Source organism: Sceloporus occidentalis, unplaced genomic scaffold, assembly GCF_023333645.1.
Source record: "Sceloporus occidentalis isolate IW3139 unplaced genomic scaffold, rSceOcc1.0.p SCAF_260, whole genome shotgun sequence".
NCBI lineage: Eukaryota > Metazoa > Chordata > Lepidosauria > Squamata > Phrynosomatidae > Sceloporus > Sceloporus occidentalis.
Genome location: NW_028317240.1, coordinates 656,357 through 800,535, shown reverse-complemented (window position 1 = coordinate 800,535; position 144,179 = coordinate 656,357). Strand labels below are relative to the sequence as shown.

The following is a 144,179-nucleotide window of genomic DNA, read 5'->3' as shown; positions in this document are numbered from 1 at the left end:
GGGGTTAAACTGAGTCTGACAATTAACCCTGATTTCTTCAATACTATTAGATTATTTTAAAAAGTTCTAAATGAATAAAAAAATCTATCAAATGTTGCCATTTAAAGAGTTAAAGGGAGAAGAGTGATACGACTTAAAACAGTGAGTTGCTGGAGGTATGAGAAATGAAACAAACATCAACAAGGTGACAATCAAAGGGGTTAAAAGCAGAATATTGTGGTGAGATACTCTGTAGTTTAGTCAGCTGATTTAATTCTCCAGCTATAAAAAGAAAAGTGTTTTGCTGTGCACACTGTCCCTATGAGTATAAAATGCTGGACTGAGGATATTGAAGTGGAAAATACCAGTGATCTTGATAGATTAAGAAGGTTTCGGGTCATAACAAGGAAAGTATCTCCTGGCTACACAATGTGTGCACAAAAAGTGGTGTACACAGTCAAATGGCACTCATGGGGAAAGCTATGCTTGTCACACAACTAGAAAAAAATAGGTTTTGGACCCTCAATTAATAATCACCTTCCAAATAATAAATATGCCACCCTTTCAGCGCCAGCCGCAAATGTCAGACAATATCTCCACTCTATATTGTTCTTAAAAAATTAACACTGCATCAATCGGCTTATAATATTTTACAATTTAATTTAAATTCCAGGGGCTGGTTTTCTAAAATGAATGTCTATAGCCATCAAACAGGTAGTCTTAAAATTAACCCTTTATGAAATGATTTACAATATGTTTTACTTGTCAATCTGGCAGATAAATGATTACCCTGGGCAAAACCAGAAATATCCACAAATAATTGGGATATCTTATAGTGAGAGGACAGAAATAGCCATGTTCTAGGCAGGGGGAGAGGGTCGAGGGGCAGTTCTGACTTAAGGAATCAAAGTGTGTCCTTCATGTCATACTTCGGGCTGGATACACCAGAAGTGACATGCTAGCTCTGTCCGTAGGAACTTCTATTCCAACAGGAGAACTACAAGGCAAGGTATCCTTCACCATCATAAGGCAGGCAGACTGGTTTCTTAAGAGGCTGGTGATTAAACGGTTTGACGACATTATCAGTGACTGAGGAGATTAGAGACATCAGGATCCAGAATGAAGCACTGGGAATACAGCTGTGTCTGTGTGAGGAGAGGACTCTGAATTCAGCACTTATTATTATTGCATTATACACATTTAAGCACAAGGCTGGGAAGCAAGTGAACAGTTTGCTGCACAGCGCTCTGGATCTAGCCCTAGAAATGATGTGTGGAGGACAGGGATGTCGCTCCTGCTACACTTACCCACTCAGCTGTGCAGCTTCTTGCAGCTGTTACCCCACAGCTCCACAGTGGGTGCTGAGCACAAGCTGCCAGCTCTGCCAAGCAACTAAGGAAGATAACGCAGGGGGCTAGAGCGGGCCAGTTTCTCATGGAGAGGCATAGATCCTGTTGGAGTGCCCAAGTCAACCCAGGGCAGCTCACTGGCCACCGTGGCATCCCCTGCAGTAGCACCTGCGCAGCGCTGAAGAAGACACCTTGAAGTATCCGGAGATGCTGATGAACAGTACTCGGCTCCAGGAAACGCAGCAGAAGAAGGAGCTGCTGGCTGGGCAGATAGTCACCGGCAGCCTGCTGTCCCTTCTGATCCTTTGGACCCTTTTTGGTAACATCTTGGTATGCACTGCGGTGATGAGATTCAGGCACCTACGCAGTAGGGTGACTAACATATTTATTGTGTCTTTGGCCGTCTCCGATCTCCTAGTGGCCCTGATAGTCATGCCATGGAAAGCTGTAGCAGAAGTGGCAGGTCACTGGCCATTTGGAGCCTTCTGCGACATCTGGGTGGCCTTTGACATTATGTGCTCCACTGCAAGCATCCTAAATCTTTGTGTAATCAGTGTGGACAGGTATTGGGCAATTTCTAGCCCTTTTAGGTATGAGAGGAAGATGACCCAAAAGGTGGCTTTGTTGATGATCAGTGCTGCTTGGACTCTCTCTGTCCTCATTTCTTTTATACCAGTGCAAATGAACTGGCATAAAAACAATAAAGATAGCCAGACTTTGGGTAATCAAACTGTAGTGGGCTGTGACTCCAGTCTGAACAGGACCTATGCTATCTCCTCCTCTTTAATCAGTTTCTACATTCCTGTAGCCATCATGATTGTGACCTATACACGGATCTATAGGATTGCTCAAATTCAGATCAGGAGGATATCCACCCTAGAAAGAGCAGCGGAACATGCCCAGAGCTGCAGGAGCAACCGGGTGGATTGCAGGCATCACCACAACAGCTTAAAAACTTCTATCAAGAAAGAGACCAAAGTCTTAAAAACATTATCTATCATTATGGGAGTATTTGTGTGCTGCTGGTTACCATTTTTCATTTTGAACTGCATGGTTCCCTTTTGTGATAGGTCTTCTGGACACCCAAAAGTTGGACTACCTTGTGTAAGTGAGACCACTTTTGACATCTTTGTCTGGTTTGGTTGGGCTAACTCTTCATTAAACCCCATCATTTATGCTTTCAACGCTGATTTTCGTAAGGTCTTCTCCAATCTTCTGGGATGTGGAAATTGGTGTTCCACCACCCCTGTTGAAACAGTTAACATCAGCAACGAGCTTATTTCCTATAACCAAGATACCATATTTCACAAAGATATTATAACTGCTTATGTCAACATGATCCCCAATGTGGTGGCTTGTATAGATGACAATGATGAGACTTTTGATCGAATGTCACAGATCTCTCAAACATCACCTAACAATGAGGTAGCTACTGGTTCAGTATGTGACCTGGATTGTGACACTGATATCTCATTACATAAGATAACACCTTCCATGCCAAACGGTTTACATTAAACTGATCTTCTAAATTATTGGTGTAATTGTCCTGAGGACATTATATTTGCTCTTTCACATTGTTTGCTATATATGTTCACTTAAACCAGACTGGGATAATGATTCAGTATGCCTACTCTTCCTATGTCTTCTCACATTTACTTTTTGTGTGAGTATATATATATATATATATATATATATATATATATATATATACTGGAACATATAGGACTTAAGGGAAAGAACACAAGATATATATTTTTTTCTTCTTTTTGATTTTATTTAAAAAATGTAATAGTAACACACTGATTCTTAATGCATTTTTATAACAATGTAAAAAGTAGAAAATCTCATTTAAAATATTTCACTTAAGCTTAGCACACAAAATTATGTTTTTACTGATTTTTCTTTCAAGCAATTCTTCAGATTTATCTAGAAATACAATCTGTTGTTAACCCTACATGGCATACATTGTTAAATGAATTAACTATAAATGAATATATATAGTCCCCATCAAGAGATATGTTCCTGACATTTAAGATTATGTACTTCTATAATGTGTCCAACATATAGGCATATATTGTATATACATCAAATACAGTGAATATTTAGAAATTTAAGACACACTTGCAATTAGCTGGTTATAACTATGTTGAAATGGAAAATTTGAATTCTATAAGTGGAATCATATTTTATGTAGGATAACAGAAGAGTATGCTTAATTGTAGAACAGGGCAAACTATTGCCACATAAAAACTGTGTCTAGTACTAAGATATATGCATTTTAACAGTTTTTAATCTCTAAAACTCTCTTGAACATAAAACCCAGTGCTGTAAACAATAATGTAGAATAACATCGAAAAAAACACAGCTTTATCTGATTTTGTATCATAAACTTTGTTCATCTGCAGAGGCTGCCATTGTTGTCAGTCATGTGATTTTTCAGGTGACTTTCCCGGCCCAAACATCACACTGAGCTGATTCTTTATGGCCATGCTAATGAAGTCAGTACTCCATAGACTTTCATTAGTCAGAGTGTCCACTCGGATGACTAAGGCTGATCCATTCCAATGTTTACCACAGGCAGTATGATAAGGAGTCAGGGAGTTTGTCTAGTGGATTAGGTTCAGAAAACAGAGCTAGGACCCATATAAATGGCTAATAAGAAGCTGCCAGAAAACTTATTATACAAAATCTACAACAATATCTGCAAACATATTTTTAATCAGATACTAGTAAGAATAAAGGTTCCCCTTTAAGAGGTTTAAATCACCACAAGAATAGTTAATGGAAAATAAATTGGATAGAAAACGTATTCTGTATTTTGGTGTCTCTTATACAACAAATGCATGTCACAAATAATATTTTGCATAAATACTCCTCCCTTGAGTGGCGTTGGTAAGCCTTCTGCAGATGCCACCTTTTTAAGTACCAGTACTAACCATACTTACCAATTATGTAGAATAATGGAATAATGCTTACGTCAAAGTTAAAGTAATCCTTTCCTGTTCAGTGTTCTGAATCCTCATAATAGAAAAAAACCTTGGTGAAAGTAGTGTAATCTGATGCTTACTTAATGTGACAATGCCAAACAGGACCATATTGGCAACCTCCCTTGTGTTCACAATTGATTGTTCACAATTGATTATGTAACTTGACACAAAAAACGTAGTTACTATACAGAAAACTGCTTTAATGGATAAAGTGACCTTAACAATAAATGATTACTAATGTGAGAAAATGATATTATGTATATAATATATGTTTTTCTTTCATTTGAATGTTGTTTGTTAACTTTGTGACTTATGCACTTTTGGAATCATAGTGCCATTACACTATTCCTACTTTGAAAATGTCTTAAAACGCATCTTTGTATATTTATTGCATTGCCATTAAAATATTATTGTGTATTTTCAATGGAACAATTTCTAATGTGTGTTTCAAATGCTTAGGCTAGAAAAGGAATGGATTTTATAATTTCAAAAAACAAGTCTCTTCCTTTCTATTAGGAGTTCTTTTTTTCATATGATATAATAATTAAGGGATACGATCTTGAGAACCAATGCGTTTCTTGGTCTTTAACAATACCTTTGGATTGATTGATCAAATAAGGCGATGTATTGTATAACATAACTCCAGGTTCCAGATTTTAGATCTGAGAAATGCTTGCGTTTAGAACATTTTGATTAATCAGACTATTAAATCAAGAGAACAACAAAAATTATACTGTTAGCTCTGATCATAGATATGTAGGAGGTACACCGACATGGAACAATTAAGATGTACCTAAACATATAGGGGTTATTTATACAGTGCAACTCTAGTACAGAGATTAGCAACTAATACACCTATACTGGCATGACAACATCATTCTAATTATTTCCACAGCAATGGTTCTACTTTTAAAACTATCCACCAGTACTAACCTTCATATATAAACTAGCCTTTAAAAGAATCACAGATCAGTTAAAATTATGGGGAGAGGTCCAGTATTCTGTCTTGTTTGTCACTTCCTTCATTCTTTCAATATTAACCCATCTTAATAAATGCGTATACTAAGTCTCATAGAAGCAGTGGTAATATGAAGGCAGAATTTTTATGAAGGATATCTCTCCCTTGGCCAAAGGGGGGCCAATTAGAGAAACCTCAGTGCTGTTTCTTTGACCAAGTGTCTGTTACCATGTATGATGTTATGAAGATCCTTATAGCATGCATTTGTTTTACCAACTGTAATGCAATCATAAAGTAGAAGCAATTTCCACCACCTGCAGTTCATATTATTATTTATTATATTATTATATATTATATTTACAAATCAATAAACCTAAATCCCATTAACATCCGAACGTATTTGGTTATCCAAATGACCTTATGGTTATAACATGTGAGCAGCATGGTTTATTTCTGTTATATGCGGTTTATGTGGTATGTGGTATATCAATGTGGTTTATTCTGTGGGATCAGGAGAATAGAGATACATAGCCATTGGAAGCAATTAAGCATTTTTTTTTACCATTACAATGTAAACTTGAATGCTTTTGTGGACAATCAAAGGTTAACTGTTGGAAAATGTTTTATCATGCCACTAAGAGGTTAATCTATTTAAGAATCTATGCTGGGTATTTCATTTGTGCTGCAGAAAGGGTGATGACTGTTTATTGCAATATTACACAAGTAAATGCCACTGCCCTATTTAGGTTAAGCACAACTGATGGGTTTATACACCACGAGCTTAGTGAATACAGTGTTAATTCGGAGAAACATCTGTTCCTGTATTAGGTAACATTGCTTCATTTCTTTTGAATTCATACAGTGTGAGTAACACGACAATGCTCCTCTAACATAATTTAAGATAAATCTTTTGTATTCTGTGGTTTGTTTGTAGCAAAGTAAGCAGGTATTATTAAAAGTAATGGCCCCTCCATGGTAATGCCCCTTCCTTAGCCACACCTCACCATGGCCATGCCTCCTGGTTCACCACCTCCTTTGTGGTTACTTGGCTCATATCTATTTTTTCAGTATTTGTAGTGATAAAAAATCTAACTAGTAATTCTAATCTTTAATATATAAAGATGCTCAATCTGAAAACTATAAAAGTAAATATACTCTGACAGAACTGCCATAAATATATACTGAGGCAGACATTGACAGTGGTACAGCATAACTGCCATCACTATATAATGAGCCAGATGTTGACAGTGGTAAAGCACCAGTAAGTTAGTGGGAGTTATTGTGTACTACCATCAGATGTCCATCACAGACATGTTTCATTGTTTCTAACACTCTGACAATGTTTCATTGCCTTTCTTGTGTCTCTGTCTTCACTCCTCCATATTTTCTTCTTTTGTCTTTGTTTGTTTTGTGTCCTCCTCCTATTCATTTTCTTACTTTTCTATTTGCTTTAAGAAACAACTTTCTGGTCCAGCAGTGGGCATGACTTCAGTGCTAAGCCCTGGGATATGACATCAACTGTAAGAAGCAGGAGCTCATCATAAGGGAGCATTATACAGAGGTCTGTATAAACAGACCTCTCGCTTCCTTGATTTTAGGCCCTGGGACCCCCCAAATTCACCAAAATACATGTACCACAGTGCCAACTTTGCCTCCAAACAGCTTGTGAGTTCCACCTTTGCCCCAAGCCGCTAATAAGTACCATCCTAACCCCCAAACACTCTGCCTGGGGCATCATTGCCCCCAAACAGGTTGTCTGTGCCTTCATTGTCACTTAGTGCCCTCCGCAAATATTGGTACCCTTCATAAATATGAGCAAAGGAGGCCGTGAAAAATTGTTTATTGTTTAGCACTTTCATCTTTTCTTCAACAAATGCACAGAAAATATTCTACTGTCAAGGATATGGGGCTGTTTGCATCATACCAATACGTGGTTTTGAATATGTAATTATTGGTATTTATTTCTTAAATACTAACATAATATGCATTTAAATATGAGATGGTTAAAAAAACATACAGTATTTCACAAAAGTGAGTACACCCCTCACAGTTTTGTAAATATTTTATTATATCTTTTCATGTGACAACACTGAAGAAATGACACTCTGCTACAATGTAAAGTAGTGAGTGTACAGCATGTATAACAATGTCAATTTACTGTCCCCTCAAAATAACTCAACACACAACCGTTAATGTCTAAACCTTGGCATACAAAGTGAGTACATTGTTTCAAGAGTACTAGTGTTTTGAATTAAATGGCTCTCCTTTTTATTATCTGGTTTTGCCTTAAACATGAAAACACTGTGAGCTCAGTTAAGGCTCAGAAAACATCAAACATCCCCAAGGTGACTTCCAAAGACATAATAAAACATAATATATAAATAAGCTGTACATGCTTCATTATAATGTCAAATTTCCAGATTAATTACTAGTCTCTCAGCTGTCCCCTAATGGGAGGTAAAGGTTTAATCACAGCAGTGTGTTTATATATGTGTGCATTTGCGTGAGTGTGTGGGGGACGGCGTGAAGCTTCTGAAAACTGCTAATGCATGTCTCTTCCTGATTCTTTCTGTAACGAGATCTGCTGAATTTGGTCCAAAAGCAGTGAAAAGAGGAAGTAGTATCTCTCTTGTAGCGGTAATGAGGGCTAAGTGGGTTCAGGGTGCAACTGAGGATGTATAAATAAAATGAACAGAGGGGTAGAAGGACAGGTTAGCAGGGGTATTAACAAAGTCCCTTATTGTTTCTAACATCTAGGGCTGTCTTAAACAAGGGACAAAAAGGGCAATTGCCTTGCCTCCCCTCAACAGCCTTCATAGTATGGAGGTCCCAGCCTGATCATACAAATTACTTGGGACTTTGAGTTATTTCTCTATAGATTTATTTGCCAATGTTGCAAACGGTGGACACATTTTATTATTATAATCTCTTATAGCACAGCCTACATGTTTGTTGTAATTATCTGCATAGAAAGCATAGAATTTGTGGCAGAAAAAACTATTTTGCCCATTTAGTCTGCCAATTTTTCCTTATGTATCAGTCTTTGGTCAGGTCCTATAGTGAGGAAAGCTTTATGTCTATCCCATTCCTGTTTAAATTTCCTCACTAGATTAGCCTCCACCACTTCTGCTGGGAGATTGTCCCATTTATCTACTATCCCCTCAGTGAAGCAGGACTTTGTTACATGTAAGCCTCTGACCCTCTAGTTTTAGATGATGACCTCTTCTTCTAACATTTATCCTCCTTTCAAATAACTTGCCTCCAGTGTTTTGTTAAATCCTTTTAAGAATTTAAATGTTCCTGTTGCATCACCCCTCTCTTCTTTCCTCCAAGCTATACATAGTAAGATTGAACTCTCTCCAATGTATTGATACCCTTTTTGGGTATGGAGTCTCCAGAACGGCATGCAATACTGTAGGTGAGCCATGACCAGATCCGTAATGTGGCAGAACCACCTGCTATTGTCAGTGACAAAATAGTGCCCCCCATGCTATATTCTGCCTTGGACATTTTACATCTCAAGGTCATCATTTTACATCAATATTAAACTGCAGCTACCATTCTTCTAATTGACTTCAATAATTTGTCATTTCAGTTGCTCTACCCAGAAGGTCTACCCCGTTGAACATCTTTGTATCGTATGTAAAATGACATACCTTACCATTTAGACTTTCTGTAACATTACTAATAAAAAAAAATTGCTATTGACCCATTTAGCCAGGTACTGGTGGTAATCCTTTTCCATGTGTATATATATATATGCATGAGAATGCACTGCATTGTTCAACCTTAGTCTAGTTTGGAAGCCAAATTTCATGTGTCTCATTCCTTTCTGAGACTCTTTTCTTCTTACAGGGTATAATATACTACACGTTCACCCTTTCACTTGCACCCCAAATTTGCGATTTTTTTATTCATAATAACTCGTTTTCTTTGGCATTGACTAGATTAAAAAATTTAGTCACGAGTCATTGTAGAAAACTACGTAGCAGACATAAAATTTTAATAATCGTCATATCCGTTGGTAAATTAAATGTAAAAAACCACATCAATTGTAGTTTAGTTCTATACTTGACATAGCACTAAAATCAGTATAATACTTAATTTAATTATCTCATCATTCTCCTAGAATATGCCCTTCTGTTCTCCAAACCGTATGACTCATGAGTGAAACATTTTCTTCTTTCCTTGACCATTGATGCTGCTAGAATAATAACGACCAATAAATACGCAAAAGAAAGCAAGTATTCAGGGCATGCCCAGCGAACGCCATTCAAAAAACATCTAAGGCATTAATTTTCAGTATTTTGTTGCACTATATTGCTTAGTCCACCGCTGTGTGGCCATATTGCTTACTAAGGAGCTGAATCAGTGGGACTGCACCCCCTTTTCACCAAAATGAGTTTCTCAAGCAATTTAAAACCACATTAATGTGGCGCCTGCGTGATAGGAGGTGCTGCCCAACCCTAAGGTTTGTTCAGAACCTGCAAATATGGACAGCACAAAAAAATACACAAAAATAGAGGAAGGAACAAAAAAATACAAATTCATATTCCCTTGTTGCTTGAATAATAATGACCAATAAATATACTACCCCTTAAAACACAATATTATTAAAAAAAACATAATATTAGGTAATATGTAAAGCATGGGTGTGAAGACTAACTACTCATGAGATGTTGCTGAACACAAATTGGGTCATTGTTCAGCTGTGGCATTTAAAAAAAACATTTCAAAGTCTTTTTTTATCACTAATTATGTTTTATGTATTTCCCTGATTTTAAAAGAATGTCCTACTTCTCCTGAACAAAATGATTTATAATTGGTGTTCATCACATATGGAAAAGGGGAATCCTGATTTAACAAACGTACCGACCACGTCTGCTTCTTCTTCATCTTATCTTCTCCCTTCGCTCTTCAATCTTCATTCCTTAATCTGCTCTCTTCTTCTGCACTTCCACGCAGACATAACTCAGTGGCAACTTCCGCCAAAATGGCGGAGTTGCAGTGATGTCCTCCCCTATCCTCCAATTGGAACAGAGGATGTCACCGAAAGCGCCGCCATATTGCCCTTAGTTCACATTGGGGCAAAATGACTGCGATTGCGGTGACATCTTCTCTCACAATTGGAGAATCAGGGAGATGACCTCACCGCAAGTGTCACCATATTGCCTCCTGATTGGAGGATCAGGGAGGACATTACTGCAGCGCCGTCATTTTGGCGGAAGTTGCTACCGGGTTATGTCTGCGGAGATGTGGATAAAGAAAAAAGATAGCAGATTCGGGATATAAAATAGAATAGAGAAGATGTGGAAGTAGTCGGCAGAAGCGGAGGTGGTCGGCAGATAAGGTAAGGAAACATTTAGATATCATGAGAGAGAGTGAACGAGAATGAGAGTGTGAGAGAGTGTGAGAGACTGAATGTGGGCACCAGGCAACAAATTGAGTCCTGAATCATAAATACCCCTGAATTTTATACCAAAACAAATGTGCAGGGAATGAAATTCGTTGTCCAGAAACGAATGGGCCGTAAACGAACAGAAAAATTTGAATCGTTTTTGGCCGATTTGTACATGTTTTATATGCAATATTCCTTCAGCTCCAACATTTTCTATGTGTGCCTATTTTATTCTGAGTTGATTCTGCACCTCATAAAACTGAGTATTATTCTTGCGTATGGTACTTTGTTATTTATGTATGCAGTGAGGACAAGCTCCATGCATTATAGCTTTCAAACTACCGAACATCAACGGAGAATGCATGTAAAATACCAAACCTGCAAATAAAATTCAGCCACACGGGACAAGTGCACAGTTTAATCAATAAGGGCTTCAGACACTGAATATACAGTATCAACCACAGGGGAGTTCATTTCATTTTTTAAAGAAATTCTTCAGTTTTTGTTATTTATGTTATTTATTTGTTAATAGCCAAAAGGCTGACACTGAACTATAACTCACATCATCAGCAACCAAAAGCTGGAGCGCTAGCTGCTGCCATTACACCTACCCTTTCCCAAAACGTAGAAAAACTTAAATGTAGACTATAGTTTGATAATGTGGCAGATCAGAAAGATGATACAAACTTCTGGAACATTTGAAGAATATCCCTAATTTTATGCCTTTAGCACTGAGACAATTCAAGATAATCTTGTATTCTTCTATTCAAATGTTTAGTGAAGAAATCCCTGTGTTTCTAGTTCTGTACTGTGGAAAAGTATGTTTCCACCCCGATTAGTTCTATATTTCCCACACTTGTTTATTATTATTTATGGTTTTATATAGCAACATCATATTCCGTAGCGCTGTAGTAGATAACATAATTTGACTTACAGAAACAGCAGATGAGGAGGGCGCTGCTCAAATGAGCTTATAATTAAATGTTTCAGATCATCAAACTAATTATAATATTAGACAAAGATAGCCTGATTAAACACAAAATGCAGTTTTTCAATGATTTCCTATATAGAAGGAAAAAAGAAATCCAACCTGGCCCTATGGGAAAAAGAAGTTACTAAATCAACCAATCAACTAAATGTAATTGATAAAGGGGTTAGATTTCACTAAGCACATCCAGCCATGATTACTGCCGTCCTTGTTGAACCTAAACATCAATTAAATAAAACCTGTCTTGCAAAGCGAAGTAAGTTAACTTGTCTCAAAAGCAGCACATGATGCAGCGCTCAAAAAAAAACAAAAAAAACACATGACAAACAAAGTCATTGTTCTGACCCCAGTGTACCACAGTACCATTATCTACAAACGGAGAAAACCTAGAACAGTGGTAAACCTGCCCAGGAAGCCAAAAATTCCTCCAATAGCACAGGACAACATATAAAGAACTAAAAGCTTCACTTGCCATAGTTAAGATTAGTGTTCATAATTCCACAATAAATAAGAGACTGTGCAAAAAAAAGGCACCCATTGGAGGTGAAAATTACTGCTCACCAAAAAAAACAAAAAGGCTCATCTCAGGTTTCCAAAGAAACATCTTGATGACCCTCAAAACATTTTGGATAATATTCTGTGGACTGACGAGTGAAACATTTTTGGAAGACATGGGTCCCGTTACATGTGGCATAAAGCTAACACAACATTCCACAATAAGAACATCATAGCAACAGTCAAACACAGTGGTGGTAGTGTGATGTCTTGGGCTGCTTTACTATTATAGGATCTGGTTGACTTGCCATAATTGATGTACCCATTAATTCTTTTCCCTACCAGACAATACTGATGGAGAGTGTCCGACCATCAGTTCATGACCTAAAGCTCAAGTGCAATTGGGTTAGGTATGGCTCAAAAGAAACAAAATGAAGGTCTTGAGTGGCCTAGTCAAAGTCCCAACTGAAGGGCAGTTCATGCTCGAAAATCCTCTTGAATCAAAACAATTCTGCCAAGAAAAGTCAGCCAAAATTCCTACACAGAGATTTATTGCCAGTTATCGCAAATAATGGATTGCAGTTGTTGGCAAATGTTGGATTGCAGGGTGGCACAACCAGTTATTAGGTTTAGGGGAAGTACTTCTTCACATGGGTCATATAAGATTCAAAATGGGAAGGCGAAACACACATTAAATAAAATTACCGCCTTGGACTTTCCAGATTCCTCATTGTCAAAGAAAAAAATCTAAGTAAGTCGATTAGATAACCACAGGATTTGGAGGTGGTGTCATAGCCAGATTGATCATAGAGTAAAGTTAATATGGAGAATGTTTGGCTGTTCCACTTACTCAGCTAAATTTAACCTAACGACAGAATTACAAACATCATTGTAGTATTGAGAATCCAAACTGTTCACAGAAATTATTGTTTAATCAGGTGAAATTTTGTATCAATTGTGTTTTCACAGAGGCCACAATTATCACATGACAGTCATCGACAGAATGTTGCCATAGAAAGTGACAAAAGCGTTGTAAAAGAGAATAAAATGATGGATCACTTAAGATTTATTTGCATAATGTAAAGTGGAACATCACTGAATCTAATCAAAAAATCCAATGTTAGGATCAATCAACCACTAAATTAGAATTTTGGAATACTGAATAATTTTGTATCCTGTCCAGTAAACAATATCCATCAATACACTATAGAAAACATTTATTATTGGCATTATTTAGGTGTTACCGTTGACTTATACAGAGGCAAAAGTATATTTTCACTCCATGAGTCAATACTTCTTTTTATACAGTAAGACAATATCTTAATGGCCCTTTTAACAACTGACTGACATTGAACACTGTTGCTAAGTTAATTATCTACAATTATTCCCAAGTCCTTCTCATTTAATGATTTCTGTAACACAAGCGCATTTAAGGTATAAGTTGTCCCTTTTTACCCCCAAAATGCATAACTTTACATTTGTCTACATTAAATCTCATCTCCCACTTGGCTGCCTGGTCCTCCAATGAAACCAAATCTCCTGGCAGGTAGGTAATGTCCGGTTCAGCTCCTATTTCCTTACCTAATGTCGTGTCATGTGCAAACACATAGCTTTCAATGCTTACTTCAAGATCATTAACAAAGACATTAAATATCAGGACAGAAGCATGACTTACAGCTTTTGTCAAGTTAAATAATTTTCCTTTATGCCGCGTGCAGAAATCAAACCCCTAGCCATGCCTATAGAAAAAATGTCCTTATTAACCCATTTGAAATAACGGGAAGTACCGTATTTGCTCGATTATAAGACGAGGTTTTTTTCAGAGCAAATGCTCTGAAAAATACCCCTCGTCTTATAATCGAGGTCGTCTTCTAATCAGACCTCAAAATGTCCGCTGGGGCCATGCTGCTTACCGGGCTTTGGTCGCGAGTAGCAGGAGAACAGGAAGCTAGAAGAGTGTCACATAACTCTACCTCCCCTCTCCTTCCTCTGGGGCGGGGCCAGAGAAGTTGCTTGCACAGCCGGGCCCCTGCAGAAGTCTTCCAGTGAGAGGTCTGCAGTTCAGGTAAGGGGGTGGGGGAGGGTTTTTGAGCAAGTATGTGTTATAAATGGAATGAATGAGTATTTAAATGTTTGTGAATGAGTGTGTGTTAGTATGGATGTGTAAGGGGGGTGGTGGTGGTAGCATGGCATAGGGAGGCTGTACTCAGACTCCTATCATCCCCAGGTTCCAGCATGTACTGGCTGCCTTGGCTTGATAGGAGTGTGATTGCTGTTAGCAGTTTATATATATATATATACCTCCAGAAATGCCTTTTAACCCCCTATATGCCACTCTGCCCCATGATATGCCTTTTAACCCCCTATATGCCACTCTGCCCCATGATATGCCTTTTAACCCCCTATATGCCACTCTGGCATATAGGGGATTAAAAGGCATATCATGGGGCAGAGTGGCAAATAGGGGGTATAAGGCATTTCTGGGGGCAGAGTGGTAACCTTGGGGGCAGATGTGCATAACTGGGGGGGGGCAGATTAGCAAATAAAAGGAAATAAAAAAAATATATATTTTTCTCAATCATAGCTTTTATTAAATATGAAAATATTGTTTACATGAATTAATATTTACTAGTAAAACTTTTTTTCCTATAGGGTAGTCTTATATTCAGGCTTTTTTTTCCCCCTAAATTAATATTTAGATTTTGGGGGGTCGTCTTATAATCGAGCAAATACGGTATATTCTTTACGTTACATAAGAACAAATGTTTCAACAATACCTCTAGAAATTCCAGTTTGGAATGGAAACATAGAATTTGACGCCAGATAACAATCATTCGGTCCATTTGGTCTCCCATTTATCCTGATATAACGACTGAGACCTTAATCCGTACTTGTCTTATCTTAGATTCAGGATAGCTTTATGCCTATCCTATACATGTTTAAAATACTCCACGGTATTAGCCTCTACTACTTCTGATGTATCTACCACCCTTAATTAGAATGAAATTATGTACAAACTGTTGAACCTTCTCTCATTGACATGAAGATTTTCCCACGTTGCATACATTTGTGCATGTACAATTCAAATATTTAGTAATTTAGGCAAAATATGTGTATTTATTGTCTACTGTGCACTTTTAGTTTTCAAATCTCAGAATGATTTTGCAGCAGACCACCCTATCAGTTTCTATGTCATGCCTTACATTGAATATTTGCTGGTCTGTCTCATGGCCTGCAGCCATATACAATATTCTGGTGTGAGAATGTGTCAACCTCCTGCCATGTTCTATTAACCTCCTCTTGAATGTCAGGGCACCTATTATTGTATTTGCCCTTGAAAGAGTAAAGAAACCTCTTCAGTCTTCCTCTTCAGAAATACATTAAAGAGTAACACTGACACATAAACATATTTTTCCATCAGATCACTTCTTAAAGAGTTGCAAGCTTGATCTTGTAAACTATATTATTATTATTATTAGATAGATATTATTAGATAGCTAGAGCTTTGACTTTCATTTATTAATAAATTATGCATTACATTTTCTGAGAAGGTGAGTACTCACATAATAATGTACCAATATGCCCTTGTGGTGAGCTTCTAGTCTGACGTTTGATGCTCATGGTCCTTTGCAATTTATAAATGAAAAGAACAGACATGAATTTCAATATTCATGGGAGAACCATATGGCACATATTCAATCTCAATTGTTTTAAACAAATGTACATGTTGTTTTGCCCAATCAATGAGGATACGGATAGCACAACAAACAGCAATTTGATAAAGCAAAACTTTAATACAGAACTATTACTACAGCAGATAGAAAATAGTTGTGTATGCAAACGTATATGTATGTATATCTGTGTGTGTGTAAAACGAGTTAAGCAATCAATCAATCAATATCACAGCAATCAATGCTATAGTGTCAAATGTCAATGCAGTAATACATCACCGAGCCAAGTAGTTATCACTCCTCTAGCTGATTAACTCGCAAGTCTTCTCGAAGAGCCACTTGTCTTGGACGCAAGGATCCTTAGCTCCGTCCTGGGTTGCCTGTGCACGTGCTCGCAAACACCACAGGTGAGGTTTGTGGTTGCGGCCTTAGGTTTTTATAGCCACCGTGGGGACTTTACAGAATCCTCCAGGGACGAGTGTCTTTACGTCATGGTGGGTATCTCTAGGTGCCCGCATAGGGCACCTACTTGGAAGGGCGCCGGCAGCCGCACAGCCTGCAGCCGGCCGCGGCTCATTTAGTAAAAGCGGCTCATGGTCACTATGGGGAGGAGTGGGAGTGGTAGAGGGGTAGGGGCTTGTGGGGGTGGAGCCAGGGGGCAGCACAATTATGTTTTGCCTAGGGTGGCACCAGCCCTGCCCACACATAGACTACACACACACACATACACATTTCATATGTGATCTAAAGTCCCTGTGTACACCCTTAACATGCCTCATGAGTTGAAATCATGACCCAACAGTCAAATTTAGTTTGTGCAATAACACCATCTGATGCGGATCTTGACGCAGGGTTTTACCTATTAAACACAGGCTTTCAAAACTTAGATTTAGAATGCCTGGAAATAAAGTTATATAAAGCATACTATTTCTGCTACATGTTGCCATGCTTATATTGCTTTGAGGAAACGTGGTGCTGACCTTTAAGTGTTAGTGTTACTGACCAAATCAAACCTCCTCAAATACCCAGAAGATATGAAATGCCATGAGCAATGGCTTCCATTAAGCTGTACTTGGCTTATATATATCAAAAAATATATACATATAAAAAAAAGCCTAACATTCTCAAAACAGCGGCACAAACCTTTGTGCAGAAATTGTCGTAAGTCAAAACCCAACCTATTCTGTTCTTATTATAAAAGAGAGCTGTAATAAATATGAGTTACCATGATTGGAAACTCAATTCAATACAGCGATTATCCTTCTCAAGTTCCAAATCATTGCAGTGCTCAATTACATAGGTCAATCACCTTGCACACGGTCATCTGAGATTTAAAAGGGAAAAACTGCATGAAAGGCAAGGGATGGACATTTCTTAGTCATCTGACGATTGTGAGACTAAAACTTACTGCTAGCTTTCAATTATCATAGGTATAAAAAGGAGCCTCTTGCTCCAAGAGTATAGCCACACGTGTGGATACAGGATATTTCCAACTCCTTCATGAAATATACAACTCTGGACACCCTTTGTCCTATTATATTGACTCTGTGGACCATCCGTCACTCCATCAATGTCCATTAAATACCGCATGGGGTGATGCATGAGAACCTCATACATGTCATGTGTAAAATGCCTATGCAGCTCTCACGCTGGTCATAGGGGAGAGAGAAAGAAAACTGCACCGTTGGAGGGGAATTAAAGGTCCTGTTCCGTTTACACAAAACATTAATTTTACTTTCTAGTATGTTATGCAAATAAACCTTAGAAGATCTGTCATTTATTCTTAAACTGAAGGTATTATCTAACGATGATTTTCATATTCTCTAAATCTATTAGCAGCTGCTTTAAAGACACAATGGAAATGTTGCATAGTCCAGTGACGCAATTTAAAACCCTGGGTATGAAAATCACTGTTTTAAGATAGTGGTAGCTGGCCGTTACTTGTGTTTATCCTTTGGGGAGATCGCAGAGTTAAACACTGAGCACTAAAACAAGTGGAAACATTGAAAGAAAAGATGGTGTACTTCTCTGTATAAATTATCCTTTAGTATCTAAGACCGAAAAGCCTTTCTTCAAACACGCTGTGCATTTTTATGTGTTTTTTTCCAAAGATTAATATCCATATTTATACAAAATTATTGATTTTTCTTACTTCCTTTAAAATGTCATATAACAGGCAGCAGGGGATCTAAGAATCTCACTCCATTTCTAAAACTATTCATCCATGTATAGAAATGGAGTGCTGTAAAAAGAAATACATTTATTGACACATTAAGGTTTAAATGGAAAAGCATGTTAAAACTTTAAACTATATGTACACCTTTTACTTATACTTAGTGTTAAGACTTAAGAAATCTTGTACTGATTTTCCCCTTATGCTCACTTCTTGTCTTTGTTTTTTTACCTTAGCCACAACAGATATGTATTCTCCCAGTGTCTTATTTTTAATTTGCCTGTTTTCTGGGATTGCTAGCGATACTTTTAATTTGCCAGTCCCCCCTGTAGGCTATTTCCTCATTAGTGCCAGGTAATTCCCCTGTTTTATCAGGACTTTGCTTTTGTAGACATTGCCTTGACTTTGGTCAAGTATAGTTGCTGATACGGTTGCTCAACCTAATCTATTGAATAATGAGAATGTGCTGCCCGTCCTGACATCAGTCCTTCCGCTTGTTTATGACTGTCCTGCTCTGGCCTCGGCTTGTAATTTGTATGATCCAACTCTATTGTCCTCTGCATGTGTTATTATACTGGATAAGTCAGCAAGCAGATCTAACCCGTACAAGGGTAGCTGTCCATTCACCTTGGCCTTCTTCGCTACCTCTGCACAACTTACCTGTACAAATACATGGATATAATGTGGATCAATAAGCACCAGAACTTTACCATTACCAGGAATATGCACACTGGATCCAGGCAGATTACACAATGGGGTGTATTCACTAAACGGATATTTGTGGTTTTACTACTCCCACATCACTGTTCAATATGAATGGTCAACACCAACAGGTTTCTCTATTATTATTATTCTTTTATATAGCGCCAACCATTTACGCAGCGCTTAATACAATACTCTAGCTAGAATTGCTGACCCTGCATAATGCATTTCATGGATGAAGAGACTTATAATCGAGGTCGTCTTCTAATCAGACCTCAAAATGTCCGCTGGGGCCATGCTGCTTACCGGGCTTTGGTCGTGAGCAGCAGAACAGGAAACTAGAAGAGTGTCACATAACTCTGCCTCCCCCCTCCTTCCTCTGGGGGGCGGGGCCAGAGAAGTTGCTCGCACAGCCGGGCCCCTGCAGAAGTCTTCCAGTGACAGATCTGCAGTTCAGGTAAGGGGGTGGGGGAGGGTTTCTGAGTATGTGTGATTAATGGAACGAATGAGTATTTAAATGTTTGTGAATGAGTGTGTGTTAGTATGGATGTTTAAGGGGAGTGGTGGTGGTAGCATGGCATAGGGAGGCTGTACTCAGACTCCTATCATCCCCAGGTTCCAGCGTGTACTGGCTGCCTTGGCTTGATAGGAGTGTGATTGCTGTTAGCAGTTATATATATATATATATATATATATATATATATATACCTCCAGAAATGCCTTTTAACCCCCTATATGCCACTCTGCCCCATGATATGCCTTTTAACCCCCTATATGCCACTCTGGCATATAGGGGATTAAAAGGCATATCATAGGGCAGAGTGGCATATAGGAGGGTATAAGACATTTCTGGAGGCAGAGTGGCATATAGAGGGTTAAAAGGCACATCATGGGGCAGAGTGGCAAATAGGGGGTATAAGGCATTTCTGGGGGCAGAGTGGCAACCATGGGGGCAGATGTGCATAACTGGGGGGGCAGGTTGGCAAATAAAAGGAAATAAAAAAAAAAATGTTTCTCAATCATAGCTTTTATTAAATATGAAAATATTGTTTACATGAATTAATATTTACTAGTAAAACTTTTTTTCCTATAGGGTAGTCTTATATTCAGGCTTTTTGTTTTTTTCCTAAATTAATATTTAGATTTTGGGGGGTCGTCTTATAATCAGGGTCGTCTTATAATCGAGCAAATACGGTATAATGCCAAAGGGGGGGGTCTGTCATTTAACCCCTTCGCGACCTTTGCCGGTTCAGGACCGTCATAACAAGAAGGTCACTAAATGACCTTTGACGGTCCTGAACCGTCAAAAAATTAAATAAGCTTAGAAAGTGATCAAGGATCACTTTCTTCGCTTAAACGGCCTTGCTGCAATGCCTCGATGTCGAGGCATTCAGCAAGGCCGAGATCGGCATCGGGGGCCATGTCTGGCCCCTCCCCGGGGCGTCAACAGCCGCCATACATTGTATGGCGGCGGACGCCCGTTTTAAAAGCGTTTAGGAGGCGATCAACGATCGCCTCCTAAACTTAAATGGTGTCGCTGGAATGCCTCGATCAGGAGGCATCCAGCGACACCAAACACTTACCTCTAGGTGGGCTGTGACCGCTCCGGAGAGCGGTCACAGCCGCCGCTGCCGGTGATCTTCGCCATCAAGCAAGATGGCGGCGGCCCGGGAAATAAAACAATAGAGACGAAAAAGTTCGCTAGAGGGTCTCCAGACCCTCTAGAGAACTGGCTCCACTTGCTGGTTGAATACAGGTACTGCATTCAACCATGCAAGTCAATGGAGCCCAGCTTTCTAATCACTATGTGATTAGTAAAATATTCAAAAAAAAAAAAAATGGAAAAAAAAAATTAAAAAAAATGTGCTAACATTTAAAAATAATTATGCAGTGATGTCACTAGATGAACCATCCAGTACCAGCAAAATGTGTAAAAAAAAAATATAAAAAAAGTATTAAAAAAATAAAATAAAATTAAAAAATAAAGTTTATTATTTTGAGCAAGTGCTAAAATTTCTCAAAAATCTCAACAAAGAGTTAAAATAAAAGCACTTCAAATACCCAAGGGGTGTCTAATATATAAAAAAAATGGCTGATGGGGTAAATTGGAGTGGCCTAGCTCAAAGATAGGGCATAGGTACAGACTGACCAAAATGGAGAAAAAAAGCGCACTTCCCAAATGTGGCATTTTAAATCTGAAACAACCCGACAAACTCATGCATGTCGGGTATCACTGCACTCAGGAGATGTTCCTGAACACACATTGGGGGGGTGTTTGACAGTGGCATATACCAGAACCTGTATATCTATACCTAAAGTACAATTTGTGTGAAAAAAAAAAATAAAAAAATTACTATTACAAAGTTTGACAAAGTGTAGTTGTATAATTGGTGCATGGAAAGGGTTAAAATAACAGCATTTGGAATACCCTGGGGTGTCTAGTTTTCAAAAATATATGGTTTGAGGGGGTTAAATTGAGTTAACCGGCTTCAAAGATGTTCCAAAGAGAAGATGGAGGCAGACTGAGCAGATTTGTTAAAAAAGATTTGGAAATCATAAAACGCTGCTTGTACTTATTGCCCTATAACTTACAAAAAACAGCAAAAAAACATAAAAACATTGGGTATTTCTAAACTCAGGACAAGTAGTAGAATCTATTTAGCTAGTTTTTTTACTTGCTTTTTTAGGTGAGTAAAAGATTTTTCAAATAAAAGTCATAAAATGTGTTTTTTTTCAATTTTTCACCATGTTTTTTTAATTTTTTTTATAGTAAATAAGATGATACGATCAAAATAATGGTATCTGAAGAAAGCCCATCTTGTCCTGAAAAAAACAATATATAACTTATGTGGGTACACTAAATGGGTGAGGAGAAAATTACAGCTGAACACAAGCACCACAAAAGTGTCAAAACAGCCTCGGTCCCACAGGGTACAAAACGAAAAATGAGCCCGGTCCTTAAGGGGTTAAAGTGATTATCTTCCTCCTGAGAGATGTTTTATTTTGCTTACATTTACTTCTTTATTTCAGGAAATGGCAAATTATATATATATATATTTATATATATAAACAGGGAATAAATGTTATAGTTTTATTATATATTAAGGATTAGCAGTGAATAATAACAATTTATTGGGTCTATAACTTTATGTATTTGTTTAGCTTGGGAAGAGCCTGTTTACAGTCTGTAGAGGAAAATAAACCACTGTGTTTGTTGTTTCTATACGGATTAAGCAATAATTTCCACTGCCATTGCAGGCTAATCCTTTTTTTTTATCATTTTAAACTTGACTTGATATGATTTTATTAGGACAACCATTTTTTTATGTTTCACAGTGGACCTGTCAATCTTAAAGTGAAACTTAACGTTAATAAACATTTCCTTTTAAAAAAAAGCACGTATACAAAATATATTAATTCAGGCTTGACTTATAGATCATGCAGAAGGAAAGTGAGGGTCAGGAAGATGGTTCAGATGGATGCATGTCTTGCTTGATCTATGCACAAGAGATTAAAGTGTAAATGCGTTGCTAAAATATCTCAATGGCTGCATAGTTGTTCAAGCGATCTTAATAGAACTCAGATGTTTTCATGTTCTATAGATTTTTTTAAAGTCTGTTTTAAAAAACGGCTATTTTCAGTGGTTTTAAGTACTGAGCTGCCAGACAAATGTGGTACTTGCATCTTTCATCCTTTTATCATTTTTATTTTCTAAGATGAGTATGCACAGTTGCACAACATATCTCCTTAAGTGCCCAACAATATCAGTTGGATGGGATTCGCTCCTCATGTGTGCACATCAGCAGCTTTTTTCCCAATTTTTTGCCAAGATAACCGTGACACTGAGTTTGCTGCATTTTCTGTGTTGTAGTTTTTATTGGCTGTGATCTACAGTCACATCTACTAGTAACAAATCTAAGTGATTGGCAGGCATGTGTGCTTTCATCACCACTGGTAGATAATTACACCTATTTTGGTTTTTACCCATGTAACCTACCCCCACCACACAAGCAGTGTCAATCCTTCTTTTGTAATTGCTACTCTACGTGACTTAGTATAAAAAGATATTTGTGCACTAGAAAATCTCATCATTTGTAGTAAATTCAGTGCATACTGATTAAAAGATTACTAATCAAACCAGCCAATGAGACCTAACAATGCAGTAATCATAGTGGACATTAGTGGATCATCCATTCATCCCAATAGCTGCTCTCTGTAGACATGTCATAAACAGTCTCAGCATTTTATATGTAATAAGGTGCTAACATCTTGTACGTATATTAAACATATATCCATTCTTGAAAAATAGCATTTTTATTCTCATTATATATTTGGCAATACAAAAAAAAAAATCTAGACTCACAAACATCTGGGAAAGACAATCAATGGACCCACTGGTACAACGATTAGATACAAATATAGCAAGATAATTGTCAATATTAAGTGGCAGTAAAGTCAAATATGCAATATGTATTTATGAACACACTTGCTTTTTCAACAACAAAAAAGAATCCAGTTCATTGTGAAAGGTAGGAAAATTACCAACCATCATTACCTCCCAAGCAGTGCACTTTTGAGTTTTACCATCCTTACAGTAAATAATAATCTAATATGCGTCTGGAGGAAATATTCTTCCGATTGCTAAAAGTGGCTTCTTATCTGTTTTATCCCTGGAAACAAGATTTTAATTGTTTTGAATATTGTGATGCGATCACAGCCTTTGCTGATTTGTAGCCTTCTTAATTATGTATTACGTAGTCTATTTATTTTAATACCTTTGTAGCCACTTTAGTCTTTTTTTATGAATTGGTTGCAGCAAAGTTAAAACAAGGTCATGTATGATTTCAATTAGTTGTTAAAAATAGAAGAGTAACAATAGAAAAAAATATTCTAGGCTTGTCTATAATACATTTTATAACTGGAACTTTGGTAAGCTTTAACCAAATTAATTTGTCTCAGCTTTAATGTTTAAGAGAATGTTCTGAAAATAGCAAAACATTACCACTCACAACTATTAAGTGAATTAAAACATGTAAAGCAACAACACATTCATCAGTGACGCTTGCTGTGATGTCATCTGAACCATCCTGCAATTGGGGGGAGAGGACGTCACCACAACCACACCCATATTGCACTGATTTCAAGTGAGGGCAAAATAACAGCGCTTTATAGGATCTCCCCTCCCTAATTAGATGATGGGGGCCCTCACCTCAAGAGCCACCATTTTGGCTGAAGTTTCTGTCGGGTTGTGTATGCGGACGAAGATAGCATATTGAAGATCAAAGATTTAAGAGAAGGAAGAAGACAGAAGATGATGAAGAAGAAGCATCTTCTTCTTCATCATCTTCATCTGCAGTCAGCAGAGAAGGTAGGGAAACATTTGGACAGCGTGAGAGAGAGTGAACTAGAATGAGTGTGATTGAATGTGGGTCCACGAGATGAAAATTCAGAGCATTTTGCTTTGTTTTCATCCAATTTGTGGGGGTCTGGCTGAGTTTTCGGGGCTTCATACAAAAACTATGCTTGTGTGTGGTTTTTCATCTCCATGTTATCTTTGTTTTTGGCTATGGGAGAAACATTGTGATTCTCTGTAACTGAGCAATTTTCTGTCTCGTTGATTGCTGAAGCGGTTTTATTAATTTTAGCAAATGATTGATCAATTTCCACAAATGTCTTGTTTTTTGTTTCAGGCAAAACAAAATAAAGGTAGAATGCACCACTCATGCAGATCACAGCGAAGACCAGGAAGCAGTAGTTGCCTAAGCCCTCCTATAAAAAATAAATTAAAAAAAGATAAAATTACTACAATATAACTGAAAATAAATCATAGTTCTCATTACTATGTGCACATTTTAGTATGTAAAAGAAAATATCTATATCTAAGTGTACATAGTATGGGCTGGTGGCTGATATGGCCCCATACATACCAGTATTGCCACTTAAATTGTATTATTATATTTTATTTATATAGCGCCAACAATTTACGCAGCGCTTAATACAATATATATATTCAAGGGGTATGACAAGATGAGAATTGACAGACTAAGACAAACCGATACATTAGGTGGAGAGAGCCCTGCTCGCAAGCTTACAATCTTGAGGTTACATTTTGTTCCCTGCACATAACTTTTTGTTCACTTTACAGTGACGTCACATTACTTTATAGTTTTCATTTAACATGCAAAATGTTATAACATAATATTTTTGGATAGAAGACATAGATGGTCCATTGGGTATTTTTTCCAAACAGTACACATTATATCACAGTAAAGACAGCAATAACACTACAAGGAACAAGAAAAAAAATCAATAAAATGTTATGTGACATAAAAATCATACCGCATGGCAAACTAACTTTTGTTTTGTAGGGTATATATATTTTCATATACTGCATTTATTTTGCTCAGGAAAGGACCTCTGGAATATACTTATTAATATTCTAAGTGTGAATTTACAATAGTTAACACCTGGGAAATAATTAAAATAGGATATCCACAAAATTATTTATTGCTATTTAACGTGAACATAGCAAAGAGAAAAATATATTACACCTATAAAATGTTTTCCCCTTTTTTAACTAATTTCTCATCTATATGTTTGTTTTTTTGTTTGTTTTTTTACCAAGGATAGACTGTAATTTGAAACAAAGTATAACAGTTTATTGACCAATTAAACAATTTTATTTTTGCATTAAACATAGCTCTTAGATATTAGATCCACCAGCTGCCAGAGAGGAGGATCCAGGTCCCCTGCAGCGCTGTGGGGGATCTGGATCTTAGTCTTATTGTCAGACTAATTCAACTAATCAATAATGAAAATTGTTGATAACAATTTTCATTATCGATTATTATCAATTACTTGTTGCACCCCTAGTTTAAAGCATAACTTGCAAGATCCCTGCTATTCAAACAGAAAGGGTCAAGTGGGTTCAGAAAAACTAAATTTGGTAGACACCAACTCTAACGCCATACACTCACACACACAATGCAACACCATACAGTAACACACACTTACTCTACCATACAAATACACACACTATCCGACAACATATACTAAAACACATAAGCTCCCTCTCTCCCGCTCCCCTTAGTGTGGCTTACACAGCTTTTCCTCTTTCCTGGTGCCTGGGTGCCATGCACTTGCCTTAGCGTACCCTTGGTGAGAAAATGTATAGCATCTGGTTTTGTTAAAATACAGAAGATTTATGTTTGAGTTATTTACATTTTTCATAAAAAATAGCTGAATGAAGGAAAACGTATGTTCTGCAAAATCTGTGCCTAAAGGCAAAAATGACTTTAATCTGGTGGTTTTTGATAGGCAAGAAACAATTCTTAAGATTAGTGACTGATATATATATTAATTATTTTTGAAACAATTGCATTTCTGTATTTGCAATAGAGCATGTAAAACTAGTTCAAGTTTTATACAAAAGAATTGTTCAAATTATCAAAGAGGTCATTTGCATACTATGTCAGGACAATAATTAATATGACAGCGCCTGAAGGAATTTGGAAAACTTTCCTCCGCACAACAAAAATATCAGATGAATGTGTACTTGTGCATAAGGTCATGAACGATACCAGAAGGTTATGAAAGGAAAAAATATTTATTGCTAAAGGCTTAAAGTGTACTCGCTTTGAGAATAATAATATTCAGATTGTAAATATTGCAGTAATTCTACCAACGACCCAATTGCTATCACATTTTAAAGATCTGTTCCCATAAGATACATTAGAAATAAGTTGCAAATCAAACAAGATCAATGTGTTCTGTAATGATTTAATGTTTGTGTTCAGTTACGAGTGGCATGCAGATCCAAAAGGTTTTACATTTTAAGGAAAAAATTGACAGCCTATAATTAAGTCATCTTGGTGAATCTTAATTATTCACACAAGTCTCCATTACAATACTTTGGATTTACTGGCAGAGAACAGAAATGCGCTGTTTGCCCGTTCAAATATTGTTCACTAGACAGACACATGCTGCCACTTGGTACAGGACTGAATTTCCACAATATTTGGAAAATAATGATCCCCCACAACATATCTGGGAACTCGGGTGAAGTACCACTTCTCCGGGCCACCATGGGGAAACTCCAGATTACAGGATTGCTGCAGCAGGCCCCGCTTGCTACCCACTTCCCCTCGAACCAGTATCGTACCTAGCAGGGGGCGGGGCGGTTATTTCTGCCTCTAGAGGAGCAGGCTGGGTTGGGGAGATCAAGGATCTCCCTCTAACCAGGTCAAAGTCACTCAAGGGTGCGGGAGATCTGTTAATGCAGACCTCTGATCCTGCTCCCTTGTGATGCGTGCGGCAACTGCTGCTGTGCGTCGGGATTGGCTGTCATAACACTAAAGCCACACCCACCGCCTTCTGCGCTCACTACACTGGAAGGAGATTTAGCAAGAGGTGTCTGGAGGAAGAACGAAGAGGAGGAGGAGGAAAAGAAGCTGTAGCGGGAAAAGTAGGAAAACTCAGTAAGAGTGGATTAGTAAATGTGTGAGAGTGATGGGTGTTATGCTGTAGCCTGTACCATGTCTTGTTCTTTTTATAATTATGGAATTTATGCTCTAAAGTACATCATAACTCCCATATGTTACACCTACCTGTCCGGCCGGGGTCCCACGGCGTTCCTCGCGCACGTCGCCCTCGTGTACTGACGTGCGCTCTACACGCACACGAGGGGGCGTGCGTATAGAGCAGGCATGCCTCCCGGTCAATGACGGTTCTGTTCGGGCTGCCGCAGCATATCAGCGGCGATCGGAGAAACGATCCGCCGCTACATGCTCGCGGCACCCGACCAGTACCTCTTCTGCCTGTGTGGCACTGCCGCGTCGCTCGTAGTTAACCGCCGCGGGCATGCCGGCGGCGATCAAGAGGTTGATCGCCGCTGCATGTCCACGGAGGTTGTTTTACCTCCCCTGCCTGTGTGGCCCCTCCGCGTCTTTCACGGAGGTAACACAGGCAGGAAGTTATGTTTTGTTGTTGCCATCGCGACGACGCTATTGCGCCGGTCGCGATGACGTCATCTTACCTGCTCTCCCGCCATTGGCTCTATTTAAACCTTCCTGTTCCTTGTTTCATTGCCCGTTCAACGAGTCCATGTTAATGTTCTCTGGGTGCTCTTGCGAATTGATTGATCTCCACGTGTACCAGACCTCGGCTTTGTTATTTGACCTTGATCCTGCGCTGCCCGTCCCGACCTCGGCTTTGTTATTTGACCTTGATCCTGTGCTGCCTGCCCCGACCCCGGCTATTGCATTGACCACGCTCCTGTGCTGCCTGTCTCGATCCCGGCTTGTCTATCGGATATTCTCGCCATCTCTGCATCGTGGGTCCATCACCTGTGGTGCCTGATCCGGCGTAACACCATATATATACCATGCCAGACATTACATGAATATGAGTATATGAATGAGTGAATGAATGTTTGTGAATTAATGTTTGTGAATGCTATTAATACTGTTATTAAATAAAGGCAAATATCTGCCAGAGTAAGGAAGGAGACAGAGGAGCAGCAGCCCTAGGGCACTGGTAGACAGATACACCCAGCCACTGCAGGACTGAATTACCCCAATATTAAAAAAAATCTAAAGAACTGATCACCCAGAAACATCTCCCAGTGCAACAGCTCACTCACTTTGGATATTGAGTGCTGGATAACCTAATTTGGACAGATTGACTGTTCTAGAAATTCATATGGTGTAGAGAAAACTGTGTGCTCTGGGGTTGAGTCTGTTGCCTAACACAGAGAAAACCTCGCTTTGGACACTAGTGAGGGGGCATGAAAGCAGCTGCAGCTCTTCTCAACTAAGAAGAGGCTTGGCTAGACAACATTTTTCTGTTCTGGTCTAAGTAACTTAGAGGGCCAGTAGCAGGAGGTAATGGCAGTTCCTCAAGGTAGGATTTTACCATTTCGGAGGTGCTAATCTGACTTTTGGGAGCTTGGGTGGTACCCACCGAAGTATCAATTACCTCTGCCCAAATGGCTGTTGCTCTGCATGGGTTCAAGAGACTGGGAATTGGACTTGTGGGTGGTGCTACTGCCACTGCTGCGGGAAATGTCCATCTCCAACTCCTGAATCTCTCCATCTCATTTGCATGGGCCTTTTGTGCTGCATCTCACACACCTTACAAGCATGTCCCTCCAACTTGCCCTTAACCCTTAGGTTGCAGAGGATTACCAGCATGTACTCAGGGGTGTCCATGGTGGCTTGCATGCTCTATCAGCCTTCTGATCACCGTTTCAACCTCCCAGTAAAATGTACTGCCTAGTGGCATCCTTTGGCACTGTCACATTTAATGCCACTGAGCTCTTCAGTAAGACCTATTCTACTGCCAATGTTTGTCTATGGAGATGGCTGTCTATGTGCTTGATTTGAAACACCTGTTAGCAATAGATTTGGCTGAAACACATAATTAGGAGAGGTGTCCCAATACATTTGTCCATATAGTGTATACACATTGATATAGTTACAAATTACTCACAAACGACATGTAAATACAATAGAAGGACACAGATCACACAGCACTTAAACAGCTGTGTCAAGACAATTTCATGACACTGTGGCAGCTGTTTGAATGCATTTCTCTAGGGCAAACACTAGCATATGGGCTTTAATGAAAAACAAGACTGTAGAAAAAAATGCAAAAAAAAGTAACTCTACAACAGCACAGACAAACTGTTTGCAAGGGTTTAGCACAGGTACCAAATTTGGGTTAAAACAAAGCACATTAACGGAAAATAAACTGGGGATTTTCAGTGAAGTGGATAAGATGAAAGAAATTACTGATAAGGAATTTGTAATTATGAATAAATGGGAAATATATAAGCATTGATTTCTCTTTAAGTAGCATTTCATTAGATAACATGAAATATATTTTTTTAAATGTTGCCTCTATTCTAGGTTCTGAATATAAAAATATTTCAACATAATGCTGGACAAGTTCCAGAAAGGCCCCAACAAAGACCCCAACAGCTGCTGGTGAACAGAGTAGTGTCCTGGTGCTTGCAAAGATTTAGATGGCGTTGTGGTTCTTACCAATACCCACTGTCACTGTAATGAAAACTATGCAAGATTTCCACTTTAATACTCAGGGTTCGGCTCAGCATAGAACCACTATATATAAATATTTCACACTGCAGCACGTACATTGCTACAGTACAAAAATAATAATTAGAGATGTTACTGGTCACTTCTTGAACTTTAGGTTTGATATTTAAACCTTATTGTGAAATTCAATCAAAGCTGAAGCTCTTGCATTAAAGCCAGTCGCTTTCTACCATCCCGAGTTTCTATGGGTTCAGTGCTGACTTGGGTTTCTTTCATTACAAATTCATAGGAAGTCAACTTCAACCTCAACAGTGACAATAAAGATCAACAAAACCCCGCAGCTTTCCTATACTTTGGAAAGTCACATTTTCCAAGACAATCCTTGAAAGGCTGAAATGTATGGTCAGTGAAATGCAAGACAATGAGTTGTGTTAAAAAATCATTTTTCCTAGAATTTTTGTATAATACAGTAAACTAGAAGGAATGCATTCATAAAGAACAACATTTATGCTTCCAGATTTTATTAAATAGTTCTTGCCAATGAAGGAAGAACTATATAATTTTTTACTTATTTTATCCAACAGAAAAAAATGGCAAGGCAATTGTTTGCAAATTTCCACGATATTATTTAGCAACAAGAAGGTAATTTTGAAAACCTAGCTGCCAAAATCCAAACATACACACTCAAGGGTGAGACTAGGGTTATTGGTGCCTGGGTAGAGTGCTTTTTCCAAGCCTGCTCATAACTAACACACACTAACGTGCACACTCGCTCTAACCACCATAAGCTATCAAACACTTACTCAAAAAAACATATACCCACTGTTTTTGACTGTACTCGCTTTTGTTGCCAAGGTTTAGACATTAATGGCTGTGTGTTGAGTTATATTCGAGGGGACATCAAGTTTACACGGTTATACAGGCTGTAAAATATTTACAAAAATGTGAGGGGTGTATTGACTTTTGTGACATACTGTACATCCATTAGAATCTCATTATGTACAAACTTGGGAAGGTGACTTGGAGTCTCCAAGTAAAATGTTGCTTCAGCTTCCAGGCAGTTGACTAGCATTTGAGTTTGTCTGCTTCCTGCCATTTATATCTAACTGGCCCATCCCATATAAAAAGCCAAACATTCAGAGGGGAAGCGATGGGGGTTCCCAGGTATGAATTTGAGTATACCACAGGAAACAGTAACCTTAACCTTCTTATTTCAAAATTTCAATGAGCATTCCTCTACATTAAGTTCCCACCTTTTTGTATAAATTACTGTATTCTGGCTGCTAAGGCCAATTATAAGTGCAATGAACATGCATCATGCATTCTGTGCCTTAACTCTAGATTCACCGGTTTCATACATTAGTTTTGGTGAATTTCTTTCTCTAATTTCCCTCTTAATTCTACTACTGTATATGTTGTACCCTTTATTTTTTTTCCTATCCAACACGTTTTGCACAGTTGAAAAGTTGGAGTAAATTGCTACTCCCATGAATATTTTTATGTTAATCTATGGAGCTGAATTACTCTAGTTAGCAAAACTACTCCACACAATTTTGTAAAGGACTATGGAGTATGTTTAAATGCAGAAGGTGAAGACAGTGTTCCATATTTACCTGAATTAATGGAAACAGAAGCCCAACAGCAAAGTTGCTGATCCAGTTGACGATCCCAGCTATCATAAATGCAGATGGACGTTGTGATTGTTGGAAAAATTCACCGACCAGGATAAACGGGATGCCACCTTAAACAAAGACATTGACATAGAAACATTGAAATTAATAGCAAATACTAACTAACCAGCCCCTCTAGGTTTCATTGAGAGCGAAATAAATCTATATGCTATATTTTGTTATAATTTGCCACTCTAGGAAAAAAACCTAGCTGCCAACTAACACACACTTTAAGTTTAAGAATATACGATGCACTGAAGTACACTAAATACTTTAACTATTGACGGCGGAAGTCCACCTGGGGAGACCATTGGTTTCCCCGCTCCAAGAGTTAAAGGTCCGTACAAGCAACTCTATTGGTTGCCGGCAGGGGCCTCCTCTAGCATCAATCAATTGGTTAATGCCAGAGGAGGCCCCTGCAGGCGACCAATAGAGTCGGTCCCATGGACCTTTAACTCTTTGTGCGACCCTACGGACTTCCGCTCCTGTTAACCCCTGCGATGCTGTGTAGATAAGGTAGGTTAGATGGGGAAGGGACCAGGGAGATTAGTTGGAGATATTAAGAAAGACAAACACGGAGATTCTTCGTGTTGTGGGTCTTCGTGTACATTTTGCCGCCACCATGTTTGTTTCTTTGGTATTTGGGCAGAACAATATGAATGCACAAGTCTAATAATTACGCTCCTCGAGATGGCAATAGAAGCTCCACAAATTCATCTTAATATACAAAAAAAAATATTTTGTATAAGCCAAGGTGGAAAGGTAGAACAAACCACTATCATAACATATCAAATGACACGGTAATTTATTATTACATATATGTTCAACGATACCATCAAAGGTGACAGAAGTCTCTACTGAAATGTCACTATACTATTCCTGAATAACTCCTACTGTCCATATCTGTCTCTAAACGTCATAACAATAATTTTTATCTGAATATTTCACAGCCTAGCAATTTAACAAAAAGTGAGAAAACGGGAACATAGGAAGTGCATTTCAACACAGCTAATGCATTAAACCTTAACTCCCACCCTGATGAAAAACTTGCCTAATCATTAAAGTAAAGGAACACTTAATGCTTGCCATCTGATGAACTTGACGTGATAATGAAGTCAGATAGCTTCAGTCTAACATCTGAGCTGGAATTGTCGAGATCTCTTTAAAGCGCATATCTCATGGAGTAGATATTAAAGCAGTTGGAATTGCATATCCTCAGGCAGATATCTGATCTTTTATGCTGCCACTTTAATATAATTTTAAAAGAACATTCTACATAAGTATACTAATTAATTACTTCAATTCAAGCATTTTTTCCCATTGGAAATCTTGATGCAGACTGCTTCATTCCAATAACGTTTCACGTTAATGATGTGTGAAAAAAGGCACTTCAAAAAATAGTAAGCATTTGGAAAATGCAGCAACCTCAACACACTACCCACAAATTTGTAATAATTAAAACAAAGAAAACACAGAGCGTACACACCTATGTGTAATAAACACATAAGATATAATAATCTTCCGTGTAAGCTTGACTCCTGTTGTCCATATAGCATGTTATTTATATACATAAATACAATATAAAAATACATATTCCGTTTATAAATACTGCCAATAAAAGTGCTCACTCCCTTGTATACTCACCGACCCAGCAGGGGATTGCGATCACTTAAAGGTGTAATGCAAAGGACAAATAAAACCCGAGGAGTAGAAATTATAATTATAGTAGAAAGGCCATGTCTTACATTAAATAACAAAAGTAATGCTTCAAACTGCAGAGCACCCTTCTCCAGATAGTGTTCACACAGAATATGTGCTTATCACTTAAAAAAATAAAAAAAGTATAAATTCTACCCTAAATATTGTAAATCAGCCTCTATTTCCAATTTTGAACACAGGGTCAACGAGGACTTTATTACGTATTATGTATCACGGTAATAATTTAACACATTCAGAGATACAAACCTGTATATTATAGTAACATGCAATGTAGTCTCCTTGTATACCAAGATATCACACATTAGGGGATATTAAGCACCGCAATATTTTTTAGATAGCACAGAAACTGTAGATGGTATAGATTGGATCCTTAAGAATAATAATTTTATTTTCAATGATGTGTTCTACTTACAGCGTAGAGGGACCGCTATGGAACCCACTTTGGGCCTTTTGGTATGATTTTTATATTTTTTTCTTTGCATGGCTGGATAGGTGCTATATAGACATTTATTGTATTTGGGAGAGATGTGAGTATAGTCTTCTATAGATTTAAAACATTTCAATAATAATGGTTGTAGAGTTGAAATGAGTTCTCAGTACAGTCCCAAGGGAATTGGTTCAGTGGCATCACTACGGGGGGGCATGGCCGTCCTACAAAGTAAGCGGTGTTGGAAGAGCAGGGCCGGTTAGGGAGATCAAAGATCTCCCTTGAACCAGCCCAAATTAAATGGGGAGCCAGGTCTTTTTATACAGAGCTCTGTCTCCCTGCTCCCTCACAAAGCATGTTGGCTATTAATGCTGAGTGACTTGATATAATGTCATATCCCAGCTCTCAGCACCGGAGTGACGGAGCAGGGAGATAGAGGTCTACATGAACAGACATTGCTCTCACACTACAGGAAAAGTAAGTGAAGGAGAAAGCTAGGATGAGAAAAGGGAGCACTAGTGAGATGTAGAGAGAAAGGGGACAGAGAGAAGGTGGAGACAAAGGAGAAAGATAATAGGAATGGGGATATGTAGTGAGAATATACTGAGAAATATAATATTCAGAAATAAATGTGAAGAAAGGGAAATTAAAAAGATTGTGAAAAAGGTGAAGAGATAACTAGAAAGTGAGGTGAGATAAAGAGAAGTGACAGAGACAAAAGAACAGAGATAGCGAAAGAATAGAGAAAAGAGTGAAAGGAAAGAGATAATGATAGATGAGAAGAGAAATAAGGAGAAAGAGTGATAACGATAAGTGGGAGAGATAAAGAGAAAAGGGGAGATAATGAAAAAAGGGGAGAGAGGCAAAAAGGGAGACAAAGAGAACAGAGAGATGAAGTGAAATAGGAGGAGAGAGAAATCAGAGAAAAGGGGTAGATAACAGAGAAAAGGAAACAATATAAGGTAGAGGTAGGAAGAAAAGAAGAAGACAAAGCGGAGAACTAAAGAGAGAGAGTAGAAAGGGAGAAACAAAGCTCTTCCCTTTGCTGCCTGAGCCACATTCCTTTAGAAAATGATCACTCCGCTCATCATAACACACCAGCTAAGAGTACTAATGTATATAACGACCTTATAAAATAAACCTAATAGCCCAATGTATATTTCACTGACATTACTTGGTTTTGTCAGGGGTATCTCGGCGAAACGCAGATCAGCAAGTGTGAGCTAACAGCTTCTCTGGAGTAGAGAAAGGTCCTACCCTGGGCCCATTATATGGAATACTTCTGCCACAACAAGTTGGAAGAGGCTTGTCCATTCCTCGAAAGAAACTCCCTGCTCCCTCATGGAGCATGAGCTGTAGCAAAGTAGAACACAATGAGCGCACCAAAATGTATGTATAAAGAAGATGTTAACGTTAAGATTTGCTTTCTTTGCGCTTACTAATAAATTATTATATTGTATATCTTGTGATACTGAAGCAGAAAGAACAGGTTTCTGGTCCCCACTGTCCAAATGACTTCTTTCTCACCCCGCTGCCTGAGAGATATTAAGAGAGGCTTTAAGGATAAAACAAGTAAAAGTCCATGATGCAGCATAGATATTGAATTATTGAACTGTGAGAAGTTTATTGCTCGACTCTGGGTAAACTTTTTTGTCTTTGCTTCTTTAAATTTCCAGAATTTTATTTTTATATATAGTGTGAATATATGGGATATAATTTATAAGCGTCCCTATAAAAAAGCTTAAACGTATGGTTTCCCAATACAAACGCATATCGTATTGTTATTTCCATAGCCTAGCTAATTTTGGTTTTATCTGAGATGTGACCAGGTCCGGCCCGACAATGGAGCCGAGTGGGGAAATCTGTCAGTCTCCCTGCGGCGAGTCTCCCTGTTCGGTCTCGGTGCCGACTTGTAATGCTGAGTGCTGGAAGATTACCTCATTTCCGGCGCTCAGCATTACAAGCCGGCACCGAGAACGAACAGGGAGACTCGCCGCAGGACTGCTGAAAGGTAAGTACAAGGGGGGGGGTAAGGGTAGATAATAGGGAGGGAGGAAGGGTAGATAATGGGGGGGGGCGGCAGGGACGGAGGGAAAGGAAGGGTAGATAAGGGGGGGGGCCGCATTTTAAAATTCGCCCCAGGCGGCATTTTGTCTTGGGCAGGCCCTGGATGTGACTGCTCATCTTTAAAGCCCTTAATAGTAAAATATAAAACTTGCCTAGAGACACAGTTCATATGTTTTCCCTAATTAGTATACGATATTCTCTACCAGTAATATAAATTTTGATTTTTTTCTAGAATTTTTTCCAGGGAAGACAACCTAATTATGATTGAACAAACATCCCACACAAACTCCTACACACTTCAGCTGTTTGTTGAGGTTACTGTTAAACCTTTGCTACCCTATGTTTTACTAATCTAACACTAGCACATGTCATTATGAATTACAGTATTTAAAGAACATATTTAATGAGCCTTTTCATTAATGGGAGCTTTTTTTTTTTTTTTTTTTAAAAAAAGGTTATTTGCTTATAAACATTCTTCTTAATGAAATATTTATAATATTGTAGTGTATCAAAGTACTGAAAATGTATAGTCAAAGTAATTTGAAAAAAAAACCCCAGCAGATTTTACTCTAGCAAATTGCTTCATGTTGGCAGGTGCTTGCGCAAGGAGGTCAATACATGACATAGTTCTTCTGTCACTGAGGTGGTAATGTGTAACTTTTAAATATCCCCTCCAAAAATAATTATTTACTCAATTGAAATTTCTCATTGCAATTTTTTGAGGGAATGCTTATCATGTGACATAAAAGCAGGTGCTGATAGACTGTTGCCATAGAAACTGAAATCTTTATGGTTTCTTTGTTTTGTGAGCCAACCATCATAGGAAAGATGTGGTAAGGTAAGGTCCAGCGGCCATCTTTGAATATTGTTTTTAAGAAAATTTGTTTTGAATTTTATAATCAACTAATTTTTCCTCAGCCCCTTTTCCCCACTATATCCTTTATCCCCTACACTACCTATCCCCCCCACTTCAGCACCTGTCCCCCCACAGTGGGGGGAGCAGTGGCTGTAGTGGAGGGAATAGAGGATAGTAGTGGGGGGAACAGGGCAAGTGGGCCCTCCAATACAAGCCCCTGTCCCCCCCACTACAAGCCCCTGTCTGTCCCCCCACTATAAGCCCTGTCCCACTACATCATCTGCCCCTCCACTACAGGACGGGAGGAGGGCCCACTATTATATTGTTTGACCAGGGCCCACCAGAGCCTCGAATCGGCCCTGCTCTGGGAGGAAGAGCTAAGTCCCGACATCTGGACTTATCTCTTTATCTTCCTAGCTTCCAGGAGGAAGGAGGGTTCACACAAGATCGCATTGTGTGACCCCGCTGGTCAGGGCGAGCTGCTTCAAACACAGGCTGAAGCTTTTTGGAGTAAATGAGCTGCATGTATGTTAGTATATGTCTGGCTATATATGTTAGTGTCTGCCTGGGTATGTATGCGTGTGACTGTTTTAGTGTGTGTATGTATGGTAGTGTCTGCCTGGGTAGGTGTGTGTCTGTATGTTAGTGTGTGTCTGTATGAGCTCTTCCCTCTTTCTACTGCTTATATCTCTCCCTATACAACCAAGCATTCTGCTCACATTACCTGCTGCTCTACTGCGATGTCTACCTATCTTTAAATCCTCTGAAATAATTGCCCCTAAATCCCTTTCCTCAGATGTTAAGGTTAGGACAGTATCAACTATTCTTTACTCTGCCCTTGGGTTTTATGCCCTAGGTGTATTATCTTGCACTTATCCACAGTAAATGGCAGTTGGCACAGCTCAAACCATTTTTCTTTTACCTAAATCAATTGCATTTTGGCTACAGCAACATCAACACTGATGATTTGTGTCTTTGTGCCATCAGCAAAAACATATATCTTACTGTCAAGACCTTCTGCAATATCACTAAGAAAAATATTAAAGAGAATGGGTCAGATCCCTGAGTTATGCCACCGGTAACAAGACCTTCCTCCGAATATACTCCATTGACTACAGCTGTCTGTTGTCTGCCACTGCCTAATCCATTCAACAATATTGGAATCCAAATGTATAAGCCATACAATATTGAAAACAGACACGAAATTAATAATATCTAGGCATCCTTGCTATACTTGGTAGAGTGGGAGGAGGGGGTATCCTAGTATATGAATATTTAAACTGTGTTTACTGAAAATAAGGAAAATCATTTGAAAACTACTGTGATATAAAGTAACTGTTAGCGTTATGCCTGCTGATTTATTATCATTGCTTGCATCAAATAATATATGCCCAACACCCCATACAGATTAAGCTGCACAATAACTCAAAATATGCTTTTCACTTTTCATCTCTTTGTTTTGACCATTTATCTGAAAGTTCTGCTAGAACAGAAAGTCCAAATCCAGAAATGTTCTCAATAAAACAATCTGAAGACTCATTCTTCTGACGTATATAGATGTTATGCAAGAGGCAGAGGGATTTCTCAGTTGGAAAATAGCATTTATCTATGGCTTCAGAGAAGTGGCTCATACTGGCATGGCTGAAATCATCTTAAAAAGAATTATTCTACTTTCTCATTGCATGGGGCCGACTTTGAAGTGTTTCTGTAAAGTTTTTTTTATACCTCCTAGCCATTTTCTCTTTCATACCTTCTCCTATGAAATATTTTATTTTCAGATTTCACAATTATATTCCTCTCAAAATTGCATTTTTTTTCTCAAAATTCTCTTTGAACACAGTACACAATCAAAGCAAAAGGATTTTTTTGTAAGGAAAGAAAAACAATAGTAATTAACCCCCAGGGTTACCATACACCGTAACCGTTAATGCTACATATCGAATATACTGAGACAGGCATGGATTATTAGCACTTGCAGGAACCCCTGGGCTTTGTATTTCATCTAAAAACAACTGTCATGACCAAGAAGGAGTGGTGACATCTGATGTCAGACTCCCGATCTTTGAAGCTGTAGATTGATTAAAGTCAGTCCACATTTTGCATCCATTTGGGACCTTGAATTCCATTAGCGACCCTCATATTTCTGTCTCTATAGTCACCAAATCATGCTCTGTTGGGTGCAACGGCATGGACACAGTTTTCCAAGCTAAAGGAGACTTCTAGTTCATGAGGAGAAAGGGTGCCAGAATTATGTAGTGCTTTATTACACAAATGTTGGGCAGAGCAGTGGAAGTTTCTCTTTAATAAGAGTAAGAATCCGAAAAAAAGAAGTAGAATGCATATTAAAGTTTTGCGCAATAAAATGTATTGCTGAGATAGGTTATTTTCTTGACTTGGTTATATTAAGTCAGCATCTCCATTACTTTTTTACAATCTTCTGATGTTCTCAGAAAGCAGAAGTTAAGTTAATAATGAAATTTTCTAAATGCTGAACTTATTTTTTTTCAAATCATTCTAATCAAAATATGTTCTGTATTATTTCTTCTGGCACAAGGATGGCATAATGGATGTTAGATTAGGGTTTGAGTGAGCATAGGGTTCGAATTCTGTCCTTGCCAGAGGTATCACATAATCGTTTTTCTGACTTCTGTACAGAGATGGAGCGCTTCTTGCCTAGAAGATAATTAACTCCAAGTTATCACATATTTTTTGATCAAATCAAATATTTCTTTGGGAGCTCTTCCTATTTTTATTTTATGGAAAAAAGGCTCACATTTGTATTTTTAGTACTCTTGTTACAGAGTCATTTGTGACAACTAAAAAGCAGAGAAGATGTGAAGATAAGGATGAAATGGTCTACATCTTGTCAGCCTATTCCTTAACGCCTTAGGAAAGGAACACAAAATAAATGAAAGCAGGCTTCTATTCATTATTTCAATGCTTTTATGCATTGAATGCCATGTGTATTAATGTAGTACAGACACTTTAACTTTTATTCCTGGGAAATATTTTTTGATGATTTGGTGACTACAGAACTTTGTCATTAATATATTGCACAAGGTATGTCAGGAAAGCTGACATTTAACCCAAATGTTCACACTTCGTCTGTGCAAAGTCTCAGGCATGTAAACAGGTACAAGATGCTTTCAACATACCACATGGAGGATACAGCTACAAGGCTGAATGTCTATCCCAAAACCACAAGTTTTAAAAGCATACTAGCTACATAATTGAACTGGTTGTGTAAACCCTAAATAATCCTATCAATAATACTGTGACAAGTCTACCAAATTAAGTGTAACCACTGCAAGAGGTCCCACAAGGGTCATGCTTTTTTCTTGCTAATTCTCAGCGGTCAGAGAAGAGTCTTGTTAGCCAAAACACTAGGAGCACCAATGATGACCTAATCACATATAGTGCTCTGGACTGTCAAACAACTAGGGAGCTTTCTGGCTAAGCGTAAAGAGTTTTAAATCTTAAGGTTAAATTCACAACTCTGGATTTCACCTGAAGGCTCAGGAAATCAATGCTGATTACAAGGTCTTCAGGGAAGAGTGTTTAATCACAAAGAACGATAAACCTCCCGCAATAATGACCAGTGAACCTGTGAAGCACCAATGTGCTAATAATAAAAATTGACAACTTACAATAATTAAAAAAAAATAATGAAAAAACGATCTGTAAGACCAACCAATAGTGCAGTAAGTACCATAAAGGTAATCCTAAATAGGTAAGGTAGGTCTCAAAAAAAGCTCCATAAAAACGTGGATATTCCAAAGAAGTGGACCTCAGTTTATTAAAAACTTCCAAAAAGACTTTAATAGTGGCAGAGAATAAATATAAATTAAAAGTGGCGGTCCATAGTTCCGTTGTTAAAAATGCTAGAGGAAACGAAGAGGGCAATACAGTCTTGTTTGCCGTAGAGTGGTGAAAGTCGCTCCGTCTGCAGCACTCAACTACGGAAGCTGGGAAGTGCCGAAATAGAACCAGTGTGTTTAATCACCAGGAGGGAAGGATCGTATTTAGTCAGTTATTATAGATTGTCCACCCATTTGAGGCTCTTTAAAGTTCTCCCCAGCTATATTACTTGACATAACAGAAAAGTACGTTACACACAACACATACCTGTCCTTATCTACAAATGCTCTACCTCAGGGACTCATACTCCTGATTTGCACATCATATATGCACAAAAATCCCACTCTGGCTGTTTAATGTCACTACAAACAGTGATAAGAACTCTTTGGAATTACCTTAATTTTAACTTAATTTTTCATAAAATGTGACCTGATCTACATCTGAGTCATAAATACGGACAAATGCAATGTGCATAAGCTAGTAACACCCAACAATGCTTGTCTTTGTTGAACACACTCATTAAACATTCACAGTGCTGGTGGAAAAAGTAAGTGAACCCTTGGATTTAATAATTCGTCAAACCTCCTTTGGCAGCAATAACCTTGAACAAGCACTTCCAGTACCTGTGGATCAGACCTGTACGATGTTCAGGAGGAATTTAAGACCATTCTTCCTTACAGAACAGATTTAGTTCAGCCATATATCTAGGATGTCTGGTGTAAATGGCTCTCTTGTGATCATTCTACGACACCTCTAATTGATTAAGGTCTGGGCTTGAACTGGGCTGCTCCAAAAGGCAGATTTTTTTTTTAACAAACGTTTTTGTAGTAGATTTGCTTTGATGTTTAGGGTAATTGTCCTGCTGCATTACACAATTTCTTTTGAGCTTCAGCTGGCAAACACCTACTATGACATTTTCCTTTATGATGTTAAACTTGGGAATTCATTGTCCCCTGGATGATACCAATATAGCCATGTCCCGCATTCTATCTTTGTTTTGTGTATTTATTAGTCATTATTATTCTAGCAGCAACTAAGTAATCTGTTTTTTTAGCTAGTGTACTCTATATTTGTATATTTTTGTGCTATGCATATTTGCAGGTTCTAACCAAACCCCAGGACTGAGCAGCCTATCCTCCCACACCTTATTAATGGTATCCAGTGATGGCTTTAAATTGCTTGAGAGTCTCATTTGGGTTAAAATGCAGCAGAGTTCATTGATTCAGCAATATAGCCATGACAAATCAGATAGGACTTGCTAAACTTGGGGTACTTTGACATATTGGAGGGCTAAGCCATTTATGGTCATATAGTGTGACAAAATCCTCAATTAATTCTTGCTTTGTTTTGTCCCCTCTGTCCAGGGACGAGGCAGCAAAGCAACCCTAATTCATAATGCTCCCTTCACCATACTTAATCATTATGATGATGTTTTCATGTGGGTATGCAGTGGTCTTTTTACACCATATGTAGTGCTGCATGTTCTTTCTGAATAATATAACCATAGTTTAATTAGTCAACAAAACATTTTCCCAGTAGCATTGTGGAGTGTCAAGTCCCAGTTTAATGATTCCTTCAAGCCTTTAGCTGTTACTCTAGGGTTCTTTTTTTTTTTACCTTGTCCGAGGACTGTAGACTAATGAATATGTAAACTCTTTGAGATTACTTTGTAACCCTTTCCAGCAAATCAACAATTCTTGATTGTAGTTCTTCTGAAATGTATTTTAGTGAGACGTGATTCACATCAGTAGATACTTATTGAGAAAAGCAAACTTTGATTTTTTCTCAAAGTAGTTCTATGAGAAACTACTAACCTGTCATACGGCGAAGGCTTGCTAACTCCTGACTCCAATTAACTTTTGTTAAAGTCATTAGACTAGGGGTTCACATACGTTTTCCAGCCCACAACATCAATGTTTGAATGATATATTCAATATGGACTAGAACAATGCAATAATCTGTGTATTATTAGTTAAAATGGATTGTGTTTGTTCATTATTGTAACTAAAGATCATATAATATTTTAAGGCACATTTATACATGAATGCTGGTAAATTCAAAGGGCTCACTTACTTTTTCTTGCTAATGTATATATAGGCACTAACATGTATGGATTTAGGAACAATTATTTTACATGCAGAAGGAACATAACAGTGGGCTAATTTGAAGAAACTATGGGAAATTGTAATGACAAGATGACAATGACAATGAAAACGCCACATGTAAAACGATATCCAGACTCTTTTCAATATGTCTGGTATTTGTAGGTGCCTTCTTGGAGATGCATTAGAACGCCCACACAACAATAATCACTACACATTGAAGTCATGGGTTAGAAGATATACCACTAAAATTATCTGATTAAATCCACCTTTAAAGATACATTTTGTGCAACAGAGAAACATTATATAGATAACAGAAAAGCTTAGCTAATTTGCAGCGACGCATGGGTGTAAGATAAAGTAGAAAATCACATATATGAAATGTATCATTCATTTTCACCAACAATACAACAGATAGCTGTCACAGACAAGCTGTTACGCATAAAAAATATCAATGAATAGCAAGTATAGACTGTGATAAAGTGATACTAATCAAACAATAAATATGCAACATTAGTTTCCGGTGCAGAGAGGGCATAATGTAACCTTTAGGAACCATATAAAAAATGGAAGAATAATTTTTCATCTAAAATATTCTACAATACTTGTAGTGTTATGATCATTGGGAACGGGCATTTATTTAAAAGCGAAATTGCCCTTTTGAATATTAAACACAAAAGGAAAGAGAAAACAGATCAGCGGCAAGGTGCAACTGGAAAAATATGCATCCCATTTAAGCGCAAAGTCACATGACCAACATCCACATCTAATATGCATTCATGGGAACTCTGGTTTGACTTGGAGTCTCATGGTCACTTTCCTCTTTCTCCAGTCAGGGGAGTGGTGTCCGGCCAGACCCTCTTCCCTTCCTATATTCTGTCCACTTAAGGCTAATCATGCATTCCTGCACAGCTAGCCCCGCCTCCTCACAAAGCCACTCCCCAAAAAAGAGGGCGACCTCCGGATAGCCTACCCTGGGAAGTTTCCAGGAATTCAGATATGTACCTATTGCACCCAAAGGCTTTTATTGACTTTACTCGGTCAAGTATGATGTCAGAGGACTGAGAATCTTGCTATAAATAACATTTTGGCCATACGGTCTGCAAATCATAACACACAAGCAAACTATTTTAAGCCTATAGGTAAAATATATTTCAGAAATAGGTTGGTCTTTTCTTCCAAAACCCGTAAAATATATCTACCATGATCAATATTGTTACAATAATTATTATAATATTAGTTTAATAGCCTTTACCAGACAAGGTAATTTAATATCACATTAATATATATAAATGATACAGAATTTTACAAAAATATGTATTTAAGCCTAACTGTCTATTGTTAGGTTAAGCAAAAAAATGACATCCTCAGGACCAGTATAAAATGATCTCACCTATGTAGCATAAAAATAATTCTTTGGATTTTACTTAAGAAATCTGGTCATCTTTTTCTGAGTATATTTTGGATTTCCAAATAGTTTTGTATTAATCTCATTTTCCCAATAAACGGAGGACTACAGTTTGAAAATAAATATTTAGCTAAATATTGATCTAGTACTTTTCTGCATTGTATACGGCCTGTAATACAATACCCAGTGTGAATGGCCCAGCTTCAGTTTATATACAAGAATAACAATTGATGGATAGATAGATAAATGGAGAGACGGGGGCGTTGGGTGTGAAAATACTATTACCTTGAAATCCATTTCAATCAAAAAATAATTTCTAGGCAGAAAAAGGATATAGAACATGAAATATATATTTGTGTCAAGGTGGTATATTGCTGTCAATATAATGTCTTTCTGAATGTTATTGTTTTTATAGAATAATTAAATTATCCATATTCTGTAGCTTTATGATAGATACACAGAATGATAGAATAATCAATGTTGTCAACCCAAACACATAAACTGATAGAGCACAGTGATTTTACAACATGTATACATTTTCTCTAAATGAAAAAGGCAAATGTACCAGATAAAATTATCGTGATGTCAAAGTAGGTCAATGTGTTGCTCTCAGCTAAAACCTTCATCCTGCTGGACTGCTGCAGTTTGTTTTCTGTATCAGCATGCGCGGAAATTTAAACAAAAAACCTTTTTGAAAAACAATATTAATAATCTGTTTTAACCCTCAATCAACCAGATGATTACCTTTAGCTGTTTGAAGGGTCAAGAGCTAAAGGCAGACAGTAATTCAGTGCCTATCTGTAATAAATATTATATATTACAGCTCAGGTAACAGTAACTAAGGGATCACAAGTGACATTCCTTGTGCCCTAGTCTAGATGTCTCTGTTTCTGCCTAGAAATCCTAGAGCACATTGTGAATTTGTGTGTGTGTGCACGTAAAAAAGAAATAAATATGTAGGTTGTATATAGGTGGAAAATTAGTGATGCTTGAGTAAGTAAAGCCATGCTTGAAAAAAAGCTTGACCATGATCTACGATGAAATCCACCCATCCGGGTCTCCCCATGCCTGCTTTCAAAGGGTCATAGGAGTTGTAGACCACAAAGGTGGGTGCACCAAGAAGCGAAAGGGTGGCATACATGTAAAAATGTTCCTTTATTTAAAAAATTAAACTGGGTTGAGATAAAGCTGAATAGATTTTGTTGATTTTTTGTGTACTTGAACATAACCTGTGCCAAAAATACTACCACAATACTTATTATTATTATTATCTTTTATTTATATAGTGCCAACAGTTTACGCAGCGCTTAATACAATACATAAATTCAAGGGATATGACAAGACAAGAATTGACAGACTAAGACAAACCGATACATTTGGTGGAGAGAGCCCTGCTCGCAAGCTTACAATCTTGAGGGAAATGGGGTGACAAACATAAGGCATAGAGAAAGGGTGAGAGGTAGTGTGGTGGTTGTATCGATGACAAGGAAGTTCTAGCAGCTAAGATGGTATGCTTCTCTGAAGAAGTGGGTTTTTAGATGTTTCTTGAAAGTTGGGAGGGAGGGAGAAAGCTGAAGGTTCCTTGGGAGTAGATTCCAGAGATATGGGGCAGCTCGAGTGAAATCTTGTAGACGGGAAAAGGAAGAGGTGATGAGTGAGGAGGAGAGCCTTAGCCCATGGGAGGAACGTAGGGATCGAGTAGGAGAGTATTTGCTAATGAGGTCAGAAATGTACGGAGGAGCAGTATTATGGATGGCCTTATATGTCAGTACCAGGATCTTAAATTTAATTCTAAAAGGTAATTGGGAGCCAGTGGAGGGTTTCACAGAGGGGGGAAGCAGAAGAGGAGCGACGTGCAAGGAAGATGAGCCTAGCAGCGGCATTTAGGATAGACTGTAAAGGAGAGAGTCGAGACAGTGGAGTGCCAACCAGAAGAGTGTTGCAGTAGTCAAGACGGGAAATGATAAGGGAATGAACGAGGGTTTTTGTGGATTCTTGGGTGAGGAATGGGCGGATACGAGAGATGTTTTTTAGGTGCAAGCGGCAGGATTTGGCGAGGGACTGAATGTGAGGGATGAAGGAGAGGTTTGAGTCAAGGATGACCCCAAGGCATCGGGCCTGGTTAGTAGGAGAGATAGTCGTGTTGTTAATGGTGATAGAGAATTCAGGTAGTGGAGTGGAGATGGAGGGAGGGAAGATAATGAGTTCAGTTTTAGAAAGATTAAGTTTCAGGTAGTGTTGTGACATCCATGAAGAAATAGCAGACAAGCAATTGGTAATACGGGACAGGAGAGATGGAGAGAGATCAGGAGAAGACAGGTAGATTTGGGTATCATCTGCATATAGGTGATACTGGAGGCCAAATGAGTTGACAAAGTAAAATATCAAAGCCTAAAAGGTTTCAGTAAAATACACCAGGTTGTCTACTTTCCAGAAATATATAATTTCTTTTTTTTGTTTATGATTCCCATTACAAACCAATACACTATCTATAGAAATAATACAAAACTTTGAAACGGCAATGTATACCTTTTAAAATTTGTCCTATGATCTTATTCATACCAAATGTAAGACTATATGTCTAAATGTAGTATCAAAAGAAGTGAAGATTGCATTGAAAGTATAATATAACCAATGTCTTTAGTATTCTTCTTGTAATGTTATCACAGGACATCTATATTTTCTGCCGGATGCAACTTGGGAAACACCTAGCAGAGTACATTGTTTTAAATGACTACCTAATTTATAGGCACTTTGATCTGCTTATGATAGCCTGTCATAAATTACTTGCCCTATGAATTTTCTTAGAATGCTGCTTTCCAAAGTATAAAGGTAGGTGTAAAACTAAGTTACATTTAATATAGTTTCTTCTGATATCTCGTTAATAACCTGATAACGGTATCTCGTTGTCCATGCTCTTTGAGAAACATGATAGGACTTGATGGTCTAGTGAAAACAGCATTGAAGCTCAGCACAGGAGTCATTATAAACCAAATGGCATATAACTGAACGACTAACTTTTACAACACTAAGAAATCTGTTGACTATTACTCTGAAAACCCCAATGTCTCTGTGACCCCTAAGAGCTAGAATTGGACAGCTCTTACCTAGATTAAAATGTTGCTTGGATCATTAGATCATGCCTTATAATAAAATTCCATTACAACTCAATTTGATTTTGAATCAGTAAAATGACATTGTGTAATGTATATTCAATTGATATTGTGAGCAAGAGCTACTTAAAAATTATAAATCAAAGTTTTGCTTTTCATTTAAGTAAATGTAACATTGACATTGATACATTTTTAATTTTAAGTCCTGGATAAGACATAACTATATTAGCCAAAATTAATATTTTAATATTATAAACAAATTAACTTTTACCTGTTCACACCTCTATAAACATCCGCGCTTAACAATAAAAACTTAAGAAAGCACATCTGAAAAAATGAAGTATAAAACAGATCTATAAAAACAGAAAACTGGATGTAAATAAATTGTTTTACCTGGTCCGATGCAAAACGATGCTATTACCCCAAGAATGCATACAATGCTGATATAGGGTACCCATGAAGCATAATCCTGAACATTAAAATAAAAACTATGTTAATGGGGACACGGAAGGTGACACATATCGCCTATTACCTCATATACAACTGAGTAAAAACAAGAGTGTTTAACAGCTTAATTACATTAACAGTGGAATCCTAAGAAGTAATCTATAATTTTTTTTAAAAAACAAATATATATATATATTTATATATATGGCCATTTTGTAATACCCAACTTGTGAATCCTTACCTGAAAGGTCAGCGATAAAGTCAGGATTCCGAAGAACAACGTCATTAGTCCAAAACCTCCAATTAGAAGCACTCTGCGCCCCAGCTTTTCAATGGTTATTCCCTGTTGGTGAAATACATCACAAGAAATCCATTCAGCATGTTTACATAGGACTAAACTGTGCTTATAAAATAGAAGGCCTTGTGAAACATTGTTTTCTGAATTGGATAGGAGCGTTCAGATGGCTTAGAGGCCTCCATGCAGCAGGAGGTGAACAGCCGGCCATGTTTATGATACGTCACTAAGTGAGGGCAGTGCCCCAGGGGTACTTGTGCCGTGCCTGTCCCCTTACAGATGTAGGTCTCGGTGTATTAAATCAGGGTTGATGATATTACATGGCTATCAAATCCAGACAGTTCAGAGTCTATATTTAGGGCCAATGTCGGAAAGGGTTGAGTAGTCATAGAAATATAATTTGTACAGGACCCTATGCAGATAACTGAAAGTATCATCAGTACCACCGTCTATATATATATGTATTTTTCTATATAATAGAAAAAAATGCATTAACACGTTTGGGATTATGCTTTGTAAGAAATTACAATATTTCCTTACAGGTCATACATAATAAGAGGAGTTTTATTTCAGGAGTTTATGCTTGTAACACCTAGCATATAGTAATTCTAGCCTGAAAAAAAACAATAATTGCATAGGAAATGGAATTAAAATGCGACTTATGTTTACATTATATTGCATATCACTGTACAAAAAGGAAGCAAAAACTCACATGATTAAAGCTGACAATATACACAATACTAAGTAGCACTGTACTGCCCTTTTGAGCTTACAATCTGTTTTGAGGTTGAAGATGGATGAGACGTAAGGAAATGTACTGTTTGGGTAAGGATGGTTTGATCGTAGTAAAAGTCATGTGGAGAGCAATAGAGTCTCTAAGGATGGGGGGACAGGCTGTTGGTATTAGGATAGATTTTATGCTGTTCTGAATAGGTGGGATTTTAAGTTAGAATAGGTGACGGGGGGTCCGACAACAAAAAGGTAGGAAATCCCACAGAAGAGAAACTGTATGCAAATGGGAAAAGGTGATAACACAACAACTGAAGCCTAAGCAAACCTCCATACTTTGCTAAAAGCCCTCAAAGCCTGCAATACACTCCTCCATCTTCCCCACAACAACTGAAGCCTAAGCAAACCTCCATACTTTGCTAAAAGGTATACAGACTGGACCAAGAGATCGCCATAATTATCTGTTATTTGTTTTCTGTATTGTTATTATAATTTTCCTGTTTCTATACCCTTTTCTGTCTATCTGTTCTTGATAGCCTAGGAATGCCCATACTGGGAATTGCAGCATTTTTTTACTGATTGTTTTTAGTTGGTAAAATTTATGTCATGCCTGTCACTACTTAAGTGTGTTATATTTTACTTTCTATCTTTCTGCTCCACTAACCCCTTATTTCCTATATCTGCCCTCTTACTGCCCCCGTCCACTTTATCACTATTTAACACTCTCTATTACAGCCCTCAAAGCCTGCAATACACTCCTCCATCTTCCCCACAACAACTGAATTTTTGCCTGCCCTCCCTGCCCCAGTGTTGTCCTAATATATAGACAGTTAATTACCAGATCTATTTAAACATGCCAGTAGAGGGCACCAACTCTTTGGATCCCTTTAGTACCCACTTCTCCCCATTAAACCATTCCAAATACCATCCCTCTCCATCTCTCTGCATCACAGCTATCCCAGTACCTCTACACTAACCTTTATATGTGAAACATGCCTGTGTTTGCTCTGCTACTTCTGTCCCCCACATATTCCTCCCTATTCCCATCACTCACAACCACCAAACTTAACCAACATGGTAAACCTAACCAATTTTATTCCTATCATCTCCAACCATAAACTCCCACCAGTCCTTAACTGTTCCCTAACAAAGGCTCTCCTCCTCACTTATCACCTCTTCCTTTTCCCGTCTACAAGATTTCACTCGAGCTGCCCCATATCTCTGGAATCTACTTCTACTGAACTTTCAGCATTCTCCCTCCCTCCCAACAGTCAACAAAAATCCCAAAACCCACTTCTTCAGAGAAGCATTCCACCTTAGCTGCTAGAACTTCCTTGTCATTGAGACAACCACCACACTACCTCTCACCCTTTCTCTGTGCCTTATACCCCCCACACTACCTCTCACCCATCACTGATACCCCCCGCACTACCTCTCACCCTTTCTCTGTGCCTTATGTTTGTCACCCCAGTCCCTCAAGATTGTAAGCTTGCGAGCCGGGCTCTCTCCACCTAATGTATCGGTTTGCCTTAGTCTGTCAATTCTCCTCGTCATACCCCTTGAACTTATGTATTGTATGAAGCGCTGCGTAGATTGTTGGCGCTATATAAATAAAGGATAATAATAATAATAATGGCTGAAGAGAGATGTGCAGAGTGAAGCAGACAGTTAGAGACAAGGGTGGATGAACGGGTTTTTTTAGTTATAGAAGCCAGTGGAGGGACTGGCACAGTGTGGCAGCAGATCAAGAGCTGTGGAATAACATACTAGTCTGTAGTATTGTACATACTAGTCTGTAGAATTAATCTTTAAATAGTTTAACCAATTAAAGCTGTATATTTCCACGAGCAACTCTATCCCTTCCACGGCCTGCATGTTATTTTCTTAATGGCTTTCAGAATGTACACTGTAAAAAAATATTCTCTCTAAGTATATCAGAACTTTTCACAATCCCCTTGCATGACATTTTTAGGATTCAAAAATTCAACTACATTTTCTTAGCTAAAACTAAGAAGTTACATTGATGGCATTAAAAAGGTTACCATTTGTATCAAAATAGTTTAAATGAAGCTTAAAACACCATTGACACATTGTATAAATGAGCGCGTTAGGGTTTTATTGCCCACCCTAAGCAGTCTCATCATGTCAAAATGGACGTGCCAGCATCTGTTCATTTTCCGAAGCAATTTTACTTGTAATGTCAGTATTTTGGAATACAATGCAATTCTGGACTATGTGAACAATCCTTAAACCACAAATTACAATTTATACTGGTTGACAGATGTGCACTGTAGCATGTAATATGCTTTCAGGATATTGCCTCAATTACATAAATAAAATGTTATTCAACTAATACCTGATCTGACGGGTTAAAAGCTTCTGAAACATGGTCCTTCAAAGCACACATATTTCACGTTATTTTAAGTACAGTACAGAAGGAACAAGGCGAGGATCACAAACCAAATAGACTGAAAAGAGGTAGTGTCATATACATCAGGAAACCATATGCATTGAAATAAGACGAATAAAATTGCACAAATGATGATTAGATGCAATGGCAGTTCTCATTAGGTAACTGATGTGATGAATTATGTCCCATTGACAACAATAATAATAATAAAAAGTTATATAATGTAGTTAACTAGGTTTTTAGTAAGAAAGTCACATGAAACATGCCAGAGTTCCTGTATGACTTACACATTAACTGCCTTTAACATATAAATAGCACACCAAGCCAGTCAATAACAACATTTGGGTGACATGCATGTTATAAAGAAAACTCAGCAAGAAAAAGGTACTGGTATATGCGCCCTAGAAAGCAAGTGAGATAAGTTTGTTGGATGCTTCATCCATACCTATTAATTCTCCACTGTCCCAATCTGGGAAAAAAGAGTGTATGTGACATAACCTCTGGTTATACCCACTATACAGTAGTGTTATGGTGATGTGGCATCACACACTATACAGTACATGGGAACTTTTCAGGCAGGGTACCTGGAGCTCCCACTCTTCTAGAGTGGCTTTCTGATGGTCAGGGCTAGTCAGCTGTGTAAGCGGTGCTAGCTGTGCATGTGGGCAAGGCTGGTAGCAGGGAAAGTTGAGTGGGGATTGTTCACGGCCAAATACTACTACCGCTGCCCAGAGAAAGAGAAAAGTGACCTGGAGACCCGGAGAAGCAGCACTTCACACTGAGATTCTGGGTCAAACCCAGAGAGTTCCTGGGTATGCAGATCTCCTCCATTTTTTGAATGTCTGTTGCTTGGCTTGGGCATGAAAACATTGTAGGCGATCCTAATAAAAGCAAATTTGCCAGAACAGCTGGGATATAAAAACATGTCTGCCTAACAACTAGGTTCTAAATTAAATTCATCTGCAAGATAACAGAACCAAAAAGCACATCCTAGCCCTGCGTTCCGCTTGCTTGTAAGAATCATTACTGTTGGCGGTTTAAGCACTCCAAATCTGTTTGTTCTGTATGTTATTTAGCAAAACAATAACTATGCTTTAACAGATGCCAGACCTCACATTCTGCTTTTATTCTTTCAATATACATATATAACCATTGTGAAGGAGCATATAACAGAATCTGACCTCAGAGGTCTCATCATTTGAAGTTAGCTCCAGCACCAGAAAACTTGTGTGACGTTGACCAATTACTCCATCTTTTTTTAGTCCAATATGACTATATTCATTGTCCTTATAAAAATATGTTTTCATACTATAATGTGAACAGCTTTCTATTCATTTGAGACTACATTATTTCTCAATGAAGCTTTAAACCGAGGCACTCAGAATGTTAAATGTTAGCAACTAAACCATCAAGATAAAATGCTTCCCCCTTATTGAGAAAGCTACAGATAATTGGAAGTTGTATTATGGGTATGGGAAAGTTCAGAACACCATTTTAGATTTTATCATGCTGAAAACGGAATTTCTAACTATTTTAATGGTTGTGCTCAGTAAGAAGGATGACTCAGAATAGGGTTGAAAATATACGCATGGCTGATTTTCAGTGATGGACCGTTTTAGCTTTGCCTATTACTTCCCCATCAGTGAATGATTTAGTATTGTTACTTTGTGCCTTGTTTGTGTGGTTTCTACATGACAGTAACTATTTATATTAGGATTTACATTATCTGAGATCTGTTATTATGCCTATTGCCAGAGGGTCCTTTTTCTGTATATTTTTATTTGAGAAGATCTATGTTATCCTTATACAGTGTGACGAATTTTAGATCCTCATTTAGGGTTTAGTGATAATACATTTGATAATGAAAAGGAAAATGTTGCATTGCAGATTATCTCAGATCCTAATTTTTTCATCTGTATACAAGATATTACTCATTTGCATCATTGATTTATTTATACATTGTTTTATGTAGTGAGGGCTCATTTTTCTGCTAATAAAAGTATAGAGGAACTGCAGTGTTTCTGTTAAAGACTCTCTAGTGCTATAGCGCAGTCAGTTAAGACATTAAGTCCAAGAAACGTGTTACAGTTTTCAGGATTCCAATGTAGTCTTTAATGAAGCATCATGGGAAACAGGCTAACAGAATGGAAATGCCTGCCTGATTCTTTTATTAAAAAATAGATAAATAACAGTAATAACCCAACAAACTATTACCGTATTTGCTCGATTATAAGACGACCCTGATTATAAGACGACCCCCCAAAATCTGAATATTAACTTAGGAAACAAAGGAAAAGCCTGAATATAAGACGACCCCAAAGGAAAAAAGTTTTACCAGTAAATGTTAATTCATGTAAACTATTTTTTTTAATAAAAGCTATGATTGAGAAAAAGATTTTTTTTGTTTTTATTTCTTGTATTTTCCAACCTGTCCCCCAGTTACGCACATCTGCCCCCAGGCTTGCCACTCCAATATGGCACTGTGGCCCATGATATGCCTTTTAACCCTCTATATGCCACTGTGCCCCATGGTATGCCTTTTGACCCCCTATGTGCCACTCTGCGTCCAGAAATGCCTTATACCCCTATATCCCATTCTGGCATTTAGGGGGTTAAAATGCATATTATGGGGCAGAGTGGCATATAGGGAGGTATAAGGCATTTCAGGAGGCAGAGTGGCATTAAGGGAGTTAAAAGGCATTGTACAGAGCACTCTGCCTCCAGAAATGCCTTATACCACTATATGCCACTCTGCCATTTAGGGAGTTAAAAGGCATATTATGGGGCAGAGTGGCATATAGGGAGGTATAAGGCATTTCAGGAGGCAGAGTGCTCTATTAAATGCCCCCTTAACGCCACTCCAGAAATGCCCTATGCCCCCATTTAACACACACACACACCCTATACCCCCATTTAACTAACTAACACACACACACACACACACACACTCTCTCCCCCCCCTTCCCCCGCTCTCCCCCATCTCTTACCGGTGCTTCCAGCCGGGGCAGCGGGTTGACGTCGCCTTCTGCTGCAGCCAGAAGGAGGTGTGGCTAGCAGCGGGGGTTGTCTGCGTCCGTCGCGTATACTTTCCCCGGCTGTCAGAGATCAGAGTTCCCCGCACCGGTGCGGGGAACTCTGATCTCTGACAGTCGGGGAAGGTCTATGCGACGGACGCAGACAACCCCCGCTGCTAGCCACACCTCCTTCCGGCTGCAGCGGATGTTGTCTACGCGGATCGCGTAGACGTCAACCCGCTGCCCCGGCAACACAGCAGGAAGCACCGGTAAGTGTGTGTATGATGGGGGGGGGGGTGAGACAGGAGGATCCAGGTCCCCTGCAGCGGTGCGGGGGATCTGGATCTTAGTCTCCTAATCAGACCTCTATTTGAGGTCTGATTAGAAGACGACCCCGATTAGAAGACGAGGGGTATTTTTCAGAGCATTTGCTCTGAAAAAAACCTCGTCTTATAATCGAGCAAATACGGTATTTACTGCTGGATTCAGTTTATCATAGATACAGTTTCTCGTTTGCTTATTTCTAAAACATTATTATGGACTACACTTGTGCTCAGCACTCAAATTAGATTAAGAATTTTTTGTTGTTTGGTTTTTGTGGCATTCATTTTCACACAAATTTTGTTTCTTGGCCCTTCAGTTTTATTTTTCAATGGGGACGTCCCTGCCACCTTCTGGCCTCACATTTCAACAAGATTGATCAAATTACATCTTAAAGCAGCAGCTTGCTTAAGATGTTCTGAGTCAAAAACAATCTACATGTTACTGGTCACGAGACTCGTTAAATTAAAAGATTCTCATATTAATAAGATTGTTCCTAATCAGTGTATTAATAGAGAGTGACTCAAATGCAATCTAATGCTGTAAGCCACCATACTATGTGCTAGAGCATATTCTCATCACAGTACCAATGATGCACAGGATCCCTAGCCACACATTACCATAGACTAAACCTGAACTGGCATCTAACAAACTAGATGACGCATGTTACACTTTATCTTGGCTTTGTCAGATGTAAATATGTGTGAGTACAAGCAGGGACATCGCTTGAGTTATACTTCACTAACCTCACTTATGCTTGCTTAAAACACCTCTATAGTCTCGACTATTGAAGAAGGTCTATCTAGAACTTGCTTACAAAGACCAAGGAACAGTAAAGTTCAAGAAAACTGTTGCCACAACCAGAGAGTATACCTCCTTAGACTCCTTATAGCTATTTGTAGGGCAGCTAACAGCAGCACTATCATAAAGAACAGACTAAACCATTGCTTAGCGAAGCATGTAGGGCTTAAAAAAACACCTGTCCTCGGTAGGAACTCTCTCCACGGAGTGCCAAACTACCACTGGAAACAACATCAGAATGATCATTTGTTAGGATACTTATTAAATTGGTTTCAAGGGATGAGCAGCAGCAAGTCTAATACATGTCTGGAGTCCTCTAGGGCTATACTATATATAGTTTATAAGGTTCATTTGAACCATAAAATATTAAATACTGAATGAGTATCCTCTTGACAAGGATATAGAAGGACCTTTCCATGTTGTGTTCATGGTTTTTTTTTTGCTTACAAGGTACTTATAATGTGCAATTTTTTTAATGGTTTACTTACTGATACAACAGCAGCGATGATTTCAATCCCTCCTGTGGATAAAGTAATGTAAGGGATTGTAGCAGGGGGGATTCCAGCTTCCTTAAATATACTGTTTGTGTAGAACCAAATCTAAAATGCATGGATTTGAAAAAGAAAGAACAATTAATGAATCAAACATTATACATGAATATAAACATTTATTACATGGGCATTTTCAGGGCATACGGTTCATTTAACAAACATGCTTACCTATGTATGAGAAACAATATATATTGTAACTACAGCCTCTTTTGATTACTAGGTCTATAAGATATTGTTTAGACCTATATAATGCAATATTTCCTAAATTCTAGCTCCACAAAATATTATTTACAAATGTTGTCAGAATGAAGGACACTGGGGCAATGAGTACTTTTTTTTGGGGGGGGGGGTTAAAAGAAGTTTTCATCAGTAGTTGTCATAATTGCATTAGAAACAGGCAGGTCCTAGATAAAGGCACTGAGAAGTTGTATTCTTATTGTGTTTTGTTGAACAAAAGCATGTATTTAGGAGCATTGCTAGGTGTTATCATATATATATATATATATATATATATATATATATATATATATATATATATATATATATATATATATGATATCATCATTTTGAAAGGGAAGTCTAAATATGGTCTTCCTACAATGACAAGATTGGCCATGGTATGTACTCAAAGGAGAAGGAGCTGGGCTACATCTGGTCAGTCCACTACAACATAACCTGCTTCTCCTCCCCGAGTCTTTTTTTTTTTTTCACACTTTCCAGATGTAAGATTAATTATCTAATTTTATCCTGGAATTCTGAAAAAATAAAAATGTTTTAGATACATAAAGTTTTGTTTCAGACATACAACTGAAAAACAGTTAAGTATGTACTGTCTATATTTGCCCTATTTGCCACTAATGTAGAATTAGCCTGTTTTAAGAGCTGTGCTAATTATATCAGTCACTTTGTTATCTCAAAGTGTGTATGGTTTAATCAACTTTAATTATCTAGTATAAGCAAGCATTACTCCACATGATGCATTAATTTGCATCCATAAATGTATTTTAATGCACTTAGTTTTAGACCATAATGTTACTATATGTGCAAGTATTTAAACGCGCCAATGTTAAAATACATACATATATATATAATCTTATTCAACTGAATAAAAAGTAAAATTTTGACAATTAACACTAAAAATAAGAAGTGTGGATATAGCAACTGCGATATTACAGGGACAATAAACAGCAGGTATGCTTGCAAGCTTGTTACACCTAACAGGGTAACTGGAGGCTGAAGGTGTCATTTTTTTTTGTCCATAAAATAATGTAGAAATTGAAAAAAAGCTGATCTGGTAAATAAGGGTGGTGTATAAAACATCTACGTTTTGTCATTGCAGGCTGGACATTAGGTCATGTTAAACAAGCTTAGCAACATTGTTTTCTTTTTCATCTCTTTTGCGGGGCATTGATGTGGCATGTGAGCCTTGGTCAAAATGCAGTACTCAAACCGCAAAATTTTTAAGAATCTGTTCCAATTACACAACATTAAGTATTCTTCTTCTGTAATTTCTTAAGGGAATAAACCTTAGCAGATGTGTCTTTCCACTAATTACATGAATTCTTGCACACAAAACTGTAACTAGGGTTGTTGATGCCTTGGGCAAGTTTGGAGATCTTGAAGCCCACCATGTAGCAAATTTTGCACTTACTGCATTAAGGCCACAGAGTTGGTAAGAGCCCATTGTAATAATAACAGTTATAATTTGCCATCTCACGGATCGTGTCTTGAAAAGCTCAAATACTGACACTAAGCGCATATTCCTCTGTAATCTGGTTTCTGCCAAGACATCTTCTATATCCTGCTTGACATCATTCCTCCCAAGAAATGAACGCAAAGCTGCAAAAAAAGAAGTGCTATCACTAGAATATAATGGGTGAACTAGAATACAGTGCATGAAATATAATATATGAGAAGTTTAAAAAAGGTATGTGTTGTGCAAGGCATGGGTGGGGATTAGGGGTGCATTGCTAAAAATGCGTGGGGCAAGGGCAGAAGTTTAGCCCTGCCAATTTCCCCACCAAGCCTACTTACACTTAGCAAGTCTGTGCTCAGGCACCACAGCTTAAAAAATGCATTGTATCCAACAATACCTATCCTTCTGAGACCAGGATCTAACATGGTAAAGCAGAAAACATGCTAACCATGGAGGTAGGTCCTGAGGTGGCCTCTTTAAGGTTGATGGCATATTGCTAGTTAACCCTACTAGAAGAGGAATGTTGGCAGCAGTAGTAAGTAAAATAAATAAATAAATAATAAAAACGTCAGCCGCACTGTTAATTCCATTGAAAGAAAGGTGCCCATGACTCAAAGAATCATGAAGGAGCCAACAATGTTCTAAGTTTGTCATGCCCCTTATTTATCAATAAAATGATCCTGTCACTGGTTCCCTCTTCCTCTGGTCTTATTAAGGCAGAACTCTTCCATCTCATCCCTGTTTCATCATGTAGCCAATATGTTAGAAAATGGGTAAATGGATGGCTTCATCTAAACGTTATACATATCGAAAGAACATGTGTCATTGTGGCAAAATAAATATGGCCATTTAAACTGTGTCCTTATGGCATCATCAAAATGTCCAAAAACACTACTTTACTACTGGAAACTATAACAAAATGGGACAAATAGTTATAGTTAAATGCATTTCCCATTGTATTGTTTGTCTACAGAACAGCAGCCCACACAATACTTTACACACATCACTTTGATGTATCATTACTGTACCTCCTCCTACACAAAAAGCTAGTTTCATTTTATGGATGAAGAATTAATGAATCCTGACATTTAAAAGTTTTTTAAATAAAGTGTTCTGAAAAAATAAAGGCATGTGTTTGTAGAATAAATGATGTTAACTACCACTTGCAAACATATTATGGGTCCTTCACATTTCACAAAATTGCTATACCTCTTTCTTCTTGCACCATTATCTTTTATGAATCTAGTATTTAAGATGAACGTTCTCTGTGGATCCATTAATCAACATCCAGACATTACAAACTCCCACCATTTTCTAGATGTAGTAACGACATTACAATACTATTATACGCCTCACTACTGGTCTCAACAGCTCAACAGAGAAACTGATCTTCATTAACTCAAATGAATAGTAACTACAGATGTATCTAACATTAAATAGACCATGTCTTCAAAAAGTTACTTTGACCTTGGAGCTCTTGATCGAAGGCTGAAATACAGTTTTCATTTGCTTGTCAATCATTCTTGTCAAATTAAATTTATTAATGAGACTATTCTAAAATACAAACATGCCATGCCCATGACTACTCAACCTCATGCAGCTTCATCATTCCTTGAAATAAAAACAATTAATTAGTTTACAGGTCAAAGGCAAAGATAAGGACTATTATTAGTTCAGCACAACACGTCGGAGAGGCAGAAGAATAATATCAATACATACACCTCCACTAATTACACAGTACAAGCAACATGTACTACTCGCTAGAATATACAACCATCTTATAGATGTTATTTAATCATTGTGCATGCAAATATAAGTCAAGTGCTAACCAGTGACTAACACATTTCCAATGTGAATTTCTTAAGTTGATTCATCATATACGATACACTGTTGAATATAAATTTATTGATAACCAGTATCACTCCCTATAGGTAATTTTACTGACATTTTGGCTTTACACATTATACAGCAATAAGCCCTTTCGGCTAAACCCCCCCCAAAAAATGTGTGGTTGTAACTACATACCATACATTGTTGCAAATGTCAGGTAAATTAATAAAAAATGATACCGAACAAGTGGACGGTGACGCTGTTTATCCAAACTCATCATGGACAATTGTTTGTCAGTTTATAGAGCTACAGCTGAAAAGGCAGTCAAGGTGAAAATGCTTCCTACTCTCACTCATGGTTGATTGGAACCCTCAAGTAAAACAGTTTATACCCCATATGTTGTTTCAATATTTTTTTTATGTAAGATTTATCATCCTCTGTGTCCGCGGTACAGTGGCCTTTATTATTGGGTTCTCCATATGTCATACAATAACCAGAGGGTTTTCTCTTTGCTGACTTGCCACACCTTGGCGGTGGCGTAGTATGTTGGTTCTCTCCAAGAGATCACGGAGCTCTTCCATGCTATTAGATGCTACTTCATACAACAAGATGGAAAGCAACACATTTTGAAGAATTATTTGCATAAGCTGCACAATAAGAATGATGGATATATATTCATTTTAGCCCAAGATAATGGTTAGTCGAGATGATTTGACCTGTAATTGAGCCAACATAAAAAATGATGTAAACATGTCTTCTTCAGTCCATCTAAAGAAAAAATCCAGAGGCTCCCAAAGTTTATATGCTCTATATGTTTTTTGTATGTTGGTCCAGTAAAAGGTATTAACCTTGACTCCATAAGCACTATAGACACAGAAGAAATGGAAATCAGGGGCCACCATCTTGGACAGAGGTGATATAGTTTCTTTGCATCACTAGAAATGTATTTACCTGCTCTACAGACCCTGCACTTTTTATAACACAATACATTATCATTTTGTTGTAATCTTTAGAATTATATTTTTTTAATTGCTTCTTGTATTAAAAACTGTTCTGTGACTCATATCAGCTAACCCTACAGCTCAAAGTACCAACACGCATGTATCATATAATTAACATGAACCTCATTAACCCATGCTCTACGCAAGAAAGTCTTTCACAAATGGAATCAAGAGCATTGGTATGATTGCTTGGAAAAGACGTGCAACAAAGAAATAATTGGAAAACACAAGAAGCCATTAAAAGACGGTCAAGCCCCAGAATAATTTACCTAATGCATATTTTTAGTGGTGATTAATAATTACAAAACATGATCCTACTACCTCAAGCACATGAAGGCTGCCAAGAGGCATAATAATCCTTGTCAAGTTTTATTCTAAATCAAAAACATGTCATAATGAGATTGTGAAAGTCAAGTGAATGAGGAAAAGAAAATTGATGCTTGTGGCTTAGCTGTACTTCATCTAATAGCATGATAGTTCTTAAGATGGCAAATTAAGAGTTCAGATGAAACTACTGGACATAGAGTCAGTAACCAGTGATTTAAAGAAAAAAAGGCAAACCGCAGCTGAAACAGCCATTTGTATATAAGACAATTATTTTGTAATGTTCTGAAATATAAAGGTTACAAAGCAGTCGCCATATCACGTAATATTTAGAGGGACTCTTTTTTTTGGCAGATTTCTATGTCCCAGACCTTGGCGTTTTTCCTATACAACTGTATTAGACCCTCTTAGCTAGTTTTAGATTAAATTGCTTTTCCCTAGTGGTCCCAGAGTACCAAGGGGTGCAATCTCTGGGGTAAATCGGCTGATTTTGGGGAACCTAGGACACTAACCATTATACCAGTCAACTACAACTAAAAAAGTATTTATTTTTTAAATCAAAGTAAGAACTCATTCGTTATTACTTATGAAGTGATTTTCATTCACTGCTTCTCCTTAAGTGTCCCTAGCAATTCTGATTGCATTTTATATTGTAAAATAATTTTTTGTAAATCTTTCAATCATTCTAGCTAATAACTTTATGTTTTAGCAACCTCACAAATGGCCTCACCATCTCCACTTACCAAGTGGATTAGCTTTTCTTGTCCCAAAGCCATGCCCTGCACACAGGGATCTGAATTTTGCCTGACAATATAAAAATATCAAAGAATAGGAAAAACAACATGGGAGCCTCACCTCAGACCGAGAATGGACAGTGCTGATATACAATAGCCTGCCCTATAGGGACAGGGGCGGGCTGGGCCGGGGGGCAGGAGGGCAATTGCCCCCCAGGCCACCCGAAATATAATCTAAACGGCCGGTGGGTGCTGATGCCGCCGGCCGGTGCTACTTTTTAAAAAAAAATTTAATATGGCAAGCCGGATCGGCTATTAAATAAAAAAAAATAGTATTAAAGCAGCGCCGGCGGCATCAGCACCCAGCGGCCGTATGCGATGGCCGCCAAGTGATGGGAGCAGTGTGAGGGGTGAAAGCTCCGCCCCCTCGCACTCACCTTTCACCCCTCACGCTGCTCCCATCACTATGCGGCCATCAGATTGTTGGAAATATAATCTAAACGGCCGCTGGGTGCTGATGCTGCCGGCCGGAGCTACTTTAATACTTTATTTATTTTTAATATGACAAGCCGATCCGGCATATTAAATAAATAAATAAAAAAGGATTAAAGTAGCTCCGGCCGGTGGCATCAGCACCCAGCGGCCGTTTAGATACGTTTTCCAGCAGTCTGATGGCCGCATACTGATGGAAGCAGCGTGAGGGGTGAAAGGTGAATGCGAGGGGGCGGAGCCACTTCACTTGACTTGCCCCCCAGGCCTTAGGTTGCCAGCCATCCCCTGTATAGGGAGATACCTACTCAGGAGGGGCATTGCTCACTTCCACCATTACAGAGGAGACCTCTCTATTAGCAGATCAGACGTGTCTAACCCATCAGGGCAAGCCTCCCCTGCATGAGGAATACGGCAATCACAGGCGTACGTTTCAGCCTCTCGTAGGCCTCGTCAATGTAGTACGGCTGATATCCCTCTAGGTGCAGTGAGCCCGGACCCTGAATAACCTAAGGCCAGAAAAACAACACGGGAGCCTCAATATCAAAGAATACCATAGTCTGAGTGGAACTACCTCGACATGAAAATGCAAGAGAACAAAAATGTTTGAATAGCACTCTTACCTGCCATTAGGCACCATAATTTATTCTGGCTGCAAAAGTTATACTTAAGCAGGTGGGAAAGAAATTTTAAGAGCTCAATAGTATCTATCATCGGATAAATAAATATAAATCTCATGATGCCGCATAACCTTACATATAGCATTATGACTAGAATGTATTTCCAAAAACCTTTTTTGAAGAATGGAGGTTATGTTGTAGATGTCAGTGTACAGATGGCCTGAGCTACAAGGATAAAAATGAAACATTTGGAAATCTCTATTCACATTCCATCAGTTTTATTTTTTCTTCAAGTGACAAAAAGTGTGTCTTTTTTCTTTTTTAATCAGTTACCATGACAGCAGCACTAGATAAACTAGAGTACTTACATGCCCCTGACAGATTGTATTAAAACAATTCGACGGTGACATACCTTTTACAGCTTTCTTCGTATCTTGCTTTTCTAGTAAAAGATATCGAGGGCTCTCAGGAAAGAAGGGCAGGACCAGAAGTTGTATCAAGGAAGGGATTGTGATAAACCCAAATAAGCAAGGCCAAAGCGACTCCTAAAATGCAAAGCAAGTGGGCAGGTTTGGGTAAACAAACACTGGAATCGGAAATATATACATATGTAAAATAAATAATGGCAGTTCAGTCAAGTTTCCCAAAGTACACAAGTAAAAATGAATGTGCTACCATGGCAGAGCAAAATGCCACACCTGGTAATCATCAGCCATACCCGGGGCATCCAAGGCAAATCTGTAGAATTGCATACAAAGTATGCCTGGAAGCTCCAGCTTTGGCTTGAAGACTCGGATTACATCTACATATAGATCACAATGAAGAGTTTATTACAAAGGGAATATAACATTTGTAGGAGCCCAGCACAAATTTCCAGTCCGGAGAGTTAACTTTCCATCATGTCCACCCCAAAAATATACTGCCTACAGTGTGTTTGGCTCTGAAATAAAGTGGTCTGTTTCCCTCTAAGTAAAACAAATTACATCATTGGTGATCTAACCCAGTGAACTCAATCAAGCACTGGAACCTGAGACAAGACTGGATACGTTCAAAAGCATTTATTAAAATGTGTAAAGTACAGTATGTTTCCTATAAATGTCCGTTTTTGAGATGTTTTACAGGCTTTGTTTTTTTTTTTATGTGATAACATTTAAATCCAATAATTGGAATTTCATGTTTACCATGATTGTTTAACACAAAACCATCCATTTATTTTATTGGAATTCTAGAGTGGGAAATGTGACCAGTTACCTCGTCACCTTAAAAGCGAGGAAAAGCAACATTACACTTTCTAGTATTCTAGGCAAATAAACCTTACAACAGTTGTTTTATTTTTGTTCTGGGGGTTTAATGAAATAAAAGTAACACACTTAAAGAGCTTTGCCTTGTTTCTATTTTAACAACCTGTTTGTGCCATAGTACACATTAAGTATTCTCTGAGAAATTATGAACAGCAAATTTTTACTCAACTAACCATACCAGATAAGGAAGGAGGCTAGTCATAGAACATATGATACTTCAAAGTAATCTGCACCCAAAGCATGCCAAAAAAGCTCCATTTTTGCTTTGAAGACTCGGATTATATCTAGGTACAGACCACAACGAAGAATTTATTATGAAATTTATATGCACTTTTTTATTGAAAGGGAAGTGATTTTTTGTCAGCCACAAATAACTTTGAAGTAACGATATTGCTCCAACACACTTCAAATTTATTAAAATCAATTCTCTTAGATGATAGAAAATAACAGAATTGAGTGATTTTTCTAAGGATGCTTTATGCTTATAGATTAATATGCTCACTCGTCCAAATATTTCTGGTAGGCCTAATACTTGTCCAGTGAATACGCCAACGCAGATCAGGATTGCAGTAATCTGTCCCAAGGATCCTCTAATATGCTTTGGCGATATCTCATTAAGGTACATAGGCAGGGTACTGAGTGCAATTCCTAAATCAAAGCAAAACAAATAGAATGACATTAGCATTTCTGACAATCCATGGGATGCACGTTCAAAGCATAATACCTCCAATGTAATACAGGCCAGATCAGCTAATTTGGCTGAAATAAGCAACATATCTATTCACTAAAATGGCTCCAATCAACCTGAAAGAAGTTAAGGTCAACTCAAACAGTTGAACTTTATGGTAGTTCAACAGAACACTTGGAATGTCCAATTTAAAAGGACTCAATGTGCCTTTGGAAAGCAGAGCAGTTGCTGTTTGAATTCACCTAGTGGGATATTGTCCAGCGGTTTTACAAAACCACCAACATCCAGGTACTGAGGATGTTTTCACTAATGGAGTTTACATGAAAGTTGTAGTTTCCACTCACGGATTTCACTATATTCATCAGGATTTGCCAACTATAGCAAGCCTCTCCTACAAGAGGACTGAGCTGGCCCAGTATAATTGAGCCAGTGAGGAAACATCGAAGACAATTTCACAGATTTGACTGCCCATTATACAGGGTCAAACAAGCTTTTGTCAGAGGAAAAGCTCACTGGAGTTGGCCTTTCATAATGTACAGCAAACACACACAGAACAACCTAAAACTGCAACTCTCCTGCAAATTCCTACATTAGAGAAAACCAGAAAAATGAGTCTGGTCTCCTAAAGTGCTCCATGCTGCCTGTGAGTTTTTCTAATCTGCTATAACACACCCATGTTATACTCCTAACATTTTAGTGTTAGAAATCCTGGTACTAGTAATAGGCTTTTTTGGCCTTTCTGTGCCGTTTCAGTTTTCATTTTTTTTACTTTCTGTGGTAGGAAAAAGCCATGTTCCATCTTCTTTCTTTTTTAAGCCTTTTCTTTCCTTATAATTTTGTATCATTATTTATCAGTATGAATCCAGTTTTCACAGTGCAATCTGCCTATCACATTCATTTGCCTTTTCAAGCCAGCGCTGCATTTTGGTTCTTCTGATATAAAAAAATCACCTCCATCAATGCCCATGATAAAGCGGCCCAGTATGACCATTTCAGGGACCCTTGCTACTCCTGCTAAAGACATCAATAATGCTGCTACGATTGCAAATAAATTGTTCAGAAGCAATGTTCCTTTCCTGCAATAAAGCAGAATTATATTAGCAAATATGTTACTGAACCAACTGTGCTGCCTTTAAAATCCACATTTAAAATATGTTGAACATAACAACTGTTGGAACAAAGGATGACTTTTCAGAAATTTAGAAAAAAGTAAGTTCATGATACTTTGCCTTTGAAAACAAACAGAAGCTAAAGCTGTACTATTACTACTAAAAATTACTCCAACATTAAAGGATAAAAATATAGATTCATCACCTATCAATGTATACACTGAAGCTGCTCCTACAGGTGAAGGCTTTATATCTAAGTATAGGCTGTAAAACACAGCTCTGTGATCCATGATTTTATATAAAAGAACCTATGGGTTTTCCATGGGAATGGAGCCATTCAAAAACCCTTCAGGGACACTTCTACAAGGCTCATATAAGGAAAGCAATTACTTGTTGGGAAGATTGCTAATGTAAACACATGTGCTTGCTGAGAATTGGCTGCATATATTGGATGAAAGGGAAAGGTTCTTGACATTTTTTTTCTTAAATAAAATGAAGTCCTTCCAGCCTTCCTGTGCTCCTGTGTTTTCTATCTAAGACATTCTGCAGAGCCGCTTGGTCCTTCCCCATCTATTTTGGTGGAACATTAAATTGTCTAATAGACTACCATGTGTCACGACCACGAACACCTAGGCACTCACCGCAGAAGTTCTTCTGCTCCGAAACCCCTCACCAAGGGAGACCCTTAGAGACAGGGAGTGGAGGCTGGGATAATTCCAACAGTGAGGAGGCCTGATGCAGGTGGATAATTTAAGGGCCGAGTTGGTGTGCAAGGTGCAAAAGCCCTGACAGCCAGAGCCGGTAGGCAATAGGAGATGAGCCGGGGTTAATTCCGGTAACGTGCACAGGATAGCCGGGTCGGTAAAAGAGCAGGTAATCAGACGAGCCAGGTCAGTAACAGAGCGGATAATCAGACGAGCCAGGTCGGTAACAAAGCGGGTAATCAGACAAGCCAGGTCGGTAACAAAGCGGGTAATCAGACGAGCCAAAAAACTGGTAACCAGGATAAGCAGGATAAGGTACAGAATCGTCAGGCAAAAGAATCGTCAGGAAGGCAAGGGTCAAAAACTAAAGCAATAACAGCATCAGCAAAAACTCTGGATACTCAGACCACAACAGGGTACAGAATGAAGCAGTTCCTGGGTTTTTAAACTTGGCGCCCTTACAAGCTCCGCCCCCTGAACCACATCATCACAGTTCTGGGCAATCTCCCAGAACTCCACCTCCGGACCCGTCCAGCCGCGCCCCCATCAATACAGACAGGAGGAACGCCGCTGGATTGCGGGAGACATCAGTAACCCCTGGAACCGGGCGCGGGCGGTCGAGGAGTCTGGCGTCGAGAAGTCTTGGTCTCTCCCCCAGTGGCGAGTGCTCACGGGCGGAGGACCGCTCGCGAGCACTCGCCACCGGGGGAGAGACCAAGACTCCTCGACGCCGGCGATCGAGGACTCGACCGCCCTCGTCGAGAGAGATACCAGTCACCCCCGGTAGCGGCTGCTCGCGAGCGGTCCTGCGTACGCGAGCACCCGACACCGAGGGAGAGATCGTGACACCATGGCTATTGCTTGGAAGGGCTGCTACAAGGAAATATTTCTTTTTTATATATATATATTTATTTATTTTTTCCTTGTTCAGAATTCAAAAAGAAACTAATTTTAACCATACAACATTCTTAGATTTAGTAACAATACAGTATATACATCGACATATATCAAACTTAAGAAAAACACAAAAGGAAAATTTTTACAACATCCATTGTATATGAAAAAAATGAAAGAATTAATCAACAAAAAATAGTTATAAATATAGTTAATAACGTTCATATATCTGATGAAACCGTATTCTCTACCATTCATACTGCAACATATTCACGTAGAGGGGAGCTGAGAGGTCTCTTCCGGGGAAGCTATTTATTCCCATGAATAAGTGTTATGTGCTGTGTCGCCCAGGGGCTATATTTTAAGAGGGTACTCATTAATTAGAGAGGTCTACATTGTCTACACGTGCATCTTGGTATATTTTCCATGATTGCCAAATTTTTTCAAACTTATCGTTCTTGCCAAGTTTAGAGTAATAGCCTTCCATTATATATTGGTAATGGATTTGATTAACGATTATCTCCCAGTTAATTATTCCAACGTTTCTCCAATTTCTAGCGATACATATCTTTGCAGCAAGACAGATATGCATAAGGAGAATCCTTTGGTTTATGTTAGATTTCTCTAGGCCCAAATGGAACAAAAACATCTGTGGATTAAGTTGATCTTGTGAGTGGAAAAATGAACCCAACATCTGTGAGATGTTATTTTTAATATTTAATAATTGGGAACACTCCCACCACACATGGAAGAAAGTGCCGATATTAGCACAACAGCACCAGCATCGAGGTGAATTTGACTGGTTAATTTTATTAAGTCTAGATGGAACTAAATACCAGCTGTATGTCACCTTAATATAGGTCTCTATTAAATTTACCGAATGCACATATTTTTTTTGTCATTAGAAGAGCTTGTCGCCATTGATCCAAACGGAACTCCATGCCCAGGTGTCACGTCCTTCCCAGGCTGCGGAGCTGCATATCTCGCTCTTGTTTCAATTTCCCTGTTTTGCTTCAATCCATTCCTGGATTTCCTTTTGCTCTGTTCTGATCTTCCATTCCTTACTTCTGCTTCAGCTCGTTGCTTCAGCTGTGTTTCCTTTATAAGGTGTGCTCCACCCATGTGTTCTGTTTGTCTCAGTCTGCAGTCTAAAGGTATGTCTCAGTGCTATGTGTTTGGTTTACATGTTTGGTTTACATGTTTGGTTTACATGTTTGGTTTACATGTTTGGTTTACATGTTTGGTTTGTTTCGTACCACTGTCAGCAGGGATTAGCGTTAGGACCCACCGTCATTGGAGTACTTCGGCGTAGTGGTGGGCTAAGCATACTATGGCCATATGATGTGACGGAATCTCCAATTGTTATCAAACAGTTCTAAGCTAGTTCCTGTATTCATGTTTGTGTCTCTTATGTACCTTTGCCCTTCTTACTTGTATCATCTGAGGATTCTGGTTCCTCTCTCCTCTCCCTATGTCCTAGTTTATATGGCCTATCCTTGCTTAAAGGAGAAGCGTCCGAGGATTCCGGCTCCTCACTCCTTCCCCTGTGTTCCTTGCCTTGTTCCCTGTCCTTTGTTGTGCCCTGTATCATGTATATCTTGTCTAGTAATGTTCATTCCTTGTCTGGTTCATTGTAGTGCCCTGTAACATTTATGTCTTGTCTGGTTATGTTTTGTGCCTGGTCTCCCTGTCCCTTGCTTATGTGTCTGCTATATTTCTCTGCTTAGCTTCCATACTCCCAGCCTGCAGCATCCTGCATATGAGTCTTGTGTGATGTCACATGCCTGTTCCAGGGTGCCTGCAGGATTTGACTTTGTTCTGGACTACATCCGCTGCTATATCAGGGCGCTGGTGTTTGGCTGCACTACCCTATGTGCTCAACACCTGGGTGAGTGTGGTCGCCCTGCAACCAGGCCCTGTTCAACTCCACTACTGCACCGTAACTCCTGCACACAATCTTTGGGTGCGCTGGGTCTTTTAGTCATCTGTTTGGACCCAGTCTGTGACACCAGGTCACTCTCCCATCTCAAGATCGGTGAGTCCTTCTCATCCCCAGAAAAGCTTTGTAAGAGTGTATTTGTACCCGAGATTTGTTTCTCTTTTTTGTGTAGTGTCAGCCAATGCTCAATAGCCAAATTTTTCTGTATTCCTGTTCGGTTAATAAAATTCTTAATTCTTAGATATGTATATAGTTCTGAGGATGGTAAGGAGTAGCTCTCTCTAATCTGGGAGAAGGGCATAAGAGAGTCTTGGATTAAAATATTACCAATGGAAGAGATACCGCTTGTGTACCAGTTGGACAGATCTATATCTCTTATAAAATAATGAATAACCTTGAGAGGAGTACAGGAAAAGAGAGATTTGTTTATCTCCAAGGAAATATTTCAAACGCAGCTACCTAAAGTCTTTTAACTGCTGCATTTGAATAAATGAGCTATGCTTTTAAGTCAGAGTACCTAATCCAAACATAGTTTACTTTGCTGACCCAAAACAAAACCCCTAATACCATTCTAGGCATGAGCACCGCCTTAAGTTATCATTAACAAAACGCTGTACAAAGAAATGTAGTTTCTTATGCCAAAAATTAAATTGTTTAATGTTTGTGAACTCTTGAGTATTTGTTAAATGCATAATCAAGTAAGGAAGTTCTACTTTATTGAGAAGGTGGTAGATAAATGGAATAGCCTAAGTGGTAGAGGCTAATACAGTAAGAAATGTTAAAGATGCATGGGATAAGCATACAGCTATCCTGAAGACAAGACAAAGGACTGATAAGAGTCTCACATAAGATTAAGAGTTTTACATCAGGAAAACATGGGCAGTCTAGATGGGCCGTATATTTTTAATCTTCCATCTAATTCTATGTTTCATAGTTACCAGGGCAGCCATCAAAGGGCTATGGTTGGTACAGCTGCATGGTGTCCAACTCAAACTGGTATATTATACACCTCTCTACACCGAATGACACTGGAAGCTTTACATCACAAAGGTTTTAATACCAAATGTCAAAAACCTCCAGATCCAACACAAATCTCAATAGTTATCCTGTGCTATAAATTTTTAAAATGTGAAAATTAGATGTTTTCTACTGGTCATAGTAACCGGGCCTCTAATAGATGTGGTTTTAACAGATTTCATTTTCTTTGAATAAAGAGCAATCCACATTTAATTCACTGGTCCACTGTCACAAGGAAGGAAGCTTAACAATTAATGTGTGCAAACCAGCTAACGCTCCCCCATGATCATAATGAAAGCATGTTTTGTAGGCTAGGGTGTGAACACAAAAAAGGAAGAAGGTTACTTTAGACTATATAGAGTTTCTTTCAGAAATCACTCATATGCATTGAACACATCTAACAGTTACACTTTATTATTAACAGCTTGAGTGCATGCAGACAAATGTAACAACATAAGTGTGAGGATGCAGTCTCGTGATTATTTGAATCATATTATGCTAAGAGATACCATACCTTCCCAGTAGGTTTACCATTGGTATCACAATGAGTGCTCCAACAAGGCCACCAACTGCAAAGATTGACACTGTGACCGACCATAATATAGATATGGTATTGGTGCTTATTGTGTTGTCGTATCTGGTCGACCAGCTCTGGTTATACAGTTCTCTGATATACTAAAAATAAACAGAAAAAATAGAGAAACATATTTGTATCACAGTGAAAACTATGAATCTTAATATATATGCAAAAACAAATACATTAGTTACATTTAATTAAATTTAGTTCAAATTGACATATACAGAATGTTCTTAAAGTTCAAGAGCAATGTTATGTGAAAATCACTAAAATGCTTCTAGTTATTGCATTGGCTGTGTTTGATATTCCATCGACAAGTTACATTATAATTTTAGCACATTCATCCTAGTCCACAGAGGTACCAGGATCCATTTTGCTTGGAAAACAACTGACAGTTCAATGAATGGGTTGTCAAGTAAAGTTCTCGTTTCATTTTTCATTTCAACTTGGTGCATCAACATGACTCCAAAACAGCCATTTTAGAACAGAATGCAAACATTTTTCCAACTACTTTACAGAGCATCCATGCCTTTCTAAAATAAATTAATGTACAGAGTAATTGTAAAAAAAACAATTAAGCAAAATCAGAGACCAGCAGTATGAACCGCAAAAAAATATTAATTAGGATGAATTATTCAAATCTATACATCAGATTGTATTTCAAACTCATTTAATTTATATGATTGCTATTTTTCTTGTTTTGTTATCGGTGGACATTATCAGTGAATAATTTATATCTAAATATTTAAATGTCCTTTTTAGGGCAAATTAATTTATAAAAAAATGATACACCTTTGTATCAAGCTCTTTAAATAAAAAAAAAAATATATATATATATATATATATAGTACAATACTATATAATAGTTTGCATAGAAGGTGTAATTATATATTATACCATAATTTTATTTGCCCAAAAAATGTTTACTTTTATAAGTGAAATGGCAATGACGAAACTTTTTTTGTCTTTATCTTAAATTATCTATATTATATATTAAATTATATTTTTTTCTTCATTTTTTGCCGTTTTTTTGTAGAAGGGGTTAATAAGGGGTTTGATGCGGTACGCACTACGCAGCAGCTTTGGCGCCAGGATTTTAAAGGTCTGTACAAGCAACCTCATTCATGCTTTTTTTTTTTTTTTATTTTAGATGGATTGTCATTCCCCAAATGTTTTTAGTTTTCTAGAGGAAACATCAGAAATGTTGAAATATTTAGTAATAAACAATCTCATGACATTTTACAACTAATATACTAAACACTGGGTAAAGAATAACAGTTAACAGTTAATAACAGTTAACAGTTAATAGTTAACTGAAATTCCCACTCTGATTCTTATTTTTAAACAAAGATATCTATAGGTCTGGTATTAGCTGTGTATTGGCCATCTTATTTTAATTTTTAATACATTCTATTTGGTATCTTACTTTTATCTTTCCTCCTGATGTCAGATGGCAAATGTTGACATTTTAATCTGTTCTTTGAGTTTCGACCTTTAAATATCAATAGATAAGCAAAAAAACAAGTTTATCATTCATCCAAGACATTAAAGATAATAAAAATCTGCTTCTTTTGATTCTCAACATGTTTGTATGCAGTACTACACTGAAGCAAGAGAAACCAGAGACACATTCCGGCCTGGGCTGACTAGGCATGGGCCTAGGGTGGGAGGTCCAGGGGGGCAGATCGCACTCTTGGCCATCATTCCAGGCCTCCATGCATAACAACATTATGGATTCGCACTTATGGACACAGGGGAAATATGTACTCCATTAACTAAATGAAACACTTTGTATTGTACCAAATAACAAAAATTTCTCCTTTACACTAGATACCTTGAAAAAGGGTACTTATCATAAACCAGGGAAAATTTGTTTTCCTCTTAACCCTCACCACAGACCAACTTTAAATATAATTTATAATGAGTGTGTTCTCATTAAGGAGGATGCAAAGTCTTATGTCATTGGTACCTTGATGCAGCTACATTAAAACATCTGTTCCCTACAATATGTGTCAATCCTAGTCCTAGCTGTAACTAGGCTGTCATATTTCCAAGCACTACCAACTAGTAGACCTGATATCTACTCATCTTTTAACCCAATCTCCATGGTAACGCAAGTCCAAATCTCAAGAGATAAAACATAGGTTTTATAATTGACACAACAGACAATGATTAACAAACAAATAACTGATTTACTATATTTGCTCCAGTATACTCATGATAATTGACAACAACCTAATTAATATTATGAAGAGCTGCTCTTCATTGGTTGATGCTAGAGCAGCCCCCTTCTGGCAACCAATAGAATTGCTCTTATGGACCTTTAAAATGTTAATCCTGGTGCCGAAGCCATTGGTCTCCCCAGGCCAAGTTGCTCCGAGGTGTACCTTTCCCTGCCCTTTGCCAGTGGGACGAAAATCCCCGTTCCTCCCAAACCAACTTGGCCTCGGAGGAACGGGGATTATTGTATTTAAATTTTCTTAGTTATCTAGTTTTTTTGCATTGCACGGAGAGTACATTATATAGTATTTTGAAAATGTTTTTTCAGGTTCTCCATTAAGTGGGAACAATGCTTTTACAAGTGTACATATTTGTTACCACTGATTTTTTTTATTAATATTTTGTTATAGGTAGTAGAGAAGCACTACTTTAAGTGTTGTTACAGTTAGGTCTTGTTACTCACTTCTAATTAATCAGTGAACAAAATGTAATATAGGTATAAGGAGAAAATTGATGCAGGAGAGACATTTTACTGAAATATGACTTGATTTATTATTTTAGAGAGGACATCTGCATGCCAAACTTTTACAATCTATATTTCTCCCCCAACAATTCTATTTGTTCATTATCACCATGGGTGGGATGTTCTGTTCTCAGAAATATGACACCAGCTGTAATTTATTCATAAAAATAACCGCATTGCCATGGAACTGTGTAGTTGACCCTGCCGCAAGAATAGGTCGGAGAACGTAATGAGGAGGAATAATCATGCGGATGCTGGGAAGAGGATGTCAATATATTTTCTCCATGGTATAACAAGGTGTATTTTAACAAGTATTGCTTACTTGATTCTGTAAACATTAAGGTTTATTTAGCGTATGGAACAGTTAAATGTTGCATCTGGGAAAATGGCTGCTGTTGTCAGGGTGAAGTTTTTCATTTTTTCCTGTCGAAGTGTTGAACAAACTGCTGACATATGAACTGTGATGATTTCATCTTTATTTCTATACATTTCGATAAATGTTTGGCAAAGAGGACTGACCACCAATCCTGTGCATGTTTCAACTAGACCAAGAAGCAGCTTCTGTTAGCTCAGGTATTAGCATAGGTCATAGCTCAGTGACTTTAAATTTGGCACTGGCATAGGACACCACCTTTGCTACAAATCAGTTTGTGATTTTCTCGGCCCTGCTAGACCTGCCTGGTCCACTACTATTGTGAAGTGGAAGTACCTAATAGTAACAATAGCTCAGCCACGAAGCAGAAGACTATGCATACTCAAGGTGGAGCTACTAAGTGCTGAAGCGAGTTGCGTGTAAAAATCGCTTGTCCTCTGTAGCATCACATTGGAGCTTAGCGCACCGACATTTTTTCTTTTCCCTGTTTGCACATAATTGAGGTTGTTGGTTCCTCATCAGTCTGGTTGCAGCTTGCTGTCCAGGGGTTAAATGGGAGGAGGTTTAATTGCACCTCCCCCAACTCATTAATAAGGTTTTGGTAGCAGTATAAACTGCTTTGTGTGCCCACTATGTAGGAGGTGAGAGTAGGATCTCACCCTATTGAGAGTGTGCCTTGACGTGGCGGGTGAGCTTAATTATGCTTTGGCCAATTCATATAACCAAAACCTCTCATTTATATTATGTTTATATATTTGTTGCCAACTTTATTAGGGTGAGAAGCGCAGACAGTATTTTGTTTTTTGTCACATTGGAGTACAACTGTAGGTTTGCAATATAAAAAAAAAACTAACTTTTGTTAGGTGGTTTAGTTACCTCAAATTAAAAGAAATCATTAAAGGTAAACGCACACTGAAACTATTTGTTGAAAAAATGATTTATCGTGCCAACATCTGGGCAGTGAATGTGGGCCCAGGGGATCCTAGATGCAGTTTACAACACCCAAGGCTGCATAAAAGGGAGGTATGTCTTTCTTTTTATTTGCCTGTAATTTAGTTTTTTGCCCTGATAAAGGTCTTGCACAGCCGAAACATTAGCACACTAAATATTTTCCCCGTCGTGTAGTGTCAGTACCACGGGTGTCGCTCTTCCTGGGACAAGGACCTAGAACCGAAGAGGTTAAGATACCTCCTAACCCCTCCTACTCCTCCCTATAAGAGCCCCGGCAACCCTCATACCCTCAGTTTCTTCCTTGTCCCTTGTCAGGGACGGACCTTGTTTCTTTTTTTTCGTTGGTGGGGCACACGGGTTGTGTCCGGGGGTTCCCTCCAATTGCTTCCCGGGTGGTGAGCAGAGCGAGGAGTAACGTCCGCATCGGCGGACGTTACGGAGCCGTTTAGACGCCGCGCTCTTATGCCGGCAGGTTGGAGCATGCGCACAGCGGTGGAACGCACGCCAGAGGGCGCTGCGTTCCACCAAGAGTACTGACACGCTATTGAGCATGCGTGATTCAGTTTCTCTTGTTCAGGGCGCGAAAACTAACTGGTTTTCGCATATATATAGCTGTGCTGCCCAGTCTGACAGCAGAGGAGCTTGTCAACACTGGGATTTCCGTGTCACCAGCCCCCCCACACGGATTGAGGAGTTGTAAGGTAGGATTTGGTTAATCTTCCCCTGTCAAATCCTCTGCCCTGTATATTTTCTCCTAAAATTTTTTCACCAGATAAGCCGGATAAAGAGAAATCTTTTACACCTGCTCCAAAAAAGGCTGTGGTTAAAACCAAACGTTTATCGTGCACTGAATGTGCCACTACGTTGCCGGATGGTTGTAAGAAGAAATTTTGCAATGCCTGCTCTGCTGAGAGTTTGGCAAAAGAAAAACAAAAAGACATGCAGTCTTTTTTAGGTTGGTTCCAGGACAACCTGGCGCAAACGTTTGAAACGTTTAAAGCAGCAGCAGCTACACCTGTGGAACCCGTTAAACTTAAATCCCACAAACGTAAGAGGGTATTATCCCCTCATTCTGATTTATCCTCTGGGGAGGTTTCTAGTTCATCCTATTCAGCTTCATTTAGTGGGGAGTCAGAGGATGAGACCAATTTTCCTCCACAGGAGCTGCGTAAATTTGTTAAGGAAGTCTCACGGCTTTTTCAGGATTCAGACCTGTCAGTGCACCCCAAAGGGTTGCCCATGTTATCTCACATGCAGAATCTCATGTATAGAGAGTGGAATAATCCAGGCAAAAGAGCCTTTATATCAAAACACTCTAAGCAGCTTTTTTACCTTCAGGGCGATGAAAAATGGGAAGATATCCCTAAAGTAGACGTCCAGATAGCCCAGCTTTCCAAACGTACGACCATTCCCATTAGTGAAGTGGCTGGTCTTAAGGATCCTATGGATAAGAGGGCAGAAACGTCTTGCAGACGTATTTACCAATCATCTGGATTCCAGTGTAAAGTGGCGTTGTCTAGCGCATCTGTGGCTAAAGCGCAGGGTGTCTGGTTGCAGTCCTTAGAGGGCAGTCTTTCAGAATCTATGGATGAAGGTTTGTCTAAACTATTTAAAAACCTGACACTGGCTAATAGCTTCCTGCTGGAAGCTGCAGAAGAGGGCCTTGAGCTTTCAGCCCGTAACATGGGTTTGTCTTCCGTTGCCAGAAGGGCATTATGGCTACGTTCCTGGGCAGCAGATACTGCCTCCAAATCTACTCTATGCGATCTGCCCTTTGAAAGAACCAAGCTATTCGGTTCTTCCTTGGAGGAACTGATCAGACACATGTCTGATACTAAAAAGGCACTTCCTCAGGATAGGAAAAGCAGATGGAACAAGCGATACCAGTATAGACCTTCCAGGCCTTTTCGACCAGTTTTCAAGACTCAAGCCTTTCGTAAACAACACGAGAGAAAGTTTCAGGAACACTCTAAGAAACCAGAGGGTAGGAAGTTCTGACGGTGTTGGAGGTCGTCTGCAATGGTTCCTACCAAAATGGAGGCAAACCACAAACAATTCCTGGGTCCTCAGGATCATTGCGGACGGGTACAGGATAAAGTTTTCCAGTTTTCCTCGTCCTCTGTTCCTGATTTCGTGTTACCCCTCTCAGGTGAAGAACTCAGCACTGTTGGCCGAAAGCCTGTTCCAAAGTATCAGGAGTTTCAGGGAGTTTATTCCCGTCTCTTCCTGGTCTCAAAGCCGGATGGGTCCTTCCGTCCAATTCTGGATTTAAAGAAAGTCAATGCGTATATTCCTTACCGTCACTTCAGAATGGAATCCATTCTCACGGTTACCCGCCTGTTGAGACAAGGGGACCTTATGGTTACGTTAGACCTAAAAGATGCCTATCTCCATGTGCCTATCGCCATAGCCTCCAGGAAATATCTCAGGTTTGCCATAAGAGTCGGGACAAGAGTTCGTCATTTCCAGTTTACTGCTCTCCCTTTTGGCCTGTCGTCAGCTCCTCGGATCTTCACAAAGCTTTTAACTCCTATTGCAGCGGCTTTACGGAAAGAGGGGATCACAGTCGTCCCTTATCTAGACGATTGGCTGCTAAAAGCAAGTTCTTCTCAGGAGCTCCGGGCACATCTCAGCTTTACGACCCGATGCTTGGGGGAACACGGCTGGATCATAAATTACAAAAAGTCCAACCTGATTCCAACTACGAAGATCCAGTTTCTGGGGCTCATAGTGGATTCCGTCTCTTCGAGACTTTATCTCCCACGCTCCAAGATCAAGAAGATAAAGAATCAGGTTTCCTTTCTGCAACAAAATCCAACCCTTTCCTTCAGGATGGCTATGAGTATCCTGGGCAGTCTTACAGCGTGTATTCCGGCAGTAAGCTGGTCCAAAGCGCAGTTGAGACCCCTGCAATGGGACATCCTACAACAGTGGTCCAGGAGACCGGAGGATCTAGATGTTACCTTCACGGTATCCAGGGAGGTTTTACTCCGGCTGAATTGGTGGAAAGCAAAGGAGCGCCTCACCCAAGGGCGATCTTTTCTACCACGTCATTGGATCACCCTCACCACGGATGCCTCCAAGGTAGGCTGGGGAGCTCATCTACTCGACCTCTGCAGTCAGGGCAGTTGGTCCTTAATCGATCAGGCCCAATCATCAAACTTTCGGGAACTGAAAGCTGTGTTCCTGGCACTCAAGACCTTCGGTCCAAGATTACGGGGGAAAGCTGTGAGAATCCAGTCCGACAATGCCACCACAGTCTCATATATAAACAGACAGGGTGGCACCCGGATTCCAAGGCTACAGGACCTTTCAGACCATCTCATGCGCTGGGCCCAAAGAAACCTGGAGGATTTAGCAGCGACACATATCAAAGGAGTAGACAACTGTCTGGCAGACGATCTCAGCAGATCTCGTTGCTCCCAAGCAAACTGGTCCCTGGACAAGAGCATTTTTTCTCTCTTAGTTCAAAGATTCGGCCTACCAGATATAGACCTTATGGCGACCAGACAAAACAGGAAATTGCCAGTTTTCGCCTCCCTTTACAGGCAGGACAATCCCCCCCTGCTAGACGGAATGTCAGTGGTTTGGTCTTTCAAGATGGCTTATGTATTTCCTCCAGTAGCCATGATTCCTCGGATCCTCCTAAAGATTCGGGTAGACAGAGCCAGGGTTTTAGCTATTCTCCCTTATTGGCCGAATCGAAGTTGGTTTTCGGAGCTGCTCAGTATGGCGATTTCAGTATGGGAGCTGCCAGTTTCCTCCCATCTTCTGGAAAACAAGAACCTGTCCAAGGATGTTCTTCTGCAGTTCAGATTGACGGCCTGGCTGCTGCAAGGATGATCCTCCAGAGCAGAGGCGTTTCCAATTCTATGTCAGAAATCCTCTTGGGTTCAGTACGAAGATCTACGTCCACTATTTATCTTCGAGTCTGGAATAAATTTCTCCACTGGTGTGTCTCCAAAGGTCTGGATTTCTCTTCTCCCCCCACAAGTTCTGTTCTGGATTTTTTGCAGGAAGGTTTTTCAGCGGGTCTCACAGTCTCGACGCTTAAGGGACAGGTTTCAGCCCTGAGTCATTTTCTCCTGTCGGAGTTGGCGTCCCAAGTTCTCGTCAGGCGTTTTTTTAAGGCTGCCATCATTCAACGGCCTCCCAGACGTTCGCATTTTCCCTCCTGGGATTTGTCATTGGTCCTCCAAGCACTCTGCTCTGAACCATTCGAACCTTTGGAAGAGGTATCTCTAAAATTTTTATCCCTCAAGACGGCTTTTTTGGTGGCCATTACCTCAGCGAGGAGGGTCAGTGAACTTCAAGCTCTTTCCGCGGCTCCAGAATTTACTATTTTCCACCAAGATAAAGTCGTCCTGTATGTTAAACCTTCTTTTTTGCCCAAGGTTATCTCTGAAGCTAATGTCAATCAGCCATTAATTTTGCCCTCTTTCTTCCCGTCTCCTTCAACTCCGGAAGAATCACTCTGGCACACTTTAGACGTCCACAGAGCTCTACGAATTTATATAGACCGCACTGCTTTTTTCCGCTCCATGGATCAATTGTTTGTTAATTATTTTGGTAGATCCACAGGCAATGCGGCCTCCAAGCACACGATATCTCGATGGCTTTCCGATACTATTCGCTTAACCTACTCTCTCAGTGGTCAGGTTCTTTCATCCCGCATTACTGCTCACTCCACCAGAGCTATGGCTACATCCTGGGCTGAAAGGTCTTCGGCATCTCCAGAAGAAATATGCAAAGCAGCTACTTGGTCTTCCTTTCACACGTTTATCAAGCATTACCGGCTAGACATCTTCTCCTCCTCTGATGCTGACTTCGGGCGTAAGGTGCTTCAGGCAGTTACCTCGTGACCGTTTTTTCCCCACCCAGGAGGGGTCATCTTGCTATATCCCCGTGGTATCCCTGACACTACACGACGGGAAAAATAGTAATTTTACTTACTGTAAATTCTTTTTTCCTTAGTGTAGTGTCAGTACATATATCCCTCCCTGTACATTTTTGTATTAAAATTATTTTTTTGCAAGCTATCTTGTGTTTCTTGGTACTTTCTGAGGGTATGAGGGTTGCCGGGGCTCTTATAGGGAGGAGTAGGAGGGGTTAGGAGGTATCTTAACCTCTTCGGTTCTAGGTCCTTGTCCCAGGAAGAGCGACACCCGTGGTACTGACACTACACTAAGGAAAAAAGAATTTACGGTAAGTAAAATTACTATTTTTTAACACTTAGTTTAAGTGTGTGCAGTCTTTCTATTACTTTCTAGAAGCAACATCAGCACAAGCATCAGGGGCGGGCTGGGCCGGGGGGCAATTGCCCCCCAGGCCGCCCTGCCCTTACGAAAAAATTACTGCAGTTTTTCTGAAGTAATACTGCTGTTTTTTGGACATGAAAAAACTGCAATACTGCACTTTTACTGCAGTATTACTGCACATTTACTGCAGTTGTACTGCATTTGTACTTCACTGTACTGCAGTTGTACTGCAGTTATTTTTGTACGGAAGTACAAATGCAATAAAGCTGCAGTACATTGAAGTACAACTGTAGGTTTGCAATATAAAAAAAAGTGCAGTAAATGTGCAGTAAAACTGCAGTACAGTGAAGTACAAATGCAGTACAACTGCAGTAAATGTGCAGTAATACTGCACTAAAAGTGCAGTATTGCAGTTTTTTCATGTCCAAAAAACAGCAGTATTACGTCAGAAAAACTGCAGTAATTTTTCGTAAAGGGTGAATCTACATTAAATGGCCGCGCGCCCGTCCATTTAAGTGGCCGATTCGGCCACGCCAGGGCCGTCTTTAATGCCCACAGCATCCGCAGTGGGCCGGCCGAACTGGCCGGCACATCGAGATGCCATTGCAGCCGATGTGGCTGTGGCTCTTAAAGCGTCGGTAAAACACGCTGGCCGCTTTAAAATCATTAAGCGGCCAGCGTGCCTGCACAGTGCCGCCCAGTGTCCTGTTCCGTGTGACTCCGCCCCCTTGAGAGGCACGTCACATCGTCAATGTGATGGGCTGCTCAAGGGGGCGGAGTCACACGGAACAACTCCTCGTGACAGCTAGAAGAGCACGCTGGACAGCACGAGGACAGCAGCAGTGAAGGATGGCAGCAAAAACGTAAGTATTAAAAAAATAGTTGGGGTAATAGGCAGAAGGGGAGCCATATTCAAAGGGGGGGTGCAAAATGGGGGTGGCTAGGGGATATAAGTACACAACAGGGTGGTTGGGGTACCACATAAATCAATACACAAAAGGTGGGGGGTGGGTGGCTGAGTTCAATATACATTGTGATGTCCCCAGCCAGGGGGGCTGGCTGGGGGCACAAATCCACATGGGGCAATACACAAGGGTGTGGGGGGAAATGCATTAAAACAAAAGGAGGGGCTGGCTGGGGCATCAATACATTAGGGGGGAAAACAAACAAACAGCAAACCAGCGTTGAAAGCATTTTGGATGTGGGTGTCAGTGTCACAGAGCCGGTCCTGGTGTGTTTGGTTGTAGGTGTGGCAGAGCCTGTCCTGGTTTATGTGTGTGTTTGGATATCGGTGTTGCAGAGCCTGTCCTGGTGTCTGTGTGGCAGGGCCTGTTCTGGTGTGTGTGTTTGGGTGTCGGTGTGGCAGAGCCTGTCCTTGTGTGTGTGGCTGGGTGTCGGTGTCGCAGAGCCTGTCCTGGTGTGTGTGTGTGTGTGTTTGGGTGTCAGTGTGGCAGAGCCTTTCCTGGTATCTGTGTGGCAGAGCCCGTCCTGGTGTTTCTGTTTGGGTGTCGGTGTGGCAGAGCCTGTCCTGGTGTGTTTGTTTGGGTGTCGGTGTGCCAGAGCTTGTACTGGTGTCAGGGCGGGCTGTTTGGGGACAAAATTGGCTCACGTTGGGCTTTTTGGGGACAAAGTTGGCTCACTCTAGACTGTAATTTGTTAATGTTATCTTGGTGCTGGTCGGGTTCTATGTGGGCAGTGTGGACACCAGGGCTGGCTTTGGGGGTGTGCATCCTGTGATCTATGCCTGTAATTTAGGGGGTTTTATCTATACCTTTAATGCTTAGTTGTTATGTGATTTCCAGTTGATTTATGCCTGCAAAGCTGGGTTTGTGTGTTATTCTGTTGATCTGCATCTGCTATGCTATGTTTCCATACATTATTTATATATACCTGCAAATACAGGGGTTTTATTTCTTATTCAGTTGATCTATACATGCACGTCCTGTTTACATGTGTTGTTTATTTGATCTATACCTGAACTACAGGGAGTAAGTAAGACAGAGGTGTGGCTTAGTGAATGAGGGACAAAGGGACTCTGGGGATGATTACCGGCAGGGGCCCAAGGAAATGCCTAGGGTCCAATTTTTCCATATTTAAATTTTATTTTGTTACAAAAATTTGCTGCCGCAACGGGCCACTTGACTAGACTTGCCCCCCAGGCCTTAGGCTGCCAGCCCTCCCCTGACAAGCATTGTGTGTCAGGAGCTTCATTAAATGGGTTTCCACAGCAGAGCTGCTGCACACAAGCCAAAGATCATTATGCACATTGCGACATTGCCAACTGTCAGCTGGAGTAGTAAAGCACACTGCCACCGGACTCTGAAGCAGTGAAAATGTGTTCTCTGGAGTGATGAATCCTGCCTCACTTTCTGGAAGGGTGATAGATGAATCTGGGTATGGTGGACGTCAGGAGAATGCTACCTACTGAAGTGCATAGTGCCAACTGTAAAGTTTGGTGAAGGGATAAGGCTCTGGGTGGGTTTTTAGGATTTGGGCTAAATCCCTTTGTTCCAGTTTTAGACAATGCTATGCTTCCAACTTTGTGGCACCCGTTTGGGGAAAGCATTTTCCTGTTGCAGCATAACTGTGCCCCAGTGCACAAAGCAAGGTCCAGCAAGGCATGGTTGGATGAGTTTAGTGTGGAGGAACTCGGGCTGACCTTAATTCCATTGAACACCTTTGGGATGAATGCCTTCTTGTCCAACATTAATGCCTTCTTGTCCAACATCAGTGGCTGACCTCACAAATGTTCCGTTGGTTGAATGAGCAAAAATTCGCACAGACTCACTCCAAATCTTGCGGAAAGCCTTCCCACAATAGTGGAGGCTGTTATAGCCACAAAAAGGGACCAAAGCATGTGGTTTTGGTGATGGTCAGAAACAGAAACTTGCTAGATTATTTCAGTATTTATGTAAATGTTTCTTACATTTAAGGTGCACTACTTAGAATATTACTGGTAGCTCAGATTCTACCTGTTGGAGACCCTGGTTTATGTCATTGTTAACTCTTTGATTTTTATCAAGAAGCCCCTTTGTACAGAAGAAAATGTTCTGTGATTTCTTTAGTTTTTACATCCTAATTTGGCATCTATTATATAGTAGTAGTCCTCAGTGTCACTATATGAGGAATGATAATCCCACTCTAAATGACAGAACCTTTTTTCCCAATCACATGCTATGCAGATGTTTAGGCAGAGGGAAACGGAATATGATATCAGATAAGAACCACCTAGTCTGCTTGTTTTTCCTAACGTAATATATACACCTGTGAAATCTATGAAAGTAAAACAAGGTTAAAAAGAAAGGGATACGTAGAGCTTGCAACAATATAATTTAAAAATTGCTAGCTGCCATTGTTTGGCTGAAGGTCTATCCCTAAAATCATTACTTTGTCAGACATTGAGAAACTGACTGTTCATTATAAAAAAAAAAATAGACTGGAATCCCCATAATGCTCAATGTATATTTTCATATACATTGAAAGTCTACCACATTTTTACTGTATGGATAACACAATTCAGTAAATGTGTTTTATAGTCATTTCTTAAATTCTAGTGTTAATAATGGGTCACATTATATTGGGCTATAGTCCTCCATTAAATGTCTGCAATATTTGTTTTGATTCTCCAACAAAAAAATAAATTTCATGAAAAAATTCAATTCTGGGGATAGAGAGCATTGACTTGTTACTTTATAGGATTCCCAGAAAACAGATGCTGGTTGCAGGTTCTGTAGCATTAATGTGATCTAAAAGCAAAAAGATTAACACATTGGAGTGATTTTGTGACCTATAAAATCAGCAACACTAGCTGTTGGAAAAAATGTTCTGAATAGAAAAACAGAAATAAAAAATAGACACTATTTTTATTTTAGATCATCTCCATTCCTATGCTCAGAAATACTATAATTGATACTTAGTTTTTCTGTATAGTGAGCGCCTGATAGAAAATATATAGATGAGCTGATGGTTAGTTTTTGCTTCACGTGTTCACACTAATTAGATGCTCATGGGCACTGGGGGTAAACCTAATGGAAAAACACCAAGCGCACAACATTTGGGACTTAAAAGGTAGACATTGGGGGTTATGTATCAAAAGCGATACACTTTCTAAGACTCTCTGATTTAGTTTTTGCCTCGGCTCCTGTATGTAGCGACTAATTCTTGGCCTAGGCTAAAAGGTGCAGGGGATGGACTGATCAGACCCCAAAGGGCTGCTCCTCAATGAGCTGGTTACTGGACCATTTCGCCTACCAAGGCTTTGTGGACTGCATGCCTTTAAGACGCAGCGCCGGTATATGACATGAAGATATGTGTTACTGTTATAATGGGGAGGGAGCATAAGAAAAAAAAAAAGTCTTGAAGTGACTTTAAGTGTAAATTTATATGTTAACAACCTTTGGTTTTTAATCAAATCACAGATAACCTCAGGTAAAGGAATGGCAGACTTTAGTGAATTTTTTCCCCCCTCTTTACCAAGCCTTATAGAATGCAAACCCTATCCCTGAAGGGTACGTGCTTGACTAAAAACATAAAAAATATACCTATGTTACATAGTTCAGAGGGAAAAAAAAGAAGAAAACATTGCACATAGTGCATATAGAATAAAAATGGACTACTAGAGCCAACATTTCTGCAGGGGCAAAAAGACTGCCCCCCAGGTCTCAACCACTGCCAGCAGCCTAGGCTGTTCATTCGGCCCACAATGCTCTATAAACAAGCCTTTTGAAAATGTAACTCAACAGCTCATGGAAGTCTTATTACACCCATAAACTGCTGGAAGCACGTGTCAGGAAAATCTCGTATTATGCTCTGGTTCTGGTAGCCTTCATTTGAATTGATATATTTGTCGAGATGCAGAGGTTTTCCCAGTAGCCTAGTAATATTAAATATAGCTCTATCCGAGTTAAAGTTCTAAGCTGAGTTCAACGCTACATTTTATACCAATCTCCATTATTAAATATCTAAGCTGTTGACATTAAAAAGGTGCTGTCCCACCTAGGCAAAACGTTAGTTGAGTGATCTAGCGTGTTAAGCAAATAGAATTTTTTTATGAAAACAGAACCATAAATTTACTACATTTACTTGTACTTATTTATTAGATAACAGCTCTTTTTTTTATTTCTCTGTGGACACATACATTTCAGCCTATCAATGGCATCTTTCTGTGTCACATCACTATTGGCTATGGAGAAAATGGGCATTATTGCACATTTAAACCATACAATAATACTAATACTAATAATAATACAACTTAAAGGGGAATTACAACAATTTAATTTCTATTTATATCTGAGAGTGGCACTCTGTTTGTTTTATTATATACTCACGTTTGCAGGAGCATTCACTACAGATAGATTGTAACCATACAGGAAAGATGACCCCAGAGCTCCAATAAGTGCAGCCATAACAAGCCGCCAGGTAAAATCCTAAAAGGGAAAATGATTCACTACAATTATCAACATGGCAGAGAGCTTTTGAATTCATTACTTAAAATCCAATGTGATTTGGGAAGTTGTATTTTCACATAAGCAACTAGCAGGAGCTTTAAATAATTACTAATTTAGAAAAATGCACCATTATTAGATCCACAGTACTGTTTATTGCAATGACTCATTTACGATGCTTATCTAAAAAAAAAGTTAGGAGTTTTTCTTTTACTTAGAAAGTAAGTTGCAATGGCTTGCAGGGAAAAAATTAGTGCCCTTTGTAAGTGAAATATTGTTTATTTCACAGAAAGTAAAGAAAACATTGTGCTCACGACTGACCCTTTAATATTAAACTGCTCTGAAACTTACTGTGAATGATAACAAGCACATTAATCCTGATCTTGACTGTAGGATCTATGCTCTGAGTCAAAACAAGTACAGAAAATGTGGTTTATCGCGTGTACTTCGTTGGTTGATGGCAGACGAGCCCCCTGCTGGCGACCAATAGAGTCGCTCGTACAGACTTTTAAAATCGTGGTCCAGCAACTTGGCCGGCAGAGACCACGGGTCTCCCTGCTCCAACGGTTAAAGCAACGTTATTGGTCGTTCTTACGGACTTTTAACTGTTGCAGCAGGGAGACCAGTGGTCTCTGTCGGCCAAGTTGCACCAAGTTAACACCTGACGGCGAACCTACGGATTTCCGCTCCCGTTATCTACGCAGCATCGCAGGGGTTACCGGGAGTGGAAATCCATAGGTTCACCGTCAGGAGTTAAAAAGGCCATGTGAGTGACCCTGCAGGCGACCAATAGAGTCGTTCGCACGGCCCCTTAACCCCTGAGGGTGAACCTACGGATTTCGCTTTCGTCAACCCCTGCGATGCTGCGTAGATAAAGTAGGCTAGATGGGGAAGGGACCAGGGAGATTAGTAGACGAAGACGAACGCGAAGATTCTTCGTTTTGTGCGCTTCATCTTTGTTTACGCTTTACTGCTGCTATCTTCGCTGCTTTGTTTCTTCGGGATGAACAACGAAAACGCACTCTTCGTGTTCGTTTTCATGTTCGCCTGAATACGAATGCACAAGTCCTAGTAGGAACACCTAGTTTTCTGACAATTCCAACAGGAAGCTTCTTTCAAACACGATGCATTTGTTGCAATAATCTAGTAGCAATAATTTGTATAGTATTCAACAAAGTTTCTTAAAAACTGTTAATCAACATATCTGCTATGTTTACTTACCTTGTTAACATCTTTTTCTTTCATTTGTAAAGTCACATGATCAGAATCTCCCATTCTTTACTTCTCTTTCTCCTGTTTTAATTATAGAATTGATAGGACAAACAAGGTGATTTACCTACATAATGAACATGTAAAAATTCGTAAAAGCTAAATTATGGTGCATATTTTACAAATACATAGAAAGTAGAATTCAATATTTTTAATTGAGACCTAGGACACCCACTGACCATACTTGGGGCTGCATGTTAAATTAACTACTTGCACATTCATTAATACAAGTTTGCAAGTATCTATATAATTAAATGGAGGAGTTAACCAAAGGGTAAGGCAATAAAAAAAGCATTTAAAAATATAAAATATCACTCTTCATATCATACAAAAAGTAGACTTCAACACCATACATTCTACAAAATACCTGAAACAGGAATAAAATAAAAAATAAAAATCTTCTTTCTTTCCAGCCAAGGGGGAGAAGTATTCAGATATCTACAATATAAGATTGCTAGATTTCCATTTTCTTGTAATCAAAAGTTTGACGACCAAACAGACATGAATAAGGTATAGAATTCCCCTTTTATATTCAGATAAACGTAAATGGAATAGAGCCATTTTTGAGTCAGGTTGGATATTCTGATCAGTTAGAATAGATATCCATACAAAAACTCTTTGCTAGAGCGGCTTAAATGTCATCAGATTCCCATTGTCATACAGCTTGCAAGTGCCCATCTCTTTTTTGCATCTTAAGAAACTGGGGTTACTGTATACATTTTTTAACCTGTCATGTTTCAGATATATGTAGAGTAATTTGAAATTAATCTCTAAGAGAGTTCTACATTGAACAAATGATTTAGTTGTCTTTATAGCCCCCCCTAACTAATCTTTCTTAAATATCAATCGAGAGTTCTTTTTCTCTTTGTAATTAAATAAGATTTTAACTTTTGTTCACTTTATTTTATAATGATGTTTTGCCAAATTTATTTTTCCAGTCCCCTCTAAAGAAAACATCTACCTCGGGGTTATCTTGTTTTTTAGTAAGTCTGTTTTTCTTTATGAAGTTTTTTATTCTCATATACTTTCTTTAGACTGAACACTATCTATTTATAATATCTGAGATTAGTTTACCTTTTAGAGCTAAAACTTTTCCAGCCAGCTGTTAGATGTTATAGCATTTACTATGGATAATAACTAACAGCATTTGAGTAGCTGTTTCATATGTAGTCACATTTTTATTTTTGTCCCATATATGGCTTAGGTTTTGAGCTAAAGGATCACTAATAGTTTGTAAGCAATCAGCTTTCCAACCACTATTAATATTCTTATATTTTTATACTGTATTGTTCCAAGAAAAGTCATTGGGAGATTCCCTGGGAAGTGTGCTTCCATTGCAGCATCATGGATTCTTCCCACATCTGGGATCTCAATTTCATCTTGATTATATTTCCTGGACAAGATATTTAAACTATTCTTGGATTTTTACCATTTCAAATAATTGTATTATTATTTTGGAATTCCATTAAGTTTAAGTAGAAAGAGTAATTTTGGTTAAATATATTTAACGCCTTTGTGACTGTACTTTTTATTTATTTTTTTTATTTTGGTACCGTTCTCTTCAAGACAAGGGCTTGTTTTAGCTAGCATTATTTTGATAATTTCTAATCATATTTATTAGATTATATATCTATATATAGTTGGTTAAATGTTTTTAAATCTTTTACTCGTCTACAAAAGCTAATGAGAAAAACCTGCTAAATAGATTGTAATGTTTGTCCTGAGTTATGTGTCACGGACTGGGTCCAAACAGATGACTAAAAGACCCAGCGCGCCCAAAGATTGTGTGCAGGAGTTACGGTGCAGTAGTGGAGTTGAACAGGGCCTGGTTGCAGGGCGACCACACTCACCCAGGTGTTGAGTATCTAGGGATGTGCAGCCAAACACCAGAGCCCTTATATAGCAACGGATGAAGTGCAGAATGAAAAAAAGTGATATCCTGCAGACACCCTGGAGCAGGCATGAAACATATCACTGGAATCACGTGCAGGATGCTGCAGGCTGGGAGTATGGAAGCTAAGCAAAGGATATAGCAGAAACATAACAAGCAAGGGACAGGGAGACCAGGCACGAAACATAACCAGACAAGACATACATATTACAGGGCACTACAGTGAACCAGACAAGGAATAAACATTACTAGACAAGATATACATGATACAGGGCACAACAAAGGACAGGGAAGAAGGCAAGGAACACAGGGGAAGGAGTGAGGAGCCGGAATCCTCGGACGCTTCTCCTTTAAGCAAGGATAGGCCATATTTACTAGGACAAAGGGAGAGGAGAGAGGAACCAGAATCCTCAGATGATACAAGGAAGAAGGGCAAAGGTACATAAGAGACAGACAAACATGAATACAGAAACTAGCCTAAGACAGAATGATAACTATTGGAGATTCCGTCACATCTTATGGCCATAGTATGCTTAGCCCACCACTACGCCAAAGTACTCCAATGACGGTGGGTCCTAACGCTAATCCCTGCTGACAGAGGTATGAAACAAACCAAACATGTAAACCAAACACATAGCACTGAGACATACCTTTAGACTGCAGACTGAGACAAACAGAACACACGGGGGGAGCACACCTTATAAAGGAAACAGAGCTGAAGCAAAGAGCTGAAGCAGAAGCAAGGAATGGAAGATCAGAACAGAGCAAAAGGAAATCCAGGAATGGATGGGAGCAAAACAGGGAAATTGAAACAAGAGCAAGATATGCAGCTCCGCAGCCTGGGAAGGATGTGACATTATGAAATATCCAGTGTTTTTTTTTTTGCAAGTTATAGAGCAATAAGTAAAAGTAGTATATTGCAATTTTATAAAATCTGGTCATCTTGTGCTCATGTCCTATTTGGGACATCTTTGAAGTAACCCTCATCATTTTTGAAAACTAGACACCCCATGGTATTTGAAATGGCAGTATTTTACTATGCAGTTCTTACAAATAATGCGGCAAGCTACTGTATCAAATCAATACAGTAGCTTAACCCCTTAACGCCCAATGACGGCCCAGACACGTCAAACACAAACGGTCAGGTAAAGACCAATGAGAAGCCTCTTGAGAAGTCTGGCTCAACCTGCAGGTTGAATACAGGTACTGCATTCAACCATGCAAGTCAATGGAGCCCAGCTTTCTTATCACAATGTGATTAGTAAATTATTTTTAAAATAATAAAAGTGGTAACATTTAAAAATAATTATGCATCAGAGGAACCATCCAGTTCCAGCAAAATGTAAAGAAAAAAAAGTCCAAAAAGAATAAAATAAAAAAAATAAAAAAAATTAAGTTTATTATTATGAGAAAGTGCTAAAATATTTATATGGAAAGAGTTAAAGGAAAAGCATTTCAAAAAGGGGTGTCTAATTTAAAAAAAATGAATGGTTTGATGGGATAAATTGGAGTGGTAGGGTTCAAAGATAGGGCATAGGCACAGATTGACCAAAATGAGGGGGGAAAAGCACACCTCAAAATGTGGCCTTTTAGCCCCTAGACAAACCCATGCATCATGCCCCTCAACTGTCCCGATTTTGGGTCTCTGTCCCGCCGCTCCACCTATCCCTTGCTCTGTCCCGGTTTGCATGCATATTTGTTCATTATATTATTGTCTCATTTTTTTTTTACCATTTTCTTGGCACCTATTTTTACATTTATTATGTTTTAAAAGAATTTAGCAATAAAGGCATTTCAGAAACAATCGCTTCCTTAGCATTTTCCAGCAGAAGGGCGCCACCATATTCAGATGAGCCACTTGAGTGAGGCTATAATTACATCAGATGAGTTAAACCAGGTTGTCAACTGGAAATACCAGCTTATGTGAAAAGCATATAGGTATTTGCAAAATTCTATCACGTTTGGTTTGAGAGATCTTTTTTCGCTTTTCAGCTTTTGGAAATACTTTGGACCATGATTCTCGTTAGTGTTTACAATTTAAAATAAGCACTGCATGCGCATACCTGGGAGCTTTCCAGCACTCAGGAATGGGGTATCAATTTGGTATCTAAATAGTGTGGTGGGGGGCATGGACAAGAATTGTACAGTATATAGCCAAATACAGTGTCTCCATCTGGTGATAGATGCTTAGTGATTAAAACTAAGCTTAGAATGCCAACTCCATACGCTGTGCATAGTGACATTCTGTAGTGTCTATATAACACTAACAAGCGAATGCTATAAAATTGTTCTTTTCCACATATGCTTAAATTATATGGAAGACTTCCATTAAAAACAGATGCCTCACACTTACACTTTTTGGTAAGAGAGAAGGATGTTATCAGGCTATTTATTAATTAAAGTGAAATTTCCATCTTTAATAATAGATTGGTCCATGTAGCAGGTCACCAATATGAACATGCAGAGTGCAAAAAAAGTGGCAGCATGCTGCCAACTGATCTATTGTGAGATCAGCTGACCAGCATATAAGAAAAGTAGTCTCAGGTACCATTCCATAAAGCTCCTTTAAAAGTAAAGAAACACACCTCTACCCCGACTATTCTCCTTTCCACTGATGTCGAAAAGGCCTTTGGACAGGGTGCACTGGCCTTTTATGCTGTCCACCCTGGCCCGCATGGGTTTCGGCCCTCGTCTCCTGGCCTGGATTCGGTCTTTGTACTCCACACCCACGGCTCGCGTCCGGGTCAACGGCTTTTTCTCTGACCCCTTTGCTATTCGCAATGGCACCCGTCAGGGTTGCCCATTGTCCCCGCTCCTCTTCGTGCTCTCCCTTGAGCCCTTCCTTCAGGCCGTCAGGATGAATTTGGATATTTGTGGTCTCCGGATGGGGACCATGCACCACAAGGTTTTGGGATACGCCGACGACCTTATGTTTGTCATCACCCCGTCCACGGATCACCCTCCCCGTTCTCCTTCGGGAGTTCTCGACCTATGGCGCTCTCGCTAATTTCAAACTTAATGCCTCTAAATCAGAAATCCTAAATGTTAATCTGCCCCAAGAGGTGGCTCTTTCCTTGAGGGCTTCCTTCCCCTTTGCCTGGCTATCTCCTGATTTCTCCCAGATTTTCCATTACAACTTTTCGCCTTTACTGGCGACTCTCCAGGCTGATTTGCTCTCATGGAAGAAATTGGCGATCTCCTGGACTGGCCGGATCAACACGATCAAAATGAACATTATGCCCCGTCTTCTGTATCTCTTCCAGACCTTTCCCATCGCGATACCTCCCTCCTTTTTTGATACGCTACGGACTGTCTTCCTGCGTTTTGTGTGGGGTTCGCGGAACCCCCGTATTCGCTTTGCCACCCTGATTCTCCCTAAAGCTGCGGGTGGCCTAGCTCTGCCCTGCCCCCGCTCTTACTACAGAGCTTGCCACCTGCTCCGGGTCTTGGAGTGGTCCCACAGCCCTGCCCAAAAGCAGTGGGTTTCTGTTGAGGCGACCTTGCTTGGCCTCCCCGTGAAGGGCTTACCCTGGCTCTCGATTACAACAGCTCGTAGGTTATCCCTACCTTATCCTTTCATCTGGGCCACCCTTGACGTCTGGCACCAGATCGTTAGGAAGACACGGCTCTCTTCTGTCCCCTCTCCGCTGACCCCAGTTAGGGACAACCCTGATTTTCCCCCCGGGATGGGCGGCGACCTCTTCCAGGCTCGACTGAGGGTTCGACGATCCGCTCCTTCCTGTCCGTAGGCGGTCTTAAGCCCTTAACTCAATTGGCTGTCCGCTCGCCTCCTTCCCTAATGGATAGATTCCGCTACGCCCAGCTGTGCAGCTTTTTCCGGTCCCAGCCTCGGAAGCATATTATGTTGAGAAGCTACACAAGATTTGAGAACCTCTGCCTGGCTTCTTCGTTCCCGCCGCATGGCATTTCCAGGTTGTATGGCCTCCTTCTTGAGTCCTTTCATGCGCTCCCGCCTTCGTTCATGGGAGACTGGGAGTCGGAGCTTCAGACCACCTTCTCAGCTGACCATTGGGAGAAAATGTGCCTCCTTACTCATGGCTGTTCTAGGAGTAATGGGGACCGGGAAATGTCCTATACACTGTTAGCCCGTTGGTACAGGCCCCCGAGCATAACTTCCACTTTCCGTCCCAATGTCCCCGACAGGTGTTGGAGATGCGATGCCACCCCAGGCTCCCTCCTTCATCTGTAGTGGCACTGCCCGCGCATTACCCCATACTGGACTTCTATCCACTCGCAGATACAGCACTTTACGGACAGGACCATCTCGTTCACCCCGGAATTCTTTCTCCTTCTCCATATGCCTTACTCTGAGCGTTGGTTCCGGAAGTCTGTGGTACGCCACCTCCTGAATGCAGCAAAGGCACTTGTCCCCTTGCATTGGGGTAGCCCTGCTCCACCTTCTTTCCAGGAATGGGTCCTCCGCGTAGAGCGGATACGAATTTTTGAGGAATTGCACCTATTGGCAACTGGGGCGACCTGGTTCTATTGGCTGGAGTTTGTGTCTGGTCCTCTTATCTGCCCCCTCTTGGCTTAGACTCCCCCCCTCCCTAGAGCGCTCCTATCTCATCTCTTCTTCTCTGTGTTTCTTTGCCCATCACCCCCCCTTTTTTCCCCTTTTTTTTTTTTTCTTTTCTCCTTCCTTCTTCTTCTTTCTCCCTTTTTTCCCCGTCACCTTCCCTCCGCCATCTTCCCCTCTGCATCATTTCCTTCGTACATCTGGTGCCCCCTGTGCGCTAGGACTCCACTCATGCCCATGTTCTGCGGTGCACTCATATCAACCCGCGTTCTCTACTACCCCTGCCTGGCCGCTTTCTCGTTGCACTGTGTTCCTATCGTTGGTTTGGAAAGCGCACCGTGTTGTGCGCTCAAGCTACCAGTTGTTCGGCATTACTACTACTGCAATCTGTTTTATGCACTGTATGGAGATACCTTCTAGTTATTGTGTATTTTTGCCTTGTACCCCCTCCCTCTTTTTTCTTCTGTTCTTCCCCCTCTTTGAAATACCAAAAATACGAATAAAACTTTGATTTACCCTAAAAGTAAAGAAAAATAAAGTATAAAATAAACACAAAGACATTTATTTTAAAGTGTAGTTTTTCTAATTAAAAAGGGCTGATGATAATAAAGGTGAAAATAGTTGTTGAATCAAGGGTGCCATATATCTGGAAATGTGTATTTTCTATCTAGATTTTGCGCTGCATTATATAGTGTTACCTGCATGTGCTGAGTGCAATGTACATGTATTTAAAGCACATTTATTGGATATGTTACTAAAGAGGGATGGGAGGTTTAACTTATTATTTAGTATTTCTTACTTTTGTTTAGTTTGAATAGGATACAATAGGGAAAATAGATTTTGTATTATATCATGAGATAACATGCATGGCTAGACTACAACTAACTATGAGTAAATACAAAGTTCAGCAGGTGAAGTGTTGGCTACTTCTAAGGTTGTCACCCAAAGCTTACTATGACAAAGCTACCATCTAAATAATTAAACTCTGGAAATCTAAAAAGAACCCACGTAGAATCAAGTAATAATGCAGTTTATTTTAATGTATCATCTAATGTAGCAAAAGCGTTCCCAGGAAGAATAATCACAACAGAGAATAATCACAACAATAGATCCCACGCACTTATGCTGCAGCCGGAAGGAGGCGTGGCTAGCAGCGGGGGTTGTCTGCGTCCATCGCGCAGACCTTCCCCGACAGTCAGAGATCAGAGTTCCCCGCACCGGTGCGGGGAACTCTGATCTCTGACAGCCGGGGAAAGTCTGCGCGATGGACGCAGACAACCCCCGCTGCTAGCCACACCTCCTTCCTGCTGCAGCGGAAGTTGTCTACGCGAATCGCGCAGACATCTACACGCTGCCCCAGCTACACACCGGGGACTCAGAAGTACCGGTAAGTGGGGCGGGCGGGGGGAGACAGGGGGGAGACAAGACGATCCAGATCCCCCGCAGCTGCAGTCGTCTCATAGTCAGACCTATTTGAGGTCTGATTATAAGACGACCCCGATTATAAGACGAGGGGTATTTTTCAGAGCATTTACGGTACATAATGTATTTACTATTAGAGAGCTGCAGATTTCCACTCCCTCCATGGTCCGAGGATTCTTGCCACTATACATTGCTTATGACTATTCTCTTTTGGGCACAATAGTTTGAGAGCAGTAGTTTATTATCTCCTGTTCATTCACTTTGCGCTTTACTATAGCAAAAAAAGAAATCAGCATTACAGGGCCCCAATCCCCAGTACTGAAAGGGTTAATCAGGGATTTCTTATAATCAGCTGTGATTTTAAATGCCTCTAGGTGAAATCATGTACAGTAAGTCACCTTGCCTATAACAAGAGAGCATATTCAAGCAGCAAAAATAGTCAGGCTGCCAAGGTAGAGGTCAGCTGTAGCACAAGGGCTGCAGCTTCTATGTGAGGCAAGTGGTTTTCCCCCCTTTTTTGGAAGATTACTTTAATAAACAATCATGGGGGAATTTAATATTCATTGTTCTTCAGTGGAACCATCAGGGTCAATAGACTGTCCATTTAAGTTACCATCCCATCTGGTGGAGGCTTATTCTAGCAGCATTTATAAGAGTAAAGGACACAAAAATTCAGGTCACGTAACAAATTGTTACGCCAGCCTTGTCACAGATGCTAGCTCTCTTAAAGTAATTCAGCGCTACGTGAAAAACACTAAGTTTAACAAATTAACGCTGCGACGTGATTAGGTTATTTAAGCTGTATACTTCTTTAACCCCTTAGTTAGTTAGCATTTACGCATCACACCTATGCAGTTATTTCTCCATTCTTTTATTATTTTGTTATTTCAAACCAAGCTCTCTCCCCCCATCCTCACCGACAGTAACTCTTCTTCTGCTCCTTCCTCAGCTCTCCCAGAACACGTCTTCCTTCATATTGCAGATTTCTTTCCTCTCATCTATCAACCATCCCAGTAAATCTCAGGACTGTGTGACAGCGAGCCAGGCTTTATCTTTGACGGTCCATGTTTTGTATTTTGTATAAATGTGTGCGCTCACACATACCTTCCAACATTTTAAATGGTAAAAGGACACGTTTGTTTCAGAAGGTGTGGTTAGAGGTGCAGCTCGGATCAGAGTTTTACAAAGACTTTTTATGTGAATTTATAATCAGAGCCCTGTTACTGACTGTCTCACCTAAACAGGGACACTAGGAATGTATGTCATGTTTGAATTTAGGGAAAGTGTAGCTAAAGCCGTGTGTCTGCATGTTTAAGCTAATAACAAATTCCATAACGTAAAATATATACACACATATATATATATATATATATATATTCCCTAAATGAAAACAGCATATGCAGTGTATGTTAATCATAGATCTTATGATCAAACCAAGAGCTTACAGCTAGTCACTGTCCAGTGGCTAGGAGTACTCCAGTACCTAAAATTACTATTTATTTCATTGATTTGGAATCAATGATCAAATTTGTTTTGTTTAATCTAGAAATAAGGCGAATAAGAATGATTTCAAAGTAAATATGAAAAACAGTCTTGTTACAAACAGGCATAGGATTTCATGGCAGATAAGAACCTTTCAACTTGGTTTGCTGATTTTTTTTATTTTTTTAACACAGAAACTATAACCAGACAATGCTAGATTATCTCTTGAAAATTGAAAGGATTTTGAAAGGAAATTATGTGATTTCACATTCTGGAGAGAAAAGTAGTTCTTTACAGTAGAAACATTAAAAATATAGAATTTCATTTTTACAAAGGAGTTTCTATTTAGTACAAAAAAGCATTGGTGACTTGTTAGAAAAGATAAAATATAAGGTACTATAAGAATATAAATGGAGCTTTAATGTAAGAACCTCAATTTCTGTTATTTAGTAGAGAAGAGAAAATATAGGTTATGTAAAAAAGAGACTTGAGCATTTGGATTCATATGAACTTTTTAACCAATTTAGTTAAATTTTGTGCATTTGTACAAATCTCCAAAGTTAGGGAGCCTCCCCCCCCCACAAAACCAAATAAATGAGAAACCTCTGAAATTACACTAAATTTCATCTGAACCAAATGGCCTGGAAACAAAATTCATTGTCAAAAATTAATGAGCCAAAAAAGGAAAACAAAATTGAATCAATTTTACTTCCCGTGCACAAGTCTAATAATTCTGAGCCAAGTACTAAGCCCCCTGCAAACCACCATCTGAAGAGAGGCCCTTCCAAGAAATAAAAAGCCTTCCTGAAATATCCTAAGCCCTCTGCAAACCATCATCTGAAACCATATATTCAACACCATTTGGACTCAGACTTGCAAGCAAGTTTATTAATTCATATTTTGTATTATGAACGTTTTCCAGTATATGTACCAAATATGTATTTTGGGGACATTTTTTTTTTTTGGCAAAATGATGTAAACGTTAGGAAACTACATTCTTTTGTCTTCCTGTAACCGCCTACAGCCAAGATCTGGGCTATGCATAAGTCCTCCAGAACATGGACAGGAGTAATTCTAGAGGTCCAGCTTTAAAGTTGCTGTTCAACATAGACAAAACGCTAATTGTACGGTCTACTGATTTTTTTCTTCCGAATGTTAAATCACTCCAAACTCTAAAGAAACCTTTTCAGTTTCTACAGCAGCAACCTATCAAAAACATAGTGTCCCTAAAGTCATCATCTACCTTTTAATGCTTATGATAGCTGAGTGGCCCCTTCGTTTTTGTAGTGTCCCCCTTCTATATGCATTTACCCCTCTTCTGAGCCATATGCTGTGCAGGTGGTGTGTCCAGACAATGATGAAATGCTGGACCAAGGAAGAGAAGTCTACTTTTTATTTTGCAGGTTTAAATTAATGCATAATAAAGCACCTAAAAGGTTCCACCTGGGACCAATGACGTGCCTGGGAGGTCAGTGAGGCAGGTTAGAAGAGAGGGTAAAAGGTAAGGAGAGGAAATGCAGACTAAAGTGTTGTCTGTGTATAGTTTGTTTTGGAAGCCAGAGGAAGATACCAGTTGTCCAAAGGAAGAGTAGAGGTAAAATATCTGAGGAACGCTGACAGTGGTAGGGGGGAAGGAGACTAAAAGATAAGACCAGAGAGGTATGATTTGAGCCAGGAAGCATCAATTTCACGGATGCTTGAAGTGTTTGTAGGAGGAGTGGGTATTAGGGAACAGGTGGCAAAGGGTAAGGGTCTAATTGCTGTTTACCCTCCTGACATTTGAAGAAATGTTATCTAGCTGGCTGTTTTTTTCTTTTCTAAACACACTATTCCAAGTTTATCAAAAGGCTAATGCCAGAGGGCCCTGTGCGTAAATACATTGGAAGTCTCATTCTAATCTGACCAAATGGCCCCAAACACATGTATATGTCCTACAAAACATACTAATCTTTAATGAACTCATTAAGTGATTGTTACCATTGTCCTGTTGAATTAAGTAAATAGATACGTATATATATACATATGTAAAATAACTTGCCTTCTCTCTGCTCTAATTAGCAGGGCAATTTTACATATCACATAATGTATGTATTTTGAATTATTAGAGGCTATAAGGTTCTCCCTATACCCAAGAAGCATAAAAAAACCCAATTACTGAACTCGCTTATCTTACTGTAAGACTCTAAAACAGTAAACTGTAACACCCCACCAATTGACTTACCAGATGGTGGACACTAAGGTCTTCTCTCCTTGTGCTCATGTGCCCTGCAAAATGCTATTGAGAATGTTGGGTTTCCTAAAATACCAAAAAATATATATATTAATCATTAAACACAAACTTGAACAGCATTTGCTGCTTTATTGGCTGTTATGTAATGATATCAGCTTTTATAGAAATAAATCATTAACAGTAAACAATTTACTTTTATAAGTAAAGCAACCAGAAAATCAGTGACAATTGCCTTAGCTCTAATCATATAATGAGGCAATCTACTCAATGAAAGTTCAGAGTTTGATATTATAAATCACTGATATCTAAACAACAAGTAATCCTGAATTAATTCTGCGCAACCTGCAGCATGGCTCAGAGTACTTAGGTTAACCCTAGTTGAATAAGCAATCTTTTCCTTAATGGCCCCAGTATAGAGTCCTATATAGATTATTGATAAGTGAGCATTGCGTAACCTCCCACATTTCAGGAGTCCAGATTATCACACCTTTGCTGGGTGTGTGAGATCACTAAGTGTCGCAAAGCGTCCATGTGGGAGCTGCAATGCAGCCATTGATTTTACTCCCTGGGTCCTTAAGGGGAGGTCAGAGGATCTCCACAAACAGTTCATGATGCCAATGGGGCTGCTCAGCTGTGCAGAAAAGGAGGTGTAAAACATTATGTAACTGTAATTGCAACACACAAAATCCAGTTCAATCCCCATTTAATTTGCAAAAAATGTTAAATAAGCAGGAGCGGGTAAAGTGTCCCTAAAATGACATCACTGTCTGTTCAAAGAATTGTGTTAGGGTGAGTTTAGGAGCCTCCCGCATGATTAAAACCCATGTACATAGTAACACACAAACTCACTCGATTATCCACCAAGTATAAGACCGTAAAGCTTTACATATATACATGCATATTCTAAACTCCCTTCTTCTACCCCTTTCAAAAAGCTACCTATCTTAACCCCTTAAGGACAATGGGCGGTTCCTAAACCCATTGAAAACAATGCATTTTGAGCCCGTACATGTACAGGCTTTGTCATTAAGGGGTTAATGCCTGATAATCAGCTGAACAAATCAATAGTGCTGTAGCTCTCTAGTACTACACATGCGAACTCTAAGGATTCTGTTACACTTTTATAACTAATGCAACTATCCAATCATCCTGGGATGATTGAATGTTCAAGTATTTCCCAAAAATTATTCTTTAACCGTGTAAAAGTTTCAATCATGTTTTTGGGGGAATGTGTTTTTCATTTTAAAAATGTAAAGCTAAAATATTTCTCAGAAACACATGTTTTTTTTTCACATGTTCCAAACTTTATTTACCTTGGCTGCACTTCCTTTTGCATTTATTACTTCCAAAAGTCCACGGTGAAAGTAAATTAACTCTAGTGATAAGAACACAGCTTAAAGTAAACCATTTTGGGTACATTTGTTACATGCCAGTTTTAAACAGTTTAGGGAATGGTTTTTTCCCCGTTATAGGGGGAAAAAAAGACAAGCTTTGATTATACATTTAGTTTGGAATTTTATTCCTATTTCCTTTCTGATATAGAAGGAATTTAACTTCTGAGTTGAAATAGATATGGTACTTTGAGATATATATATATATATATATACACACACACACATATGTTTTGCTTTTTGGCAATCACAGCACTAGTCTTAAAAAAAAATAAAAAAATTGTATATGTGTATAGGGAGACGAAATGGGCCAAGTGATTCTTATCTGCCTCAAATTCTATGTTTCTATATTGCTATCGCAATATCCATCTATCTATCTTTAGACCAGGTTACTACTTTACATTTTCACTGGACTAATATACATGCCATGGGTTTGGCTCAACTGACAACTAACTGGACCAGTATTCTGTGTTTACACTTTTCTGTATTTAACCATTGCTAATATAACTTATTCCTAATAGGTTTAATCTAAAAATAATGCACTAAAAAGATCAGTATCAAGTCCTGACATCTTGGTTCAAGGAGAAGGCTGTTAATTAGATGTGTATTCTTGAAAGAGCATTGCATGTTTGATTTTAAATATCTCCTTCCTGCATCTTTTTATGTTTATAGATCAAACATTTGTGAAATCACCATAAAATGAAAAGGCTTTTTTAATGTCCATAACCAACTAAAACCCTCCATAAGTCTCCCTTGCTGACATGCCTCCCATCGGGGGAGGGCTGGCACCTTCTTGCCTGTGTAATGTTAATACATGTAATTTCTCTGTAATAAGGACACAGAGGCATCCTGGATTATATTTGCCCACAATGTTAATGAAAATAAATATACAATAAAATTGTTGCAGTAACAAACTAAGAAATAGAACCATATTAACGTAACACAAGTTTGTAACCGGAATGGTTAACTTAATTTATTCCCTAAAAAGTATGATATGCGGTCCTTAAGCGTAGTTATATAAGCATAATATTGATCTTGCTGGGTGACTACCGCTGTAACCTCCTCTGCACCGCAGGCACAATACTACCCTTCGTGGTCCCAATCCATGGAGAGTCCTGCACGTAGCTACTTTGCTAGTGCCACACAAGTTAGCTGTCTATCACCAAGTCCAATTTAATGATTGTCCATTGAGCATATGAGTGCCCCAATAGCAGTAGCCCGGCTTAAAGTTAATAATCAGATAAACTAATAAACATGATATTTAAATACACACTAGGGTGCTGCCATGACTATAGGTAAAAAACAAATGAAGGTTTTATACAACACAAATAAGACAGTTCTGGTCAGAACACTAATAATCAGTGTCACGGAAGCCTCCATGCCATGGGCTCATGGAGAGAGCCAGCATCCTCCCTACCGATTATAGGTCCTGGCCTTTGAAGGGGTTCTGTTTTTGGGGAGTTGGGTACAGGGGGGTCATTGGGACTAGGTCTTACACCTGGAACAGTGTGCCATGTTTCCCCAAGTACCAGAGACTCTACTGTGTAGCTCGGACACAGATTTGGGGCACCTGCATTTTGGGAGGGGGTTTATGTGTGGTGTTATTCACAGGACGAAGACCTCCATGGCTAGTATTTGCATTCAGATCAGATATCCAGTAGGTTTCAATCAGAAGTAAGGGAATGGCTTGTGTTTACCATCCTCCCCACAGACTACAATAGCGACCCCCTACTGGGCTGAGTGCAAATACTGAGCCGTGTCCAAGGAGGCCTGATGGAGAACTATGTATTGTTTTCTGTGTCTATTGCATGTGAATTTCCCCCTTGTACTGTTTAAATACTAGACCTGTGCATTAGTATTCAAGTGAACAAGTTGCGCCGTCAGGAATTAAAGGGCTGTGTGAGTGAGTCTATTGGTCGCCAGAGGAGGCCCCTGCATGCGACCTATAGAGTCGTTTGCATGGCCCTTTAACTCCTGATGGGGAACTTGGCCTGTCTCCCCTCTTTAACTCCTGACGGCGAACCTACGGAAGCGGAAGTCCATAGGTTTTCACCGTCAGGAGTTAAAGGGCCATAAGAACGACTCTAAAAAAAGCCAGAGGATTATGCAAATTATTAAAAGAACTACATTACTGAGCGATCTAGCACTAGAAGTGTTAAGAACAATATTAAGAAAAATACTATCAATATCACAGAATGTGGCAAGCAGGGCACAGAGAACAGTGAACACCCTCTGTCGGAACAGAATTGCAGTTAGAACATTCTAAAATACTTTGGTACCTGCAGACAGTCAATTAGGAATCTTCTCCCATCTGTCAGTATTTTCATCTTCAAATTCTCCAGTATTCTCACCTTTTCCAGGCAGACTGCCAGGTATGGTGGGCTGTGCCCATTATAACTTTATAAAGACTCTTGGAGACCACAGCAGCCGCCTCCTCGCCCACCTGTTCCATGCAATACACACACCTCTCCCTTCCTAGTGTGTCCTTTTATTTACTAAAAAATGAAGTCTCTGCAGAGTTGCCATCCTTGAAAACTTTCTACTGAGAATTTTAACAAAACAACGGTCTAACAGTTAAAGTCTTATTTAAAATCATGTTTGGATATCCGTATTACAACTGCCTTAGGACAAATACATTCATTTAAACAATGAAGTATCCTTGTCTATGCCAACTAGGCCTAGGGTGGCAGGTCCAGGAGGTGGTAGTCCCCCTGGCTATGAAACCGGGGGCAGATCACCTGTTTTGTCGATCAAGTCCCTCTGTATCCAGCTACACAATGAGACGATTACAAAGGAGTCAGGCCTCTGGGTCAGGCCTAGGGGAGCACCTATCTGAATTTAAGCTTATGGTTAATGCATTAATCAATGCTACATTGAGCAAGGGCCAAGCCATACACATTTTCTCAGTGACTCGAGAACGTAAGGCCTTCAGCTACTAAGGTCTTCAATATAAGGTTCTCGTTAATGAGCGCAGACATTCAGTTTTCCTGACTTGCCCACTTATATGATGAGAAATCACACACATAATTCTTAAATTTTCAAAACATTCAGGGTGCAAATTATACATTCACAGTAAAGGCTAAAACTGGTTATTTGAGATAGAATCCTGGACGTTTTGAGATATATCAGGAATCTCTTAGGAAACTATGGGAATCTGGAAATTCAGTTCTCTTTGGAACCATATACGATTCTCTCTGAAACAATATATGGCCCCCATATAAAAATGATGGACAGCACTAATTTAGTTTCACTCATCAGTAATAATAAAAAAAGAACTTAGGTTGTCCATTATTAGATCTTCCTGTATTATTAATATAGCTAATCCAACAATATTACACACAACTGAGGTCTAAAACAGTGTATTATTTACTAGTAGTTATTATGCTGTGTGTACCTTTTAACCCCAACTTTATACAAAAATAAAAATACATTTTTATATTCAGGGTGAAAAGTATTTACTTACTATGGAATGTGTTCCTTTCGCCAGCAGTAAAGCCATGAGAGTAGATTGCCCTGTCTCCTTCTCAATAAATATAGAACATGCAAAGTAATTTACATCACATGGTGGTCAGTAATAGAATTTTATGTCTAAATATAATTTGTCGTAATTGGCAGCATGATCACTTAGTTGATTGTCCCTGCATATTGGAGTATGAATTGTTACAATGCTAATTCAGATAATGTAGCGTGCAGCTCATAATCACGGCAGAATTCTTTACTAGAAGCACTTCCTCTTAATTATGGGAGATATAAATGACATTATTTTTACAGGAACCATGAATGACTTCTGTTTTTAATGTAAACTTTGCTTTATTCTCATTTGTCCTCACATCTCTCGACCATCCTGTCTACTGCCTTACGTGTCACTTCTGCCCATATTGGCACGTATATATTTCATATGTTGCAGACTAGCCTATGTAATGGGCTGCCATGTAGTATGAGGGATGTATAAACTCACAAAAGGGAGTTATTTAGTTGGTAATACTTCGGGGCAGAACTTACTTGTTGGCCAGCATCGTCTGGAATGTATGTGTGTCCTGGGGAAAATGGTTGATTTGGTCATACAAGCCAACATGCAATCACTTCTCTCCTGGCCTACCCAAAAGTTACCTCTCTCCATATTCGTGCCATGATGAACTAATTTCAGTATCACGTCTCATTAACAATCTTTTTTCCTATTCACTATCATTCATCATTGTCGGTCAGAGGTCAGAAAGTTGGTATGGTAAGGTCAGTTATTTGGAACGTCCATGAGCTGGCTTTTGGGTGAACCTTACGAAGAGCATAATTCTACAAAACACGTATTCTATAAAATTACAACAAAGACGACCCCCCCCCCCCCCAAAAAAAACATGAAAACCTTATTGCTTCATATTAATCCTCTAGCTGTCCTACTTCATTATCCCATCCTTTATTTTTTGGAGAACCAGCCTATGCACACTGGGCAAAATATGCTAGAAAAGATCGGCCCTGAAAAAAAAAAAAAAGAACCTTACAGTCTCAAATCGGTTTGATTGAAAGGCTTGTGGATCTGGCACGAATCCTGTGCATCTACAAAAACTACCCACTGACCAAAGTGCATTTTATTTACTGCCACAAACATCTGAGCATATGAATCATGGCTGCTAAATGAATCTACCCAATACTGCAGTGTATTTAACATGTGAGGACCACACAGGTATGCAACACATTTGCTTTCCATAGTCAGGAAAGTGGAGAGATGCAGGGATCTGGTTCTTGTCACCAACTTTGTATATTTTGATTCTTTCCATAATGAATTTCACAGGGGGGGGGCGATGATACAGCGAGGAGTGTAAAGCACCACCTCCGTTTGCAAAATTCCAGTAAAAACTACTATCTGAACTCTATTTTTAAGCCCGTTTTCAACCCTGCTGCAAAAAATGTCACCTTATCCTATCTCTTTTAATGTGTACAGTAACATTTTATAAGTAATTGTATGAAAATGCTTTACCCAAATCCAAATAAGTTACATCTACTGACCATGGTGTGTACCGGTATTTTTGCTTACTTCTTTAGAAAATCCAATTAAGTTAGTCTGACACAATCTGTCCTTCATAAAAACTATTACTAATTTTGTCATTGGACAAAATCCATTCCAGAATATACCTTTAGTAGGTTCGAACTACTGATGACATCATTTTATTACATTGATATCTATTTCAGCAGCTTATAGTTGGTTTCAACCCAAACTACTATGTATTCCAATCTTCATGAAGCTCTGTGGCATATGTAGTACATCACATCCTTATAAGTTGGTGCCAATATTCATTGCAGGTCGACCTTTTCTCTTTTTTATGGTTAAAAAGAAAGATACAGAGAAAGAAATGTAAAATAATGCAGTAGATAATACCATGCCTCCCCCTGGTGGTCATGGCCATACATTACATCACACATCTTTTTCCATTGGCACTGTCTTACAGTTATTTTGTTCCATTGCATGGAATGTATTTTATTAGTTATTATTATTTCTAAATACTTGTATTCTGTATGTGTAAGTTTTCCCTGTTATCACAGTCTGCCTCAAGAAAAAAATCAATGAATACAACATTAACACAGACACCAGCAGAAGCCCTTTATTTTCTGAAAATTTCACAATCAATTGGCAAAGCTAAAATTATTTAAAAATTTTAATGGCTTCGCTTAGCCAAGTGGAAAGGCTACTATGTATTACTCACACCTGCTTTACACTCTTGATCTGAAGATGGGCCTTTCCATAGGCCATACTGTTTTGAAATATTTCAGGTTGCTGTTCCACCTGCATTGCATTAAACACAAGTTAAATTTAACATTAGCAATGTTATTCAAAGCGCTTGTGAATTCCTAAACACTACCAGAAATGATTTATTTATCCAAAGTGTTGCCTTATTCATTCATTTTTAACATTTTAACACTTACTTGTCATGTGTTACGAACGCAGACATTAATATGTTTCATTATAAAAAATTAAAAGAAATCATTGATTTATGTTGTTTTTAACCTTAAGAGGAAAGACTAAAATGAGGGATCTGTTTCTGTGCTTAACATAAAATGTTAAAAACAGGAACACCAACTTTAGTACACATAGTTGTAATATAAGGCAGTACCGTGCATTGCTTTAAACACGGCTTGACTAAAGAAGTCTTGCTTATAAAGCTTTTGTTTTCAGGTGAATTGAATTTTCGGCACCATGATACCCCTACACATGAAGACCTCAGCGAGTTTCTCCTACAAAAAGGCAAAACTGGTCATGCATAATCCATAACTAGATAAATGAGATGACCTTCAAGAAATCTCTTCAAGTGAACTTGGTATTCTACGATTCCAAAATCAGCCTGTAGACCACTTGTAGAGTTGTAGACCACCCTGGTTTCCAGAGCTTGCGTTCAATATTCTGATGTAAAGCAATCAATCCCTGTGTTTAAACAGACACCAGAACCAGCCTTCGGTGGGTTCATAGTTTGATGCCATAAAATCACTGTGACACCATCCAAGGTGAGTTTAAATAGTGACACAAACATTTAAAGAAAAAAAACTACTTAACCTACTATATTAGAGATTGGAAAACCAAGAGGGTCAAAATTCATTGGTGCATGCCGGACAAAACAAAGACATATCTGTAAACTTGGTATATGAGCATTTCAGGTTCAATGGGACCTTTTAAAACCTGGGTTAGTGTACAGTATGGCATAGAAAGGGTTACCAATTCTTTCATTTATGATGCATTAAGAGAAAGGGATCTATTCGCTCTATGAAGGAGTGTGACTTTATTATACATTATGAAGGTCCAACCCCAGTGAGCTTCTGCTGCTCCTGGAAGAGCTTGGTTGGCCCTGTAAAATTCATAGTTAAATAATTTCAGGGGCGAGTTCAGCTGTTTTTGCTGGATAAATATGCCAGTGTTGTCTTTTAATAATGAATAGTCACGTGAAGGAGATTAAACTTTCATTGTCAGCTCTCTCATTTTGAATAAACACCAAAATAGGTAAATCTGCACATGGAGCTCTACTCCACTTATCCACAAAGTAGAATGCGCTCTCCTGCCCCATTCATGGGGATTGCAATACCACAGTTACACTAGGCAGCTACCTATGGAGCGTCTGTCATGAAGTTCTTTCCTATCAGTGGGGGCTATTCACCAAAGAGATAGACTACAGTAGATCTGGGAAATGTAAATATCACTATACATTATCAAGGGAAACTGCAGTGGGTTTAAGATGGCCTTAAATAACACACAAGTAATGCTGGAGATATCATTAAAATAAAACCCTAATTGATTCCACTATATGCTGTATCGGAGGAATACTAATAGCTATTATATATATATATATATATTATATATATATATATATATATATTTATTTATTTTTTACCCATTGTGGCATTTTCTTACAGAATTCCCAGGGAGACAAGTTGTTGCAGCAGATTCAATGACCGAGGAACACAATGTATGGTTTACTCAACAAAGCAGGAGAGTTGTGGTTTCAATTCTCTAAGTTTGCTGTGTATTATTAAGAGCCATCCCAAAATGTTGCTTTATTCATAATTTTTACAGGAGAAACACTGGAAACACTCCAGGCAACACTATTTAGTGAATAAACCCGTGGCACGCTCATAAAAACATACGTGTACATATGTGCTTGAGTAAGCGGCCCACCCTTAAGAAAAATGTAAAAATGCATGCCTGCAATCTATAAGAGTGCTTGATCCAAAAAGGTTGTTGCCTTAGTTGCTAACACATAAAGCAAATACAATGTTATCTTAAAATGGTGTGCCAGTCAAAAATGTCCCAAATCATCCATAGACCAGTTGCTGTGACTGTCACGTCAGAATCCTTCTGCCCTGGTAGAGCCTTAAACCACCCACTGCCCATTACACACGCCAGTCCTGCCCAGTCTTCTCTTATTGGAGGCGTCCACATTGGCATGGACCTTCTGTCTTCTAATTGCTCAGCTGTTGTAGGTTTATAAATTATTTATCCAGATGCCTTAAATTCACCGCGTCCACATTGTCCAGGTGTCAAACTGCCGCAGGGTAGACAGCCAACGACGCAAAGCAACATTTTACAAGATAAACTGAGGGTATATTAGGGGTCAATTGGCACCTTTAGCTGCAAAACTGGATTGAAGCCAACGGTAATTCTAGATGCCATAGCCTGCAAACCCATTCTGAAGTACTACAATGTTTAGCGCAAGTCGCCTTCCTAGGCTCTATCATCTGGAGCGCCAAATTGATGCCATTTCGAAGGCAAAAGGTGGCCACAGCAAATTTGATTTAAATTATTCTTCTGTTCACTCACTTTGCATTCTGTTAAATGATTAAAATAAACTATTAACTATTTTTGAAAGCATTATTATATGTATGTATTGCTCTAAATGAAGGTCATTTTAAAAAGTTTTCGACCAATGCTTATTAAATCACAAGTCAGTGATTGGACTTCCCACTTTAGATCATAAGATTGTTTTATAACTATACGTTAAAGGAGTTTGTATCCTTTTCTTTTATGTGGTATTCAGGCAAATTGACCAAGCGTGACTCAATCACTCAGATTCGGCTTAAATAAAATTAAAAAATAAAAATCTTCAGTACAAAAACCCCACATCTTTTTTTTGTGAAAGGATTTATGCATCTTCTGGTTGCTTTGTACAGATCACAAGTAACTAAATCGGGCATCTTCATACTAAGTTAGCTTCTGAATATATGTATTTCTTATGGCATGGTCAAGTGGAGTACATTAGTTTGGTATATATTATTACAATCAAATACAATGTACAACTTTTACATTTCAAGTATCCAAGAACATATGGGGTTTACGCTTTAAATGCACTACGCATTACAAAGGCCAACCCAAACACGTTTCTCCTACAAGAGCTGAGCTGGTCCAGCGAAGCTCACAGTTCAGTCAGTTTGATCACTTTTCAAAGAAGTTCTGTACCACAACCAATATACGTTACTCTAAAAATCCTCATATTAGCTCAGAATTGAACCACAAAACAGCACTTGAAATACATAAAAATGTTTATTATCATCAGGTACCCCACGTTCAGATGGAGGAAATTTCAGGCAGCATTTTTTTTTTTTTATGCAGTATGGACAAGCAGAGCAACAAGACAGTACCGGCACACAAGGATTTAAAAACGACCAAAACCGCCATCACTGTTTGTGGATACAGAAATGTTCTGAAAATGAGACGCCATCTGATGCCATGCTGATATGTAGCACATGGATTGGTGGATATTACAAAGTGTCATATGGTTTGAACCTGTGAAGGTCACCTGCTGCCACTGGAATGTCAATCATCACAGATTACACGTAAGGGATCATGTGCAAGCGGTCACCGACTAAAGCTTCGGAAAAAGGACATTTGTAAAGATATAGACACCACCTTTTAAAGAATGAGTAAGTGGCACAAGAGCCAAAGCATATAACATATTTAGAGATTTCTTTTATTCTTTCAAATACAGTAGTTCTAGTCCCTGATCATCTTGTTCTTTTAAGTTCTCTCATTTGAAGGTAATTGTCCACTGTTTGACACAAGCATCATGGGATACGGTAGTCAATGTATGCTCGTCCAACCAGGCCAAACCGCTCACATGGTGCAGTCTATGGGTATCTGGGAGAAGAAGGAAAAGAGAGCAAAATGAGACATCAATGGAATTGTGCAGCGAAGAAGAAAAAAAGTGCACTGCAAAAGATGGGGACGCTTGCCTTTGTGACTGGAGAACAAACCTAAAGCTAACACTGTCTTAGGTTTTAAATAATTTCACCAAATCCAAAACATACTACATTAGATAATGATTTTAAGAGAGGGCACTCATGCAGGCTGATTTTAAAAAGACAAATTCTTGGTTCATTTTCTTTAAATAAATAATAATTAAAAAAAAGTGTGTATATTATATATAAATGATCACAGTAACAGCTATCCCAAATTGATCAGGGTAAGATATTTAAATCGCCATTGCTGCTTTGACACAACTTTGAAAAACTACAGCGGATGAAATAATATATATTTTGTACGCTAGAACAGAGTTTGTGGCAAATCCTGGGCAGATTATTTTGCCCCTAGAAAGAAACATTAAAATATTAGTTTATCTATCTAGCTGCACATGCACTTCAAATTAATTGTGATCTTCAAAAAGACCTGCGGGTACCTCATTTTGTGGAAAATTATAATTAGATCTTGACAAAGGATTACAAACATTGATATATTTTGCTATGACCCATTTTAAAAAGTGCAGGTATTGCGGACACATATACATTAAAAAAATAAAGTTACCTGGCATTTTCAGCCTTGCATCTGGATCACTCAAGGTCCAGACAAAAACCATCATATCCATGCCCCCGCTGGCAAAATGCTCATTGTCAGGTGACCAGGCAACGCAGACCACTTTGGCATGATGTCCGTAGAAACTGTTTTGTTCCTGTTAAGTAAATTAAGTCAACGATGCAGGTTGAGAATTATAAAAAGTCCCAACTGTTCTTGACGCAGGACAGTGGGGCTCAAAACGTTTGGGTCAGTGGACCACACCAGAAAACATACTCAATGAGAAGCAGTAACCAATTCCTGCCTGAGACAATATTTAAAACGTGTATACTAGAACATCATCATTACAATACTTTGCATGGCTGTCAATATGAAGACAGAAACGTCTTAAATACATCTCCAACAAACTCGCTATGGGAAGCAAGGCATGTAGAATGATCAGTGCCTTCGTTCTTAAAAAGGAACGATCACCACGATAACTTTTAAATACAAATTTCCCATCCTGAAGTCCCCTCAATCCTCATCTACTCTTCTAACAACACTACCTGAACCAGTTGGCAGCAGCTCAGAGATGGGATAGTCAGCTGTATAATTATGGAGATTCGCAACAACAACAAAAAAAAAATAAATCGGCAAAACGTACCTCATGGTATCCACATGAAGCGGGTTACTTTATTTTAATGTATAAAAATATCATTACACAAGTTTATTTAAACATTACAACATGTAGTATCTGAGAAAACTTGCTCGAACAGGTTTTTGATTTTTGAGGTTTATTTGGGTGACTTTTTAACATATATTGTTTTTTTTTTAATCTGTAGAAACCTTGAGGTTATACGTTTATTGCCGTAAATAAAAACAAGGACTTGGATTTTTTGTTATTCAACGTAGAAGAGTCTTTAGAAACGCCTCATTAGCTTTACTTTGATGGTCAAATATTACACTATCAGTCTCCACTTGTTTTCCTAATAAACAATATTTAGTTAAAAAATTGAAGTGAAGGAAACTTGGATACACTATCTTCCCATTAGCTAAAAACGCAGAAGAAATAATGTGCAGAGATAATGAAGAAAGGTAAATATCTGAACAGCTGCTCAAACACTTTAGGGAAAAATTGCAATTTTATGACCCAACTAACAAAACACCATTACCAAATTTCTATATTAACTAGTTGGTGACAAAGAATGTTCTAGGCCAGCCAACAGTGGCCTTTAACACCACGAGTGCTGCACATAACATGCTTTCTTCAGTCAGTCAGCACAACTGAGCAACTTTACTGTATAGCGTCCAATGATGCATAAACGGCATGCGCTACACACTTACCACGTATCCATCAGCAACACTGAACACAGTGACCACTTTTTTGTCATCACAAACGGCAAGGTAGGCCCCGTCGTGGGAATAAGCAAGGCTTGTTACGGCACCTTTGGCTGGCAGAGCCTTTCCTTCATCTTTTAAGGTGAGCCCTTGGATGGAGTACAGGTAGACCTTGCCGTCCTGCAGAGGTAAGAACACGGTACAGTGAGAGAGGGAGCTGCATGTGAACGAGAAGGATATCCCTGAACATACATCTACTACAAAGATGGAACTACAGGCAAAGTACCTGTATACTGTAAAAGTTAGTTTGTGATCTAGAGAACAGAGGCTTTCTACACATCACTTTTACACTAATACACAATAGATATTTCTTATAGGTCAACAGCGAATGGACCATGATCTTCAGGCTATGACAAATTATACAATACTGCTTGTTTTTTCCTAGTAAGGCCAAACTAAGCAAACACCGAGGTCATTAGGCAGAGACATTGAATAAACCACTTAAATAACCATTATTAATCACGGTTACATAATCACTAAGTCTAAATACACAATATGTCCCTAGCCTCCTTATTAGTTCTTACATATGTTTAATATGCTTAATCCAAGCATCTCTTTGCCAGGGACACTTCTAAAAACACAGAATTCATGTATTGTGTTCTGTTTAAAGGCTGTATTCTCCCCCCCCCCCCAGCTTAGTTTGATAAAACATTTTATTTCACACAAGCTCAATGAAAGAATAGGAAGTTGCAAAAACACTTGACTTTAAACTTCAACTCTTAAGGCAGATTATCAATATTAATTCCATCCTTACTGCTCCTCCAACAGCAACCGTTCCTGTAGCTTTGTGAATGGCCACCACTTCCGGCTCGTAAGCCAGGGAGTCGAGCGTGAAGACTTTTTTCTTGTCTTTTAGCAGAATAATCTGTAAAAAAAAAACAAAAAAAAAAAAAAACACAAATATCTAGTTTCAAAAAGAGATACTTTTCCATCCTGTTACATCTTTTGGCCGACTAGATGTTCAACTAAAACATGCGTGATTCCCAACCAGCTGAAATAACACCAAGTTAAAGTATTATTACAATAAGCATAAATCATTATGGTAAACCACAGTCTCAATCTCACATGTGAAACTTTTTTGCCATTATATCAAGAAAAAGGAGAGAAGAAGAATCTGTTGCCTAAAAAAACAATGTGAAATACCCTTTAGACTTTGTTACCCAGCGGGGTTTCATTATGTTACCTGTCCGATGCAGACGGCTACAGCATATCCTGCAGCACCAGCAGCGACGCTTTTGGGCTGGACGTCCAACTTTATAGCATCCTGAGGACTACATATGGAATAGAGTGTTACATCATGAGTTTCTTGTTGGGTGAAATGCAAACAAATTTCCTACAGAATTGGCAAATCATTGACACTAACTTATATGCATTGCTGGCCACATCTGTGTAGCGCACGGTGTCATCCATACTACAGGTGACCAGCTGGTTGAAGTCATCTACGCCCATGCTGGACACCTGATTGGAGTGACCTTTTCCGGTGAAAGTATCATTTTCTCCTGTCTCCGCATCCCAATAATGTAGAACAAGAGTTAAAGAAAATACATCTTCACAAAACAGTTTAGCATATAGTGTGTGCACAAACAAAACATTCACACATTTCTTGACATTACTTACCAGTTCCAAAATTTAAGTTGTCATTTCAGAAAGCTACGTAGGGTCTGATTTTTCTCCTCTTATATTTAACTTGTTAAAGCATTCATTATGTTCCATGCCATCATGAAAAAAGTGGCCCAAAAATATATCATGATGGCATGGCACCCCATGAAGAAAGAAACCTGCCATTCACCCTCCCCGGGCCGAACACTCTTGCACAATCAAGCGATACTTCCTTGAAGTAAATGGTGCTTCCCATTCAAAATCTTTATTATAGATCACCTGGCACACTGAAAAAAACTGTCTGATCCATGCAGGGGGAGGGGGGGCGGGGAATCAGTCATTATGGCACTGGGATCTCTTCTCTCCAAACATACATTTTTGCGGGAGTGTTTTGAGCTGTTGGGCTGGTAAAACGAGACGTATGTTTCAAAAATAAAATTTAAAAACTTTAACTTTGGAAAAGGGTATGGGGATGTTCCATGTCGTGCCCTGAAGAAGAAAAATCCCATGCATGTTTTTTTTTGTTTTTTTTACCAAATTCAAGACGCTTAATATATTCTGTGGTATTTTGGACAACTGAACTGGTTTGGGGACAATCATAGTAAAATATTAGAAAATATATTTTTTTCCCTCAAACGTTTTTGATAACTTTAATGTATTATCCATACTAAATGTTGGACTATACACCTAAATATGGTATCAAAAGAAAGGTCTGAAGAAAAGGAGAATCATTGTTAAGGAAAGTGTGTGTGTGTGTGTGTGTGTGTGTGTAAAACATGCAAGAAAAAAAAAAAAAAAAAGGATATTGATGTGCCCATCATGGCTGCCAGTATATATCCGTGATCGTCCATCGTTCTGATGGACTGTCATACACTGAATTGACTTGCTGTGTCCCTGCAAGCACAAAAACAAAATAACTCACAAGATAATAGCAGGCATAGCTGTATAAATAAAATACATATCACACAAAACATAGGAAATGGTATTCCAACATAAATACAATAAAAAAAAACTAAAAAAAAAAACACGCACCTTGATCACACGCAAAGGTCTATTTGGGTTATTCTTGTCCAGATAATTGATGTAACCGGACAGAGAAACACTCAGCAAATAATCCTTCTGCCACAAGCAGCCCAACTGCTGATCGAGCACATCCGATCCAAGGTGAAACGTGGTCACTGCCGAGTTGGCCGCCACATCCCAGATCTTTGCAGTTTTGTCCCCAGACGCAGAAAGGAGTTGGGTGCTGTCAGCACTCCAGCTAATCTGCAGTAAAACAAATAAATTTGTTGAAAGGCTTAATCGATACACACTAAAGATATACTGCCAAATTTGGCACTCAAACGACTGTGGGGGACACACAATAAATAATAAAACGGCAAACATATTTAACAAAAGTGCATTTATGGGGTAGAGCATTTTCTTCTGAAGAGCCACCATTTGAGTTATGTCACAAAGGAGAAATAACATCTTGAGCAATAAATACAAGAGGCCAGAGCTAAAAACTATTTGAACATTATTTTGTTGTGGCATTAAGCACCATTTAAGAAGCCATTAAGGGAGCTAAAATCTTACACCTTTCAAAATTTAGAATTAATCTAAAATAAATAAACTTACAGCATAAATGCCGCCATCATGTGCTTTATCACCACCAAGGCTTCCAATCTTTTCTCCAGTCTTGCCGTCATACAGGAAAATCTAGAGAAGGAAAAAAAAAAATTAAAAAATTTATACCGTATTGGCTCGGATATAGGCCGCCCCCGTATATAGGCCACACCCTAAAAGTTTGGTGCTTTTTTAAAGAAAAAAAGCACAAAAAAAACAAAACATGCTGCCACTCTGTCTCCCCCCCCCCCCGAGATATGCTGCCACTGTCCTCCTCCCCCCTCGAGATATGCTGCCACTGTCCTCCTCCTCCTCCCCCCCCCCAGAGATATGCTGCCACTGTCCTCCCCCCCCCTCGAGATATGCTGCCACTGTCCCCCCCCCCCCGAGATATGCTGCCACTGTCCTCCTCCTCCCCCCCGAGATATGCTGCCACTGTCCTTCCCCCCCCCCCCCCGCCGAGATATGCTGCCACTCTGCCCCCCCCCCCCGACTTACCAGAGGAGACTCCCGGGTGTCTTGCGGGGCTGGCGGGGGACATCTACACAATACGCGTACACAAGTTGTGTACACGTATTGCGTAGATGTCCCCCGCCAGCCCCGCAAGACACCCGGGAGTCTCCTCTGGTAAGTCTTGGGGGCAGAGGTAAAGCTGAGACAACCTCCCGTGCCGGCACCCCCCCCCCGTGGAAAGTGCTGGCAGGGGAGGCTGTCTGAGCGTATCGGGGAGTAGGATGCAGGTCCCCTGCACTGCTGCGGGGGATCTGTATCCCAACCCTGCCCGGCGCCCGGGACTGCATGTCCTGGGCGTCGGGGCGCTAGACCCCGAATATAGGCCGCACCCCCACTTTAAAGACTTAAAGTGGGGGAAAAAAGTGCGGCCTATATTCGAGCCAATACGGTATATAATTTTATACCTTACAACCCTTTTGAATATTTTGTCATGGGATTTAAAGGGTATTCATATACGTAGACCTCTAAGTGTTTTTCAAGGTTCCTACTATGCTCAATAAGCCACTTTACTAAGCTTTCACTTGGGCATCTGGCCTCCATACTGTACCATAGAGCTAGTTGAAAACGAGTTATGGTTTAAGCTTCTTGATGTCATTATACGTTATGAAGGGCCAACACCAGAGACATTGGTTGGTGTTCTACAATGTATAGTTAGGGTTTCTTAAGTATACTTCTTACTGGCACAACCTGCCATTATTGGTCCTTCATAATAAGTTAAGGAGAGTAGATGAAACCACAACTCTCCTTTTAGTGAATAAATCCCCACAAAACTCCCCTGAAATAGGCACAATTACGTGCAGCCCTCTATAGCATTTATCATGTGAAACCTAGTGCGGGGCACTGAATATGACATCATATCCAAGTACTATGCACAGGAAGACACAGCAGTGATTAAGGACTGAGGTAGCCCTCTGAGCTGGTCCAAAGGTCTTCACAAAAAGGGGCCAATCCGATGTTGGTGGGTCCTTGAGTACGTGAGCGAGTACGTATATATATATATGAGAGAAAAAGTGTATCTTAGTATGTGTATGTTTGTGTAAGCGTGAGTGTCAGTACATATGTGAGTTACCGGGGGAGCAGGCACGGGGCCTTGGAGGTTTACCTGCACACAGGACCAGCAGGTGGCAGATGGGGGACGTATTCCCTCGTCAACATATCACTAGTTATTACGGCCATATTCAAAGCAGTTAACAAAAAGTTGTGTGTTTTTTTTCACACCGCATTAATAAAACCTGACATAATGTATTCTGGTGCTTGAGAGCAGATAAAGCATTTAAATCTTGCAGCAGAATAAATATTTTCTATAAATTACCTATATACAGTACCGTAGTTTAGCACACAAAAAAAAAAAAGAAAAAAGACAACCCTGGTTTTATTTAATTTTGTTTATCTAAAGAACGAAGGGAGAGGACATAAGAGATATTGTTTTAATAAACTTACATAACCATCGGCACTGCAGGTGGCAAATCGGTTGCCGTCAGGAGAAAAACGGACGCAGTTAACAAATCGGCCGTGGTCCTGACGAAGAAAAAGAATATCATTGAACACAAAACAAACTTTCTGCAATCATATAGTCTCTAAAGTAAAAGGAATGACAAAACTAACATCAGATTGGTTGTCAATTGTTGCTTCATGAGAGACTTATTTCCATTTTATAAAATATTGGCATATTCATAAAACGTCTGTAAAATCCTCATCTGAATAACCGTTCATTATGTGGATATTGTAGACGAGCCAGAAGATGCATGGATTTATAATAAAAATTTGACAGGTGGCATCCACATCAGTATTGGTCAACATGCGGGTCCCCAGACGATGAATTCCAACGTTCGGGTTGCTTTGTAGGCAAGGAAGCCGACGATCACACTTAACCGAATGACCAAACAATACTGACTTTGTAAGACCGGGACACAAAAAAGAACTGCCTGTTATATGTTTGGAGAGGGCTTTAAGTTTAATAATTTTATTTTTTTTTATTTTAGAGCCGAGGTTGCAGGAAACCTCTCGGGTTAAACAACATGAAAAGCTTAAGATGTGGAAAACAGCCGATTAATTTATAAAGACCGCTGCTCTAGTTTAGTTTCCATGGATTAATTGCACCGGGACACCAAGCTGGGCTTTCACTGTGAAGACTGCTCTATGGCTTTCAGCGCTCTGCTTTATGAAAGCGTTTTATATAAAACACTATTTAGTATCAATTAAACGGCACTCAAAATAAAATAAAAAAAACCTTTTAGCCATTGAAGAACCATACACAAGACCACTGTGGAACCCAACAAAACCCAGAGATCACAGAAGTCTCCTATGATATGCAACAAGCTGTATATTACATTTTATGTGTCTGCAGCTAGAAAATCAAACCTTGAATCTATATTGCGGTTACCGTTAACCGTCCCGATAACTGACGCCGGCGTTCACATGCGAGTCTAACCGATTAAAGCACCGTTTTATGGCATGTGAACTCAGAACATTCTAAAGAGAGTTTTGGAAGAACACAAAAGTAAGCCTTCTAAATGCAGAACATCTCACACGAGTACACGGATTGTCTTTTCCAATTTAAAACACAAAATCTTTCGGTTATGACAGCGTCCCAGCAAACACAGATTTTCCATATGCAACGATAACGCTCAACCCTGGAACACAGCAGTCACGGCAAATACACATAATCCCGACAGACAGCTGTGCAGATCAGGCAGAAACATTGCCGACACGGCGAGCACAGATTAAAAGAGATAAAAGATTATAAAAATGAAACGCTTTGTGTCGCTTTTACCCAAACGTCGGCGTCTTCATACAGACTGGTATTTCCAAGATCATCCCGATTAGGAGTGACAGAGCAGCTCCACTCCCTATCCCTTTTTGGTGCTTCATCATGGGGCTATCCTCTTATTAAAATAATCAGGGTGGCAAGTGTCACACATTAAAAAAGTAATACTAAGCGGCATCTGTAAATCTGTTACGAGTTTTATCCTACTGTCCGAAACCAGATAATACATAAATATTGAAAGAGCAGTCAAATTACGAGAACGTAAAGGAGATTCGATTGTCTCTCTAAAAGTTAGATCTGGAATTTCACGGGTTGGTCTCTAAATTAAGAATACAATCATTAAATTGGTACTCTGAGTAAAAGGTAGACTAGGGTCAAACGTCTAAAAAAACAACAACAAAAAAAACTCAAAGATACAAAGCTGTGCATTTATGGTTTCTCCGCAACCAATTTGGAAAAACAGATGGAATAAACAAAATCCAAGCCTAACATATCAAAGACTCCTACGGAAAGTCACAAGCGAACCATCACTATAACAGATCCCGGCGGCTCTGTAACCTGGCAAATGTCTAGATTGTTGTAAGCATATTAACCTTATTTACCTGAACTGCACAGTCAGTGAATAATGAATGCCTGTTGGGTTAGCTGTATGTATGAGCTCTTTCAGTAGCTAGAATTCAGCAAGCCAGAGAAAAGTCAGGAGGTTCCCTTGGTTCTAAGGTTTGGAGCTCAAGTCATGGATTCACCCCCCCCCCCCCCCACCTCTTGACCGCTGGCCAGACCCAGATTAGCCATCAGGCAAGTGTGGTGTTCTGTGCCCGGTCACCATCCACACCTTCCAAAATCACTCATGGGGCAGATTGAATAGCAGAACATGTCTGATGGACACATGCGGCTTTATGTCTACAGGGGCTTATTTGGCATCGCATCCTACAAGGTTTTTAACTCTCTCAACAATCAAAATTAGTTTTTTTTATTTTCTGATGCAAACCGACATGTCGAAAATCAGCGTTCTTCAAACTTTAACCTAAGGATGCCAGGCACAATACTTCTGTCCGTAAAAATAAAAATAAAAAAAATAAATAAAAAGTCTCCTATGAAACAAAATGATTTAAAAAATTACATGTATTTAAGTGTTGAGGTAGGTTGAAATGTAAAGTTATTTTCGGAATTCATTTGTAACATTGGTGAAGAATGTTGTATATAAGCAACGTTATCTATAACCTATAGAGTTATTCTAATGAATAGGCGGAATGAAATAAACACAAACAAAAAAAACCCCACCACATACTACTTTTATCCAACAGCCAATTACAACTATTTAGTCCATGGTGCCCCCATCACTCCACCTTCTCTACATTCTAAATCCTATCACAGACCATAGATGGCCCTCTCCAATGCCAGTGATAACTCTATACCTAGGTTTTCCATCCCTTACCAAGTTAACATCAACAAGTTTCACATAAAGGCAATTACAAGAACATACATTTTCTTCAAAAGAAGAAAAAAGTCAAAGACGTAGCGCTCTTAAAAACACAAGAGAATGGCTCAGCTCAGGACACTAAAACTGAAGGGAGAATGCAAAGTAGTATCTGCTCAGAGTCACCAATTTCTAGCCAAGACGAGCTATATGCAAATAGATAATCTCCAAACTGACCTCATCCTGTAATTTGCCTAGTGCCACATTGCACATCATACAAGCACTGCTTAGAATATGCACACATGACGGGTTAACATGTTCCGCATACGTCTGAGGTGTTGGGATGTTAAAAGGAATGGATTATATTTCTGCAAAACATTCAGTGACATGAAACCGTGGATAACGGAGTACAACTCACGCTTAAAGTAAACTTGAATTTGAAGGGGGGTCCCTCGAAGAAAGCAGCGCAGTTATCATCACTTCCGGTGACCAGACGATAGGGCCTCGTTTGTTTGATGTCCACAGAGTTGATGACTTTGTTGTGACCGGCAATTTCCCCAACGGAAGAGCCGGTGTCCCAGAGGAAAACCGAACCAAACCTAAAAGATAAAAAGAATTGCCGTGAAACTGCCGGGCGCGGGGGAGACAAGGGCAATGCAGAAGTTACTCAAAAGAGAATACAAATAAGCAATCCATAATTCAGATTTTGATACAGATACCGTTAAAACAACTTACAGCATAATGCATTAGTCATGTTCCACCATGTATAACCATGAACCTTTAAAAAATGCTAAAATGTATAATTTTATATATAAAAATATATTTTAAACAAAGGGACAAGAAACGGTTAAAAGTATGCAAAACAAAGAAAAGTGACATTTAAATCTTGAAACAGGACTGTCACTTCATGAACAATACTTTTCATAGACAGCCATATATTGGCATCAGTTCGAGTTGCAGTCAACGTCTGGATTGTGCTGCCTGCCAATGTTTCCAGGTAAGCAATGCAATTAAAAACAAGCAAAAAGATGACATTACCTACACATACAAAACGCGCTTTAAAACAGGAACAAGAGATAAAAACCCATCAAGTGCAAAAGGAATAAAAAGCAATCTAACTGGTTTCAATAGAGACTAAAAATAAAATGACATATTTCAGCTGGAAGTTTACATAATAAAATCTTATCTCTGGAACACACTCTGCTCACAGAAGTATACGAGTTACAGGAAAAATCCACAAATCACGCGTAGCTATAGAAACCCGGGTGTGTGGGAGAGACACGCAAACAGAGCGAAGTGCTAAGAACGGACGGTTTATGGAAAAGGAGCCATCATCCGAAGGCAGTCTAAGAAAGATCTGGAATAGTTTTTCTTTTCAGTTTTTAAAGGGACAGCATAACATCGCCAATGTGTAAAAATGAATATTTTCACAAGGCTCCTTCATAACCCAATGCTTCTCGCCACTGATAAGCTGCTGGAAGGGAAGCACCGTCATTGGAATCAATTCTACATAACCCCCTATCTATTTGCCCCCTTCCTGCAGCTATTAGCCATGTAGGGGATGTGTTCAGCCGAATCTTCTGCCATGCCATGTATCCAGTGCCATTCACTGAAGTGCTGGTATGCTGGTCACAAGGATCTAATGCCCCCCACGTGTATTTGCACATAATCGCTTCCACTGACTTAAACCCAGAACTACACAAAAAGCTGCAGCTTCTTAGCCCAAGGTAAGTAATATAAAATATAATATATATATATATATATATATATATATATATATATATATATATATATATATATACACACACACACACATATAAATATGCACGTACAGCTATGGAATTACTATCCTGGTTATTGCCATCTATCGTGTAAATACACGGTTCTATCTATACATTTACTGAAGGCGCCAACATTCATTACAGATAATTAAGCAGATCCATAGTTATGTCTCCATCAATACATTTCCATATATAATGACAGCATAGTGTGTCATTCTGTTACAGCGCCAAACATCTTAAAACTTCCAGTGTTCTCTTCAGACTAACACAGGAATTGTAGGAACATTCCTCTTTAAAACCACAATCCGTTCAGGGGCTGCAGCTTCCTGCATTTACATGACTGGTGTTTAAGGGGCTGCTACTTCCTGAATCAAGAACATTAAAATGACAAAATAATACATCGGATGGATTTTCAGCAGCATCATTGCACAGCTGACAAAATAATCCCAACAATTAAAACACAAGGCAGAAGTGTGTTGCTTCGTGTTTTGAGGCTCGTGGCAATGACCTTTCTGACTTGATTTCTAAACGTATAGAGAATGAATTGATGTTGAAGCCACAGCATCCAACCCATCCATGCTTAACACTTACCCTCCTTAGGACTTTACTAGATTTGCTCATATTGGTTTCACGGCTAGTCGAATGATGTCAGACTGCAAGCTTCGAAGACTACTTGAGTCTCATCTTGAGGTACATTACACATTTCCAAACATATTCATGGGAAATAATATCACGTAGAAGTAATGATCCATATGTGCCCCTGCAGTACACATACACACTGTATACGTGTATATCTCAGTATACTGAACCGCAGCATTTGGGAAAGTGACAGATCTGCTTACATCAAGGCTGGCTATCGCCATCTCTTATAAAGAGCAAGTTGTTTGTTTTCATGGTAAATGTCATGGCCGTCACGACTACCTTCCTCTCAGACAGTATTGTGGAGGTCTCGGATTGTTGTTGTTGAGATTCTGTTATGCAAACTGTCTTTAGTTATTTGGCTTGTCCAGTTCTACAAGAGTCTTCCAAATTCCAAATCAAATTTTCAAAAAAAGGGGAAACTGAGGAAGACTATAAATGCCACCCATGTGGCTAGAATGCTAGGTCATCACAGTACCGTGGGGGCACGTGGCCACACCAGAAGCCTGTGACCATATCAGAAGCCTAAACACTAGTAAGCTCTAGGCGGTGTAAATGAAGCCATCCCGTTATCATGGGGCAGGTATTTACATGCCATCTATTAGTACCGAGTTCTCATGAGGCGGCCTCCCGGCAGATCACACGACAATCACCGGACTGGAAGGACTGCCGAGATATCAGAGGTAGTAAACACAGGATATATTGAATAAAATATAATATAAGAGTGGGTGATTAAAACCGAGCTATTCTATTGCTCCCCATAATGCAACGAGGCATCAATGGTTAACCCCTTAATGACAAAGCCCATATATGTACAGGCTCAAAATGCATTGTTTTCAATGGGTTTAGGGACTGCCCATTGTCCTTAAGGGGTTAATATACAGCTGTTTAAAAATGTATATTTACTATATTATACCATAATAAGACATATACTATGTTTCCTAATGCAAATCAAATCAAAACAAAGTATCAAAAATGTAAACCAGAAATCATCATTCTTCTATCAGACAAAAGATTGTTGAAGTCCAAGAATTTTCAGGTAAGTGAACAAGTGGGGGGGGGGGGGGGGGGGGTTAAGGTCTCCTAAATCCCAGTCAGTGGAATTAGTCAATGGCCATACGGGGAGTTTGATAAAAATATTTAAATCGAGGAGGTGGGTGTATTAATCGGGTCTGTCCATGTAAAAGTTGAAGTGACATTTTTTTAATCTGATGCTAGAATGGGGGAGGGGAAAACGTTCCTCGTCCATCACAGTGAGCTTTCATTCCCAAACACCTCTTTAAACAGACAAGTAGTGTGTTCAGTGTAGGAGCACACGCTTACATCAGGAGTTCTGAAGAAACAAGTTTGAAGGTCAATAACTTGGTTACGCTGTTAAAGCAGCAGAGTTTGCTTACAAGGGTAATATTATAATAAATGTTGCTTCTGACTTGTCAGATCAATACTCTTGACTCTACTGAGGAGAGGATAATTTTCAATGTACTACTTTAATAGGAATATCCATATTCGAAGAATTTTCCAGCTAGGATAAAGACAGAAGAGTGACCTGAAATCCCAATCTTCGCGTGCGCACAGAATCTCGTTCCTGGGCTCGGCAAACAGACGGAATTGGTTATAAGGACCGATATCTGGAACGTGTGAATTACATGGCAAGTCTCAGTCACAACCTCAGAGCACAGTGCTCAAAATCTATTAAAAGACCGCAAAAGCACATAGAATTTAAACCATAATACCCTATTGCAATGATTTGCACGGGACAAGTTGCCTTACGGGATACAGGACAGTTTCTCTGAGACTACCCCTGAGAAGCCACTTTAACCGTGTGTGCTTCACATGTATACCTGGGAACTCTCTGGGTTTTTGCCCCAATCTCGGGGTGAAGGGGTGGATTCTCAGGGTCACACAGTCTGGAACCGACTCCTTCCTACTGTGCAAGGCTCTGATCACATATAAGCCAATTGGTGCTTTCGCAAACAGTATGCTATGGTCGAGATAGCCTACTTGAATGCAGGTGATCCAATTAAGTGTATCAAGGCAAATAATGGCAAGTAAAAGTTTCAATTAGGACCGCTATTTGAGCCATTTGGCGAGTCACTAGAGTAAAATAATCCTTACGATGGGCTATTAAAGGGTTAATTTTCTCAAGACTCGGCTCATTTAGAAAGTTCCCAGTGTTTGCTGCACAGGGCTGCATGGACCACGTCAGGGACAATAACGATCTTCATACATGTTTCCCCCCCCCCCCCCCCCCAGCTAAAGTAACCTAAACTCTACATCTTTGCTACAGAACGATGTAGTAAAAAGACAGAGCACCAGAGTATTTAGTGATAATGGGCAGAGATAGAAGGGTGGTGTTATCAAGGGCTAGGAGTTTATGGAGGGTATTGGGAGCCAGTGGAGGGAATGGCAATGGCATTATGTACAGTGTTTCCACACAACCCCAAGTTAATGTTCAAAAAAACAAACAAACAAAAAAAAAAACACAACCATGACCAAGTTGTTAAGCTGAGTAAAAAAGCATCAGTTCGGCGTCGTATGCACGCAAAATGCTTCCTAAAACCAACTACATTGTATATACTTAATGCTAAAACCATTCGTTTAATGAAATGTCCCCCCTTTAAAACATTTGTATATAAAAAGGTCCATGACATTACAATACGGAGACCCCCATTGTATTATACTCAACCCCACCATACGGTTGGTAATTGTTCCTCTGGCTACACACAATGCAGCGCCGCAGAGCGGAGAGCTTTAGGACTAAACATTTTTGTATAGTATAATATCATCCTGCACAAAATTGTTAAGGCTTTAGTTTGTTTCACTCAACGAACATTTAAAAGTACAAATATTGTTTCAAGGTCTGCTACAAATAAATGGGGTATTTGATGAAATAATAAAAACTCATTTACAATAGCACTCTACTAGAGCGTTCCAACAGGACTATGAATGAACATGAACAGACATTATTGTTGAAATACACCAAACATTTAGAAGCAAATTCAATAATCTTTGCCTTTTCACAATATAAAAAGAATGAATTCCCATTCTAAAATGTCATTTTATCGGGAAGATCAGCATTTTGCGATGAGAATTACTTACGTTTCCCTTCCTTCGCCCACCGCGGCTATTCTCTTGCTGTCCTCGGTCCAGGCGATATCTTTGATCCTCCCTGCAAACGGCTGGTACTCGTACTTCAGCAAGTGCTCCTTCTGCGTGGTGTCCCAGACCCTCAGCTTCCCAGAAACATCTGTCAAGAGAAGTATATTCTCATCACCATGGTAGTCAGTCAGCTCCTTAATGGATGGCATATTTCTCATCACTCCTTAACAATAGGTTTTCTGTTATATGGTATAAGCAAGATTCTTTAACTCTTTCTAGAATGATGATAGTTAACAGCTGGAGTTACTTACTCAATAAAAAAAATTAATCATAAATAATAATCACAACTTCTGATCCAAGTTGGGAGAGTTAGGCTAGTCTGCCGCATAATAATATATATTTATTTTTAAGTATCCGATACTTCCCCTTTACTTATCAGGTCAGAATATTACATCCTAATGTATAGAATTGCACCAACACATCTGCAACGAACGGCTGTTATCAATAGGAAAGAAGGCAACAACCCCAGCACCAGTTTAGAAAGGTAGTGATGACGGAACAGGGCAGATCGAGTTGAGACATGCTACTTGATCATATGGTACATACTACTGACAAAGCAATCATTTACCGTACCTCCAGATGCAATGTAGAACCCACTCGGGGCGTACTTCGCCACCACCACCTGGTGAGCATGTTCTGTGTAGACATCAGCAATGGCTGGATTCTAGAAACCAAAACACCGTATGATCACATGTATGTAAGTAAGGGTCTGGGTCATGTGATTACATTAAACTATTCTGTACATGTGACATAAAAGAATGTTCAATGAAAGCTATATGGAGGGGTGTACAGAGAGGATCATGCGAACAATGACATGAAAGTAAATAGTTTATGCATGGATGAAGAAAATAAGAAAAACCGTAATTTAAAAAAATAAATAAAATAAACTTGTTTTATCACCATAGCAGCCAGAGTAATTTTTCTGCTAAACAGATCATTCAAAAAAAAAAAAATCCCCATTGTTCACTTGTTGGGAAAAGAGAAAAAAAAAAAAAGTTGTACTTTTTATTAAAATAAATAAATAAAAAAGTTTCAGATAAACTGCAGTTCCTCTCGTGCTTACACGACAGCGGCGCATTTCCCATACGCTTTGCATCTGTACAACGACCTAAAGCACAACTACAGCAAAAGGGTTATAAACGCCACACGCCAACTGTATGCGCCCCAAAGTCTGTGATTTGGTCATCGCAGCCACGCAGGGCTTTGCTACGGATCCAGGGCTACCGAAAGCACAGAGACCCAACACGCTTATGGTTTCCACATAGGGTACATTTCGGATTTAAACAGTCGGCGAGCAGATAGAATCCCCCCCCCCCCCAGTCCAAAGGAATCGTTCTTAAAAAAACAGAGGAGCGGGGGATCGGCTCGCAGAGGGGAGCATTAGTATTTAAATATTCTATCGCTGGAGGCTCTCTTCAGCCCGCTCGTAATTACGGGATTTCAGAGGCGAGCCGGGAATTCCACCGGCTGACGAATGCGAGTGGACTGCATGTCATTATCCGTCTGCGCTGCAACCAAACCAAACGTTTCAGAAAATGGTTCATAAAACACAGAAAAAGGGCTTTATTCAGGATCACGGAGCGGCTTTTTTACTGCAACTATAAATGAGTCACCGAGCTAACTTTGGGAGCGGCACCGACTCACATTATACCTCCCAAAGGCAATGCAGCCGTGCATCTACTACTACTGCGAAAACGATACAATCATCTTCCAACTATAACGCTCACTTACTCCTTAAATAACCACAAAAAACAAACACAAAAAACAGTGAATTATTCACTTACTCGAATTTAAGACTATATTTAAAATAATAAAAAATAAACAGATCCTTGGTCTCATCTCAAAAATGTATCCCTACCCCACGCATGTTTAACTTCCCTCACTGTACTACCCCTTACCACTACTCCTGGGGAGTTGTTCCACTTATCTACTACCCTCTCAGTAAGGTAAACCTTCCTTACATTACATCTACACCTCCGACCCTCTGTTTGCTCCTCTAAACAACGTTAAGCCGTTTCAGAAGACGCCGGCTGGAATGAGCTCGCTTCCAGACCTATGTTTAGAAAGTGACAGCTAAGGGGGGGGGGGGGCTGGTGGCGCGTACCTCGATATTCCGGATGATCACAGACTTTCCGTTGGTGTACAGGAAGTTATTCCCCTTCGGGTCTCCTCCGAGGACTTTGGCGACACCTCGCTCCACCTGAGGAAGACTCGCAAATACTTTCTCTAAAGAAAAACAAATAAATATACATTAAACATATAAATATATGATACCGGCACAAACACTGAAGGGTTAAAAGTCTTCGCCGTCACATTATCTGCCTCACAAGGTAAATGAAGCCACAGAGGATTTTAACTGTTGCAGCAGCAGAGCAGCTAAAGCTTCCTCCAGCCAGTGCTGCCGACAGCAGGCGTGTGCGCTGAATGAAGAAGCTGCAGCAGGCTCGGCTGCAACAGGCTGGGTGGGAAAGTGGAAGAGAAGTAGAGGAAGCAGAAGCAGGGCCTTACAACGCGGGGAGGGCAGGAGAATATAGGTGCAGCAGGAGTATACCTACAGCGCCACGTATAGAGAGTACACAGCGGGCGAGCCTATGTGTATATAGGAGGCTGTCATTGTACAGCCGGAAACATCTGTCCAGGGTACAGGGATGGGGCTAACCCACCAACCTGCTGCTCTCAGGGGGGGATATCTGGCTCTCCAGGGATTTAACTACAAGACCTGTCATTCAGATGGATGATGGGTGTTGTAGTCCAGTAAGCCCAGGGCTACGCTGGGGCCAGCAGCACGTAGCGAGCCACGAAACTCTTACACGAATGAAAAATGGAAGCGAGGTCCCCTGCAGCCTGGGTGTGGATGCGGCGGACTCCTGCTGAGGGAAGTCGTGACAAGCCTGCGCGTTAGCCCAGAGGTGTGCGGGTATGTGCCCCCCCGACAGTGTGTACAGATCAGCACTCACTGATTTCGTAGGGCATCTTGATGCGTGCGCCCGGGAACTGTGCCGAATGTGTGTATGTCGCTGCCCGCGCTCCCTGCTCTCAAATACTCGGCTCTGCTGCCGCTTCAGTCTTCAAACCCGGAAGCCGGCGGTGAGCTCGCGGCTGCGACGTCTCCCTGTGGCTTTGACCATATATGGTCAACAACGAGCACTGCTCTGCTGAAGCTCCAGCCGGCTGCCTCCAGCGCTAAACCCTCGTACTGTCACAGCATTCTAAAGGGCTGCCGCGGTGTGACGTCATTACACGCCGTCCGCCATCTTTACTGAGGGCTCAACGAAAAAAAAAAAACCCGCCCACCCATGCTGATCTCCCTGTCTGTTATGCTTGCGCTGTAATAGAGACGCAGCCTGTGATCGAAGCACAATACACCGCATAGACCTAAAGTAAACCCGAGTTTCACCCATTTCCGCCCCCATGATTAAGGAAGAAAACATTTATGTCCGAAACTCGAGGTCTACTCCAGAAAAATCGGTTAAATTGATCGCATAGAACAGGGTTTTCATTAGCATTTCCGATTTGTGAGTAGAGTCGTCTGTATGTATACGTCAGGTTTGTATTTTATTTAGAGCGGGAACAAATAACATAATTGGGGCGGCAGCATAGTATAGTCCCCCTGTTGTTGCCACACCAGTTGGGGTAGTCAAGGGTTCCTACTTTACCGTTCATGCCATTCATTCAACATAGGGATGTATTTGCCCACAACAAATATGGCAGCCAGGCCTTCAGGCTCGTGTCTAGTCTGGGAAGGGGGCCGTGCTTATCACTGCTGCGGGTGTAAATGTTTTCAAAGCACTCCCTGAGCTGGTTTATTGACGCGGTTTCTTTCATGCTAATTTACATGTGTCATGAACTAATTAAACCCGCTGAGCTCATGGCTACATAGAGAGTCATCTTGATGATGCAATAAACGTTACCTCTGCGTCCCTCTGAGGGTGAAATAAATCCCTCTCTTTTTTTTTTATTACCAAATTTGGTGCAGATTTATGTCCGTGCCTAAGATGGAGAAGTAAAAGAAGAGCTTTGCACGAGACTTGGGTTATTCCGCAGCACTTGTTGAGATAGGCGACGATTACATAATTCAGATGTAATAGAAGCTTTATTTACCCCTTTAAGGGCAGAGCTCTTACTTATTTTTGTACCCTTTGTGACAATGGCTGTTTTAACATTTCTGCGGTGCTTGTGTTCAGCTGTAGTTTTCTCTTCTTTTTTATTTACTGAACAAGAACAAGAAGATAATAGTTTTTTAATAGTTTAATCTCGTTTACTATTAAGAAAAAATATATGTTGAAATTTTTTTTTAAAAATACTTATTTGAAAAATCTGTTCCTCATCTACAAAAGCTAAGGAGAAAACCTACTATTTGTCCTGAGTTTAGAAATACCCAATACTTTTATGGTTTTTTTTTCCTTTTGCTTTTTCAAAACCATTTTTTACAAATCTGGTAATTTTGCCCCCATTTGCTATTTGGAACATCTTTGAAGCTGGCCAATTCAATTTACCATCATTAAGCCGTATATTTTTGTAAACTAGACACCCCAGCGTATTTCAAATGCTAGTATTCTAACTCTTTCCATGCAATAATTCTACCACCAGCCTTTGTCAAAGTTGGTGGTAGTTGTCACGGTCAGGACTACTTGCCAAGCCGTGACTGTGTGGAGGGCGTGGGCATGAAGGGGTTAATAGCACCAGGCCTCTGGATTTACTAACTTGACCCCTTAACAAGGCATAAGCTATACCAAATTAACCCCCAAATCCTGCCTGTATCCCCCCAGGTAGTCTGCCACCACTCACGATTTTGATACCGGATTCGTGAGAAATCCGAATTAGAACCTTTATCTCTATATATATATCAACCCACCCCGGGCAACTAACATATATATATATCCTGTAAAACTTAACAATATGGTAACGTGTTATCCTCTCTTAGGGTTTGTGGATATCAATACTAGAGCCCAAAGACAGACTTGGATTATGAATATTTTAATAACAAAAAGACAAAGATCACACAGTGCCAGAATTACAAAAAACAAGACATACAAAATAAAAATAAGACGGCAAACAGTTCTTAAAAACAATAGGACTTAAACACAGGACCCTCACTCACGAGTTTCTCCAATAAGTAGGCCTGTGGGAACTCCTTAAGTCCAGATGGTTTCTTATGATGTTGTTCTGATCACAGAATATCGTGGAGTTCTGCTTTGAGGTCGCTGCATTGTCCCTAAATCAGACTTTTGCAAGCAAAACGCCCCTCTGACCACATGACTGATTATATGACACCATCCCCAAGAATCGGGTCCCATCTTTGATGTGCCAATAAGTTATGGTGGGGTAAAGGTGATGGAAACCCCTCCACTTAAGATAGGAATGGAATTCCTATAACTCAGGGTCCTTATCAGTTAGGCCATGAATCACCACAGGGGTCCTTTGGGAAGATGACACCTCTAGCCAGAACAGATACAGAGGGCATGCACAAAAACACATTTACATCAACCTCAGATTAACTCATTGAATGCCTAAACAAAGAAACTAACCACCTCTGCTGGGTTACCCTTCCATGCATCCACTACGTTATATGAGTTAATCATGACAGTAGTATTTTCTGGTATGTTTTGTTTCACACACATTGAAATTTAGGTATGAATTTACAGCTGCTGATATATGTCACTGCCAAACAACACCCCAATATGTGTTCAGAAACATCTCCTGAGTACAGCGATACCACCCCTGCATGGGTTTGTTGAGTTGTTTATGGGCTAAAAGGGCACATTTGGGAGGTACGCATTGTTTGGAGGAATTTTGACATCTGGTCAGTCTGTGCCCATGTCCTATTTGGGACATCTTCAACCCAAGCCAATTTGATTATGGTAATTCGAATGAGTATTTCGAATGGCAGTATTTTAACTCTTTCCAAGCCATTGGATAGTGTGCTAATTTTAGGACATACTTTTATTTTTATTTATATTTTTGGACTTTTTTTGCATTTTGTTGGAACTGGATGGTTCTCCTGATGTTGATATCACTGGTGAATTATTTTAAAATGTTACCACTTTTTTTTTTCACTATTTATTTTACCAATCGTATTGTGTTTATTAAGCTGGGCTCTTGTTGGGACTTACCTGACCACTCTACCATCTACGTCGCGACTCCCCTGTCCGCAGGGTCCTCCATATCAGCTGTTCTCGCCGGCGACAATCCGTCTGGAGTAGCGGGCAACCGCAGTAAGACTGCTACTCAGCCTCCTCGGCGACCACGTGACGTCGCTTCTACTCGCGTACAGGAGTGACGTGCACTTGTGACCTTGGATGACCCTGTCTGACCTCCTGTGCCCTGTTCTCGATTCCTACAGCCTATTTTAACATGGACTTTCATTATTCCTTTACCCTTCGTTGGTGTAAGTCATGCTTTGTGCTGCTGCTCTATTTTGAGCCTGTTAACCCGTTGTGATCCAGATTGTTTGACCTTGTCTCCTGATTTGGCTTGTTACCGTGAACTCGTGTTACTGACTTGGCTTGTTTGACCTGATCTTAGTCTTCTGATTTGGCTGCTATCCGTGTTCTCCTGTTGCTGAGCCAGCCTGTCTGACCTTTGTGTCTCCAGCCCTTTCCAGCGTGATCAACCGTGGTTGACCTACTCTGCTCTGAGAGATCCAACATAATCGTTGCATTACAGCTCAATTGACTTGCATTGTTGAAAGCATGGGGCCATCTTTTCAGAGTGACTCTGCACAAAAGACTAGTTGGACCGGATGTATTTGTAGGGTGTTAGGAGCCTTATTTATTAACAGTTAAGCACGTCATCCTCAACTGAATATTTGTGTACATGCATTGCTTTTTTTGTAGAAAGTCATCAAAACAGAATTTCTCTTTTACTTTTTGCCTTCTTTTTTTGTCTTTTTTCTTTGGTGGGTGGCTCCACCCTGTGGATGTTTGAGACACTTTTGAACTTTATGAATTATGTACATTTCTTTGATTATATGATTTAGGGACTTTTTTGTTTGAATGAATATAAGCTTTTTTACAGTAATGATCTATTGTCCCTTGAATCAAATTCCTATGATTGTAATATTGAATCAAGTCCTTATGAAATTATCCTGTGTATGTTGGGTGGGCATTCAAACACTTACCAATAAAATCCTGCATTTGTATATACTCAGAGTGAGCAACTCTTCATTATATTTAAAAACTTTTAGGCAGCAGAATATTGCATTAAACTTCTAAATAACATAGGAACATAGACTTTGACGAAGGTAAACCGTTCAGCCCGTCTACTCAGCCCATTATGCCTGATGTAAGACTCAGGACTTAATCAGTCCTTGGTCTTGTCTTAGATTCAGGATAGCTTTATGCCTATTCGATTGTAACGTTTCACCCTATGCTGCTCATTTTCTTTGCCAACCACTAGTGGCCGCCCTTGTTACTGCAGCACTCAGACCTGATTGACATGTCCAGCTGCACCTTATATCATGGATTATAGACCTGCCTGTCATGGGGCTTGGCACTGAATGGGTTAAAGAATTTGACTGAGGCTAAGTCCATTAACATTTGCATACACCTTTCCTTTTGGAGCCAGAACCCAAAATAAAACTTACTAATACCCACGGTGGGTATTGTCACCTTGGACAGGAAGGGATTCCTGTGGAAGAGTGAAGGGCCAGACATCCTGGCTACATCTCCCTGGGGTGTGGAGACAGGGTATGAATGGACACAGGGTAAAATTGACTGCATAATGTCCAAAATACGATGGGTGCATAACTTTTGGGCCCCATCGTACATTGCATCCTTATGCATAAGTGTTATGTGAACATGTCCTTGTGCCAACTGATACAGGTGTGGAGTTTGGTATGAAAATGATAACTAGGACCAGAGAATTATGATGATCCTGGTGTCATAATTTTGCCAAGCTCGGTCGGCATCATATCACATATTTTGTGATCCCAGACCAAAGTGGAGCAGCTATAACCCTGCCTTCAGAAGGTCATGGTTCTGAACCTCCTACTCCCATCCCCTTGCTCAGGTAACAGGAAAAGGGGCCGTCTTGGGGGGGGATAAAAAGGGTGGCCCCATCCAGAGGGCTACCTGCCGTGTGCACCCCATCCAGAGGGCTTCCAGTCAAGAGACTTTCCTTCTGTGTATGTTGTTTTACCATCATCTGCAATACAGATTATATTATCATATACTGCCTTTGGCTTTTTTATTTACGCCTGTCTGTGGTATCCCCTGCACCTGGGCTCCTGCCCTACCCGTGTACCCGGTCCGTGACACCCATGCATGTTTAAATTCACTTAATGTATTACCCTCTATCACTTTTAATGGGAGGCTGAGAATGGGAAATGGGAAACTACTTTTTGTATACGCTGCAGATGTTGGACATATATTGAAGGAAAAACATATAGCATTTAGGAGCTATGAGAAGACCCAGAATGAGGTTAGACAAAGTATAAAGCCAAGCTTAATGATGCAAAATGCATTGTTAAATGTGCCAAAACACACAGGTTGGAGAAAATTGCAAGATTAATAAAAAAGGTGATAAAACATTTTTAAGGTATATACAGTAAGTAAAAGGAGAAAATGTAAACAAGGAATAATTAAACTTAAACCCTTGAAAACAATTGATGTGCCAGGCACGTCACATTCAATATAATCTGCAGTATTAAGTTTAAGAAGCATCTCCTAAGCTTAGAAGATGTTGCTGAAATGCCTCTATATGAGGCATTCAGCAACACAAAAAAAAAAAATATCAATGAAAAGCGCTGTAGTGAAAGGCATCCTGCCACTCATTAGATGGCTGCACCCGGTAAAAAATAAAAGAGTCGGTCCAGACTAGGACTACAACAACTAATCTATAAAATTCATTATTATCAATAATGAAAATCGTTGCAAACCAGTGGGGGGTGTCTGTGCGATGAAGTTCGGATCCGATTCTTTGGTTCATTCAATGTCACTCACAGCAGTTACTACTTCCCAGTCCCTCCCTGCAGTCACACTGACGATTGGCCCCGACCCTTTACTTTTAGTGTCCACACTGCTCAGCAACTCATCTAACAGCAAGTATAAAATTAATACCGTATTTGCTCGATTATAAGACAAGGTTTTTTTCAGAGCAAATGCTCTAAAAATACCCCTCGTCTTATAATCGGGGTCGTCCTATAATCAGACCTCAAATAGGTCTGACCATGAAACTAAGATCCAGATCCACCGCAATGCTGCAGGGGACCTGGATGCTCCTGTGTCCCCTCCCAAAACCTCCCACCCCCAATTACCGGTGCTTCTGAGTCCCCAGGGCAGCGTGTAGACGTCTACACGATTCGCGTAAACAACTTCCGCTGCAGCTGGAAGTAGGTGTGGCTAGCAGCGGGGGTTGTCTGCATCCATCGCGCAGACCTTCCCCGGCTGTCAGAGATGAGAGTTCCCCTCACTGGGGAATTCTCTCTGACAGTCGGGGAAGGCCTGCACGATGGACGCAGACAACCCCCGCTGCTAACCGCACCTCCTTCTGGCTGCAGCAGAAGTTGCCTACGCGAATCGCATAGACGTCACACGCTGCCCGGACAACACACCGGGAGTCAGAAGCACCGGTAAGTTTATTTTTTGGGGGGTTAAATGGGGGGCATAAGGCATTTGTGTAGGCAGAGTGCTCTATGAAATGCCTTTTAACCCCCTTAATGCCACTCTGCCTCCAGAAATGCCTTGTAACCCTCTATACGCCACTCTGCCTCCTGAAATGCCTTATACCTCCCTATATGCCACTCTGCCCCATAATATGCCTTTTAACCCCCTAAATGCCAGAGTGGCATAAAGGGGTATAAGGCATTTCTGGAGGCAGAGTGGCACATAGGGGGTCAAAAGGCAAATCATGGGGCACAGTGGCATATAGAGGGTTAAAAGGCATATCATGGGGCACAGTGGCATATAGGGGGTTTGAGGCATTTATGGGGCACAGTGGCATATATGGGGTTTGAGGCATTTATGGGGCAGAGTGACAAGCCTAGGGGCAGATGTGCATAACTGGGGGGCAGGTTGGAAAATAAAAGGAATTAAAAACAAAATATTTTCTCAATCATAGCTTTTATTAAAAAAATAGTTTACATAGTTTACATGAATTAACATTTACTGGTAAAACTTTTTCCTATAGGGTCATCTTATATTCAGGCTTTTTTTCCTAAATTAATATTCAGACTTAGAGGGTCGTCTTATAATCGAGCAAATACGGTATTTGGGCTGCTGAAAGGGGAGGTGGAGGTTAATTTTGGGGCAGTTATGGTAGATAGGGTGTTTAGGGTTAATTTAAGTGCAGTTATGGTTAATGTGGTCCTTAGGGTTAATTTAGGGACAGCTATGGTTGATGGGGTCTTTAGGGTTAATTTAGGGGCAATTATGGTTCATGGGGTCTTTAGGGTTAATTTAGGGCCAGTTATGGTTAATGGGGTCTTTAGGGTTAATTTAATGCTGAGGACAGAGTTAATTTAATTTAATAAGGTTAACTTAAGGTGCAGTTAGAGGTAAAGGTGGGCAAACTAAGGGGAATCTAAATCCTGGGGGCAGTGAAGATTAATATCGTTTTTGTTTATAAAGTATTGTCAGTGTGCTGTGAACGAGTCTGTGAATGACTCTGAACAAGTCTGTGAATCTATGAGGGCACTATGGCATATCTGGGGGGTATAAGGCATATCGAGGGGGCAGTGGCGACTCTAGAAACAATATATAGGGGGAGGCACACAAGATACCACAGTCAAACTGGGGGGCATTAATAATTTCCACCATTAAATCATACCACTGAAAAAACATATATAATGTGCTATGGAATGATACTTTTGTTATTGGACAATACAATACTTGATCATTCAACATGGGAAGCCTGAAGACACAATTTAGTACGACTAATCCTTGAAATAAATATTATAGAGTAAACACAACACCTTAACTTTTCCACTACATGATTTCAGCCCCTGCTGCCCATATATATTAATATTAGCCCCAGTTGCCGATATATATATATATATATTAATATTAGTCCCTGCTGCCGATATATAGATATATAGATATTAGACCCTGCTGCCGATAGCAGGTATAGACAGGGGCGTTCAACATGGGAAGCCTGAAGACACAATTTAGTACGACTAATCCTTGAAATAAATATTATAGAGTAAACACAACACCTTAACTTTTCCACTACATGATTTCAGCCCCTGCTGCCCATATATATTAATATTAGCCCCAGTTGCCGATATATATATATATATATTAATATTAGTCCCTGCTGCCGATATATAGATATATAGATATTAGACCCTGCTGCCGATAGCAGGTATAGACAGGGGCGTTCAACATGGGAAGCCTGAAGACACAATTTAGTACGACTAATCCTTGAAATAAATATTATAGAGTAAACACAACACCTTAACTTTTCCACTACATGATTTCAGCCCCTGCTGCCCATATATATTAATATTAGCCCCAGTTGCCGATATATATATATATATATTAATATTAGTCCCTGCTGCCGATATATAGATATATAGATATTAGACCCTGCTGCCGATAGCAGGTATAGACAGGGGCGTACCTAGAGTATTTGGCACCTGGGGCGGATCCTGTATGTGGCACCCCCCCCACTTTAAAACTGCATAGCTTCTACTGTTATATACCGGCGCAGACACTGAAGGTGGTACAGCATAACACTTACTGTTATCATTATATACTGAGGCAGACATTGACGGTGGTACAGCATAACACCTATCACTATATACTGAGGCAGACATTGACGGTTGTACAGCATAACACCTATCACTATATACTGAGGCAGACAATGACGGTGGTACAACATAACACCTATCACTATATACTGAGGCACACATTGACGGTGGTACAGCGTAATCCCTATCACTATACATTGAGCCAGACATTGACAATAGTGCAGCATAACTCCTATCACTATATACTAAGCCAAACATTGATGTGGTGTAGGCCTACCACTTCATTAGTAGTAGGGATGCACCGAAACGAATTCTGGACTGAAACCGAAAATGCAGCATTTACCCCCCACACCATAAAAAAAACACACCAAAATAGGACAAAACAATTAAATAACAATATTAATATATATATATATATATGATTGTTAACAGCAATCACATTTCTATCGTGCCCAGGCATACCCAGATTCCAGGATGTACTCGCAGACTTAGCATGATAGGAGTATGATTGCCCTATCTACCCCTTCTCACTCCCTTTTGTCCTACCTACCCCTTCTCACTCCCTTCTCCCTATCTACCCCCTATCCCCCCGTCTCATGTCCTTCTCCCTATCTACCCCCTCCTAACTATCTACCCTCTCCCACTTTGAAGTTCACTTACCTTTCAGGAGTCCTGCGGTGGGGGTGCAAGGCCTCTGTCTCCCAGCTCTGCCGCTGTATGGAACTGTATAGAGTGATGGGAGTTATGATGTACTAGAGCATAATTCTATAATGAAAAATACATTGGAAATGGTACAGCATAACACCCATCACTCTCACACACTTACCAATCCGCACATATACCAATCCACACACATACCAATCCACACATATACCAATCCACACACATACCAATCCACACACATACCAACCCACATGCATACCAACCCACATGCATACCAATCCACACACATACCAATCCAGACATATACCAATCCAGACATACCAATCCACATATATACCAATCCACACATATACCAATCCACACACACACCAATCCACACACACACCAATCCACACACATACCAACCCACACGCATACCAATCCACATGCATACCAATCCACACATACACCAATCCACACACATACCAACCCACACGCATACCAATCCACACGCATACCAATCCACACACATACCAATCCAGACATATACCAATCCAGACATACCAATCCACACACATACCAATCCACACACATACCAATCCACACATACACCAATCCACACATACACCAATCCACACACATACCACTCCACACACACCAATCCACACACACCAATCCACACACATACCAATCCACACACATACCAATCCACACACATACCAATCAACTCTCACTCACTGAATGCTTTCCTACTTTTCCTCTTTTCTCCTTACAGCTTCTTTTCCTCCTCTTCGCTCCTCTTCTTCAGTTCTTCTGTCTTCTGTCTTCTTCCGGGTCAGAGGGCACGGACGGCAGGGGGCGCGGCTTCAGTGTTGTGCGCCGGGATCTGACAACAAATCCCGGCGCACAGCAGCTGTTGCCGCGCGGATCGCAGGGGAGCGATATCGGAGGTCTGCTAAAGACCTCCGATACCGCTCCCTTGCGAGCCTGCTCCTCCAGCGGCGGACATTGCTGTCCGTCTATGGAGGGGTGCCGGCAAGTTGGCACCCCCCTGATGAGCGGCACCCGGTGCGGACCGCCCCCCGCTAGGTACGCTACTGGGTATAGATCAACACATTAACACACAAACCCAGCTTTGCATGTATAGATCAATTGAAATTCACTTGTGATCTTAGCACTGAAGGTATATAGCAAATAAACAGAATCAGACATACAAATCCTGTATTTGCAGGTATACAATAATAATATATGAAACGTAGCATCGCAGGTATAGATCACATAAATACATGGAAAGAGCATTGCAGGTATTAATCAACTGAACAAGACATACAAACCCTGTATTTGCAGGTATACATAAATAATGTATGGAAACATAGCATAGCGGATATGGATCTACAGAATAACACAAAAACCTAGCTTTGCAGGCACAGATCAATTGGAATTCACATAAAAACTCGGCATTAAAGGTATATTTAAAACCCCCTAAGTTACAGGCATAGATCACAGGTTGCACACCCCAAAGTCAGCCCTGGCGTCCACACTGCCCACATAGAACCTGGCCAGCACCCAGCTAACGCACATAATATTTGCCATCTTTGTCCCCAAATAGCCCAGCGCAAGTCAACTTTGTCCCCAAATAGTCTGGCCTGTGCCATCTTTGTCCCATATACACCCCGCCTGTGCCATCTTGGTCCCCAAGGCTCAAACATCCTGCTAGTGCCATCTTTGCCCTTCCACAATTATACATCTATGATACACACAAACACATTAACTCATGCTGTCCCTCATTCAGACAATTCATCCACACATTAACTCATGCTCTCCCTCATTCAGACAACTCATCCACATATTAACTCATGCTTTCCCCCATTCAGACAAATCATGCTCTCCCTAATTCAGACAATTCATCCACACATTAACTCATGCTCTCCCTCATTCAGACAATTCATCCACATATTAACTCATGCTCTCCCTCATTCAGACAATGCATCTCAATCATTCACACTTTACTTCAATTCAATATTCTTACTACCCTCTTTCTCACTATGTACCCCCACTCCCTCCCTTATCACTTTCTACCCCACACCCTCCCTTATCACTTTTTACCCCTTCTGCCTCACTTCAATATTCTTACTACCCTCTTTCTCACGATGTACCCCCACTCCCTCCCTTATCACTTTCTAACCCCTCTCACTCCTCTCCCCCTTTGTATTTCACTCACCTTTAAGTCCTGCAGGCCGGAGAACGAGGCTTCCATCTTCCTGCTCTGCCGCGGCTGCTTCACTGCTGGGCGCCGGATATGACGTCATATACCAGCGCTCAGCATTAAACACCGGCACTGCGACGGAGGTAGAGGCCTTGTGGAGGAGACTGAGGGGGTCCGAGCGGTTGCTAGGCGCCCCTCTCTCTCCTCCACGTAAAAAAAAACATTGAGGCTGCCCGGGACTTAAAGTCCCCCCCTTGCCCCCCTGTAGCGACGCCACTGTCAGGGGGGTATAAGCAGTGGCGACTCTAGAAACAATATATAGGGGGGGGCACACAAGATACCACAGTCAAACTGGGGGGGCATTAATAATTTCCAAAAGTAATGTGCTATGGAATTATACTTTTGTTATTGGGCTAAAATAATACTTGATCATCCAACATGGGAAGCCTGAAGCCACAATTGAGTGCGACTAATCCTTGAAATAAATATTATAACACAATAAATAAATGATTTCCACTAAATGATTTCAGGGCCTTGAACGTTTGGTCCCCTGAAGTCACTACAACTTCAGGAGGGCATTTGATCTCTGGATAAATATAAATTAAATAATTCCTACTGTAAGTTAAGTGCCAGGAAACAGATGACCAAACACACACACCAACACAGGCTCTGTCACACCGACGCCCAGACACACACACCAGGACAGGCTCTGCCACACCGACAACAAAACACACACCAGGACAGGCTCTGCCACACCGACACCCAGACACACACACCAGGACAGGCTCTGCCACACCAACACCCAGACACACACACCAGGACAGGCTTTGCTACACTGACAACTGAACACACACACCAGGACAGGCTCTGTCACACCGACACCCAGACACACACACCAGGACAGGCTCTGTGACACAGACACACACACCAGGACAGGCTCTGCCACACCGACAACCAAACACACACACACACACACAACAGGACAGGCTCTGTCACACCGACACCCAGACACACACACACCAGGACAGGCTCTGCCACACCGACACCCAGACACACACACCAGGACAGGCTCTGTGACACAGACACACACACCAGGACAGGCCCTGTCACACCGACACCCAGACACACACACCAGGACAGGCTCTGTCACACCGACACCCAGACACACACACACCAGGACAGGCTCTGCCACACCAACAACCAAACACACACACACACCAGGACAGGCTCTGCCACAAAGACACCCACACACAGCAGGACAGGCTCTGCCACACCCACATCCAAACACACACACACACACCAGGACAGGCTCTGACACACTGACAACCGAACACACACACCAGGACAGGCTCTCTCACACCAACACCCAAACACACACCAGGACGGGCTCTGCCACACCAACACCTATACACACACACCGAGGACAGGCTCTGCTACACTGATAACCAAAAACACACAAACAGCAGGACACAATCTACGTCACAGACGTCTACATCAGGATGGATTTTTCACACTGCATTGTCGTTTATACCCCCCTTAGTGTTTTTGCCCCTTGTGTATTGATGCCCCTGCTGCCCATATATATATTAACATTAGCCCCAGTTGCCGATAGCAGGTATAGATCAACACATTACACAAACCAAGCTTTGCATGTATAGATCAACTGAAATTCACTTGTGATCTCAAATAAACAGAATCAGACATACAAATCTTGTATTTGCAGGTATACAATAGTATATGAAACGTAGCATTGCAGGTATAGATCAAATAAATACATGGAAACAGCATTGCAGGTATTAATCAACTGAATAAGACATATTAACCCTGTATTTGCAGGTATACATAAATAATGTATGGAAACATAGCATAGCAGACATGGATCTACAGAATAACACACAACCCCAGCTTTGCAGGTATAGATCAATTGGAATTCACAAAAAAACACGTCATTAAAAGGTATATTTAAAACCCCCTAAATTACACGCATAGATCACAGGTTGCATACCCCAAAGCCAGCCCTGGCGTCCACACTGCAATCACACTCCTATCATACCCAGGAAACCAGTAAATGCTGGTACCTAGGCATGATGGGACTGTGCTTGCTGTGGTTGCTGTTAGCAATCACACTCCTATCATGCCAAGTCAGCCAGTAGATGCTGGTACAGGGTGGCTGTAAGTGATGTGTAGACCCCATACTGCTGGCAGCATCAATACACAAGGGGGGCAGCTAGCTAGGTTTCAGCATGTACTGGCTGACTTGGCATGATAGGAGTGTGATTGCTAACAGCAATCAAAGTCCCATCATGCCTAGGTTCCAGCACTTACACATCCAACCAGTAAATGCTGGAACCTAGGCATGATGGGACTGTGATTGCTGTTAGCAATCACACTCCTATCATGCCAAGTCAGCCAGTACATGCTGGTACAGGGTGGCTGTAAGTGATGTGCAGACCCCATACTGCTGGCAGCATCAATACACAAGGGGGGCAGCTAGCTAGGTTTCAGCATGTACTGGCTGACTTGGCATGATAGGAGTGTGATTGCTAACAGCAATCACAGTCCCATCATGCCTAGGTTCCAGCATTTACTAGTCGGACGTGTAAGTGCTGGAACCTAGGCATGATGGGACTTTGTTTGCTGTTAGCAATCACACTTCTATCATGCCAAGTCAGCCAGTACATGCTCGAGGTGCGGCCCGCGTAAGATCGGTTGCACTGGCTGGCAATCTTACGCGGGCCGCACCTCGAGGTCTCCCTCGGGAGATCTACCCTCCCCCTTTGTAGTTCTCTCACCTTTAGGTCCAGCGACGGGAACACGAGGCTTCTGTCTTCGTTCTCTGCTGCGGTGGCCGCTGCTTCACTGCTGAGCGCCGAAATATGACGTCATATTTCGGCGCTCAGGATGAAATGCCGGCACCGCGACGGAGGTAGAGGCCTCGTGGAGGAGAATGGGGGTGCCGAGCGGTTGCTAGGCGCCCCTCTCTCTCCTCCGCATTAAAAAAAAAAAAAAAAGACGGGATTTAAAGTCGCATTGCGACTTTTTTCCAAATTCGGCAGGGGGGCAACAGGGGGGGCAAGGATTAACCTAGGGGGGGCAATATCCCCCCCTTCCCCCCCTGTAGCGATGCCACTGGGTATAAGGCATATAAGGGTATATAAGGCATATGTGGGGAGGGCGGGGTGGCATATCTGGGAGGCAGTGTGGCAAGCCTGGGATCAAATGTGCATAACTGGGGGGCAGGTTGGGAAATAAAAACAAGAAATGCATTTTTAGCAAAGTTTTTTTATTCTGCTGTTTGTTTTTAACATTCTGTTTCTTTATTAAATTATTTTAGATAAATGAAAAATGTACTTTTATATTTTTATCCGATTAATCGAAAAAATAATTGTTAGTTGCAGCCCTAGTCCAGACTACCCTGAAACCTCTTATAGTGCAATCAACCATGCATGTCAATGGAGCCCATCTTACTTATTATTATGTGATTAGTAAAATATATATATATACATATATATACACACACACACACACACACACACAACACTTGAAAAGACTTTAGTAACAATTAAAAATCATGCTTCAGTAATGTCACCATAAGGTGAACCATTCAGTTTCAAGAAAAATTAAAAAGAAAAATATAAAATGTTTCCTTTTATGAGAAAGTCCTAAAATTGCTGCTGTGTTTTCCCCAGATTCGTGGTACAGAAGGTATTAAAATACCAGCATTTGAAATACCCTGGAGAGTTTACTTTAAAAAAATATATATAATGGTGTATGTTGAATTGGACATGGTTGCAGGACGGTCAGATGTCAAACTTCCAAATTGAAAATATGTGCAACTCCTAAATTTGGCTTTTTAGCCCCAAAGCAACCTAACAAACCTATGTGTGGGTTGCATCACTGAACTGAATATTTTTTTACAAATGCAATTATACTTATTTTCCTTGATTTTTGAAAGATCTATACAGGTATCTACACCTAATGTAGGTTTGAGCTCTGCTAATTTTTAATTGTTCTCTGTTGATTAATATCATACAAAATAAATTGTTGTTAAATTTATGTATTTTTATGGAGAAGTTTGATTGACGCTGTTGGAATAATTGCTCCCTCTTGTGGTCAAATTTGTAATTTTTCCAAAAAAAAAAAAAGAAGATCTGAGGAAAACAGTTGTACAATCCAAAGTCACCAAAAACGAACAAACTACCAATGGTGGTAGAAGTACGTGCACTGCACATATATAAACACCAAAACCTATTGCAAGAAGAGCACATAAGAAAAAAAAAGGTATATACAAAGTAAATCTTTATTAAACACTATGATTTAAATACATATAAAAAATAAATAATATAAAAGCATCTCGGCACCAAGACACATATAGGAAGGTACATCTGAACAGGGGCACAGGACTACAGGAACTAGGATGGAAATACGTATGTATATGAAGGCACAAATGGAAAACACAAGGATGACCAAAGCGATAAAATGAAAAGGAACAAATTAAATAACATACTGCAATGGTACACTCAATGGTACATTGCAGTGCTCAAAAGTTACTAACCAAACCTAAAAGAAAGGCTGAAAACAGCAAAAACCCCTTGGTTGGTACGTTTGGACTTGGCACCATTCATTACCAGGCTTTTTGCTGTTTTCAGCCTGTCTTCTAGGTTTGGTTAGTAACTTTTGAGCATGATGTCAGTGGGCAGGCCCTGGGTAGCCCAGATGTTCCCAGGTATGTATCTATCCCGAATGGACATTCCTTGCTTGGCCCTGAGAATTTACTTTTTTTATTATGATTTATTACTTAATATAAATGTATGTCACAATGAAAAAAGCTTCTAGATTTATTGAATTTTGAGTTGGCGCGATTGGCTTGGTAGGGCCAGACCAAATGATTTTGCGGCCTTATAAGGCCCACAGGCCCGATGTTCCCCAACCCTGGTCTATATGAATGACTGTGGCACACTGAATGGCATGTGAATTTTGATGTCACCTTCACCACCATGACCAATTCCAAACTCTCGCCTAGACAGAGTACAATATGCTCTATGACAGTTACCAGTAGACTTGC

General features: G+C 39.8%; 3 protein-coding genes across 3 annotated transcripts; 1 reads left to right on the top strand and 2 right to left on the bottom strand.

Moving 5' to 3' along the window:
• Positions 1-1,535: 1,535 nt before the first annotated feature.
• DRD5 (dopamine receptor D5) lies at positions 1,536-2,843 on the top strand. The gene has a single exon (XM_089504214.1). It carries the CDS (start codon positions 1,536-1,538, stop codon positions 2,841-2,843), a length of 1,308 nt encoding a protein of 435 aa, XP_089360340.1.
• A 21,374-nt stretch (positions 2,844-24,217) lies between these two features.
• Positions 24,218-92,793, bottom strand: LOC149275873 (solute carrier family 2, facilitated glucose transporter member 9-like). Its single transcript, XM_089504208.1, has 13 exons — positions 92,625-92,793; positions 91,705-91,769; positions 85,118-85,216; positions 70,403-70,563; positions 65,177-65,301; positions 64,040-64,185; positions 62,649-62,781; positions 57,194-57,381; positions 55,480-55,590; positions 47,663-47,764; positions 47,368-47,443; positions 31,368-31,495; positions 24,218-24,469 (listed from the first exon to the last, which is right to left on the bottom strand). Exons 1-13 carry the CDS (start codon positions 92,791-92,793, stop codon positions 24,218-24,220), a joined length of 1,755 nt encoding a protein of 584 aa, XP_089360334.1.
• Positions 92,794-108,956: 16,163 nt separating this feature from the next.
• On the bottom strand, positions 108,957-127,550 carry LOC149275872 (WD repeat-containing protein 1). The gene is made up of 15 exons (XM_089504213.1): positions 127,535-127,550; positions 126,682-126,803; positions 125,151-125,241; positions 124,518-124,665; positions 119,417-119,597; positions 116,252-116,329; positions 114,311-114,391; positions 113,726-113,959; positions 113,500-113,587; positions 112,458-112,614; positions 112,278-112,365; positions 111,849-111,959; positions 111,041-111,214; positions 109,730-109,874; positions 108,957-109,066 (listed from the first exon to the last, which is right to left on the bottom strand). Exons 1-15 carry the CDS (start codon positions 127,548-127,550, stop codon positions 108,957-108,959), a joined length of 1,824 nt encoding a protein of 607 aa, XP_089360339.1.
• Between the last annotated feature and the right edge of the window lie 16,629 nt (positions 127,551-144,179).

Coding starts and splice junctions, on each gene's coding strand:
- LOC149275873 (XM_089504208.1), bottom strand. CDS start 92,793: ATGCAAGGGGACAAGTGCCTTTGCTGCATTCAGGAGGTGGCGTACCAC. Junction 62,782..64,039: donor TACCAGAAATATTTGGACGA/GTGAGCATATTA, acceptor TTTGCATTTTAG/GAGTCGCTTTGGCCTTGCTT. Junction 24,470..31,367: donor TTCTGTTTCCATTAATTCAG/GTAAATATGGAA, acceptor TATTTTTTATAG/GAGGGCTTAGGCAACTACTG.
- DRD5 (XM_089504214.1), top strand. CDS start 1,536: ATGCTGATGAACAGTACTCGGCTCCAGGAAACGCAGCAGAAGAAGGAG.
- LOC149275872 (XM_089504213.1), bottom strand. Junction 112,615..113,499: donor CAGCCATGATGGGCACATCA/ATATCCTTTTTT, acceptor CTCTTGTTCTAC/ATTATTGGGATGCGGAGACA. Junction 111,215..111,848: donor CGGTTGCTGTTGGAGGAGCA/GTAAGGATGGAA, acceptor TTACCTCTGCAG/GACGGCAAGGTCTACCTGTA.